At 40.7% G+C, this 144179-nt stretch overlaps 1 long non-coding RNA gene across 1 annotated transcript; it reads right to left on the bottom strand.

The window, feature by feature from the left end:
* Positions 1-25848: 25848 nt before the first annotated feature.
* Positions 25849-94808, bottom strand: LOC130684990 (uncharacterized). Its single transcript, XR_008999469.1, has 3 exons — positions 94586-94808; positions 60914-61047; positions 25849-26966 (listed from the first exon to the last, which is right to left on the bottom strand). It is a non-coding gene; the product is annotated as an uncharacterized LOC130684990 (long non-coding RNA).
* Between the last annotated feature and the right edge of the window lie 49371 nt (positions 94809-144179).

Raw genomic sequence — 144179 nt, 5'->3', positions numbered from 1 at the left:
GAAGTTTAGAATATTAAGATAGTATGTTGCAGTTGATAAGCCATTTTCAAAATGCAGGTTGAAGATTCACAGATTGTCACGAATGCATTAACTCATGAGAGTAAGTCCTGAGCAGGAAGGCAAGCGCGTGTTTCTTCTCGGCCAAAGCATTCTGGGAAATCAACAAGAGGCTGAAGATAAGGATTTGGGCTTCAGATGCAGGAGAACAAAAGGTGGTAAAATATTTTGAAATGCTTTTTTAACAAAGAATGACTATGAGGCGTGGTCTAGTCTCTCGTGTGTGTTCTTGCGAATTTCTCCCACAGAAGGAACTGCTGAACTTCCAGATTCTGTGACATGCTGAAAATAAATGACTTGCCGTCATCTTTATCATGTATGTGGATGTACACGAGACAAAGGATTCCAGGGGAGGCTTGCCGTGATTGTTGCTGTTGACTAATTAGTCCTTAAAAGCTTGAGAAAACGATGTTTTATTTATTTACAGTGGTTTAAAAATTGAGGGAATTAACCTTCCATGGAAGTCAACATGTTAAAAGTTTAAGATCAGTAGGATAAAGTTTTGCCTGCTGAAGCTCATGAATTCTAATCACAACAGGGCAGTTTTCCTTGGACCATGATCATTCAACTGTATTTTTAAGACTGATTTTGGAAAGTTTGGCCCCAGCTTGCTGCACAGTCTTGCCGAGTGTCCTTTGTGGCAGGGGTCAGGGTGAGGGGGCTCCCCACGTCCCCGGGCAGCCGTCGGCCTGCAGCTCAGCCAGGGCTTCTCTGTGGCTCCAGATGCTGATCAGAATGAGAAGCAAGTTTTCTTCTGCTGTCTGACCAGCTCCTGCCTTCACCCCTGCTCAGCCCAGTGCTCCTATACAGGGGCTCCAACAGATTTCCCCAAAATAGTATAGTAAAAAAATGCAGATGTATAATCTTAGAATTCAGAAGTCAAAAATGGCTTTGTTGGGCTAAAATCAAGATGTCCACAGGGCTGTATTGCTTCTTATGTTTCCAGGGGACAATCTGTTTCTTTTTCTTTCCCAGCTTCTAGACGCCACCTGCATTCCTTGGCTCGTGAATGGATGGACTCATTCTCCATCTTCAGACTAGCAGCACACCTTCAAAGCTCTCTGTCTAACTCTGACCTTCTTCCACTCATAAAGCCCCTTGGGGTTACATTATTCATTCATATCACCTTCTCATTCTCACTCTTCCTTATCAAATGCCCCCCAAAGGTAAACTCTAGCTTTATAACTTGATGCATCTAGAACTATATTCCACATCTATTATATATGCAAACTCATGTGTAAAATCCATTTTAATTGAAGTGATGACAAGGGATTCAATTTGTTGTCATTGATTAGCATTTTATTATTCATCCATGATAAAGTTAAAAGTTATTTAAAACACCTTGAGGATAGAAGGTGTCTTTTACTAAGGCAAGTTTTCAAAAGAGACAATAAAAATATTCAGGACCTATCACAATAAAACTGAGGAATCCACTGAAGTTTTTCTATCTCCTAGGGAAATTCTCCAACTAGATAATGGGTTCCAGAGCCCTCGAACGAGTGGCCTGAGAGGCGGCGGTGCCTGGGTCCCCAGGACAGTCCCCACCGCCACGCGCCCTGCCGACATTTGCTCTCAGCAAACATCAAAAGTGAATCCAGGCTCCTGGGCTGAGTTTCTCAAACACACTGTCTTTGTACCATTTTATTATAATAACAAGGCCTTTTGTACCATTCCCCTCCTCTCCTATTTAAAAGTCAACAAAAACAACTATTAATTTTATGTTTTAATCCCGTTATTATAGAGCTAATTTGCTTAAGAAGACGCATGCGCAGAAGTGTTTTTCTGATGGTAAACTGCATTTGTGAGTGTGTCTTGTGAATTGCTCGCAGGTGACAGAGCTTGACTTGTGCTGTGTCTTTGCACAGAGGGTGGGTACGTGTCAGAGGGACGGAGTCACTGACTGCAGGTCACCGTTAGAGTCTGTGGAGCTTAAAAACTGGGGATGGCCGTACATAACAAAAACCCCAAACGGTATTGACTTGAACAGAAATCAGAATTCATTCATTCTCTCACTCATTTACTATAGTTCATTCATTCATTCATTCACTCACTCACTTTGCCATAAGAAATTGAAGGGTTGGCAACTCAAGGCTGGTGCAGTGGCTCAGTGGTTTCCTGACCAAAGACCCCTGCATGTTCTTGACCTTCTCTCTTTTCTATTTTACCTCCTGTCCACCTTCAGCATTTCAGACAGACAGGAAAGGAAAGCAAAGAGCACAAGTGGGTTCTCTTTTAGAAGCTTTCTTGGCAAATCCCACCCTGATTCTTCTGCTTACATCTTATCAGGGACAATAAAAAACAGCTTTCTGCAGCTTCAAGGGAAGTGAGGACACTGGGCTGTTTTTGTTTTTGTTTGGTGGGGTTGACTGTATATGTGTTTTTTATTTTATTTTATTTTTGGGAGCTAAACACATTACAATATCTAGGCTTTACAGTACAATGTAGCAATCTCTCAAACTAGCAACCTGCGCAAACTACTTTCCTCTAAAGTATATTCATTTTTTATTGTGACACTGAGTCATAATCCAAAGATAATATATGTGAGTTAAGAAAACTCTAGAATGATGTGCTTGTGATGATTTACTACAATACCCCTTGGTATGCTTGGTTTTTCCTATGATCTTTACTCAGTAGGAGAAGGAATTACAAAAGAAGATCTTGAGAAAAATAGAACTTATCTGTAGTTAATAGATATTCTTAACTCTTATTTTTATAGTGGATTCTGGGTTTGCTTGAGAAGCTTCTAGAAGCCTTTAACATCAAAGAGAAAAGTCCCAGTACTTTTAAAGGTGACTGAGTCATTTTTTCCTGCATTCTCTTTTTTTCCTCATTAGGGAAAAATGTTTCGCTGGGATGGGCTGAGAGGGAACAGTTCAGTTTACTGATAAACAAAACATGGTTATCTTTCCCTCTCTTCTCAGATGGGTCCAGATGAAGACACAAGGGACTGGGAATTAGCAGATAGTGTCCATTCTCCCTTCTGCTGAAACTTCACTTTCAAACTCACTTTCTACTTTTGTAAACAAGGGGTGGAAATACTTAGCTTCGCAACATGACAGGGTTGTTAACATAAGGCAAGGTACATAAAAACAGGTCAAGAAATTTAAAAGTGTACATAAGTTATAGGAAATTATTAGCTTCTCAGAATAGAACAGTTTACAAATTGCTTCAGATAAGATATCTGAGATATCTTCAGGGATAAGAAGAGTACTTTGCATTAACTTCCCCATAAATGTTTTATTGTGAGAAACAGAAAGTAAGAGAGGAACTCTACCTGGTAGGCAATGTAAACTTCAGGGGAAGAGGAGTGCATCCCGTAGCTTGTTTATACCTCAGCTCCAACTGTGTATCTGAAAGTAATAGTAACCACTGGAAAAGCTTTCTTATCTAACTTATATTTTCAAAGTTTTAAAGGAATGTTAATGACACTCATAACAATAATTCTCAGTGAAGATTCAGTTAATCGTTATGTAATTCTATAGCATGAAAGTTATGTTTTATGTTATTATCTCCCTATTACACATGAGGAAATCGAGACGCAGAGATGTTGAGGAACTTGCACAAAGTCACAAAGCTAAAATGTATGAAAGGCAGGATAATCTCCTAAGATTCAGGCTCTATAGCTTGAGCTATTTATTTGTGAGAACTGTATAGTTAAAAGCTTTCTTTCACATCACTGAAAAATATGGTTTAGTGTTCATCATTGATTGAGGAAACACATGAAACATTGGTGGTGTTTCCCACAAGTTTCCTGAATCTATCCTCACAATGTCATGTTCATTCAGATCTCGGGTCTGTTTAGCTGACCAGGGATTCAGCTTAATTTAGCTCCTCAAATGTCTTGGATGTCATAGTCTACACCTCAGAGGCCACAGGGAATACTAAAATAGACACGTAAAGATGAACAGGCTTTGCGACTTGGGGAAATAATCTGTTCTGTTCTCAAAAGCCCAGGGTAAGATTCATATCATTACTAAACGCCTGAGTTTGGCTGATCCTTTATGTTTTCTGGGTCTTCAGCTTCCTTATCTATAAAGAAGAGATAACGGTACCCAGCTTACAGGTTGTTGGGGATTAGAGGAGATAAAAATGTTAGCACAGTTCCTGGCATATGGAAAGCTTGTGAGGGGTGTTGGCTGAATCATAGCAACTCCTCTGTGGAAATGGGGTGACTCCTGCAACCAGTGCTGCCAAACTGACTGACCTGGAGTTTCTTGTTCTGAGCCAAGGAAGCAAAAAAGCCACCATTGCACATGAGGGGGGCACTGTAGGAGGGAACTCTTTCAAAATAAGTCTCCGTGGAGCAAATATAACCGGGCCAGTAATACTTTTCTAAAACATGTACTACAAAGTAACTTAATCAAATCCTCTTCAGGCGTATGTTGAACATGAGAGTTTATGATTTGATTCTGAAAGGAATTCCCAATCTGAGAGAGAATCTCAAGTTGTCAATCTCATTTACCACATCTGCCTCGATATAAAGAAGCTGTTTTAAATACTCCAGAATATATTCATATAATCAACTCTACGTACCAGGCTGTAGATCAGATCAAGGGCAGGAAGGATCTGCATCATCTCAAGATGCAATAAGCAAGTCACACTAAGTCATAGCTATCATCATACACATAGTGCTGATTTCTCCCTGCCAGGGGACTGTTTGGGTAAAGCTCAAGGAGTCCGGATGCTGAGTCTCCAAACATTAACACACACACACACACACACACACACACACACGCCAAACTGGAAATGGCAGCCATCCAATCAGAAAGCGATTTTATATGCAAGTACATTGTGGGGCTCCACCCTGTATTCTCTGTTATTTCACCCAAATATAATCCTCATGACAAAAAGGAATTCCAGCTGTGTACCTGAATGAGTCTAGTGGGCAGACTGGGAGTCTGGGCACAGTCAGGCAGGAGAACCTCATCACAGACTTCCCTGCTGTTTGGGGACAGTACCTTGTCCGTTCCCGGCACTTGTCTCTCGGGATGGAAGAGTCCTGGAGCCAGATGGATCTAGACAGTTACTTAACCTCTTCGAGTATTTATTTAGTGATCTGGGAGATGTGACTAGTAACAGCTGCCCTTGAAGCCCATGAGACTGATTTTACAACACGTGTCTCCATTATCTGGCACAATGTTGGCATTTGAAAAACAGTGCTTGTTATCATCCGTGCATCACCTGGCTCACATGACATACAGCTTGGTCCTGTTTATGTGATGTTGGGTTTCACTGAAGGACACACACACACACACACACACACACACACACACACATGCACATCCACAAACATATACAAAAACACAAACATATATGCAAATGTTAGGCAATGGGTTTTATAAGACACTGTGGACCTGGTGTGAAAATATTATGAAACTGTGGTTACGGGTTATACAACTGAACCAATTTGCAATTCATGGAGTAGACAACAGCTGAATAAATTAATTCATTTGGATGCAAGTGGCTCCCTGGGTAGGCTAATGGTGTCCTCACAAAAGAGGGTTCAAAGGTGTGCACAAGAGGTGGAGATGTGTCCCCCTAAATACCCGGCCCACAGCACAGCTACCTATGGGCAGAAGGGGCCTTGCAGACATGCATCGGGTCCCCAAGGACTCGGGTTTGTGCCCACAGCAAGCATCCCAGCCCTTGGGAACTGCTCTGGAGAGATGCTCACCTAACATTTCTAGCTTTGAAAACAAACAGGGCTTATGTCCAGGAAACCCAAATGGCTGTAGGAAACCAAGACGCCACTCTTACTGGGCTCGCACACAGAGTCACTCACCCCAGTGCCCAGCACACAGCAGCTGGCCGAAAAGTGCCCGAACGGAGGTGAAGTAGATTCTTTGGCTAATCTTCAAGCATCTGCTAGTGGGTCAGGGGTCTGTGGGAGCCCTCTGGGCAGAGGTGCTGGCAGTCGCCATCTCTCACCCTCCTTGTCCTTTGTCAGCACTGGCACGCGTGGGCATCGTTTCTGCCCTTTTGCTATAGCTTGCTGGCAACGCTTGTCCCACCCCTGCACTCCCCTGGGGCCTCAGCTGTTTAAACCTGCAGGGAGCTTGCTCCAGCCTAGTGCCCCCCTGTGGCCCTGCCTGTTAAGCCTGGCAGTGGGCTTGCAGTGGCCTAGGCTCTGCCACCAGCTGCCAAGGCTGGCAGATGAGCTCTCCCTGACCTGGTGCTGCCTGGTGGCCCCACCAAAGCTGGCAGGCACATGCAGTCCACACAGGGGATACCTCTTGAACGCCTGGATCTGATGGCCTGGGGGCTTATATTTCTGGGCCCCAAGGAACTGAGAGTCAGAGAGATGGTCCTTGGCAGGCCACCCCTGCCCAGGTGATGCACAGAGAGCAGACAACAGAAACCCACCTTCCTGTAACCACCCTTCAAGACTGGCAGACATGGCCGTTTTGCCTAAAACATAGGAACAAACATAGAGAGTCAGGCAAAAAGAAGAAACAGGAGAATATGTTCCAAAGAAAAAACAAGCTAAGACCCTGGGGCAGGGGTGGGTGGTTGGGGGAAACACCTGAATGGAATGAAAATAAGCAATTTACCTGCTAAAGAGTTCAAAGTAAGGGTCATAAGTGGTCACCAGTCTCAGGACATAAATGGATGAATGCAGAGAGAACAGCAGCAAAGGGACAGAAAATATAAGAAAGTTCCCAGAAGAAGTCACAGAACTGAAGAATCAGTGTCTGAACTAAAAATAACACTGGAGGAATTCCACAGCAGACTAGATGAAGCAGAGGAGAAGATAGATGACCTGGAAGACAGGGCACTGGAATTCACCCCAACAGGGCAGCAAAGAGAGCATGTAATTTAAAAAGGAAGATAGCTTAAGGGATCTCTGGGACATCAAGTGGAACAATATTTGCATAATGGGAGAAGACAGAGAGAAAAGGACAGAAAACATGTTGGAAGAAATAGTGGCTGAGGACTTCCCTAACCTGGGGAAGGACACAGACATTTGGATCCAGGATGCGCACAGTCCCGAAGGAGATGTGGCCAAGGAGATCCACCCTGCAGCACATTATAATCAAAATGTCAAAGGTTAAAGATGAAGACAGAATCCAAAGAGTAGCAAGAGGAAAACACTTGTTACACACAAGGGAGCCCCTAAGACTATAAGCATATTTCCCTGCAGAAACTTTGCAGGACAGAAAGGGGTGAAATGACATATCAAAGTGATGAAAGTAAGTCTTCCCACCGAGAACGCTCTGCCTGATGAGGTCATTGCTCAGAACTGAGGGAGAGAGAGTATTCTGGACAAAAGCTAACAGGGTCGCCACCAGTGAACCGGCCTTACATGAAATGTTCAAAGAACATTTCCGCACAAAAAGAAGGGTGCTCTTAGAACAAGGAGACGAGGTGTGAGCCTTGCTGGGAAAGGTGAATACATATTGAAGGTAGGGGGCTGATCACTTATGAAGCTAGCATAAAGGGTACAGACAAAAAAAATGTAAATTGTGACATCAAACAACATGAGATGGTGGGGGAAGTAGAGATTTAGAACATACTCAAATGGGAATGAAGGAGATATCTAAGCGGGCCTGTGCATACAGTAAAACAACAAATTTGACTGGATCTGTACTGTTGAAACTCAACCAAGAATTAGGAGAAGTGCAAATTGTAGCACTCCAAAATCTTACAACCACAGACTATTTACTGTTAAAAGAACATATGGGATGTGAACAGTCCCCAGGAATGGGTTGTTTTAATTTGTCTGATTTCTCTCAGACTGTTCAAGTTCAGTTGGACAATATCCACCATATCATAGATAAGTTTTCACAAATGCCTAAGGTGCCTAACTGGTTTTCTCGGTTTCACTGGAGGTGGCTGGTAATTACAGATATGCTTTGGTTATGTAACTATACTCCTATTATGTTAATGTGTGTGCACAATTTAAGTAGTAGCTTAAAACCTATACATGCTGAAGTTACTCTACAAGAAGATATGTCAAAGAAATAATCAATCTTCCCATGTTTTCTTCCGCCTGCTACTTCTATAGCTTTTCTTCTTCCTTCCTAATTACAACCTTTAAATAGAACTCGGGCCACATGTCGAATTTACCGAGTATCATAATTCTTCCAAGTGGTAAAGACACCTCAAGACAAATGCTGGGCATAGAAGCCACAGGGCATAAATATGCGAAGAAGTAAAAAGCTAACTTTTTCAAACAATAAGGCTTCTCTCTCACTTACCAACTTTACATTTCCCTGTATGGCCCCGGAAGATGATTGGTTAGCCAGAGACGGGTAAGATTCCTCAAGGGAGGAACAACCTAAGACAGCCACAGTCGCAGGGGGGCCATCAGGTGAGAAATTGGGGATCAACAGAGGTGAGGCTTAGAACCTCACCCCTCATGTTCTGAGAGAAATCTTCTGCATACATGGATGTTTACTGCCCTGGTCTAGCTCGGATTAACACATAGTCTACAGGCACACACCTGATCATCTACATTTGCTCTCTTACAACACTAAACTATGTTTTCTACCTTTATCTTGTTTCTACCTACCACTTCACCATTTTATTAAAAATAATAATAATAAAGAGAGAAATGTGGTATCCACATATAAGTCAAGTTTAAAAATCAAATGAATATTCATATTTGAACTGACTGTGTATAGTTCATAATGCATGAGCAAAACCAAAAGTTTCTGTGATGACTGCCCTTGTACTGTTCACCATGTAACTTATTCACTATGTAAGAATTTGTTCTCCATGTAAGAACTTGTTTGTTATGCATCAGAAGATTGGAGACTGACGAAAATTAGGCTTGGGGTGGATTAATGATTGTGCATTGAGTATTGACCCCCCTATACAGAATTTTATTGTTGTTAACAACTATTTGATCAATAAATATGAGAGATGCCCTCACAAAAAAAAATATATATATATATATATATATATATATAAACACACTTCCAATTGTAAAATAAATAAGTAACCGGGATGTAATGTATAGCATAAGGAATATAGTCAAAATACGGTAACAACTTGGTATGGTGATAGCTGGTACCTAGAATTATCATGTATATAAATGTTGAATCACTGTGTTGTACACCTGAAACTAATGTAATGTAATACTGTGTGTCAACTACCCTTCAATAAAAAAAAAATAAATAAAAGAAAAGAAAAGAAAAACAAAAGAAAAACAAAAAGAACATACTCAAAATTCACTCGTTATCAACATAAAATAGACTGGTGTATATATAGGCTGATCTGTGTCAGCCTCATGATAACCACAAGAACTATAGTGGATACAAAAAAGATAATGAGAACAGAATCTATAACGGTGCAGGAAGTCATCAAACCACACTGGAAAAAAGCAAAAGAAAAGAGGAATTTACAAAAACAGCCAGAAAACAATGAACAAAATGGCAATATGTACATCTCTCTCTATAATTACTTATGGTACAGGACACAGTTGTCAAATCATAAGCATAGAGTGGCTGAACGGACGAAAAACAAGACCCACCTGGGTGCCGCCTGCCAGAGACTCACCTTAGGTGGGAAGACACACACAGACTGGAAGTGAAGGGCTGGAAGAAGGTATTTCATGTGGACCGAAACCAACACAAAGCTGGGGGAGCTGTACTTCCATCAGACAAAAGAGACTTTAAAACAGAGACTGAATTAAAAGACAAAGAAAGATATTACATAATGATAAAAGGGGCCGTCCAGCAAGAAGGTCTAACATTTGTAAATATTTATGCACCCAACATAGGAGCACCTAAATAAATAAAGCAAATGTATTAACAAACCTAAGGAGAGAAATCTACAGCAACACAATGATAGTACCTCACTTACATCAGTGGATAGATCATACAGACAGAAAATCAATGAGGAGACATTGGCCTAGACAACACTTAGGTAGTATACCTCAATTAAGAAAAATCAGTCCATCCATTCCCTGGCAGCGCCGAATGACGTCCGTCAGTTTCTGGAAGCCCAGAGAAACGAAGTGGAGTAGTTCATATCACAGATAAACACAGACATCAAACCCTACCGAGCTGGCAAGTCAGGACTCAACAGCCGGGCAACCCCTAATTGTCCACCTCATTATGGGTCCATTTCGCTTCCTGGTGCATCCTTTCCACACAAAATCTATTAGCTCAGATATTTTCCTTCCTGTTTCTACATGCCTTTGAGTACTTGCTGTTGTATTGCAATAAGCAGGTCCTTTTGTGACTATGGGATAGAACAGGGCAGCCATCCTCCCTACAACAGCAGAGCTTTCCCAGAAAAATTACAAAAACTTCATAATCACCCTGAAAACTGCTACATTGTAGAGACCTGTCAATTCCACAAACCACAGGTGAGTAGTTCCCAGAACTGCTCAAACCATAAGTAAACATTTAAAAATACCTGGAAGGAAGGGACAAGGAAGCTTTTATAACAACTGTATTACAAACCCCTAAATCATAAACACATTAAGTTCAAAGCATGTCTTTTCATGCTTCAGATAGAAATGAGAAGAAAAAGAGTTTAAACTTCTTTGTTGATTCCTCTGCAGTGGGATGGGTAACACCTGCTCTTTGCTGACAAGCAGCTGGCTTTACGCAAACATAAAATTAAACTCTTAAATGATTTTACTGTTCTACAATTAAACAATTCTATCACATGTCTAATACTCTGGAGGGAAATTATTCAGTTGAATTTTGCTCCTGACTCAGATGTATAGAATTTGCTTTACATTAGGGACACTAGCCTTCTGTCAGCTGTAAGTCACATAAATTGTAATATTTAATTCTCACAGTTACAAATGGGGAAATCGAGGCTGAGAAGGATAAAGTAATGTCTAATTCCCACAGCCCGTAGTTGGTGATGCTGGTTCTCCAGGCTACATCTTGGATGTGGGCTCCTCTCTACCACATTCTTGCGCCTCCCACCCTCTCCTAAAGAGAAGGAATCAGGGCCAGGGGCCAAGAGAGGGATCCTGAGACTTATTCAGGCTGGTTCAGTATGAGCATCCCTTTCAAAGAGTTGGGTATAGATTTCAGTGACTCATCTCATTTTTCAGAAATATTTGCCATTGAGGAGTATTTGTATAAAGTGTGCTTGCAACAGACAAGATGAAGGCAGTTGCCAAATCTGTTCTTAATGTGTATATATTATTGGAAAACGTAAGAATTCAGGGAAGGACTGCATTTCAGGCACGTCCAGGAGGGAGGGAGGAAGCCCCACGCGGGAGGCATTCTCACCCCGAGGACGGTGTCAGGGTCAAGGTGCCTGTGGGACTGAGGACTGAGCTTGTGGAAGTGTCTTTACTGAGTTTGTTTTCAAATATGAGGCCCATGAAATTCAAATATATGTGTGAACAGATAAATACACGCATTGTCTACCAAGGATTGCTCAAATTCTGTGTGATCTGTGTAAGCCTGGTTTTTACCACATTCACGTTGCAGGGTTTACAGTTTTACGTGGTCACCCAGGGCGGTTAAGCGTCCGTGGGCTGGGCCGTGCGTGTCCAGTGCCCCAGTAACCTCCAGGACCTGCCGATTTCTGCCTCTCCGGCCCAGGGCCCTGAGTGGGGAGGCATCTGCCTGTCCTGGAGCTCTGCTGGTCCAGAAGAGCCTGTCACCCTCACAAACTGCTGCCCTCCGATGCCACCTCCAGGTACCCCACAGCCAGAACTGCGGATGCATCGGGGATCCTCTGCTCTTTGGCCATTCGGGCCACATGGGAAGGACTTGGGTCAGGGAAGGGGTGACTGGCGAGGGGGCGGCTGAGTTTGCAGCAGTCCCGCATCCGTCCCCAGGCCCAGGCTCTCGTCAGTCATGGAGTATTATTTTGTGTCACCTGCTTTTTATTTTATGCTCATCTTGCAACTAGGGATTTCACAGGAGGAAAGATAATGCAGAGTTAGTCCGGACCCTGTGCAGGCAGACACTAAGATGGGGTAAGCTGGCAGGTATTTATTAGGGGAAATGCCTGAGTGCAGGGAAATGGGAGGGGGCTGGGAAATGCTGGGGGAGCAGTGAGACTCCGATGAGAGTCCGACTCCCATGCAGAGGGAAGGGACACCGGGCGGAGGTGCCTCGGCTTCTGAGCAACCTAAGGAAGGCTCCGCAAAGGGATCAGAGACGCCTCAAGCCATAGCCGGCTGTCTGGGGTCCCTCGTGACCCAGGAATTTGTCTGCCCTCCAGGGGCAGCTTGGCTGAAGGCACCGATTGCCTCCGTGAGGATGTGGAGGAGGCTTCAAGGAGCAGAGGCTGCCTGTGGTCTGTTAAGCTCCTGCAGCTGAAGGCTGAGGCTCGTCCCCATGGCTGCTGGACAGGCTGACATGAGAGTTTCCTATTCCTTGGTCATACGATCAGAGTACCTAACAGATCCGGACCTAAAACCACCCTTGTGTGCTGCCTGACACCCACCTGCGCCACATCGTGCATGCTTCTCAGGCCATCCTTTTAATAGCTGTAATCCAGTGTCCGTCCCTTTACGAAATCAGCCAGCACATTCCCATCCCAGCCGTCCTAGGCGCGTCCATTTTCTGCTGCTGCATAACAGATTCCCACAACTGTAGCCTCTGAAGCAACCCCGATTTACTACCTCACAGTTGTGTAGGTCAGAGCCCTGGGGGGGCTCAGCTGAACTCTCTGTTCACGGCTTCACATGGCTGAAATCAAAACGCTTGCCAGGTGAGGCTTTTATGTGGGAGCTCTGGGGAAGAATCCACTTCCAAGCTCTTTTAAGTTGGTGGCAGAATTTGGTTCCTTGTGACTGTGGGACTGAAGTTCCAGTCTTCCTTCAGCTGTCAGCCAAAGGGCCACGTTCAGCTCCTGAAAGTCACTTCAAGTCCTTCCACCTGTCCCCCTTCAGCTCTGCAAAGAATCTACCTCATTTCAAATGCCTCTTATACTTCAAATCTCTTTGACTTCCTCTTCCACCACCAGCTGGAGTAAACATTCTGTTTTTAAAAGGCTCACATAGTTAGACTGGGCCTGCCTGGAGAATCTCCCAGCTCATGGTCAAGCAGTTGGTGACCTTATTTACATCTGCACAATTACTTTGCATGCAATATAACATGGTCATGTCATATTGGAAGTGGTATCTCATTAAATCCATAGGGAGTCATTCAAAAATGATGCCTGTGCCATGAGGTGCTCCCTAAGGAGTCTCTCTCCAGCTCCTGGGGTTCGCTTCTCCTGGGGCTCTGTTCTCCACCACCCTTCTCCTCACACCACCTTATCCTGTACCGAGCCCAACGCCTTTTCCATAATTCATCAATAATATGCCGAATAAAAAAGTATCACGTGGCGTGCACCTTCTACCATCAGTTGGGGTGTTCGTAGGAGATTATATCAGAGCTTTATAAAGACAAAAATGAATAAATATGAGAAAATACTAAACTTCATTCCCAGTCAAGTGCTAGTACTTGGTTCACGACGAGTACTTTTCAGGGTCAGTGCTTCTTGAAGACCTTTCCTGCCCCCCCTTGCACTCTAGCCCCCTTGGTTTCTTTAGAAAGTGTCACAGCCCCCGACCTCCCCAGATTACCAAAAGCTACCCAAGCACACATTCTGGAATTTTCTTAAGCAGAAGAGGCATCACCTAGGTCCTCATTTCCAGCCATCGCCTCTTTCCCTGAACTTTCCTCTGGTAGAATAATACCAAGGAGCTTTGGGGGATTTATTCTAGCCTCATATACGCCAAAACACCGCAGGCAGTAGATTTGTTTGTTTTCCTCCATGTAAGGAAACTCACCATCAGCCCCAAGAAGGCAGAGCAGACAAGCTGAGGCCCGTGGGCACCAGAGCCGTGAGTGCCCGGGGGGCCTGGAAGAGGCCTCTCTGGGCCCTTTGTCATCTATCATGTGTCCCACTAGCCTGCCTGTGCCCAGTGCCCGCACTGTTAGTATAAAATACTCTCTCGTCTCTACTGCGAGGCCTCTTTCTAGAACACATGTGGGTCTTTGAAGCCTGACATGGAGAAGGAAGCTGGCAGACAGAGAGCCTCCCTTTTCCCCATGACAGGCTCTGGCAGGGTGGGCTTTTCCTCACTACGGCTTCTACCTAAGAGGTTTCCCCCATGTGTACAAACCAGCTCCCGGGGGGTGGTCGGGGTGGGTGCGCACATTCAGCCTACCAAGTATTCACAGACAGGCCTGAAATGCTGCAAAGAATTCAGAAGGCACCAGCTCTGGGATCACCGACACACGGGGACTCGCAAACTCTCCTTCCCCCATGTGCCCAGACAGATAGTCCTCCAAGTCCAGCATGTAAGTGCTGTACCAGTTTTATTAGTCAGATTTGCAATTGCCTCTTTTCTCTTCTGGTTTATATGGTTGAGGTCAGAGTATTTAGTTTTATGGGTAAAACATAAGAAATGCACTGCTTCTTCTTGTTTTTCTTATCATAAAGAGTACAGTATGGGAGTGGAAGAGCTTCACGGATGGGGTCTTGAGCCCGACACCCAGAGCAGCACCTCTGGTGGGACCTCAGAAGGGGCGCTGCTGCCGACCTCCTGCCCCAGGCCCAGCGGGTGCCCACGGGCGCCGGCTAACTCACTGCCTTTCAAACTGACGACAAATATCCTTTTGTGGAATACGGTGTTTTAGATCCGAATCTTGTTTTCCATGTCTAGATCCCATCTGAGCTCTAAGTATCTATAACAATAGTAAAGCAATAGTGAGTAGCTTTTTGGGACATCTTTTAATTGTAGCTGCATATTTTACATCCTTTATCTGCCCTGTTCCTGTTATGTTAATATCTAAAATATGTATGGGAATTTGATTCATTCTTAAAAGTCTTGCATATGCCAGGGAGCTGGCAGGCAGAGATTCTCCCTCCCCTGCACAAAGGAGGCCCCGGCAGAGCGGCCTTTCCCTCACCACGGCTTTCTCCCTGAGAGGTTTCCTAGTTCCTCATGCTAACCAGCTCCTGGAGACCCAGGGGCACCGTTAGCCAGCTAAGCGGCACAGACATGTCTGAAACACTGCAGAGAATGCAGATTACCCCAGTTCTGGGGTCATCCACACAGAGGGATTTCAAACTGTTCTTTCCCCAAGGTACCTGGACATTGGTTTCCAAATGGGAAACCAAGGCCTGCAGACCCAGGAAGCGCTGGTTATAAGGCTTCCTGTGACCTTATGAGCATCGCCCGTCACACACACTAAGGAACTGAATATAGCTGGCTCAGCTTTGAGAAAATCTTTGTTTCTTTTTTAATCTGAAAAATGTGACATTCTCTCCTCTGTTAGTCCCCTAATGAAATATCCATGAGAAATGTGCAATAGTTACTTCTTAAAAAATCTTTAAAATGAAGTATGGTTATTTTTCTGGAAACATTGTCTTTTAAGTAAGTTCAGATAAAGACAACCTGCAAGACAATGAAAATGATGCTACTTATCCCCAGGCAGAAAAATTACATGAGGACCAAAACTGCGTGCAGGAAATGTCCATGAAAACTCCTTTTATAACAAAAATGTTACCATCCTGCAGACAAACATGAGATGTGATCAACAACAATTCCTCAAATTAAGTTTCTTCATTGTAACCCGATCATTTTCAGGATGCAGAAAAAACTGTCCATAGAGAACTTCATTCCACATGATGAAAACAGTAGTTTCAGTGACCCAATCACCCCATAATTTACTCTGAGCAAATTACCTAAGAACAACAATATTTGGTTAGCGTTTTCTCCATTCTGGGCACTGGGATGGATGCTGTGGGATGGATTGTTCCATTTAAACCTCACAACATCCTTCAAAATATGTATTGACTTATTTTTTAATCGACTTGCCCAATCAGTCAACCACAGTTGTATTCATCTCCTTTTATGTGTACGCATGGCTCCAGGCAGTTAGCATTTGTGAGTGAAGAGAGAAAACCTCTCTGCACTCAGGGAGCCTGCATTCCAGTGGCCAAAGAGAGAAAATACACAGTAAGCAGACATAATAAATACGTAAACTGTGTAATATAGTAAAATGAGGCTAAATGTTATGGAATAGAGAAATATAAATCTAAGTAAGGGGGTCTCAGAGGATAGAGTAGGGAATAGTTTGCCTATTAAAATAGTACGGTCAGTGCAGGTCTCATCGACAAGGGGATATCTGGTCAAAGACTTGGAAGAGATGAGATGTGAGCTATGACATACCTGTGGGGAGATGCTCCAGGTACGGGGCACAGCTCACGCAAAGATCGCAGACCAGACGCATGACTGGCCTATTGCAGTAACCCCGAGTCGGCCAGTGTGGCCGGAGGGAGGACGAGCAGGGGATGAAGTCAGCATGCTGTGTGCAGTCTCGTGGGCTGGCAGAGGGACTCTCTGTCTGCGTTAAATGGGGCACACATGCTGGCTTTTGAGGAGAGTAGTGATGTGATCAGATTTGCATTTCAAAAGATTCCTCTTTTGCCATAGGAAGAAGAGACTGTAGGCAGGCAGCCAAAGGAAGCAGAGAGACAGGGAGATGAGGTACGAGGCTATCAAAAGTCACCCAGAAATAAGGCTGCCCTGGACCAGAGAGGTGAGCCTTTGAAAGAAACAGCCAGTAGAATTTCATGACTGACCAGACTGAAGGGGTGAAAGGTAAATCAGGACCGACTCTAAAGTTTGACCCAAACTACCGTTGAGATTAGCTGTTTGAATGGAGATGGGAAAGGTTGCACTTGAAACAGATTTAGGGGTAAAAACCAAGGACTTTGGTCTTGGACATGTCCACAAGATGATACCCATGGACATCCTACCGCAAAGCCATGGATGCGGCTGGGTGCGCACGCGTGGAGCGAGGCGTGAGGGTGGGGCTGGAGATGAACTTCGGAATCACTGAGATAGATATTATTCAAAGTCTTCACATTGGCTGACATCACCAAGAAAATCCTACCAATCAAGAGGATGTCCAAGATCTGGGCCCCAGGGGACTGTAAGGATGAAAGGTGGGGAAGCAGAGGAGCCATCAGAAAGGGCTGGAGGAGAGTGGCCCACGGGGGTGGCCCAGCGGGCATGGTCTTTGGGAAGTCAACTGAATGCAGCGAAGGACGTTATCTATGCATGTGTCTCAAAAGCTTGACAGTTCGACTGCATTTCACAGAATCAGAAAGCAATAGGAATGAGATATAAAGTCAGCTGTTTGACTCCAAATCCAGCTTGTTTCCTCCAAACACTGGAAGCCCAGACTATAAGGTATAGTTGTTATAACTGTAGTAAAAACTATAAACGTGTTTCAAGAGAGGACTGCTTTCTCGTATGCAACCAGAGACTTAGACCAACTTAAAACAGAAAAGTGAGAGCGACCCACTGGCTGTTTAGAGGGACCCACTGACGATGACTTAATGTGAACACATCTGTATTTTTTTCATACTTTAAAGTGGTTTCTTGATAGTGATTACTGACCGTTCTATTCAAAATCACTTAGGACACATTTTTTTTTAAGAGTGTATTTTAGGAAGCCTTAAAGTAGGAAAGGGAAAAAAATACAGAAGAGAAGAGAATAGGTGAAAGATCAAGAATTTCTATGGCGTGTTAACAGCTCAGCTTCAGAGAAGCATGTGCTTTACTGGAAATACCTGATGGAACACGGCAAGGCCTGGAAGGCTCTTACCCAGCAAATGCAGCTGTGCCTCGGGGAACCGCTCACCAGGCAGAGATCTGAGCCCTCAGGGTTCTATGATCTCCTCCCCACCCCCTCAGAGGCGTTCGTTCGTGGTGTCATTTGAGAGCGGCAAAGCCAGAATTATATTCATTCTCAATTCCATTATGGAACCTAAATTTTCCATAGCTATTTAGTATTTGGTTTAAGTAAAGGTTCTTTTCAAATGTAATAATGGGTGACTGCAAAATAGGGGAATTATATATTATCCTGCTATAAACTATTAATGACTTCCCTCACATTAGTTATATAACCAAGGAGAGGCTTGGATGGAGTGAGTCATACAAGAGTTTTGGTGCCTCTTCTCATGATGTGATGTCTGGGAAAAACACCTAGTCTAAGGTCCCATGAAAGAGAAAACCGTGATCCTAAGAAGAAGGAACTCCCAAAATGTGGGGCATGAGGTAAGGCTTCCCACATGCATGGAGTGGTGAAATGCCAGCCCTTCGAGCTGGAGCGCCAGGCCAGAGCGCCAGGGCTGTGCGCTTGGACAGGTCACTTCACACTGCTTCAGTCTCCGCACTTCTAAGCTATCAGGGGTTTAAAACTAACTATGGGCTTGTGGTGAATTTAAACAAAGAATCTATCTAAAACACAGAGTGGTGCCTAGCGTATAATAAGACTAAAAAAATATCAGCTATTACTATTAGCGAGGGTTGGGGTTAGGTGTAGGGTTCAGTCTCAGCATGAGAGTTAGCGTTCTGTTTAGGGATTGGGTTACGCTGAGGTGTGGGTGAGGGTGAGGGTGAGTTTGAGGGAGTGGGGGTAAGGGTAGGGTTAGGGTTAGTTGTTGGCTTAGGTTTAGGAGGTAGTTATGGTGTGGGTTAGGGTTAGGATTGGGGTTTAGGATGAGGATTAGCTTGAGAGTTAGGTTAAAGGTTTTGGTTCTGTGTGAGTGAGGGTGAGGTTGAGCGTTAAGGGCTAGATTTATGGATAGGATTAGGATTAGGATTAGCGTTAGGTGTACAGGGAGGGGAGGGTTATGGCTTTGTGTATTTCTTCACTGGTACATGTTCCCTTGCTTTTCCAGTTAAACAAGACTCTGCTTTGGTCTTTTTTGAAGTTCTGTTGGGTCTTCTTTTTACTCTCTGGCCCTTGGTTTAGAGGTCCCCTAATCATGCAACTGTGTGCCGAGTGTCTCTACCACTAGCCTGCAAGTGTCCAGGATGGAGTGGCTGTGATTTAGCCCTTAGCAAAATGCTGGTAAATAAACAGGCTCTCAGCACATATATTTTTGAGTAGATAAGTAAATAGCCTATTATTTCATGTTTTTATGTTCTAAACCAAGAACGCACATATAGTGAACTTACTTTTTTCTTTTCCCAGTGGTTTAACTCTTAGATTCTCAAACAACTGGCAATCTTCTATTCAATAAGGATGCATCTGTCTTAACTACTGCGCTAGTTTGCATTTACCAAATGCAAAAGGTGTTGAATGATTTCGAGACAGTCATCTCTCCCCCCTCCTCTCTGACATCACCGATAACATGCTTGGCCAGCTGTGTGGTGCTGTCCGTGTGCACGGACATTCCTCTCTGAGAAGCACAGGTGATCATGTTACACCCTTACGCCTGAGATCTGATTGCTCTTATTACAGTAGCCTGAAGAGTTATCAGTGTCATTAGTAGTCATTAAATTCCTCTACTTGGCTTTCTAAAAGGAGCTCTGGCATTTGACTCATGGAGATCTCATGGCCATAAATTCACACTTTGAACATCCATTTTTATATGGCTGCATATTCTTTGACATTCTATGTACTTTTGCTCTGAAAGTGGCTCTCAGCAATGAAAGTAGAACTTGAACCCAAGAGTTCTGATGGAAACTCATGGAAATCCAGATCCTGGGACTAAGTGTACGTGAGTACTGGCGTGCCCGAATTGTCTTCTCCACCCCTTCTACTATCCCCTTCATTTTTTGCTGTGTTCAAGCAATTTAATTCTGCATCTAATTTTAATCTGTAAGCCATATCCATTCCCACAATTGTACAGCATGTGTTAGCCCTGACTCGGCAGGAGCAGGTTGCCTAATAGGATTGATAGCACAGGCGAGCATCTTACAAATGGCTTTGTGGGCTGTGGCCCCACTTGGCTTTACACGCCCAGGTCCAAGCTGTCTGTCCAGAGTTTAGAGAGATCCAGGCAGTGAATATAGCTGAATCTTTTATTTTTATTACTTGGTGTTGTTTTTTTAGGAAAATTTTGCATGTGTAGGGGTGGTTAAAAAAAGACTCTACAATCACAATATTCAGTGATTATATTCACAATCTGCTTTCTTAGAGGAAGCAAAAAAGAATGAGCGAAACGATGGGGGAATGACTTGGAAAATGTGATTACAACCAGATAAAATTATATTGGACTGTGATAACATGGTGCAAAATAAAAGAAAGGATTTGTAAAAGTACAAATTTGATTGCAAAATAAATGCTAGCTCTTCTTACTAGCTATAAGTTACAGTCTTAGAAATTAAGAAATATCTGCTTATATACCTAGGAGTTTTACTTTAAGGTCAAGGGGAAAATTGATTTTAAAGTCAGCACCTAGGATCAAAACCATGTACAGCTAAAACGACCCTTGAAAATCCTTACAACACTTGCAAAGTTCAAACCATGCATTTCATTTGTGGCCAAAAATGGGAAAAAAATTCAAATCATTCCCAAAACCTTTCCGTCATTTTTTTTCTTACTTGCATTACCTTCTCAGGTTTAATTGTATCTGTTGTTTAATATAAGAAATGTCACCCATCGGTGGAGTGCTGAGGGTAAATACTGTATTTCCTTGACTCTAGGATACATCATTTTTATGTTTTAACATCTCTGAAGTCAAGATATGTATTATAAGTAATGGCACTTAAAAATTTTAATGGGCAGGGTTAGTTCCTTTTTTGGGGGGTATATACTTATAAATTTATTAGTACGTTCATTTGTTGGGTCTCACCCTCCACCAAAATGTGAGCTGCTGAGAACAGACCCTCGCTCTCCATTGCATCCCCAGTGTCTCAAACAGTTTCTGGTGCAGAGAAGGCTCTCAGAGCCTTACTGGCTGAGCACACATTGTGGGTCTTCTATTAGCTTCAAGCCCTCCTGGCCTGCAGGTCCAGCTGTTATCCCAGGAATTCCATTTGCCTCTTCCCAGGCTCAGGTTCCTGCCTCTAGAACTGTTTTCTTGTGCGGGCCAGTCCCTCATTCTGGTGGACAGCAATGAATGGACTGTGAACAGTCTGAGTGAGCCTTCCAGTTGCTGTCTCTATGCCACAAACCTCCTCAAACCTTAGTGGTGTTATGCTATACACACATGTATTATCTCCTGGTTCCTGTGAGACAGGAATTTAGGATATGCTCAGCTGGGCTCCTGTGGCCTGGGGTCTCCTTGAAGTTGCATTCACACTGGAGCAGAAGGTCCATGGCAGCTGGGGTCTGCTGGGCATCTTCATGTGGTTTTACAGCCTCCATTTGGTGTCTGAATAGCAGGCCACCCTCAAGGCCATTGGACTGCTAATAAACAGGTCGGCTCCCCTCAGATATCACTAGTCTTCTTTTGCATTTAATGGTAGTTTTGTGGGTATAGAATTCTGGAATGGATCATTGTTCCTTCAGGATTTTGAAAGCTATTCTCCATTGTCTTCTAACTTTCAGAATTGTTGTTGAGAAGTCCAGTGTCATTTTAATTCCAGACCCTTCACCTATCAGCTGATTGTTTTTCTCTCTAGAAACTTTTAGAATGTTCTCCTTATCTTCAGTGTTTTGAAATTTCATGCGAATCAGAGAACAGTTTTGATCAACTAATCAAAGTCTTGCTCACTTGAATTTTAGGTTCTGCTCAATTTCATGTTGTGGTAATTAGGTTCCCTCCCAGGACTTCATTCATCTGGTTTGAATAATCCTGTCTTAGTTCATCTGGGTTATTATTACAAAATACCACAGACTGAGTGGCTCATCAACAGAAGTTCATGTCTCGCAGTTCTGGAGACTGGGGAGTCCAAGATCAAAGCGCTGGCCGCTTCAGGGCCTGGTGAGGGCCGTCTTCCTGCTCTACGGATGGCTGCTTTCTTGCTGTGTCCTCACATGGTGGAGGCCAAGGAGTTCTGTGGGGTCTTCTCTTTCATTTTCATTTTATGTTTCTTTCTTTATTTCTTCCTTTCTTAAAATTTCTTTGTGCCTTTTCTTACTACTTCATACAATAATGGTTTGTCTTGCCATTAATGGTCTATCAGACTAGAAGAAATACAGTAGTTAAATTAATATATGGTAAAAATATAAGTAAATATTAGTACTGTACTATGGAGGCTAGAAATAAACACCTCTGTTGTACATGTAGTTTTCTGAAAAAACTATGTTTCAATTAAGCCTCAACATGGGCCCCCAGCATCCGGCCTGGGGCGCTGCGTTCTATGAGTCAGTCTTGGAAGGCACTGCTTCCTGAGTTGACGTGTTCATGATTCACTCAGTTGGCTAATATTTATTAGGCTCTTATCACATATTTGACATGCTCATAATGGCAGTTTGGAGCAGCAAATGAAACAGATAAAGGCTCTGACTTCAGAGATTATTTCCTTTGATGAACAAGAAAATCCAGGTCTCACATCACTTAATCACAGTGCCGTCCTTCCCAAGTCTGGCTGTACACTTCCCATCTTCAAAGGAGAATTTCCCTCCTCAAGTGGTTCTCGTGAGGATTAAAGGAGACAGCATACCTGGATCATCATGTGAATTCAATAATGCAAATGATGATTCTATTAACTTTTTTTTTTCTGATAGCCATTGACCAAAAGTTAAGCATGATTTGTGGTGTGATTTGTTTAATGAAGACCTAGAGTTTTGGACAGTGGAGACATATATAGTGTCATCTTGAAACAAAATAAAACAAAGGATAACAAAGGGGAAAAGACAGGGAAAAAAAGATATAATGCATATGAGAAGAAAAAATGACGAAAATCTGAGCACTTAAGAATTAAATAAAAATAATAAGTTTTACATAATGGGATCCTAGCATATGTAGGATAGAGTTCACTACTACTACTAAATATTTATTAAATGGGAGGCACTATGCTAAAGTCATTACATTACTAATTTCATTTATCGTCAGAACAGCACTCTCGGGTAGTTAGTTGAGCCAGTGGCTGGGGAGTGGGGTGGAGACCCTCGGTCAGAGTTGAGAGGCCAGGGAATCTGGAGGCCCATGAATAGGTTCCAGCACATACCCACATGACTATGTGGTTGTTTTTCTTTAATAACACTGAAGCTGGAAGGACAGTTGTCTTGGGGATAAGAGGGTGAGAAGCCGGAGTGCTGGGAAGTGACAGGCAGAGAATAGGATGTCCCAGCTTAGATACTGGATGTGGAAAAATACTTTATGGTCACGATGAGATCTAGAACCGGGTCCTCAGAATGCTCTGCAGTGGGGGTGGAAGTTGCACAGAATCGTAAAGGGGAAGGAATAGAACGAGCAATGTATTTGACAGATTTTTAAAATTAAATATGGAAGCCTTCAAGATATTCCAAACATAGGCACTCCAGAAGTATCTCTATAATTATAATAAGAGTACTTATATATAACAACAAAATGATTATTATAATTACAAATGATAATATCTGTGGGCAAACATTAACACATAATGTTTTGTGGTCAAATCTATAGTATCTGTGGCCCAATTCAGTGATAAGTATTCTGTATAAAAACCTAGGGCCATACTAGTTAAGAAAAACCATGATATATATATATATAGTCTTTTAGTGGAAAAGTGACATATATTTATTTATAGGCCATGGTTTTAAGTCTAATGACAAAGCTCAGGTTCTTGGAAGGTGAAACATGAAGAGAGTGGGTGGACTTTTACCTTAAAGTTGGATTTAACTAGAGAAATCAGTCTAGTGCTCTAGATTGGACCCTCAGAATTGTTCTGATAGTTGCGTAGTTATTTATACACACTTTCTTCCTTCCTTAGCAAATTCTATAGCACGAGGAAGAATTACCTGAGCCTAACAAAAGATACAGAGAAGGTTATTTTTAGGTGCTGTCAGCAAGCGTGCCAACGGCCTGGGTGCTAAGCCTCTCCCGGTGGCTTTAGCTCTGGCTGCACAGGGGGAAGGCCTGCGGCCTTAGATGGCATGTCACAGACGGCAGGGACAAATGGCTTACCTTCTGAACAAAGTGCCCTACTTATAACATAACGACATGTTTTAGAGGAGTACCATTCTTGTTTGAACTAGTGACCTTTCATCTCAATCTGATTGTAGGACAAAAAGCAGATACATAAACCGGAAGACTCTGCAGATTGGAAAGGTTAAAGAACAATATCCCGACTTTGAATACATCTTTCAGAGACGGACCGGCCCCTGAAGGTGACTGCACACAGCGGGCCACAGTGGCATTCATTGTTCCGTGAGCTGGTCCACACAGTGCAACCCACCGACAGCAATGAATGTTGATTGTGACCTTTTAAAAATAATCTCTGCACGTGGGAGAACATCCATGCTGTCCCGCGGGCTTCTGTCTTCAGCGAATTCTGGAAGCCACGGAGTAGATATGGGTTAGCCATAGGGTACAGTCAACGGTCGATGGTTTTGATCTTAATTGCAAACTCACCGACAGCGTTGAATGTTCACTGAAGCAACCGCTAAGCTCAGAGTTCTGCTGACCGCAGGGCATCTGCAGGTACCGGGGGTGGGAGGCAGACACAACAGAGGGGCTTCAGGCATACAGTTCACGCACTTCATGCCATTTCAAGACCCTAAGAAAGAAGAGGCAGGTTCTTCCAACCAGAACTTGGCAAGCCTCCACATCGCATTGTGTGAAAGAAAAGGACCCCTTTCATTGCGCTAAAAACATGCCTGTCTTGGCACAGGTCCAGAGATGAGACTCACTGGTGATGACAGGGAGAATTTGTTATTCAAAGTAGCTCGAGGCATCAGACCAAAACCATGCCTTACGATTTAAATGTTTCTATTCTTACAGTAGGTAAGCGGGATGTGTTTCGAGTATACAAACTAAACGGGATTTTCTAAGATTTCCTAACAGCACATTAGTGTTAGTCAATGTTATCCTTTTATGTTTAATACTTTTTTTCCAAAACAGAGTCACAAAAGTAGTATATTTTCCTTAAAAAATTCTTACTTAGAAATGACGGAACAAATAAATAAAGGAATCAGCTCAACACATTTTTCTTAGCTTATGGCACAAAGATTTCATTAATGCTGTGAAAGGTAAAAGCCATGTAGGTATGCTACAGAACCATGCATTTCCAACCATTTTGGACAGGAAAATCCTAACAGTTTTCCTTCTTTTGCTTTCTTGTGTATCCCATTTCTCCAATCATGCTTTGTGATTTATTCTGATTGTCAAATCATGGCAAACTCCGCTGGATATATATTTTAAAACCACACTTTCAATGATTTTCTATCATCAAGTTCTAAAATGTCACTTTGGCTGTATCAGATCCAGAATAAGAAGTCCCTGTTTCATACACTGAACGGGCACCCAGGATGGTCATAGTTATCTGGGATGAGACAACCAGCAACTTAGAATATTACATCAAAAATGATCATTCAACCAAGACAATTGTCCTTGAAATAGAAAGATATTTACTCTGGATTTTTACACCTTCAATATTTCACTCATGTAAAATATTCTAATGCCATTAATTGTTTAATACTTCTAGAAAAATTGTTTATATGGCAACTAATTTTTTTAGGGGTTGAGGGGTTCATGATCTCCTGGGAATACATATTAAAGAGACAAATAGTCTTAGAATATGAAACAATGATTAATCTGAACTTTGCAGAATTTAATTCTTTTGAGGCAAGCCAATTGTTCCTACAGAATGAAACTCCTGAGGCGAATGCTCTATCAGTCGGTGTTTCTGTGCTGCCCCCAGAAAGAGCATCAGCATGGGACCAGGGACACATTTATTTGCACTGTCAGTCACGACGGAAGGTACGTGACTTCAGTTCTGCTGCCTGGCTATTGTGATATTACTGTCAGGTCAATACACAACTGCTTTCAGTCATGCCTCTTCATCTCTTGCTACATCTGCTAACATTTGTATAATGGGGATGCTATTGATAAAAGACTCTAAACCGTGTATTTTTCATTAACACTGAACATGCATTTAGCCTACAAATAAGCAAAGCTCCGGGGCAGCTATGATTAATTGCAGCACATAACCATGTTCTTATTTGTTTTCCAAAATATTTTCCTAGAAATCCTTTGCAGAATATAATTGCCTTACCATTCTTAAATATAAAAATGATTCACTTATAACGGTAAGAAATTACAGTAAATGTCATGTACACATAAAATAGCAACAGTAAACACAGTAATTAATTCTTTCTTCTCTCCTTGGACTAAACTGGATGCATATTTCACATACTTAAAGTTTGTTGAACACAGAGCCTTTTTTTCTGGGCAGTGTAAATTTTCCACAACTGGAAATAAGATCTATGCTCTTGGTGACAGGTACACTAGTGTCAGAAGAGAAAATAAATTTTAGGGCCCCATATTCTAGATTATTTTTGTTCCATACATAAAAATTGGTCTACTTGCTGGTTTAATGTAGTTTCCTGCTAGTCTGTGTTTGGATTCAATCACTACCTCTTTACTGTCTAACTCTATATCTTCCACATCTTTATTTCATGACTTAATTCTTGGCTATCAAGCATTTATATTTAAAACATTGAGATTCAACAGGATTGCGATTTTGTATTTTCTGTACGGAAACATGCAGTGTCTTTTTTTAAAAAACACTGTTCATAATTCAAGAGTTCTAAGTTGATGGTGGGAATCTGCATTCTTGCACAGTTTTCCTTGAGTGAAAAGAACCATAAAACGGGCCATCTGTGGGTAAATATCTTCCTGTCCTCCTCCCTGTAATTTCGGAGGGTTGTGTGGGCAGGAAAAGACCAAATGGCATCAAGGTCAGATTTGTTTTTGCTTTTATTTTTCTTCCCTTGGCTTATGAGAACATTATTTCAGTTTTGCTTAAGGTTAGTAGGTCATAAATTAACCAAAGCCATTTCTTTGCTTCGAGCAAGAGGACCACAGGTTACACGAAACACTGCTTACGAGCACAGCAACCTCTGACATGCACTGACGGGAGCGTGAGGTGGTGGTGGGCGCCTCCGTGGAAGGCCGTCGGGGTCCGGGACGCTCAAGTTGTCTGTCTGAGAAATAGATCACGTATCTTGTCTGCTGACCTGTAGTTAATTTAAGTGACTGCCTCTGCCGGTCCTTCCAGACGGCAAGCGTGTGAAACAGAGCGTCTTAGCGTCAGCCTCCAGTCCTTTCCTCTGCCTGATGTCCTGACCTACATGGAGCATCTGGGCGTTGATCTGGGAAATAAAAGGGAATGAGATGGACTGCTGCCTCCAGATTTTACTCTGAATTGTAGCTAGTTTGAACACTTTAGGGGCAGCACATGTGCATGAAGAGATTTATAGTTTAATCAGCTTTAGTTTCTGTCCATGAAAACGAATCTTTGTAAAACATAAGTGTGAAACATCCCATTAGGAAACATTGTTGTTTCGGATCGTTGTTCCCTCCCCTCTTCCCTGGAGGAAAATAAAACTCTCTGGGACCCACAGTAAATGCGATGCCCGCTCCACTGGTGTGTTTAGGTGCCCCAGACCCTTTCTCATGTCTGTGTCCATTTTCTTAGAGGATTCCTCCCTTTCTTCAGGCTATGAAATCCCGTAATACTTCAGCACTAGCCAATCATACAGTTAAAAGTGCCTCTTCTAGAAATACTCATTCTGGTAATCACAGTAGTAATTACGGAGCTTCTGGCTACGTCAGTTAGAGGGAAAGCATCAAAGAGGTGGGACGCTGACTCAACGCCAAGAGAGCCAAGTTCACTACTGGGACGCACTTCTTCCCCAAGGAGGCAGGAAAATCACGTCAACTCACGCCAAGGCTTGGCTCACACTGGGTATCTTTTACCACTGAAATACTGACACCCCAGAGGGGCCTGTAATTTGTTTTCCAACAGCTTTGTGATTACTGATAGCCCTTCCCCCTGTTGACAGAAAAAGACCCGAAATGTTTCTGGTTGTCCTTCCCCAAAAAAACTCTATAAAAAATTCTATATTACTCACTTTATAAAATGTCTTAGGAATTTGCTTTGGTGAACGGAAGCATTCCCAGTACAACCTTTGTGCTATTTGACAAAGTTACCAGCAACTGAAACATAATGATTGACATTCAATGTACCTATTAACTGGATTTACACGAAGGAGACCCATATTGGATATACGTTCCAAAATGGATGCTTTAAAAATTTTTTCACAGACAGATCAGTCCAACTAATGCTTATTGAGACCTTACAATTTTAAAAGAAAATTGCATTTTGTGGAAAGATTTGGAAATCTACATAGTAGCCAACTTTATGGTGTTTGTTTTTGGAAGTGTTCATAGACATAAATACATATGTGTTGTCTGTGTAAAAACTACGTGTTACTGGTTGTGCTAGACTTAATAACTGTGTAACATCTTACTACATTGATAGATGGTAACTGCCCAAGGGGGGTGAGGATTTAATAATATGCATAACTGTTGAACCACTGTGCTGTGTATTTGAAACCAACATAAGATTGTATATCAACTATACTTTAACAAAAAAAAGAAAAACAAAAAAACTATATGCCACCTCCAATATTTACAGAGTTCAGTCTAAAAGAGGGGGTTAAAAAAAAGAAGTGCTATAGCTCCAACACGAATGTTACTTTTAACAAAAGCCTAGGACTGTTGATATGTTTTTCTTACCTTACATTCCTTATTAACCGTTTATTGTCAGAAGCTGGACCCTTTTTAGAAGATACTGTGCCCATGCAGGCTGCGTCAGTGTGTAAAGGTTTTCTGTGCTGTGAACTGCAGACATTTAAAAACTGCACTTCGTTGCTAACAATGCGTAATGACTCCATGAAAAGAAAACTGTTGTCACTGGCTTGGATACACTGCCTCTGAGCTCTAATTTCCTAGATAAAACCTGGATAATAAAATCACCCTCATATACCCTGGATCAATTTATTTCTGATCAACCCTCTATCATAGATATTCTTCAAAGGGGGTAACATGATACTTCTTTTTGTTTAAGCAACAGAGGTTAAATCTAGGTCTCCCCAGATTCTAATGCTTCTTTCCTTCAAAAACAGCTGTTCTTTTTTTTCCCACTTCTAAGACCAAAAAAGAGAAATGTTAAATTTCTTTTCTAAATGACCTCGAAATGTATAATTTTAAAAACAAAATGAAACAATAACATTCCTGGCAGGATCAGCATTTTGCGGTTCAGCATCTTTACCTGGCAGGACAGGTGGGGAGAGTCTTCAAGACAGGTAGTTCTACGGAGAAACAACGTCTACTTAAACGCTGGAGTTAATCTGAGACTCTCCTGAAGTTAGGAAGCCTTGATTAACCTAATTAGGCAGCCTGCCTTAATGTCCAACCTTAATTCAGTGTGGGGACCATACAGTACCCAGGAATATTTTTCCTGATCATTTTTCAAAATAGTTCCTTGCCCTTGAGTTTATGTTACAAATTATTTTAAATCAAATAAGTATGTTATTGGCTCTACATAGAATTAGACTAGTGTTTAAATATCATTGCATTTCTAAACATTCATCAAAGCTTCACTTTTTTAATGTTTCACAGTTTGTCTACTGGAAAAATATTTTAGTGTTTCTTTGCTCAAAAATTTAGACTTCTTCCTGAAGCAAAGAAAGGAAAGAAAATATAACATTACTACATTTTTTTTTCCAAAACCCATGAGCAGATTTGGTAACTAAATTATATTGGGGTTTCAAAATGATTCTTTTATGAATAATGAATCATTTAAAGAACTAATTTAGAGGAAAATGTTTTTTTTAATAGACTAAGACCTCTTATAGAAAAGGCACAATGATAGTGTGAAGTTTGACAAGAACTGAATATAAGGAAAAATTCAAATTATAATTGAAGCTAGAAGCTTTTTTTCATAATGAAGGTCCACTAGCCAGTGGTATGCCCATCGTGACTGCCACAGGCCGAGTCAATGCCATGGCCATCAGGGTTTATTTTTAGCAAAGAAATACAAGTGCCCTTGATCTAAGACTTTGCAAGAATGGTTGATTAATCCCTCAGTTTGGAAAGGATAGACATGTTGACTGATATTCAAAATAATTTTAAATCAACCCCCAGTAAAAACTACCATGTTAGTAACACAACTATTGTGGTTCTGTAATCATGTAAATTAGTCTTGGAAACTTAAAAGTAATATGTGTATCACAGAAAAGTATTTTTCTAGGAAAACATATTAGTCCTTGACAAGAGGTAGCCTCTTGCTTATATAGATTATTTAAGATTTGTCAGTGCAGAAACCGGGAATGCATAATAAAAAAAAAACCATGTTAGGCTTTTCTGTTTTCATGTGAAACAATAAAATATTTTATGACTCATCATGTTATAAGCTGAGTGATTACAATCATATTTTTTAGGATATTGACAACAGATTTCCAAATGTTTGTGCTGCATTCAAAATTCAGTCTGCAACTTAGAGACTCCCAACCTTTTTTACTCCATTCCCCACAACTGTGTTATTAGAATACCTTACTATTTTGGGAAGATATTTTGAAGGCATTTCTGGCTTCATAAATTATACAAGCATCTGTTCTTTCAATCAACAGGAAACCAAATGTTTTTCACATCAATCTGTGTGAAACAATGTATATAATACTATTTTATTTCCCATGAGTTTTTTTAGTAAGCTCTAACTATAGTTAAAAAAAATTTTTTTTTGAATGCTTAGGATGGTGGAAAGGGGATGAAAAATAGTAAACAAAAAATGTATGATAAAGTATGATCTGTAAGAATTAAAAAAAATAATTTCTGATATAAAAGTAGCTATTATACCTTTCTAAGTTTCTATTCTACATAGAAATTTTTTTAAAAAATGAGATGAACAGAAGTTGACAATTTTTAAGTACAAAGCTGCAACTCTTTTAAAAGGTTATTTCTTATGGCTTTAGTATTATATACAACACTGTATGTGCCAAATATGGAAGTGTATTACATCTTTGATATTGAGTTCTGATCTGCATTGCATGGATCTCAGTCTATTCCATCAAAATCTCCTTTATAAGAATCTACAAAGAATCACGTTTATAAAACGCTCCTTCAAGAATGAGCAACGTGAAGCACATTTGGACGCGCAAGAACCTTACCGAATGCTGCCAGCAGGTTGCTGTGTTCTCTCCGCAGGTAACTTAGGGGCTGAGAAGGGATTCCAGCCAGAAGCCGAGAGTCCATCACAGTTAAATATCATGTTGCTCAATAAATCGTATGAAAATGAAATACCTCAGCACAACTGATTCATCAAATATATGTCATCTGACATGTGTGGATTAATTGTCTAAAGGATTTATACATTGATTTTGAGCCCTAATTAAGCGACCTCTTGCAGACCTGAGAGTCTGTGATTTTTATGGTTTTTATTCTATTTTTTAAAAATTTTCCATAGTCAAAGAGAATAATTCTGTAGGGCTTAACTAATATTTCCTCCATTCTACATTTTAAAAGAATAAGTACACAAAACCCCAGTAGTTAACAACTCACAGAATTTTTTTCTCTTAAGAAATATTAATAGATCGGCTTGTTCCTTAAACAATAGGACCATGTGGCAACTCAATCACTGAAATCACAACTGAGGGAAGAAAAGACAAAATACTCCATCCGGAGATGATTTTTTTTACCAAGGAAGAATGTTCCTTATCAAATGGGTAGCAATGATCCAGATATTTTAACAATTTTACCTTACTCATTTATGACTCTTTATGACTGTTTCTCCTCCAAAAAAGTTACTTGAAAATTACCATATGTTAAAGTACATTGAGAGAATGAAAGCTGTGACAAGGGGCCTGCACGGTGAGAAAAAGTTTCCTTCCGTTCAAAATTTCAAATCTCCACAGTTGGGCAACTTTCCTTTTATATTTATTCACTTGTAGAAAACGGAATAGCTTCAGTTTCCAAAATAGTAAGTTCATAAAGATCACTTAATTGACTTAAGCGATCTTCATGAACTTATTATTTTCTTCCCTGGAAGAACATCCTCCCACCACCATGAATCCAGCCAGAAAACTCATAGTTTCTAGCAAAGACATAACCTACTTGTACTATATTTTTCAGAGTTGCTCGTTGTAGATGTAATTCACGAGCAGCCTTCCTCTTGTCGGTATTGATCATGTGATTCCTGGAGGTTAATGCAGAGGGAATCAGCACATGGACACGTTTGTAGAACTGTTTTTAATAATTTGTTATTTATCATTAATAATGGAGTGGCTTTAGGGCTTACAATTTTTAATCAGTGAGGGTATTAACCAGATAATCTTGGATCAAAGTCAGTTTTGGTGCTTTTTTTATATATCCCCTCTGAAACTCCAATTAAATTCACTACTCTTCCCAGTTTCCTGTCTTAAAACTAGGTTTTAGTGTTGCCTGGAAGCTGTTCAACAGCTGCAAAATTCCAGCCATAATGCTATATTTTTTTTAATCGATGAGTGAATTACACAAATGCAAATACTGTTAAATTTCTTCTGGAAAAGGGTCTATACATGTACAGATTTTAAGGAAAAAACTTAGATATCAAAGCATTTCAGACATAAGAGTACTCTTTCTTTATTTTTCCCACTAGACAGTGAGATGCCTGAAGTCAGGAATTGCTTCTTCATCATCCATGGGCCCTGTAAATCCAACATATTTCCTTGAATACAGTGGGTGTTCAGTGCGGGTGTGTACCTCTCCCTTAATTCTCTGGTAAAGGTCTGTATTTAGCTGTTCAACCAGACACAGTCCATGTCCCATCTAGCCCCCATTTGCCTGACTTTGTATAAAACAGTGTGGACGTAGCTACCTTCCGTAGTGGGGACTAATGCATCTGAATGTTCTGGGATCTAGAGTCTTAGTCACAGGAGCAAATCACCTTCAAAGGTTCTGACATGGAAAAATTTAAACAGTTCAAAATCCCCAAAAGTTCAAAAATCTCAATAGAGATTTTGGCCACCACCAGGAACACTGATGTAAAGTACTGCATAGGGACAAATTTCAGACAAATCCTTTGTTGTTCTTTAATAAAGTGTCTCATTAAATCAGGAATTTTACTCCTCTATGCAGTGGACCATATATTTTCTTCTAGTGACATGAACAAAGATATCACATTTTTAAGCCTTCCAATCAAAAACATGTTTCTAGCCCTTGAAGTATTTCTTGAGAGACTGTGTACTTTTTACAAAAATATTTTCATTTTTAAAACATTTCTATATATTATCTCCAATGATCAAGATACGTGGGTTCTGTGGAAAGCATAATAATTTGGGGCCCATTTAAAGCAATATTCTCGACCTGCTCTAAGCTGTGTTTAGTGAAAGGCTGTCCCGGGAGGGCTGAGACGGCGGCGACGTGCTCTGGCCACACAGTCCTCCTCGGGGACGAGTCCATCGGCTTCTGTTCTCCACAAAGGTGAGTTTCACTCTCCCCCACCCCCCACTTCCCAGTATCTAAAAATTTTAACCGCATGTTATATCCTCACTGAAGCAAGGCTCAGGAAAATTATTTTTGCATCTCATTAGTATTTTAATGTTCTCTAGTTGGGCGTTCAGGACAGAATCACAGTCAGTCTCACCCTGTTCACTGAAACGAATTTCAGAGGTATTTCATTAAGTACATCAGTAAAAATCAGTCATGATTGCTTTGTTCCAGGCCTTGTGAATCAATGGTCAATTATTTTATGTGTCAAATTTGTAATATTATGGATTTTTTGGCTATTCTTTAAAATTGGTGCATTCTCAAAGCATGGAGAGTTATCCTCTTCCAGGACAACTGAAAATGGGGTTCAAAAATAAGTGGAGGTGGATTTAAAGACAATTCCAAAAGTTGTAATCAGTGGTAATTCCCTGGTCTATGGTCTCATCTTCCAAGGTGATCGACTTGGAGGGACCAGCAGAGTTCAAGTGCAGATATAGGTCATGTTTATCCAGAAATCAGTCATGTTAAAATAAACATCGACACTCATAAAAAAATCTCAGCAAAGGGAAAATTGGTTCCATAGCCAATTTAAAGACACACAAAGGCTCATTTACTAATAGTTAAGATGCTGTCAAGTGTAATGTTCCAAGTGGAATATGTTTCAGCTTTGGATGTTTTAAATTAAGATCATTTTAGTTAGAAGATTTATTTTCCCAAAAATACCATTAGAAAGACCTTTCAAAAATCTGTAAGATAACTTGTTTTACAGTTTTCTTTTTCTAACATTTCTTTGACTTTTATTAAATTCAGTGTATGTCAATGTCTGAAAAGCTAATCATTTCATTGTCATGTGATCACTCTTATTTCTCTTGCAGGAGATTTTTTTTGAGATCCCTGTTTGCACTGTGGCCATCCTATTGTGCCTAAAATGACGTTTCTTAATGTTCCATTGGATTTCTGCTCATTGTTCCAAAGAAGAAATTCTTACTAGAAAATGACAAATTGTATTATATAATGTTACCTAAAAGGCTAAGTATCCGCAAAATGGTTTCAAACATACTGACTAATCTGAGCAAGCCAATTAGTTTCTCCCCAGACCTTATACTTACTACAGGGAAAGTGTGCTTTACATAATGAGATTTACAGAGAAATTCTGTCATGCTGGTGAGAGAGCTATAAAAATATATTAGGCTTCAGTCCATTTTCAGCTTTTATTATCTGGCAAAGAAAGAAAAGTAATTTTGGCAATAGCTTGTCAAAAAAATCCCCTCAATTCTTTTTTTTTTTTTTTAGGATAACAAAAATAGTTTGCTAAATGGAGTTCTTTTGACCTAAATATTCATTTAAAAATAATTCCTTTCATAGTCTCAGTTCTGCCCTCTGCCAGGTTTTCTTGGGATCACCCGAATGATACAGGATTTTGGTCATCGCACTGACTGAAAAGCAAGCATGCGAGCTCGCGGCTTTATGGTCAAATCGCAGGACCGCGGCCCAAGGGGACAGGATCAGCCTCCGGAGATTCCCTTCAGAGGGGGCTTCTCAGTTTCCACAGTTTTCCCGCACCACACGGAACACATCTGAGGGCACTCCCGAGAAATATCATTTCTTCGGGATAAAAATTAGTATGAAAAAGTTTAAAAATGTCTATTGGGACAAAAGATATCAACAAATAAGCTTTCGTTTCTGTTATGGGAAATAGCCTGAGGCACATGGCAGAAGCCACGGCAAGGGCCTCAATTTTCCTACTGCCATTAATTATGTAACACTTTTACTTTCTTTAAAACCCATGTATCAACAGTACAAGCTTTATAAACCTCTATAGTTACTAAAGATATTTTATTGGAATGGACAGTAAAATTTTACAATCAGATACATGTCCATCATCACAAATTTGGAATACTTGGGGAGAAGGAATGGAATAAAAATAGACACAGCACACTGAGAAATTCAAAACAGATGTAGCCTAAAATTCAGTATATTTACATACTTGTGAATAGTATATCTTTCCAAAATAATGACATTTCTTCTTTAGGACACTTTGTGTCTATGGGATGGTGGGAAGGGGAGAATACATTCCATTCAAAGTTCTACCCTTCCTAAAACTGCAGAAGATTGAGTCTTTCTGGTTATTCCCAGTCGACAGAGCATCTCTTTGAAGCAGTACCTGAGTGAATACAGACTGATGACCCACTCACTGCTGACTTCCTCTCATGCTTTTGTTCCTGTCCTATAGAATATTTGCTCAGCATTCACTCTTTGGTTTTTACATTGTTAAAGATTTCAGAGATGGGTACATACAAATATACGCCAGGTCTGCTTCTAAATATCTTTTCACAGGAATACAAGTGAATTTGGAGGCTGCCTCAAGTCTCTTACTGTGTGGCCTTATCGTTCGCTTTGGAATTCTCAGGAGCGTACATTCTGGGGGCTGTTCACAAAACCCTGGAGACATGAGAAAAATCTTCAGGAATCAGATGGAATCAAATTTCCAGACAGGTACAACCCACTTTTTCTCAGGTTTAGAAGCAAACGTGAAAGCCTTTAAATACTCCACTTCCATTGCTGATTTATCAATGGCACATCAAAGCCTCGAATACAAACATGTGTTTTTGTCCAATATGGAGCTATGCTTGCTTAAAATTTTTCTTAGTAAAATGAAACACAGAGAGCAAGGAAGGAAAGGAGGGAGGGTGGGGGGTGGTGGGGGGGAGGAAAGAGAAGGAAAGGTTTCTGAGCGGCACGGTACCATCTTCACTGCAGCTTTATTGCAAGAAAAGAGAAAACAAAAAGCTTTCTAAAATTGCTTTATCTGCGCTTTCCTTTGTGAAATTTAAAACTATGAAAGTCTCTGGTTTAAGTTCAGGGATTATCAGTATGAGGCATTGATTCCAAATAGGACATCCACTGTATTTTAAATAAATAGATACATTCTACTTTGAATATAGATTATTAAAAATAAGTATAAATTAGGATTATTTCCCATTCAGTTAAAAACACACTCTTATAAAAAGAATTTTTAAGAAGTAACTCTGAAATTAATACCATAAAGTAATGCTGACAAATTATTCAAGCTTGTTCTATTTCTTTTATTATAAAGAATATTCTACCTAATATTGTATTACCTATCAAAATAGATTAGTACTTAAATTTCCAATTCTTTTGACTTTTTTGTTAACTAGTTTAATCAAAACCCTTTAGTTCCTTAAAGATAAATAAAGGAAATAGATACTTAAAAAATTTGAGTGTCTTGCCTCAAACCCCCTACAAATATAGACACGGAGCCAGGAGTTAATTCATAATTGGGCATCATTTCAAATAATCATTTCCTCCTCTTTCAGGTGCTCTGGAAAGTTTATTGGTCAATATAAAAGCCTCCTCCCAAGACTTCATTCTCACTCCATTATTGTTCCATTTTTTAGATTTATCTTATGAGTTCATTAATTATTTTGTTTCGGTAAAAAGGTGACACCTAGAGTTTTATAACCTTTAATTATAACATCACTTATCTCCTATTTTAATTGTTGTTCTATCTTTTGCTTTCTGTTTTTTTAAAGAAGTGCATTTAAGAATCTGGACCCTCGCCCTTCCGTCAGATCCGCTTTGTCCTGCTGGGGTCTCAGGGCGGCCAGTGTCCCCCCCCACCCGGCCCACGCCTCCCACCTCCCAGAGAGCCGCTGGCGGTCGTGTCTGATCCCAAAATGTCATGAAGCATAAACCTCCATTCATTCTGCTTTTGAAGAGCAAGGATGCTTAATGGATTTTTCCTTGGCTGTTTTTTCCCTGGGACAAGGAGTTGAATTTATGTTATGTAACAAATAAAAACTTTGGGTTTAATTCTTAAACCTCCGGGTACTTTGTCTTCCTCCCCCCCTGCCCCCCTTCTCTCCCACACCCCCGTCTTTTCCTTCTCTTCATCCTCACCTGCCTCTTCTTCAAAAGCATCTACTTTAATTTTTCAATATATGACTGAGGAACAGTGAAGCCTAACTTGGAAACAAAAGAGAACATTCTCTGCAGAATTATACGCTGGACCTTAAAGTTATGTTTTCCCAATATATCTTCCCATTATTGAATGGACTGTATAAAATATATTAAATTAGCTCAAGTTCTACTTGATCCACAGAGAGATACTAACAATATATCGTGAGGTATATTCACCTACATTTATGATTAGCATGGACACTGAGGTTGTGGGTTGACTGTCACACTAATCGGAATTTTGCTATTTATGTCCTTCCCTCCCGCCTTAGACCCCGACTCAGTCTACGTACACCAGCATGTAGGTCACTGGACTCCTACGATATGCAACTACTCTCAGTGCATAGAACTATGGAGAATAAGGAGCGGAAAACCCGTAGGAATGGCAAAAACAGGTGCTCTGAGGCCCGGCTGAGAGGAGCAAGCTCGCTCCAGACGTGGGTCAGCAGGTGTCCCTGCCGCTGCGCGCTTCCTCCGCCGCCCGAACCGCCTGCCCCCGTCTGCACCCGGCGAGGTCCCGTTTCCCCCCCAACTACCCAAACACTCAATGAGCAAAACAGCGCACCAGCCTTTTCTCTGTGATTCGTTGATAAGAAGATTTAAGGAGTAGATTTCCCAGAAATGAATGAAGTAGTAGGTGACAAGTGGATCGGCATGTACTTCACTGTAAAGAATTTCCCTGCATCATTATATGAAATAAAAGGAAAATCACTAGAAAAGGTCATAGAAGACATTGTTTTTTTCATTCTAAATGAACAATAACCCAAGTTAAAATAGTTCTCCATTCATCTGAAGCAAAGCAGTCATGTTACAGGAGAACTGATGGCAAACTGTAGGGTGACAGCGGCTGGCCCTTCGGCCGCCCCGGCCAGAGATGCCCGCTCACCCCTGGGGGTCCCTTCACTTCACGGCGCTTGGAGAAGAGGCGGATGGTGGGGGGGCTCCTGTCCTTTGGGGAACATTCCAAGGGGCTTCTGGGCTCCCAGCCTGTGCTTAAGGGGCCGCCGTCGGGTGACAGGGCCCAGGGCCAAGGCAGGTGACCGCCTGCGGGCTGTGCGTTGTCCCCGCCCATGCATTTCTCTCAAGGAGGACTCGGCACAGAATCACAGACGGAAAGTCAGTCTCCAAGGAAGCGGGAGCCTGAAGGGGCCCCTGTCCGCTGCTCTCGGCGGTGTGAGGACGGCGTGTACAGGCTGGAAAAACGCAGCCCTTGCAGAGGCTTAAGTGCCCAAATCACACAACAGCGATTAATTAGGGCAGCCAGCATCCAAAGTACTGAAATAATGAACAAGTTTTCAGGACTAATGGAATGAATTTATAACGTAAAGTAGGCAGTCTGCCTAATTGCTGTGCCCTTTGGACAAGTAAATAATTAAAAGCCTATATGCATTTTTTCGACCAATTTCTACAACTCTTTTTGGAACTAAATATAGTACATGCTTTTTTCACTTGACAGATAAAATCTGCTAACTGTGCTAGATGTTCACTATCACACAAAGAATGGATAAATAATAAAGTATTAAGTATTGCCCTTAGTTTAAAAAAATACCCAAAGATTCCTATTTTGAGTCTTTTGAGAAAGCAAGTGTCCTTTTTTCTGGTGAGGCTGAAAGAGCACACCGCGGCGTTAGGCTGAATCTACTGGCACCTTGACAATGAATCCCTTAACAGGTGATTTGGAAATTTTCTCTTCAGAAATGCCACCATATTTATAGAAAATTCCAGAGAATGTGCTGAGTGTAGAAAATGATTAATAGAAAATCTTGATGGGTAAGGTGTACAATAAAGCACAATCTTTAGTGTTACAATGTAGTCTTCTTGCTTAAGATGCATGTAAAATATACAGAATGTGGGTTAGAGTTATCAATAATAATAAGTCATTTCCTTCAAGGGGGGGGTATTTTAAGGAGGTTAAATGGTCCGGCTGGTAAGGCTCATCATGTTGTGGTATGCTTATGAGCTCAGATCATAGTTTGCAATAAATAAATTGCATGACAGCAAACTATTGTTATTTCACTAACGATTTGAAAGAAGGCAGCTACATTGTAAGTGCAGGAAAATCCCTAACACAGACTAAGACTAGAATGTTTCAGGTTCTGTACAGGTGACAGCTACACATGACAGGGCTTTGTAAAATTAAGACTGCAACCCATCTTTGCATCAGTCTTTATGTATTTTCTGAAGAAAAACTTTCCACATGTCCCTTTCCCTGCTAAGTTGTGTTGTGTGTTTTTTTGTCATAAATGTGGAACAAAATTGAGTGTTTGTTTCTTTCTCTTTTCCACTGCCTTCATGGGTGAGGTAGAACCACGAGCCAGTCCACGGTGTACAATGAACCACTACTGGGTACCGTGTACATGCAGGAGGTCAGATACTTGCCTCCTCTCTCAGCACTCTCTGCGCCTCAGTTTGCTGGCTCCCTTATCGTCAGGTCTGCAGCCCTCGCCAGGGCGACCTGAGTGGTCTGAATGTGTGGTCCAGGGCTGTGCCCTCCTGCTGCTCCCTCTGCTCAGGGCACATGTGCCTCCTCCCTTAACAGAGTGGGCCAAACATACATATGCCTCAGGGCCTTTGCACGTGCTGTTCCTTCTGTCTGGAATGTTTAACCATCGGTCACTGTGGCAGCTCACTTTTCTTACTTCATTTATCTCTCTAGTCCAAACCTACCTTCTTAGAGAGGACTTCCCTCCCACTCTGTCTAAAATAGCACCTGGCTCATGCTATCATGTACTCAATTTCATTTTACTTAATTGCAAATATCACCACAGGACATTATTCTAGATATTAATGCATTCACTTAATAAGTAACCAATGAACATCTGAGAGTTCCCAGGCCCATTTTAGGATCTTGGTATGTAGTGGAGAACAATAACAAAAACACATCCCCCGCTCTCATGGGGTTGACACTATAGTGACGCAGATGCAACATAAACAAGACAAATAGGTAAAAAATATGGTATGTTAGACTGTAACAAGAACCAATGATTTAACAAACAGGCAGGGAAGGGAGTGTGCGCTGTGACAGGGTGGGACTGGAATTTTAAGGAGGGAGCCAGAGAGGTGACTTTCACGTGGGAATCTGAGTGCCGAGAGGAAGCCAGTCTGCAGACGTCCATAGGAAGGGCATCTGGTGAGGAAGGAAGCGAGCTCACTGAGGGCTGGAGGCAGAGCAGGGCAGGCGCAGTTTACCCACTGGTGTTCTGTCCCTGCCTCTGGACGGGGTCTCCATCACAGCAGGGCTTTGCTGTGTCTGGTTCCCTGTGGGGTCCCCAGAGCCTAGCTTGAAGGAGTCAAGTTAACTAGTCTTGGTTTACAGATGAGGTCACTGAGGTACAGCAGTTAAGTAATCTGCCCAAAGTACCCACGTGGGTCAAGGTTTGGATAGAAAAACCCGAATCCCGCAGTCTGGGCTCTCCCCTATATCTAAGCTCATCAGAAGGGCGAGCGCCCGGTTCCCTGAAAGAACACGCGGTGGGTGCGTAGACTGGGTGGCCGAACTGGGAGTCAGAGGCTGTGAGAGGAGGAGGAGAACTAGTCCAGATGACCTATTTTCCTCCCAATTTTAAATTGACTAAGAAAGGCAACACATTTCCCCAGGCTAATCCCAGAACTGTCTGAACGGAAGGCTGATGCCGATGGCCACTGGGGGTCGGGAGGGGTGGGTGGTCCTGGCCCTGCCGTTCACGACCGCGGAGCTGGGGCGGCGGCGGCGTTCTGCACCTCGGCTTCCTTAGCAGCAAAGTGGAAAGGGTGGCCTAGATAATCCCTAAGTCCCTTTGTTTTGATGGTCTCTTATCTTAATATTAATATTAATGATCTCTTAACATTAATATTAAGTCCCTGGCAAGCTTTGAGAAATTCTTGGCCACTAAGAGTTGAGTGGATATTATCCACAAAAGGAAATGGACAGGGGCATTCCAAGGAGGGAGGGGTCTTAACAGAAGGCCTCGGGGACTGTCAATGCACGTGTTAGGGAAACGGTACACAGACGTTAGAGGGGTATGGCTGGCGAGGAGTGCAGCACTGAGGGTGTTTGAAGATGTTCCGTTCCTGAGCTCAGGATACAGAGTTTCAGACGCCCTGGTAAAGGGTTTGGACCCTACTCAATCAATGACAGAATGTAGGGACAGTTTCCATAGAGACCATTTCATATGCCCACTGGTGCATCTACAATATGGGCTACAGCAAGTTAATCAGTTTCTTGTGCTAAGATACTTTCTTTGACATGAGTTGTTTCAAGACAAGGAAGACAAGGTAGAGACAGAGCTTTATAGAGCAACTGAAATCACTTCCACAGATGTATAAGTAGTGTTAAGAGACCTTCCTTTCTGCCTTCTACTTTCTGTCCTTCGCTGCAGATGGGGAGGCATCTGGCCCTTGCTTTTTGCAGGCGTCACAGAGTAGAAGACAGCATTGACTCAACACACCAGAACTTACCTCCCAAACCACTTGACTATACAATGTAAGGCTTAAAAAAAACGACTCTAAATTGAACATGATCAGTTTGAGAATTTTCAAAAGACTACATGTGCACAAGAACAGTAATTGCAAAAAAAGAGTAGCAGGCTTCCTTGAAGCAGTGGGTTCGTTGGTCAAGAAATTAATCACAATAAAAGCTGCTTATAGAGATGCCTTCTACCACCACCGCCACTCACCTCCCCCCTTTCCTTGGCTTCCTCTTCCTGTTGCCACCCCTTGTCATGGTTTAGTAGCCTTCTGTGTGACAAGCTCTAAGAGCTTTCTTCACTGTGATCCACCAGTCTTTGCACAACATTGCATTTCTCGATGACTCACATGTTGGTGAACCCATGTGTGCCCTTCATTCTAAACTGGAGATCGGGTTTGTCCCATAGAGTCGTTATGTATAATTCACACTGTTTGTGGCACATTAGTGCTACATACATCTTGTAGGCCAATAAAAAATCAATGTATTGTTTCCAGCAATAGCTTATGAAATGCACTAATAAAATTTAGTAGAAACATTTCTGAATGGATAAATAAAAAAAATGTATAACATAACAAATCAAAAAAGCATGGATATTCTGGACTTTGACTGAATTAGATAATTCTAGTCACTTTCAGATCTAAATGTTTAACTTAACTCATATTGAATCAATGAATTTGACCTAAGATAAATCAAGTTACCATAAAGAAGAGTGACTGAATTTTGGGAATTACTACAGTGTCCACCAGTACACTGATTTCAAGAAATGAAATTCATTATGTGTTATAATGATTGTTTCTAAGAAGCAGAGAAATTAGTGTGTTGATGGTTCTGATGTGTGCAGGCATATCTATGTCTATATCTATATTTTAGTAATATATATATATTTATATATATTAAATAATATCAGAAATCTGTAGCTTTCCTATACACTAACAATGAACTAAATAGAAAGAGAAATCAGGAAGATAATTCCATTCACAATAGCATCAGAAAGAATAAAATACCTAGGAATAAACCTAACCAAGGAATTGAAAGACCTATACCCTGAAAACTACAAGACACTCTTAAGAGAAATTAAAGAGGTCACTAACAAATGGAAACTCATCCCATGCTCCTGGCTAGGAAGAATGAATATCATCAAAATGGCCATCCTGCCCAAAGCAATATACAGATTCGATGCAATCCTTATCAAATTACCAACAGCATTCTTCAATGAACTGGAACAAATGGTTCAAAAATTCATATGGAACTGTCAAAGACCCCGAATAGCCAAAGCAATCCTGAGAAGGAAGAATAAAGTGGGGGGGAATCTCACTCCCCAACTTCAAGCTCTACTACAAAGCCACAGTAATCAAGATAATTTGATACTGTCACAAGAACAGAGCCACAGACCAATGGAACAGATTAGAGACTCCAGACATTAACCCAAACATATATGACCAATTAATATATGATAAAGAAGCCATGGACATACAATGGGGAAATGACAGTCTCTTCAACAGATGGTGCTGGCAAAACTGGACAGCTACATGTAAGAGAATGAAACTGGATCACTGTCTAACCCCACACACAAAAGTAAATTCGAAATGGATCAAAGACCTGAATGTAAGTCATGAAACCATAAAACTCTTAGAAAAAAACACAGGCAAAAATCTCATGGACATAAACATGAGTGACTTCTTCATGAACATATCTCCCCGGGCAAGGAAAACAAAGGCAAAAATGAACAAGTGGGACTATATCTAGCTAAAAAGCTTCTGTACAGCAAAGGACACCATCAATAGAACAAAAAGGTATCCTACAGTATGGGAGAATATATTCATAAATGACAGGTCTGATAAAGGGCTGACATCCAAAATATATAAAGAGCTCACACACCTCAACAAACAAAAAGCAAATAATCCAATTAAAAAATGGGCAGAGGAGCTGAACAGACAGTTCTCTAAAGAAGAAATCCAGATGGCCAACAGGCACATGAAAATATGCTCCACATCACTAATCATCAGAGAAATGCAAATTAAAACTACAATGAGGTATCACCTCACACCAGTAAGGATGGCCATCATCGAACAGACAAACAACAACAAATGTTGGTGAGGTTGTGGAGAAAGGGGAACCCTCCTACACTGCTGGTGGGAATGTAAGTTAGTTCAACCATTGTGGAAAGCAGTATGGAGGTTCCTCAGAATGCTCAAAATAGGAATACCGTTTGACCCAGGAATTCCACTTCTAGGAATTTCCCCTAAGAATGCAGCAGCCCAGTTTGAAAAAGACAGATGCACCCCTATGTTTATTGCAGCACTATTTACAAAAGCCCAGAAATGGAAGCAACCTAAGTGTCCATCAGTAGATGAATGGATAAAGAAGAAGTGGTACATATACATAATGGAATATTACTCAGCCATAAGAAGAAAACAAATCCTACCATTCACAACAACATGGATGGATCTAGAGGGTATTATGTTCAGTGAAATAAGCCAGGCGGAGAAAGACAAGTACCAAATGATTTCACTCATATGTGGAGTATAAGAACAAAGGAAAACTGAAGGAACAAAACCAGCAGAATCACAGAACCCAAGAATGGACTAACAGTTACCAAAGGGAAAGGGACTGGGGAGGATGGGAGGGAAGGGAAGGATAAGGGCAGGGGAAAAAGAAAGGGGGCATTACGATTAGCATGTATAGTGCATGGGGGGCACGGGGAGGGCTGTGCAACACAGAGAAGACAAGTAGTAATTTTACAGCGTCTTACTATGCAGATGGACAGTGACTGTGAAGGGGTATGTGGGGGGGACTTGGTGAAGGAGGGAACCTAGTAAACATAATGTTCTTCATGTAATTGTAGATTAATGATACCAAAATTAAAAAAATAAAACAAAAATAAATAAATAAGTAAATAAATAAATAATATCATTGCTTTGCTTTAAGTAGTGAGTTTTTAGAAGTAAAGTAATAGGTCATCTATAAACTTTATTTTCCCCTTCCCAATAGAGCTTCATATTTCCTAAGCAATGATAACCACAGAAGCCCCATTAATTTCCCATATTTTCCCTCCTTTCTCTGCCTTTTTATTACCACCCATATATTTTTTAAAAGACTTCATTTCCTCACCTACCCTCCTAAGTTTTTTAGAATATATGTCTTACCTTCAAATTGTTTCAAGTTTTTAAAAGTATGGGTCTCTCATTTTGTACCTTTGTACATTAAATATTTGGAAGTGACAGAAAAAGTATCATTATAAAGGAAAACAAACTTCACAACTTTGAAAACAAATTGACTCTGGAGAAATATTCTCTGAGAATCAGAGTGCAGCTTTTCTAAATATACATGATTATGTCAACAATCAATGACAGGCTTTTTACAAAGCTTGTATCTGGGAGATAGCTATTACTCCTTCGTGTGGGGGGAAAGAGCTATGCAATTAGTTAGTCCATCATAAAAAATTCATACTTATTCATTTAAGTAGAGGAAAAGTTATGACAGGCAACCATTTTCTTTTGGAGATGAAATTGTTTATAGTAATATTTCAGAATGCATTTTGTAAAATAGTGTTTTATCAAAATTATAAATATAGGTATGTTTCTATTTTTCTCTAGTGAAATACATTTTTTTTCTTTCCTTGAATTTAGCAATAAGTAATCATTTTCTAAGCTCAATTCTGCTTTATGCTACTGAAATCAAAATATAGAGGATGTGAAGTCAGTTTAGATAAAGTAAAGGGTACCTAGTGATTCACACCCCAGGAGAGAGGGACCGTGTGAGCATTGATGGAACTTGGGATAATGTGGGCGTGACCGGTGGGCTGTCCTTAGACGGAAAGGAAGTCCAGTAGTGGCAGAGGTGGGGAAGCACACGTGTGATGAGTGGACGTAATATCTGTTCCCTTAATAGAAACCTAGGAGGGTAGGGTGTGGACTTTCAGCACTTCAGTAATATAGTTTATATTTTAACACTTACAGTACATCTCTCCCACTTTTTTTCTGGAAAGACAATATAAGAAAAGGCACAAAGATATTTTGGTGAAATGACTAGAAGGTAAACTTTTTAGGCCACAGAGAAAGGTAAAATCATTACATTTGTACTTGCTCATTTGTCTTAGAGTGTGTAGAAGCTACAGTCCAGCTCTTCAACACAAAAACTGGATTATGCAAAGGATGAAGAACAGTGACCTTCAGGGGATATTCCCCTGTGCGGTAATGCACAAATGACACTTCTATTCATTGAAGTTCTAAGACAGCCAAATTACCAATAGTTTTAGTGATAACTGCTGAATTTTTCCATGGAAGGTTCTGGAGCACTGATATCTAGGGTTACTTTTAAAGATGAGCTTAGGTGGCAACCTTTTGAGGGATAGAGATTTGAAGCATCTCGCAAGTCCAACCAGATCAGATCAAGACTAGTAAGATTTGCGTCTATGCTTAAATATATGCAATACTACAAAAGCATAAATGCTCTCTATGTTTATATTTAGGGACATGTTTGCAGTAATTCTTAAGTATAATGAGTTAAGGTCCAGAAGATTAAGAAATTTCCTCAAACTAAACAAACCTAAAATGTGGTGCTCATTCTCTTGATAAAAGAAATGTGGCACAGGGCAACTTACACACTTTACTGGTTTTTGAAAATATGCATTCAGTGTAGATGATTCTGACTTTATCTTTTGGAATGAAAATACAGTATGTTAACTTCAACAAAAACTAATGATAGTCATGGGATTCATAGGTTCTGGGGAAAAGTATAGAGAATGAACCAGAAGACCTGAGTTTCTGCCATACCGCCTGCAGCTATGGAGTCCTAAACAAATGATCCAACCTCTCTGAACTCCATTCTTCAAGAGAAAATGAAAAGCTGTCAGCTCCCCATTTGACCTCATGGTGTTGTGGTGAGAATTAGCTGAGCCAAGGGAGGACAGAATTTATAATGGTTAAAATGGGTTTTGGCGCCAGGAAGTCCAAAGTTTGAACTTTGACTTTGCCACTTTCTAATTGGAAACTTTCTACACTTAACCTCTCATAAATATCAGTTTCCTCCTAAAAAAAATGGGCATTGAAAGGGTTGAGCCAGACTGACTGACTACTTATCTATCTGCCTATCTACCATCCATCTATCTTTCTCTCTCTTTCTATCTACCAATGGACATATCTGTCAAGTAATTATCACATTGTGAGTGATGGAAAATATTAATAAAGAAGAAGAAAGTCTTTTGTAGATTAATATTCCAAGCCAACAAAACCCATTATTAATGGAAATAACATGAGAAAAGTTGGGTTTCTTAAAGGTGTCCTTCAAAGTAACAACTTTTTTGACTATAGTTAAAATTTTCAAGCAATTATAAATCACTGAAGTTAGAGCATAGCACCTTGGATATTACATCAATACCAAATTTTCTTTCCTAGGGGAAATGAGTGCATTCAAGTAGCAGGAAAACATTGCAAAAGAAAAAGCATGAAAACGCATATTGTCGCTGTCTTTACTTTTGTCAATTTAAAGAAAGAATCCTTAGGATTTTCTTTTAACACCCAAGCTGCTCGGGAGGCTGACTTAGGGGAGTTCTTAAACATCTTGCTATCTAAGCAGAATCGACAGCAGGGACTAAAACACATTTGCAGACCGGTGCCCACAGCCACATTACTGACAATGATCCAAAGGCGGAGCAGCCCGCGGTCCGTCAGCAGATGAATGGATCAACAAGAGGAGGTGTGTGCAAATGATGAAATATTGTTCATCCTTAAAAGTGGGGGAAGCTCTGCCCCAACATGGCAAATTATCTCCAAAAATAATTGGAACAGGGTGTGAGAAGGGAAGTAAAATTGGTCATTTTTGCTTTGTTTGAATCTTTTCATTTTAATCCTCATTTTCTTTCTTTAAAATAAATGTGTTTAATCTATGTTAAGATAACTAAAATGGTTTCTGATTTGTTTCCTCTTCCAGCTAATGGAGTTGGATAGAATGTTTGATTGATTAATTTAGCAAGGCCAGCACCCCCCCCCCCAATAATTAGCTGTAAATGGAATTGACTATATACAAAATAGTAGTCATACAAATGCGGCAAGTATTCAAAGCTTTTCAGATTTTTTGAAACTTTATGTAGCCTAATATTATAATATTCTTTATATACACTCATTAGAACTTTAAAATTTTACCGTTCATATGCCCTTAATACAGCCACTAGCCTTAAGACTCCAAAATTCCTATCCTAGTACATTAGAGGATTTCTTGCCCATCTGCAGTAAAGAGACATAGACAGATATTTACAGAGAGCATGTGAGATTCCAGAGTAGATAGCAACCCAAATGTCAAAGAAGGGAAGAGAAAAATAAGTTGAGGATATGTGCACAATGGAATATCATACAGCAATGAAGAAAACAAACATACAACTATACGCAACAATGTGGATGATTCTTATAAATGATCCGGAGTGAAAAAAGCTAGTTCTAGTGAGACTATATAGAAAATTTCACTATTTTTGTAAAGTTCAATACAAGCAAAACTATTATATATACATGAAATGATAATCCCAAAGCAGCTCATGAAAGTGGGCAGAGTCAGTGTGAAAATCTGTGTAGATTATTTATTGTACGCTTCAAAGGGCATTGTTTATATCAGGCCCAGCTGCATGGGAGAGCGGGCTCAGACGTGTGAGTGCACACCCGTGTAAACTGTATGGGGCAGCCTTCTGGGAATAGAGGCGGGAGAGAAGCATCATTTTTATGACTGTTCAAGTTCCCAAATTGGGTAGTACATTTAGAAGTGTTCATTATATTGCATATAATCTTTTGTGTTTATCAAATAATAGACACCCAGAAATAATTTCAGAATATATCCTGGGCTTTGGTGAAGAAGAGGGTGAGGCTATAAAATCAACTGTTTTCCATAAATGGGTAATTTTTCATTCAGTTCTGTCTTTTGCCCCTAAGCTAATCACTATTTTTTTGCTTTTGGTACAATAAAAGTATGTATTTCAAATCAAAAGATTGCATTTTATGGCCTCACTTAACTATGTCAAATTCTGAAAGTAAAATACTTGTCATGATTTCTTGCCAAATGCCAACAAACTGTGGAAACCCCCAGTCCTGGTTCCATGAAGTGAATGATATATTAAATGGCCCCATTCTTAATAAATATCTTCTGCAGCTCCTCAGGTAAGTAAAATACATTGGAGGACTGTGGGCCTTTCCAGGCTGGGTAAGGGGCCTGACTCCTCAAACCTACTAAAACCCCTCAGAACTACTGGTGAGTCTTCATTCTGCTCTCCATGTAGCAGACAGAAGTTGTGGTTTTCTACTCAAAAAAACTAGGAATAAAAGTGGGTAAAAAATCACTTGGATTTAAGAATCAATTTCCTTGTAATGGTTGACTTTTTCTAAAACAGATGGGTTAATCCAGTATGAATATTTAAGGTGGTATCATTTTAATTAAAAAAATGCCTCCCAATGACATGTTAAAATCCCTTATTTTCAATGAGCATCTTGCATTTCAATCTTCATGTGAGTTAAACTCATTGTTTTAAAAAACTATTTAAATCTACTTGGAAATGCATGAAGTCCCACGTTATATTTTTGAAACATGAAAGCAAAGTCATTCACAGTTACTAACCTAACATATGCTCCCAGACAAAGTGAGTTTTGCTTTTTAAAATACCTATGATAACTGTTTATCAATATATATGATATTGGACTGCATGAAAGTGTTAAGAAAATAGATTATACATTCCTGCTTACACTTAATGTTTTTGAGAAAACTCATTGCTTCTACAGAAGATGTGCCATCTTATTTTTACATCTGCAGGAATATTCTAGGTCAAATGTTGATTTATCAGAGAAGTTTATTATTAAATCGCTCTAATAAACATTATGCTAGATGTGCATATCCAGATTAAAACTTGACTCTCCAGTGACATTCAAAACAGACCATCTACACAGTGTCACTACAGGAGAGCTCAGAGAATAGCCCCTTTCATTTGTATGTAATAGTTACTCTATTATATGTTAATTGAACAATTGGGAAACAATCATTTTAGCTATTATTCCCTACTGGTCACACATTCTTGGTTTCACTTAATATATGTCTATAACATATCATGTATCATGTCATATATAAGAAAGATTAAAACCCTAAAAACAAACAATAATGTGGAAAGGTATATTGCAGGAAAAAGGGAGGAAAAAATCTATGAACTGTTTTAAATTAATTAAGTTAAATAATGTAATCCAAAGTATGCCTTTTGTCCAGCTCAATTAGGTTGACTCACAAACTCAGTTTAAAAGACATTTTGCTCAATTTTTCTAGCAAAAGAGAAAAATGAAGACAAGTACAGTATAGAAGAATCTTTAAATGCGACATACTGACAGATTATAATATGCTGTCTCATCAGATGGCATGGTGTTTTGACTGCATGGCTACAGAAGGGCTATAATTTAAATGCCATTGAAGACACATAGCTCTAGCACAGAGACAGGAATACTGTACAGTTTTTTTGGTCTGTAGTAAAATGTGGATAAAATTATTCCTTTGATCTTGCAATGCTAAAGTCTGTTGTCCAGAAGGGAAATGTCTTTGTGCTTCTGTCTTAAGCTTAAACAGATTTCATTTTCCATCTAAATCATTTTGTTAACACCACATAAAAAGTGAAGTGTATTTTATCAGCAGGGCTTCGTTTTCTTCCACTGTTATTTTAGTGTACTTTATGATGATGTTGTGCTTCAAGAAATGCACCCAGAATACACACATCTGGGTTTAAAGTGACAAGACTCCAACATCAAGTGTCTTGATATGGACAATTTACTGGCACTTGTATCTTAGGAATTAAAAACATTGTAATTCTCTTCTTATACACATTTTTCTTCTCAAAGAATAGGGACCTGTTTTGCTTATAAGACTCAGCAAAATACAAACACACATTTGGCTTTGTAAGAAATCTTAGTAGCTACTAATCTTTGTGATTTGTGCAGTCTTGATGGCTCATTGTGTATGGGTTGATTAAATTAGGCCAAAAACATAAATGTTTTTGGACCACAATATGCCAACGATAGTTTCCAGAATCTAGTATACAACATTATATCTTCAGCATTTATATCTTGATTCTCTTTTATATTAAAAAAAGAGGACTGGTCTTTTAAAAAATAGTTAAGAATATTTTTGCCAAGATTAATCTAATAAAATAAATATCATTTGTATTTATTCTCATTATCCTTAACAGTTATTTCCAGTTTCTCTTCTAGGTAAATTTTTGGGATGATTGAAAGCAGTATGTATAATGGCCCCAAAATAACACTTTTATCCTGTCAAATTTGTGCTATCAGGTGGAAGAATCTTGATAATAAACTATTAAAATCAAGTTTGATAGCTTAAGGGCAAAATATCTTGTGCATAAACCACCTGTTTCTTTTATTAGTTTTTTTCCTGCCTTGATATATTTTATTATACTATCGTGTAAAAAATTCAGAAAGTCAACTTTCTGATTGGGAAGTCTTTGGAAAATTAAATTATTTAAAAAGTGGAAAAAAAGCAGAAAGCTGCATCAGCACTATTCCTGGCACCAACAGTGCTCAAAGTAAAACAATCCAGAAGCACTGGGCATTTCTGTGAAACACACATTAGCAAACACACAAAATCAAACCAAAGCCCGCACTGAGCTCTTCACTGCGCTGTTCCTCTAAGTATTTTGAGAGAGGGTTTGTATTCAGCGGAAGTGGAGATGTTTTTTGTTGCCTGACCCTGTTGGGACTGACAGAGGGGACCCCGGAACAGCCTTCGCCTGGCCCTTCTGCTTCCCGCCCTGGCATGTGGCAGGTGCAGACCCCGGAGCGCAGCCGCCCGGGAGCAGAGTCCCAGCATTCTCCTTCAGGGCTCAGCACGCGCGTGTCTGGCATCGAAGTCCCCGTGGGCCCGAAGGCCGTCCACAGCCCGTGTGTGCAGCCGGACTCCCAGACAATGAGGAGCACCTCACTGGCATTTTACTCAAACCTCCACAAAACATAACTGATGTGTAGAACACCACCGTCTAAAAGGGATCCTGCTTTATCAATGTGGAAAATGTTTTCACCTGTCTGCCAATGTCCAGGAACAACCCAAGACCGATGGAGCGTTTCCTGTTGCTCAGCCCGTGCGCGTGAAAGGGCCCTGGGGTTAGGTAAGAAGGACAAGCGCCCTGGATGGTAACAGAAAACAACCCTAGAGAATACATTGTATATGTTATATCTGATTTTGAAATCCTTTTTTCCTGAAATTTCATGTCAACATCTTTCTAGAATCTGTAATTGCTAATGGCTGCAACTATCATCCCAGGCAGGTTGCCTGGCAAGGTTTTCTGGTGAAGTGAAGGTAAAGCCATCACCACGCACACAAAATGGCTTCTATGGTTATTTAAACACTCAGTGCACATTGGAGTATTAAATAGTAGGAGAAGACACAATATCTTCTCTCTATCATAGGAACAGTTGGGTAAAAACTGACAGAACACATAAGCATATAAAGATTCAGTATCATAAAAAATATATTATACACACAGTGCAAAAACATTTCTAACCAGAAGGGGGTAGGGGAATATCAGAGATTATACTCACTATAATAGAAAGCATACACAATTACTTAAAATAGACTATTATAAAAGATATATATAATCACTATGAGGGTGAAATTCCAGAAGAAATAATTAAGCAAAGAGAAATATTAAGTTCAACTGGAAATTAGGGCAAATAAAAGTATACAATGGGAATACTGCTATGTTTTAGAAGAAATGTGGGAAAGAGGAAAAAAATTATAAAATTTATAAACTAAATAAAAATCATCTCGCTGTATTTTCTCAGAGTTATTCTCTGAATCAGGGCAACCCTCAACCTATTTTGCAGCAAACCAGTTTTGTTTCAAGATCATTAGTAATAATTTTGATTAATAAGGTAATTGCAGGGTGTTACTAAAATCCATTTCATTCTTGATCTGATGAATAAAATTTGCTAATGCTCTTACAATGAAGATAGTAATTATTTGTAGCCATTTCAAAGATAAATTAACATTAAATCAACCCAGTAGTTATTCCTTTTGATTCTAAAGACCAACAGCATTCTGAATAAATAATATATAGATTCTATCAGCTCAAAAACACAAGTTTCAGACATTTAGTGAAGCCTTAATTCTGCACTTATTCCCAAGACCTCTCGGTTTCCAGCCAGTCACTCAGTATCTGCACATCTCTGGTGAACAGGGCACCATGTGAGCCATCACAGTGCATAATGATTTCCACACTACAAAAACCAATTTCTAGCTTTCATATACCAATTCTTTTCAAAATCGGTATATTTCAAAAAGATAGGATAGGAGCCCATCTCTGGGTAAGCATTCGTCCGCGTCGATGACTTGAGAATCTGATGGAGGAGGGGAGACCCTCAAATAGACCACGGGAGAGCTGTGAGCATGAGCAGAATCTATAGCAGACTCTACGTGGAACAAGACTGCATTTGGAACGTGATCACAGCGCACAGTTATGGATCATGATGGGAAAGTGGTTCATGTTGCGACCAGTTAAGCTTTTGTGAATGGTTCCAAAATGTGGCTGGTACAAAATAGCATTTTCTCCAACATCCAAGTTTCTTGAGCCGCCCGAAAACAGCAGAACAATTAAGGGCCTTTGGAATGTGCAGCAGGACAGGAATTATGGCTGGCAGTCTAGCAGTATGTTCCCAGAGGTCAGGTCTATGAGGACAGCGAGGTAACTGCAGGGAGGAAGGGATACAGTTCTGTCATCACAGATCACCCTTCCCATCGAAAACCATGGATACAGCACTAATGTCGGCCGATGTGCACATTATGAACTGGAGGTCTTCACGGACAAGTACAGAGGTTTGTTCATTTGCTTCTGGGGAAGAGGATGGGCCAGAATTATTAGAATGTGCGAGAGACAGAGTCAGCCCACTCAGAGCCACGCTGCTGGGTGTGTAAAGCGTGTGTGAGTGTCAGTAGGCATTACCAGCTAAAGCTGGTCTTACATGGCCAAGAAACAAATAGCAGGGTTAACTAAAGTGTTCCAGACGTATGGCTTTCCCGTTGCATTAAGAGAAAATAAAATGTCTGGGCACAGATTAATCATTCAGCAGCTCTATTTAAAGCCGTCTTTGGTTATTAGAGGCTGGGAAAGGGAAACTGGATGTTGATTTTCCAGGATTCAACCAAGAATAACTTCGTTCTCAGCTTCCCCTGTTGTGTTGTCAAAAAACTACAAGTTCTCAAAAATCCTCAAAGTTTTTATTCCAAAGCTTGAATCAAGGTGCCATGATTTTTATATGGGAACTTTAAAGGCTACATTTACTTGGCCCATTTCACTGGCAAAACCAGCACATATTTGTTCAGAGATTACAGAGATTAATTGAAAAAATTCAATTTAATAATTTTCTGCTTTTCTGTCTTAGGTTCTCCATGACTTACTCTGCTGAGCGTAGAACATTTGTTTAAATGTCCGTTTAGATGAACACAACAGTCGGCGCCTTGGTTTGCTTACAGACAAGGTGGGGTGGAGGAAAATGTCCGAGAAGCGGTCAGTTCTGGTCCGTTCTACTGGCCACAAAGGTAAGAGACCTCTTACTTTCTTCATGCCAGAAACCCTATCCTACTAAAACACTAAACTTTTCACATTTTTGGTGACCATTCCATAAAACTACTGACTCAAGCAAGCTAATAACAGTCAACTAAGTTACATGTGCAAGTCTTGGGCCATGTGTCCTCAATTCTGTAGAATTTTGGAGTTAGGACAAGAACTTTACACCTGCCTTCTTAAACGTGGCCTATTATTTCTGACTAGGGAACACCTGCTTGCCCAGTTCCAGGGAATACCATTCATATCGCTGTCGATACCAATGACCTCTCCTGCAGATGCACAATGCACAGCCGCCACGGTCATCAGCAACTGCCCTGCGTACCTTTGAAAATCCTATTTTGAATCCTGAATAATGAATTTAACATATTAGATGCCTTATAGCTTAATGACACCTTAAATTTAATAGGACCTTGCCAAGGTTTAAATAAAATATTAATTTAGTAGGGCCTTGCAGTGCATTTAGGCTATAAAATATACAAGGGCAAGAGCTATGGCTCACTTTGGGAGACAGGGTGTTGAGGAAGGAGAATGATTAATTATTTTCTGGCAGGTAGAAAAAGGATAACAGGAGAATATGAAGAAAATATTGGTAATCAAGTGTTTGTGAGTGTAAGAAAATGTACTTCAGCAGGCATTTTTGAAAAGGTTCTTAGCTAATTTAAGTCCCTGTTGGGAGCAGTTTCTTAACTTATTTTTCTTTTGCTGTTTTCTGTCTTTCAACTGGATTGAAGCTTCTTTTATTAAAAACATCCACTCTCATAAGTCACTCTCGCCGGTGGCAAAGCTGACATGGCTATTGAAAATGAGCAAACCCAAACGTATGCCACGCCTCCATGCACTTACATTTACAGCCTTTGCCATTTTAAGAAGAGAAAGTTATCACGTCCGTCTAGGAAGCTACCTCTGAAGTTCAATGTGTCTCTAGGTCGGGTGACCCTCTGGTCCTTGACCGCCGGAGAATCAGATGCAGGGCCTCAGGCCCCACCTATGGCATTGCACACCCGGGGGCCCGAAGCCCAGCAATCAAGATCCTAGCAAGCTTTCTGCGTAATTCAGATCCAGCAAAGTTTGGGAAGTTTCAACCTAGACATTCTGTGGTTTTCAAATGTTTCTTCAGTAATCAAGTTGCAAAAAATAGTGACACAGTACCTTGGCAGAGGAAATTGTAATTTCTTTTCAATTTCAACATATTTCCTATAAAAATGTCTTACTACTTTTCACTTTCACTAGCAATGGTACATTCTCATATCTACTTTTCCCCTCAGGTGTTTTCAGGGAAAGACTTCACCGTCATTAAAAAAAAATGCACATGCAGAAATAAGACGTGGTCAGCCAGAGTTCTCCATGCAGGGGGAAAAAAACTGTAAGAATGACTCTTACTTTACAGTTTAGTCACCACCCATTGGAGCTGTCAGCCTTCCAAGTTCATGCATAAATCTTGGCGTTAGAGATTATTGGCTAACGTGTCAGTGGTGCTCCAGCTCAGGTTCAAAGGGAGCTCGACCTGCAAGCATCCTGCGTGTGCGACTAAAGGTCCCTGACAGGCAAACCTGTTATTTTATCTTTCATGCATCCAGAGATTTTTTTTTAAATCTCAAGTCTGAAAAATATAATTTAAAAAAGTAGCATGTTTACATTTTAATGCCTCTGCATCACTAGAAGAGGGTCTTCAAGTAGGTGATCCTAGGGGGCTTTGGGAAAAGTGAGCCCCCTCGGAGATGGGGGGCGAGCGGGTCAGCTCCGTGCCTGGCGCTCTCCGGGGAGGCCACACACACTCATTGGAGGTTTATAGATGTGTACAAAAAGGAAATACACCTTCATCGTTTACTACATCTGAATCATTGATGTAGTTTTTGTTAAAGGCAAATCAAACAAAGACTTATTGCATCTGTTACAGTTTTTAAAAGAATAATGGCTCAATACACATTTTTTTCCTATGACCTAAAACAAAAGGCCTTCCTTCTTGGATATTTCTCTGTGGATGACTTACCTCCTAGACTTCCATATTTTTCTTTCTTATCCATGTATTTTGACAAAACACACATAAACAAAACAAAAAATCCCAAAGACGAGTCAAGCCAACTGTGTCTCTACCATCTCATTGTTGTCAGTTTACAAAAAAAGTTTATAGTTCAGAGTTTACATACATGCTCACCAGCCCATCTTAACAGTGATTCCCCAGGCTCTCACAGATTTTTTTCTTTTATTTTCACTATTTTGTGTATTTCTGTTCCAGGAAAGCTATGCTTTAGTACATGGATAGAGCAAATATTTATGGAACGCACCAGGAGGCCCATCTCCTGCTATAATCAGCTCCATGAAGAATTATCTAGTGGGGTCTTATTTTCTCTGCTGCAAAAAATATGTTCACTGGAAGCATATTGCTATATTTAACTATAACACACAAGAAAACTTTTTCATGTCCAATCAATGGCAAACATATTTTGCATTAATTTACCTAGTTTACATTGTAAGGTTTCAAATATGCCACAAAGTATGAGCCCACATTCATGATCCCTTAAAATTCTTGAATTTTTAATACAAAATTGATTATTTCAGGTGAAGGTACTATTGAGGTTCCTCTTTTTTTGTATGTTCTACAGAAATATTTGCATTATAGAGCTCTTCTTCACTTAGTAAAATGAAAGTTCTCTATGCAAAATGTAAATTTAATAGTGAAGTTAATGCAAAGAACCAACATAGCTGCAAAGAGAGAAGAGAAGAAGTGAAAAGGTCTGGACACGTGGTTCTCAACCGAAGGCCATGTCTGGTGATACCAGTGTGGTTAGCGAGGACACTCCTGACAACCAGTGAGTAGAGACCAACGATGCTGATTAAAAACCCTACAAAGCACAGGAAATATCCTATAACAAGAATTATCTGGACCAAAATATCACTGTTGAGAAACCCTGGCCTAGAGAAAAATAAATTCCCATTTAGTCAATAAAAGTTGGTCATAGTTTTATCATTTCCACCATGTCCATTTAAGAAACCAAAGCCTTCCATCGTAGGTGAACAGCCCTCAAATATGAATGAAACTTCCTTTTCTTATACTCAAAATGTCCACTTCCACACTAATGCTCAGAAGAGACAGCTAATCATTAAAGACCAGCACCGACTCCCCTTCTCTGAGCTGACATTTTCGCACTGGCATCTTGAGCTGTGTGGCTCATTGCCTTGTGTGAATGTTCAGCCTTGTTAATCACCTTGGCTGATTTTGCTTGGAATAACACTTCATCCTGAAAACAACAAGCAGCCTCTTGACCAGCTATGTGACTACTGCTCCTGACAAGATGTTTATTTACATTTCTTCTCTTTCTAAATTTCCTTTATGCTTTAACACTATCAACTTGATAAAATACTAAACCACAGCCTTGTCTCTAAACAAAACCTATTTTTGATCAATAAATATCTTTCAATGTTCCTTTCAGCAACTCCTGCAGTAACTCTAAAAATGTTTTCACAAGGATGTATGACAACTTTTCTCTTTGCTAGCTGAAGGATGTTTCTAGGCTTTCCTGGCTAAAGATGCCATTCAAGAAGTGGTATAATTGTGCAACATAAACAATGGTAAGTGTTGCTATACACATGCAATTTATCTGGCAGTAGAAAAAGCAGACTGGCAATATTGTACTTCCGTGCATTCTGATGTGGGTTTCACTGAGTCACAGCCTTTGGCATGACCTGTAGGATGTAGGCAGGTGATACCCAGTGGCGTTTCTCTGTTCCTGAAGATCCCAGGAGAGGCAGTTCAACAAGCCTAAGTATCTGTGCAATATTTAGCCATTGATATCTTACTGAGAATACTCGAACTACACACCTACAGATGTTGATATGAGCCATGTATCTCTTTGAATGGGATTAAGGCAAGAAATATCAAGCCTAATTTTTACAGATTAGTCTACAAAAGTCCCAGAAAAGATAACCCTATTCATGTTCAATTGTGTTGAGGTCTCCTGCACTTTTGGCTAAGGGCATGGCATTTTTCCATTAGTCTACATACATTATATCATAGTGCTCTGTATTTTCTATATTATTTAAAGTATGACAGTCATAGAGAAATTCAGAACTTGATGCTTTTAAACTGAATTCGGAGTCCTTGAGACGCAAATCCAGACTAAACATGAAGACCGCCACAGATCATTTAGTCCTCTTTTAAAATGTTATTTCACTTAGATGTGTCCTCATGTTTTGGGGCTGAAATATATGTCCTGAATAAGATGCACATAGCATTTAATTATGGAAACTGAAAGCCACTGAACTATTACTATTTCACTAAATGTTCCTTCTAAACTGAAGAGATGACCGTCTTTTGAATACTTGCATCAAAATATATTTAGACCGAAAAAGTTAGCCACGTTGTGACTTCTTAGCTGTATCTAAGACTTGCATTTGAATCTTGACACAGGGTATCAGGCCTTTGGGAGAGCAGACACCCTACTTATTTACTTTACAGAAACCCTCATTTCTAGTAACAGCACCACACATTTCCATGTGATGTTTCAAACATCAATCTGAGTAAATATTTCTTTTTTGAACAGATATCCTATCAATTCTATCAAACAGTTTAGCAGTACAATTAAAAATTTTAAAGCTTTGTTCTATAAACTTTGGTGTGTGTGTAAAATATCTTTCTTTTTAACATTAAGTCTATTATGTTTTCAAAAGCAAACTGTATTTTTATAGACTACCACCAATCACCTTTGTTAACAGGATCTAACTGTTTAACTCCAGGGGGTCTCCTCCCCACCCCCACTTCTGTCCATTCTCATAAATAAGAAATAAGAATGTTTCTTCTTAATTTTTTTTAAAGCACAATGTTAGTAATGGGAAAAGAACTTCTGAATCTCCAACACAACTTAGGAAATAACTCACTTTCTTTCTGGGCAATCCCTTCTGCTCTGGTTAAAACTACAGGAACTGTGAGTAACATAACTGGAATACAGAAAAGCCAAACGGGAGTTGTACTTGCATACAAAAATAGTATTAATTTAAGTAGATGATTTGAGCTGGTTTACATTATACATATGTAAGCCATATACATATACAGAGGTCAGAGGATGATGCATTAACAAAGTAAGCTTTGCTGTATGAGTAATAACAGGCAATTTCAATATTTTTGCCCACTGAATGATAATTATATTTCACTGCATGTATAGTTAAATGATCATACTATCAAACATGTTTAACTAGTTCCTGGTAAAATACTTTTTTTTTTGTCTAAATAGTGCAAAATTAACATTAGACCAAGGGTACTTATATGCAAGCAGAATAATTTAGAACAGTTTATTTTCCGGCTTCATTTTCTTCACTTCAACAGGAGAGCTGTATCACAAAATTCCTATACTTGCTGTGAGCTCTATGGTTCTGTTAATTCCAGTGAGAGAATGTAAGCCCCCAGAATCGTAGTCGATGTTATGTAAGCTAGACTGGCACCCATATTTCTCATCATTTTATTGGTGATCCTGTTACTATTATAATTCATTCTTCAAAATACTCCATCTACAAGTTTGATTGCCTGACACCCACATGTGCGTGCATGCCCTTTACAACCATTCCCCGGGGGAGGCTTTTCCTGAAAAATCTACAGCCAGAGCAAGTTCAAGAACGAACTAGTGTCAGTTCCAATGAGGAAGGCCTTTGAGATGCAGTGTCTCCTGTTAAAACATATTCTCTGTTTTCTAGGACACCCATCCTGGAAAAACAGTCAGATGCCAAACAACGTGTGTTAAAAAGAAAAAAAAAGTAAAAAGGCAAGAAAATAGGAGTAAGGAAAGTAATGCATGGACTTGCCAAGACAGGGATGGACTCAAATGGGCAGTGTAGGGCGAGGGCATGGGGAAGGGGGAGGTAGGGGTGGCAGGGAAGGAGACAGAGCACGGAGTCCCCACCTCTTGGTGCCCGACTTACTGTCACATCGAAGTGCCTCCTTCCCCAACTCTGTGCTGAAGCAGCCGAATCTTTAAACTGCCTCACTTCCAAGGGCTGATTCAGCTGCCGTCACAGAAATAGAAATCATAGCTTTCAACCCTTCATTTTGTCCCTCTTACCTATAATCCTCTAGTTCCAGTCTGACCACTTGACAAAGTTGTGTGGTTCTTTTTTTTTTTTGGCTTTTTTTTTTTAAATTAGCACAGCTTTGGGGAACCACTTAAATATGCTTTACACACAGAGAAAAGTAGTCAACCCTGGACACTCCTGACTGAGAAAAGAAAAATCCTGCTGGGAACATAAAATGGCACAGAGGGCACGCGGTGATGATTCTCAGTATTGAGATCGTCATGTGTCTTATCAAAAGCCATCATTGACCTGCAGGTCTTTCTTGAAAACCTGCTAAGATCCTTTACAGATTGTACCTAAAGATTTTTTTCAAAGGCTTACTGATCTATTTTCACATGTGTGGTGTTTGCTTAAGTTCTTCAAAGGGCTTCAATGTTTACTTTTATATTTTAAAAGAGTAACGATGAAAGCTGTTATTTGAATACAGTGCCGCATTCTGTGGCTCCAGGATGCTTATTATCACCGCCCTGATGAGATGGTCCAAGCGTCTCCTGGTCCCCAGCCCCTTCCAGCGTGTATTTACGTACCACGTGGAATGGGTTGCCTCAGTGACGTGGCATGTACTCAGTGAAAGGACACTGAACAACATCAATTATAAAAGACATCTGTTAATGAAAGGGAGAAAAGGAAGAGAAAGAGAGACTGGGGAAAAAGAAGGAGAAATGATCTGGAATGGAAAGGACAGGCATCCCAGCTGAGCAGAAGAAACGACGCACCTCAATCACATCCTGATTTGGAGCACAGAGAAGCTCTTCTCCGGAGACGTCGCATGTTTCTTCAAACTTTTGTCATTGAAGATCAAATTCCTTCAGTGTCCTTTATGGACTTGATGGTAATTTTGCTCAGATCCCTGTACAAAACAAAAAGAGATTAATTATGTGAAACTCAGGCTATACTAAGAAAATTAGCTGATTGATTTTTATTCTCTTATAGGAGTGATTTCCAATGCAACAGGCTCCTGGAGATCTGCCAACTTCATATCCAAAAGTTTCCCTTTTCTAAGGCTGTTAATTTGGCCCCCGAAAACATTGCCTGGGATTCTCCCCCCATAAAATAAGTCATGTCAGATAACCAGAGACCCTTGAAGGATAGAACAAAATGGTTTTGGCTAGCTCCACTCTGATGATTAATTATAAGGATTGTTTTCTTTGGATGTATTCCTCATGTGTAAAATATTTAAAAATTTTAAATAATATTACTACACTTGTTAAATAAATGTAGATTTCATTCTCAAACATATTAAATATATTTGCTTTGTTTTCATCATCTAATTTCTCAAAAGAGACTAATCAGTCTATCGAAATAATGCTATGCTATCTTCCTATCATCCTTCCAGCACAGCAACAGCTGAATTTCAAAAGAGAGAATACCAAATGTGATTAAAAATGTGATTTTTCTCCATTTCAGTTAGGTTAAATGAAGACCAGAAAATGTGGATTTTTTTCTCCTTTTTACTATTGAATAGAGGATCCTGGTATTTTGTTAAAAAATACTGTAAGACAGTATTTAGAATTTGTAAGTTTGTTGATCTTTAGGTTGGATATAATGGATTCTCTCTTCAGAAATATGATTCTATTACTTTCATTTTAAAGACTGTCAATGTTTTTCTGAGTATCTTTCCTATAACAATGTTTTCTTCCCAGAAATTCCCTCCCTGTTGCGTGGCGCCTGGGGTGAGTCTGTAGCCCTGGGCTCCGGAAGAGAGAAGACGAGAGTGAGCCTCCCTGCTGGCTGGGAGGCCAAGGGAGGGTGCCGGGCAGCCTCGCACACCTCGCACACCTCGCACACCTTCCCCTGCTCTTCCCAAGTCTTCGGACCAGAAACAGTGGGCGTGGCAGTAAGGGGGGAGGCTTCAAATAACTCGGGTTCTGCCTGGAGTTTCGGGTGCCGCTCTGACTTACTTGGGCTCACTCCGCTATTCTGCACCATCCTCTTAGCAGGAAAATGAGTGACAGGGTACGAACGTTAGTGTAAATAAATATGTCAGATATACTTCGAGAAATTTAAATCATAGAGCATCAGACTTAATGCTGCAGCATGTTGAAACATTCTGAGAAGTGCACAAATACACCAATGAACCAGTTTGTGACATGGTGATTACATAGCTTTTGACTGACTGATTTTACTGAATTCACCAGGGACTTCCTTTTTATTAGTGACCTTGAATATCTCTTCATATTAAATTTTAAAGTTTTAAAACACAACAGAAGTTTTACATCGCCCCTAACCAGGTACATACACATGTTAGTATTTTTTAGTCAATGTTGCCTTTGTAGATTAATCCGCACACAATTTCCTATAATTGGCAAAATTCCTCATATTACAGATAGGGAAACTGGTGCTCCAAGACTCACTAAAATTATAGAGAGGCTGAGTATGTATAAGGAGTTATGCTCCCAAACTCCCAAACAAGTGCTCCACCATACTCCTTTTCAATAGCAAATAGATAAATGTATTGAGCATTTGGACTATTTTTAGTAGCTCAAATTTAGTACAAATTGTATTAATTACTATTCTAAGCATTTTGTTTAAAATGCTATATATTATTTTGATTAGATTGGAAAGGATGGCTAGAATGTATCCTGACATGAATACTGTGTGGGAATAAAGAGTTCCTGTTTTGCACAAACATTTCAACAAACATAGGATTTGCCTATATTCTCATTTTTTTCAGTCATCTTTTGTTAGATTATAAAACAATTTGTTGTTTTCTTTTCTGTCTCTGATATTCCTATTGACTGAAAACATTTAAGAACTGTACAAGCTTGAAGGGGAGTGGTACAGTACAAAACATACCATCAATTTTTTGAAAATTTATTGTAATTTTTAAAAATAAAATATTCACAGTGCACTTTCTTGGTTTATAACCCCTGACACCTACTATTCACTACATCTTAACTTGTTAATGGTCTAACATTTTCCATTGTATATTCTAAGTATTCTCAAATATTGATCCCATCTATTAAGAACAGAACACCATTGAATGGATGGGGATGTACACAGACTTCACTTGATAAAGAAGAAACATAGTGATCTCTTTGCCGTCTGTCTTAGCAATGTTTTTTTGTGGGCCAGTCTCCACAGGCAAGGGTAACAAAAGACAAAATGGGATGAAATCACACTAAAAAGCTTTTACACAGTGAAGGATACCATCAACAAAATGAAAAGGCGACTTGCTGAGTGGGGGAAGACATGTGCGAATCACACATGTGATAAGGGGTTAATATCCAAAACAAAGAGACTCACACAACTCCCTATAAAAAAACCCGATTAAAAAATGGACAGAGAATTTGAATAGACATTTTTCCAAAGAAGACATACAGATGGCCAACAGGCACATGAAAAGATGCTCTACTCCACTAACTACCAGGACAATGCAAATCAAAACCACAGCGAATATCAACTCACACCTTTTAGAAGGGCTATCATCAAAAAGAGAAAGAAATAAGAAGTGTTAAAGAGTATATAGAGAAAAGAGAACCCTCACACTGTTGGCGGGATTGTAAATTGGTGCAGCCTCTATGGAAAACAGTATGGACGCTCCTCAAAAATTTTTAAATAGAAATACCGTATGATCCAGCAACTTCACTTCTGGATACTTATCTGAGGAAAATGACAACATCAATTCGAAGAGATATATGCACCCCTATGTTCATTGTAGTATTATTGACCATAGCCAAGATCTGGAGGTGTCCACTGATAGATGAATGGCTAAAAAAGAAGTGGTACAATATTACAACTGGAGTGCTATTCAACCATAAAAAGGAATGAAACCTTCCCATCTGCCACAACATGGAAGGACCTTCAGGACATGCAGCTCAGTGAAATAAGTCAGCAGAAAAAGACAACCACCATGTGATTCCATTTACATGTGGAATATAACGAACAAATGAACAAACCAAATAAAACTGAAACAGACTTAGATCCAGAGGACAAATTATTGCTGCGAAATGGGGAGAGAGTTGGGGGTAAGATGCGAAATAAGATAAGGTGATTAAGAAGTACTAACTTTCAGGTACAAAATAAGAAAGTCATGGGATGGAATGTATAGCAGAGGGAATTAGCTAATAATGTGTGACGGCTCTGGGTGGCGACAGAGGGTGAACTAGACTTACCACGGGGGTCACGTCATAACGTCTAAAAACATCACATCGCCATGAAGCACACCTGAAGCTAACAGGATATTGTGTGCTAACCACCCTTCGGTAGAAATAAGTAAATAAATAAATAAGGCCTCTCCTTTCCATGTAGAACTGAATTTGCTCTGTGCGGCTTGTGAAATCCAGGAACCACAAACACACATCGAAGTTAAAGATCTAAGAAGGCAGGTGGGAGAAACTCCCTCCCTTGCTATAAAAGACTATTTTAAATTAAAACTTCCTTTTTTCTCTCTCTTTCTCTTCTCTCTCTGTATATTGATTTGTAGTATATTTATGATATTCCTTTAAGATACATTACATATTAATTCCCTACTTCATTTTGTTATTTCTTCTTTTCTCACCTATATCCCTTTTCATCCTGAAAGGCTCTCCTGGCACAAATGAATGTGGGGAGGAAGGACAGCATGACCTTCCATGTAAATGGTCATCTTTCTTTGTTTCCCAGCCTCGCACCTACATGCTGCCCAGCCTGGTGTGGAGGCCACGCTCACAGCCCTGGATGTCAGGAGCCAGAAGCCAAGCACCCTGGGCTCACAAGCTAAAACTTGTATGCCTGGCAAGCCTCAGACACCCAAGGATGGAATCGCTAATAAAGTACTGTGCCTCTTCAGTAATGATATCCTAGGGCTGCTGGGAGGGGTTCTTTTCATAGGAAACATACTCGTAATGATTTAATATTATCTTCCTGAACCCTTTGAGTCAATAGTTGTTTTTTTTTCTTTAACTTTCTCCCTTTATTTTGTAGTCTGGGTGATGTGAGCCAGTGTTCATTCTTTATGCAGCAGTCGTATGTGATCAACCTCTCTCTACTGAGCTCAAGATTCTTTTTCTCTTTTAACCATGCGCTTAAAAAAAATAAAAATTCTTGCCACCGAATGTCTTGTACAGACTGAAAAGACCTTTAGGTTAAACATTTGTTAGGCGTTGATGTGATCAAATACAATTTCAGTCTTGAAATATTCAGCCTTGCTTCTCTAAAATCGCACGTATGTGTCAGCTTTCAATTTTTCTCACTGGTGTTTTACACATGAAATCTATTTTCCCTGAGAAAATGGCATCTTTGTGTCTTTGTCTCCCCGCAAACTGCTTTCAGGCCTGTCCCGACGGGGCTCTGACTGCCGTGGCTCGGGGGAGGGGCCTGCCGACATTGTCAGCTCCTCTCGCATCTGTGATTTCTGGCCACTTGGCAGCATTAGAGGGTCTTAAAAAGGGGGCGAGGAGGGTGGGGCGAGAGCTTGCAGCTGATGGAAGCCCAGCTCCGAGTAACCGCCCCATGTTAATGACCAAAGAGAGCGGAGGGGCTGGAAAACTTTTATTGTGCCTTAATGAAAAAGATTTCTTTTTGGAAATAGCTAATTTACAAAATTGCACATGGTAACATTTTCAGATCTCAGTTTAGAATGCCCCTGTCCATATTATGTTACCAATTTCATTGCTTTTAACTTGGCAATGGCTCATGAAACTATTTTAATTTTCCATCACTGGCTTCTGGTTATTTCTGCCCTTATTTCCTCATAACATAACTGACAGCCCAATTAAACCTCTGCATTTTTAAATCTGGATTTTCCCCCCATAACTATTTTGCTTTCTTCTAAAACTTCCAGATGTCTTGGATCCTTTATGATTTTAATGCAGGCAAGTATATTTGCTCCTAGTTCAAAGACAGAGCTAGATGGACTGACCAGATGTTTCTATATGAAAAGCTTTGTAATACGCCAATAATCAGGGCAGTATTTTTGTTTCTTTATGGATACATTTACATTAGAATATACCTTTTTGTCTTTTGCCACTTACCAGTTGAGTTGATTTTTGAAACGTTTTTGTGGTCTGAGTTCAGAATTCGTACTATGGTCTGTTAACTCAGTGTCCTGGAGGATGAAGAGGGCACCCAATTCTGTTATCTTAGGGTCTCATGAGAGGGATGGAGCCTGCTGTGATTCGTTTCTTGTTATTTCTGTGTGGGGTTTTTGTGTGTGGGGGAGAGATAAGAAGTTGTAAGCTACGGGAGGCAACAATGTATTTTAACTCAGTTTCCGGCTTCGTACAAACATTAAAGGAATCATTAATATCTTGCCTCAAAGTGTCTGGACAAGAGTTAAAAAGAGTCCCTAATATATTTCAAGAAAACCTGTTTCCCATAATTAATAACAGGAAGCCCAGTAAACAGACATTTGCTGACAAATGAAACTGGAGTAGTTGCATAGACACAGAAACATGGGAAATGAAACAATGCGTCATTGTATAGCATCCCAGAGAGCGGCTTCCTCAGATGGACTTACGCAATGCTCACATAAACCTCAAGTAAATGACCGTTAATTTTACATTTGAAGGTAATTTCTGACCATTTAAACACATGCTTGTAGAGTGCAATCAGAGCTCCCACTGGCTACTATTTGAAAGTGATCTTAGATGATTTATATTCTTCACATTTAGGCAGAAAATCATTATTTTCTGGAATATAGGTTTTCCAGACAGTAAGCTTGAGGGAAGACATCTTTTTTTTCTTTTCTGTAACATTGTTATGAGATTTTTTTAACTATCTTTGATGCACACTTCTAGAAATGAGAAGACATGATAGGATAATTTTGGTTTGTGTAATACAGTTTTATTTTTTGGGGGGTGGGTATATATTCGCAAAGTCACAGGCAAGCTAAATGCAATAGTCATTAATTAGATGCAGAGGATCACTAAACAACCTGACCCACTTATCCTTTAATCTCCAGACAAAGCTTCCTGGGATGTCAGTGGCTTTATCTTGCAGTAGCATCCTAGAGTGGGGACTGTCTGATCACAGCTCTGACCTGGAAAGCAGCAAACTGTGATATGTGTCTCCCTGTTTCTTAGGAACATTGAGCTCGATTTGAATTTTGGGGCTTTCACAATTAGCCATTTAATTTGCAGCTAATTTTTAGGTATGAATGATGTGATCCTTTGTACGAGAAAATGTTATTACGTTTTAAAGGTGATTATCTGAGGACACTTAAATGTAAGATAAAAGTTAAGTTCATTTCTGGTTTTGCGGAACGAATAGAAGAAGGGATGATGGTCAAAGTAAGGAAATGTTTTTGCTTTATGATGTAAAACAAAGAAATCTAAACTGTGTCACACAGCTTTCCTGGCAAGCTCCCTGTGGCATCTTGACATTAGAGAAGTCAGGATGGACAGTGTCCTGGGGACCAGGGTCAGAGGTTTTTGCCCGTGTGTCATGTACGTCCACGTAACTGACCAAAAGCTGAAAGCCACAGGCAGCAGTTATAAATTTAAGGCAGAGCGGTTATGCTCAGAGCTGACTATGCCCAATTAAAAATAAAAATAAGTTTTCATATTTTATATGTACATGGATGAAGAAAAGTAAATATGACACACTTTATCTCCAGAATCTTATATTGGTTGTGGAATTTGGAACCCACTGAATTGAATATCTTAAATTTAAAGAAACAATCGAATTGGAAAAATTATCAGAGTGAAACTTTGTTAACTGCAAGTGGAAGTAAGACATTTTCTAAGTTGTAAAATTTTAGGGAGTTTGGAGGTGAGCGAGAAAGGTACAGAACATTTTAGGTGATTAAATTTCAAGTATACTTGTTTGAGTTTTTGTGTAGTATAGATAGGATGGATGATTTTTATCGATCACTAGAAGTATAGCAGTCACTCAGAATATTTTTGTAAGAAAAACATAAGTTAATGAATCCTAAATTACAAAAATCTCATTACAGTTCTCTTTTGTTAGATCCTTATGGAAAGAAAAGCCCAGCAACTTAATACTAGAACTACACCATTTTCAAGTTTATACTGTAGGAAATGCAAAATATTTTTGCAAATATTTTAGGGGAGGATCTTGGAAGCCTTTTAAGTATCAACTATAAACTTTCAATGGTTAAACATAAGTTTATATGGAAACAATGAATATAAAAAGATAATCATTTTCACAGGAGGACTTAATATTATACACTCATGTCATGATATTTAAAGCTGTTCTTGGAATGGTTCATCTCATAGATAATGGGACTTAACATTGTTCAGTACAGTGGTCCTAGAGGACCCCAAGATCTGGTGATGCTTATTTCCCAGGTAAGATAGGTTTAAGAGAATTACCAATGCCTGACAAGAAAAACATTGCCCCTCCTTTGTTGGAGTCCTTTGGAGCACAGTGTACTTAGCCCTGAGATGAAGATGATGGGGAGAACCTGGTGCATTTAAGAGACAGCAATGAGCTCTGCCGCAGCGTCAGTAAATTGTCTTGCTTGTGTGGGAGAATACTAACTACATCTTCAGTCCTTACAAATGAGATGTGGAAGCAAAAAAAAATATGCTGACCTTGGGTCAAAATTTTGATCAAAAAGCTAAAAATATAAAAAGCAGAGTTATAGGTAAGACCTGCGTTAATTTTCTAACCATGATGCCTTCTGCGGTTTGTGTCTGGTATAAGAATTTCATTCTTCTCTTTGCTCCTCATGTAACTGTACGCTTTCTGGTTCCTCTATTAGACTGTTTTCTAGTTCCTATTTGCTTTTTAGGAAGCTGCCTCAGGAGAAACTGAAAAGCCATTTCCTGACTTACACCTTTCCCTCTTTCATTTTTATGTACGTATGAATGTATTTATATATTTAGCCTTTTATAAATTTTCTCTTAAAGGTATTTCAAAGAGATAAAATATATGGATATGAATGAAAGCTGGCAAATTATTTTTTGATTACTTGGTAACGCCTGCCTTCTGACACTTTTCTGTCTGGTACCTAAGAAATTTCCAACGAGCTGGGGAATTTCTGTTTCAGCTATCAGGTATGAGCTTGGCTATTAATGCTGGTGGCTGGAAGCTCAAACCAGCTGGGGTATTGGTATTAGAGAATTTCATAGTTTCAACACCTCCTTCCCTACTTACTCATAAGTTTCATTGTTATCATCAAACAGAACTCTAAAACTATTCCATACTTTCAACACAAGGAAGTTCTTTCAAACTTCGACCAGATTTCTTGGGCTCATTCCTGTCCTGCCTCTCGGTGTGCTGTGGTTAGCACACCTCAGTCCACTTCCTGCCATGGTCATCTTTCTAAACACTGCCACCTGCAACATATGCTGAACCTATGGGTGGAGAACATGTTATTGTGTTAACAATGTGCTAGCAGCAGAAATTAAGATGGAAGAGCAGTTTTCAAATATCCAGACATGGATAAATGATGGTTGGGATGGAACTTACATTGAAGTAACAATTAAAATTTTATTTGTAGTATAAATATGGGTCAGGACTGGACATGTAGATGATCTCCAAATATCAGGAGTGCTCATTCTCCTATAATAAATAACAGAACATGCCTACGGTGTAAGAGGCAGCCTTTTTAAATTATTTGCCTTACAGAAAGAGCAAAACGGTGCACTATTCCTGCCATCCAGTTAATATTCCTTCTTTTTCTTTTCTTACCAGTTACATGTCTTCCTCCTTCAAAGAATATCAATTTTCTATGCTACAGGGGAAATTATGTTTACAATTTTTCATTTTAGAAAATCTGTGGATATTTAAGATTAAAACTAATTTTAGAATATAAACTGCTTTTTTCTAATTTAAATGGAGAATTTGGGTAACATTGCTTAAGAGAATTCCAGACTTTTTAAGACCTTGTCGAATTACAGAAAATCTGAGTATGCATCATGAATTTTGTTGAATTTTACTTACTTCCAGATGAAGGATTTATTGAAACTTTAAAACATGGTATATAACTTCCCCATGAAAGAGAACTGGAGTAATGTGCATGGAACTTTTAGAAACTAATGCTGTTCAATTCTACATTTCTAGTCTGCATGGGATACAATATCCTTAAAGTTTGCAACTTGCTTTTATTGAAGTACAATAAATAGGCATGTCAAACTGAACATGGAGATAGGACTCAAATCAGCTCACCTTGATTCGGTTATTCCTTCATTCCCTAAATAAATATTGATTGCTCATATGAATGGGGTATGTGCCCTTTTATTTGGCTGGCTCCTACTTTCATTGGCTTCCACATTTTACAGGGTGGGAATAGACTCAACAGCTATTTACCTATCTGGGAAAAATTTATTGAATAGGAAAACCACAGATTTTTCTTTTCTTTTTGGTATGCTTTACACTTTCCCTTGTAACTTCTATGGCAGCATACAGTGATCAAGCCAGACTTGCTACACAGAATAAATTATATTTTCAGATAACAAAAATTCATCCTTTAACAATGTTTATTAAGTAGAACCACTCAAGATTTAACTTTCAGCAGAATACACAATTTTAATTATACATAATTCAATATTCTTTTTTTAAAATAATTAGGTCTTACAAAGTCAACATAGTGCAGATTATAAAATTTATTGTCAACACATTATAAAAAGAGAGCTCCATTATTTTTATATTATGTTAATAAATTTCAATCTATAATTTCAAGAAGAATTATTTGTTATAGTCACAAAGCTCTAAGAGAAAATATTTCTAATGGTAATGATTAGTTTCATTAACTTAAATATTTCAGATATTTGTTATTTTGAGAGGCAATGTACTTTTTCGTTAATGGGAATTAGAACATTTTGGACCCTGAAACCTATTAAACTACCAAATAACCATTTGATTATGCTCTTTCATCATATTTAGTGTAGTCACTGAAAATAGAACAGAAGGCTAAATAGAAGATGCACAGGATAATACACTCTAATTTTTACTCTTACATAATCTTTTGAAAACATCTAAAATATGCAGTTAGTGTTTAAACATGCCTGACTTTCAACCAATCCAATTTCCAGAAAGATAGGATTAAGCATCAGTGACTCTAACAGATAAATTATTCTATCCTTATAGTGAATCTACACGCATACATCGTAGCTCCTAAAACAGGAAACGTCACAAGTTCCCCTTAACAACTGTATGGGGACATGAAAGCTTTCCATCAAAAGGGGCCTTAGGCACCACGTAACTGTGGGACTGTCTCCAGCAGATACACAGTGCGGCCATGAACGCTCTTGGTGGGTGTACCTGCTTCAGCAGACGCTGTTCCCTTCTGTGTTGTAATATATCTGTATTCCAGTAAATATGTGTTGAATGAGTAATCCTGGCAAGAAGATAATGCTTCCTCTTTTCTTATACCCCTACACCTCCCACTTATATCTGCAGATTTTCCTCTCATCCATGACTGCCTAGCACTGAGGAATAAAGCAAACAGAAGGATCCGAAAGGAAGATGCCTTATAAGATACGGCAGAACTAGTCTTGGATGGAACAGGAAAAAAGGTTAACATTTCACTTTGGATACTTGGCACAATGCTGTTTTTTCCCTTAGAGAATAAGCAGTTGGTAGGAGTCACCAGATATTTATTATTTGGCCTCTCAAGGCTGATGGCAAGCTTATCCTTAGATCATCTGCCTTACATGATCATTTAGGATTCAGGTCTTCAGAAAGCAGGGGCTGTATCCAACTTTCTGTTATTCTTCCCACCTCTCAGCCAGAATAAGCATTTTAGGGGCCATCAATAGATGCATAGGGCATTTACACTCTATTTGAGTTCCAGGGGAAGGAGATGGGAAAGAGAGAAATCAATGTTTGACTCAAGAGGCTGAGAGTTTATTTGAGTCAGGTGTGTGTCTAGCAATATGCAGAAGAGAATCTGTGGAGAAAAAATGACTTACAAGTATGTGAAGGGGAAGACATTTTAATGTCAGTGTCCGAATTTCCCAATTAAAATATGATCATTCGCATCATGCTTTAGCAGTCTAAATATAATAGCAGCTAAGACTCTCTAAGAATACTTAGATTCTTATTTAAGACCAGGAAGGAAGGATCTGGTTAGAACCCTAATTTCCAAAAATAAAAAAAAAAGTATTATTTAGCACAATACCATCATTACAATGAAATCTGTTAGCTGATTGGTTGATGTTCTAAAGTAAATGCATAGTGAGAAATTTTTCAGAATTAAAAAAACAGGTCATTGGCTAACACTTCACAATCAATCAATATATGAATAGGCAGGACTAGCAATAAACATGCACCTTTACCCTTATAAATAATTTTTCAAATTGTCTCTTTAGGTGTGCTTTTAAAAACATTTAAATTTTAAGCACATATTTGTAAATAAGGCAACATGGAAAATGTCATAAATTAAATGTAAGCATTCCCCATATAGCATATTTATTAAAATTGCTCAAATATGAATAATTGCATTATTTTGGGAGGCCTACAAAATTCAAAGTACTGCTAAAAATCACTACACTAATCTTTTGAAAATAGGATGGTAATGATTTTTTTATGAAGCTAACCATTTAGTCAATATTTCAGAATCTGTCCTAAATGCTAAAAATACTGGACATATGGCCTTTTCTAGGGTATGTGGAAGAAAACTGGGAAACTGTGCAGCTGGTGGGAAGCACAGTAGGTTTGGAGCTCCAGGTTCTGGCTCGACAGAAAGCATGTGACCCGCGCCTCTCTGAGAACTGTGGTCGGTCCTAACAGATGAACTCCCTGGAGAGTAGGTGGTCATGATAAATACGGTATCATGGAGTCCCCTTAGGAAAGAGGCTTTCCTTTCTTCTGTAACTGATAGAATCTTCTTAGTAAAAGTTTTGAAGAATAATTTGACCTTGGTTCTAACCTGAATTATATCCAGACTGCGGCCACTGCTCACCACTGCGCCCTAATGTGAGCCGTTACATCTCCCGCCTGGGATCCTGCCACGCTGTCCTAACTGGTCTCCAGGCTTCCTTGCTCATCACCAGGCCCCTGGTCTGCCCTGCTGTTCACACAGGAGCCACAGCGGCTGTTTTAAAGCTCAAGCCAAATCACAGTGAGTCTGCTCTCCAACAGGTTCCCACCTCTCTTGGTATAAGATCCCAAGTCTTAACCATGCTGCTTGTTCATTTGTTCAGACCATAATGGTCTCCTTACCCTTCCCCAGGCACACTCCTGACTTCTTGCCTCAGGGCATTTGCACTTGCTGAAAGCTCATCTTTGCATATTCATAACCCATCCAACTGGGCCCTTTCATTCAAGGCTGCTCAGTTAGTGCTTTATCCCAGAGACCCTCCCCCATAACCTCACACAGTTTCATGCCCCTCTTTGTCACTTTACTGATTTTATGTATGTGTTTACTATGTGCAAGGAATGTGTTTGCTGATGTCTCTTCAGCAACTAGAAGAATGCCGGACTTAAAATATAGGTGCTCGATAAATACTCATAGAATAAAATAACGAATGAACGTATGACCATCAGTCTCAAAGGGACATAAGCCATCAAACCTCCCAGGGGCACATCTACTTCTTGAATTACATGGTCACCACTCTCCTAATCTTACAACGATGCTTCTGTTTTATGCGATTCATGTGTTTCTCCAGGTTTATTCTTTGACAAGCTCTTTATCTGTACTTTGAAGTGATTAATCCTTAGAACATAGTCCCATTAAAATCTCCAAAAGCAATCAACATTGGCAATTTGTTAAAGTCATGGGAACCAAAGGAAATGCACTTTATGGAATAAACCCAAACGCTCCCCTCCAGTTTCCTCAACTTCTAAGGCTCTTACATTCAGCTTATACAGAAAATTGAGACTGTTCCATGTTTACAATATAAACCCAGACAATTCAGTACTTTTCAAATCGCTAGTGATCTCAGTCCTAGAACCAGTTCTTGCATGTCCGCAAGGTTTTTTTTTCTAAGTCAATATTTCAATATTTCAACAAATACTCAATGTTTCAGTGAATATTCACTGTGCACCTACTCTATTAAAAGCACTCTGCTGAATGATGGGGCCCTGCCTTTAGGGACTGGTCTTCTAAGGATGAGAAGATAGCCACAAAAGGAACAAATTGGTGCCACCTGGAAGGGAGGGAGCTGGGAAGTCATAGGAGTTTAAGAAGAGGTTAAGTTTAGCAGAGATGGATAGGAGAGGAGTATTGGTAGAGAAAGTGGCATTTCAGATGGGCTACTTTTGGACATTCAGAGAAGAATAGGGAGAATCATTTCAAAAGGAGGAAATAACATCAGCAAACCCGGAGGGTGTATGGCAAAGGTTCCCACACCAGTTCCACAGGTTTACATGATAATGGGGACTCTGGGCTATTACTGCTTATGCACTTAAGTTCTCTGTATAAGAGAATAATAGTTCTAATAGATGGCCGGGCCTAAATGTAAATGCATTTGTCTGTACACTTGAAAATGAGCATTAAAAAAACCTACACATTTCTATTATTTTCCCTACTTTTACTATTTAAAATAAAAAAATTCTCAGTGGTCATGAGATTAGAAAATTCAATAGGTAGCAATTGCATGCTATTACAGGCAATGCATTCATATTTATCTTTGAGCTCTTGAAGAAAAAAGGAAAATTACATACATTTTTAAACCATTCTTTATAGTTGACGTAAATAAAAAATGTGCCACATACATTAGGTTAGACTTTAAATGAGTTAACCTTATCAGATCTTTGCTTACACAGCAATATCAGATCAATGCTTACATACACACGTTTAGATGTTTCTCATGTTTCGTATTCCCAGTGCATATAAACATGGAGACCTTGCTAAGAAACCTGATGGTAAAACTGTTCTTCTGTGTTTGAATTTCTAGTAGGAATAGAAAAAAATTTATCTCCCATGTGCAATTCACAACTTCACTGTAACTTTCTCTATCCATTGCATGAAATACATGGCAGAAGAAGGGAATGCTACCCTCAGTGAGAATGTCAGCATTGTGCACTTTCTACATCTGAAAGCATCTTTCACTTTACTTGCATTTTCAAATGAGAAATGTTAACATTCCTGTGCAAAGTGGATTTTGAGCCGGGCAGAGCTGTCACACCTGGTGGCTGGCCGTGCTAGCCCCTCAGGGACCCAGCCCTGCTCCGGGATTAACAGCCTAGGGTCCTTCCTGGTGGGGACTGGCTTGGCTTTTGCATCCCAGTAACAAAATTATATCCAGCCTGAAATGCCACTGACTTAAACATGTGTTCCAAATGTGTAAATGAGGACAAAGACGGAGGGGAAAACAAATGGCTGTGAGTTTGTAGCGTTTTGTTTAGAGAGGAAACAGCGTGGGAAAAATACAAGTTATGTGTCATGCTGGGATCATTATTTAATTTTTGGCAATTGCCATGCTACCTCATCTGAACTGAGGCCTGAGTTAACCTTCTAAAAGCCAGATCTGATCCTGTTGTACGTTGGTTTAAAATCCTCAAATGACTGTTTGCCTGATATGCAGCAAGTGCTTGAAGGTTGTGTACCTGAACCACGTGTTCACAAATGAGCAAAATGGGATTCCCAGAATAACGTGCTACACATGTAGACAAGGAGTAAATGCTTCCGTGAACCCACGATGGTCTGTGGGAGTTGGGGAGCAGGCTACCTTCTGACTTGGACTGCAGCTCTCCCCTGAGCGTCCAGCCTGCCGGATCGCCCTGCAGATTTGGGGCTTGCCAGCATCCTCAACAGCACAAGCAGTTGCTTACAATAAATCTCTCTCTTTCTACCTCTCTGCGCAAGTACACACCCATGTGCACGCACAGCCTATTGCTTTTGTTTCAGGGAGAGCCCTATTCCGGAAGGTCGGATGTCTTAACGATGGCTCTCCAAATACAGACCAGCCCCCTCAGGCATGCTTCGCCGTTTGACTTCGTGGCAGATTCTGTCACAGACTCCCCTCTTAGAATTGTTTTAGTGGAAATCTGCAGGATGTGTTGGCTTCACTTTTGCGCTAGAATTATTCCCCCACACAGGACTGACTATCTCAGCAGCCACTGCTACATCCCTAGAATTGCCATGCTGATAGGCGGCGACTTTGAAGGTTATTTCCGCTCTATGCCACAGCCACCCTGCAGTTAGCTGGCCCAGAAGGCAAAAGGTCGGTATCAGTGGAAAGGCCCATAGCAGAAGACGATGGGGGAGGCACACGAGAGAATTCCACCATGTCGAGCAAAATCGTCTCCACTCCCTACAAGTCAAAGTATATTACATGGTAAAGGACTTGGCTGAGATGTTTTCGTTCTGTTATTCAGACGAAGGGCTTGCAAATACTGATAGACTTTAATCCAATATGAATCTCAGGCAACAAAATGTTTCGTAGATATTTGCCACGCCCTGTTTCTTGAAGCAGGTATGACAGTGGGGCAGATTTAGAAGGAGCCTTTGCAGAAATGCTGACGGGGATCCTTTACCTGAAAGGACAGGCTTCCCTGCATGGTGACACCAGAGGTGAGGGCTGGCGGCTGGCGGGGGTGGGGGGTGGACGGAGGCTGGGGGGCGCCCTCCTGGGGTCGGGGGCGTCACCCTGAGCTCCGCAGGACGAAGGGCGCATGCCCCGAGGCCCTCCGAAGGCTCCTACCCGCGTCCTAAATGCGGACGGCTGCAGTCACGTTGACCTGCGGTCGTGACTGTTCCCTATGGAGAATTCTCTCCTTAGAACCTTGTATCTATAGGTTATTAGTTAGCTTACAATATTCATTCAGATAAAGGATTGAAGATGCAGGGTTGCTTTTACATCAAAGCTGTTTTGCTATTTTTTGTACTTCTGTTATACTGGCTTTCATTTCTTTCATGCACATCTTCACGGGGAAAGTCTCCCTCTGCTCCTGACTCCCCAAGGCGGTGACTCCGCTGGAGTAGAGCTCCTTGCTCGCCTACTCATTCTCCTCTAGACACGTGTGAATTGGGAAGTTGGAAGAAAGACGGGGCACGTGCGCCAGCCTATCCCCACCCCTCTTTCACTGCGCGTGTGTCTCTGCCCCTCCCTGAAGAACTGGCCTGCCTGCAAAATGTAGGAACTCTTGGATGACCTTCTCCGCGGGGCAGTTTTCAGCCCACATGTTCGAAGGTGTACCCACCATCTTCAAAATCTCAACTGCAGCGGTAACAAGGCGACATTCTGTTTTGCTACCTACTTTATTCAGAACCTGTGTGGGGAAAGGTGCAATTTTATGAGTGCCTCAAGAACAGGAACTGTTTCGTGCACCATTTGAAGCCAACAAGCCCTTGTCTCCTGCACCACCATGGAGCATTACCAGCATATATTTGCCTGTATTTCCTACTATTATTATGACAACCCATTTTCTTTTTCCATTTGATTCAGAACTGTGTGTGTGCTGAACCACACACACACACACACCTTTTGGACACAGGAGGAGCCAGGGTGCAGGTGGGGCGGCTCTGCCCGAGCACAGGGTCAGGATTTCTTCATTTCCTCCTAGGGTGTCCCTCCTGATTCAGAGGTGGCACTTCTTCCTGGGCAGGAAAACCACCAAGACCCAGAGGGAAATAAAACTCTCCCTTCTCGTTTACTGTCGCAGCGACGGAAGCCTCTGCAGCATTCAGGCACCGAACGTTGACCCTTGTAAGAGCCGTGACGACTCGGTCCGAACCCTTGGAACAGGCTGACCTGGGGGCAAAGAGCTCCAGGCCTGCACGAGCCAACCCGCATGCACGCCGCTCGGCACCTTCGAGGTGGACAGCGGAGAACCATCTTGGTCCCGGGAGGCTTGGGGGTGACCGCGAACAGGGCAGGGGGGAAGCCAGGACGGCCCTGGGGGAGCAGCACGGGGCTGTCACCGCAGCTGCCGGGGGCCCCTCCGGGAAGGGTCAGTCACAGCCATGAGGGAAGAACGCGGAATGCCAAGGGCGGCCCTTCGGGACCCTTGGACTCTCTTTGAAGGTAACACGGCAAACCTGAGACCCTGTGGCTGCTGAAGGCTTCCCCTACTCCGTCCCGACCCCCAGGGCAGAGCCCAGGGCCCCGCAGGGGCTCACCACGGGTCCGGTCCGTTCAGCGATCTCTCCAAGGCAAGTTGGTTTTCTTTATAAAACTATGCTGTTATCTTGGAAACCGTCTTAACTTCAAGTCTTCTTAGCAGTTTTATTGGACATACATCCTTCCAGGTCCCACCAGAATGAATCAAAACCCCTGACGTTGCTGTGGCTGTTTCTAGGGAACACGATCCCGTCATCATGGCTCAGACATCCTTGAGGCTCCTCGGGGACGGGTCAAAGGCAGGATAAGCCCTTTTCCATTTGCCCAAGATAATGGCGGTGATGGGGACAGATGGGACGGAAGATGAGGCTTCAGAGGTAAGAGAAAGGATCTAAGAAACGCGGGCCCAAGTTTCAAGGTGACCATTGGCAGCTGGGCCAGCGGCCAGATGGGCCAGTGATCCCAAGAGCTATTACGGCTACGAGACTCCGAATGATCACGGGCGCTACAGTTTGATGGAGGTATTGTGTCCCCATCTGCCTCCTGCGCAGGCATCATGGTGCCCCAGCAATTTCACTGCTTTGAAATGATTTCGAGGCCTCTCCTTCGTGGTCGCCAGGTCTGCTAACACATTACGCGGTACGGTGCACCCAAGCCAGAAGACAGACCGGCTGCCATCACGGAGCTGCCTGAGGCAGTCCTGGTGGGACTGAGCTGAGCCGGAACACACAGTCTGTGCTCACGTCGGGCCATTTACACCCCGAGGACATCACTGGTTTGGTGAGGACGGACCCTGCCACACAGAAAAGGGCTTGAATACATTTTAAGAACCCAGGTGGTCCTTGCAATGGATCTGAGTTCTTCCAAATGCCTGTAGATTCATTGGAACGAACGTCCTATAGGAGAAGCAGCTCGTGTCTGATCCCGCAGAAGATGCCCCTGGCTGGAGTTTCCCCCCGTTGATGACACACATGCTCTAAGAACTGGGCAGGATATGATGGCAATCAACCAGCAATGACTGGCAGCTCTTTGTTATGCACTACCAAAGCAAGCGGTATCACCTGGCTAAAAACCAATAAATATTAATCAGATATGTGTCTATTTTTTTCCTGAAAATGAGCTAATGTATTTGATTAACCCTTGGATTCCCATTTTAAAATATGCTGGAATCAAAGAATAGGATTTATCCCCAAAGGATAATCTGAATATAACCCAGTGTTTATTTTTGTGATTCTTAGAGTTTAGGATTTTTCTTCGTCTAGCCTTCATTACGATGGTCAATTATTTTGAAAATCACCAAATAAGGACAATTTTGAAATCTAATTCTTTGAAATTTCTGCTCATTTTCATTGCACATACTTGGAAAGTTGCTATCCTCAAAGTTAAGATGTTTTATGATGACATTTCCTATAACCATATAGAAAGGTGGTTTTCTATTAATTTCAGATTTTATTTTTGAATAAGATAAAAGTTAATTACCTTGAGTACTTCTTACTTTGTTTTGAATCAACTTGATTATGAACAACTTAAGGGCAGGGAAAAAGTGGCTCTCGTGTTTTTGATACCCTCTTTCCCACGTAGCCAGTGTTTAAAATGAACAAGAGCTCAGTGACAGGTACTGAATTAAGGCTGCGCGGTGAGCCAGCCCCTATCTTTCCACCTTGACCATAGTCTATGCTATCCGACCAGCATCGCACCTGCTTTCTGCTCCTCAGGGACACCATGTGAATTTGACTTTACTATTTACATATATGGTGACGAATCCATGATAACACAGGAAGGTTTCAAAAACGACTTATGAATGAAGAGAAAACTAGATGCAAATCATGAACAAGTATTCTAATATAAAACTTTCTAATGAGAGTTTCTTAACTGACTTCTGTGGTAACTATTCAATAACATTTCAAAGACTGATTGGGGCACTTATTTTTCAGGGAGAAGTAATGGAAATTTTTCAGAATAGCCAATCTGACTTTAGAAGGCAATTTCAAATTTGTTGTAGATTTTCTTAGAATTTAGAGCAGTACTACAAACAGGAAATTACCACAATACCTTCCAGGGTTTTGTGATTATATTGTCCTTGATATTTAATAAAAGTTTTACCATAGTAAGCTAAACTGGCACATAGATACACTGATACATATTTTAAGATAGTGAATACCTTCAAAGATATTTTTAAGTGAATGAAAAATATATATAGTAAAAAATCATATGCAGCATATAATAAACACTCTACTGTTGTTTGTGAAATGAATGAGTTTCTGTAGTGAGTTTCACTCTCTGACATGAAATCAAGAACTATTTTTTTAGAAAGCTGAGAAACAACAAAAAAAACTTTTCGGGCAATGACTTACATGTCTGCTCCAAGACAGAAGTTGATTTGAGTCAGAGTTTCACATCGAGAAAGATGCAGGCGATCAATGCGTGAAGAATCAGGAGGAAGTAAGCCTCGTGAGTTGGCCAAGTGTGCATCTAAGCCAAATTTGAGTTGTTTATAGACATTTTAGAAAATGTCAGGAAAAATCTGAGAGGTGTGAGATTTTAGGACTTTAAAGTACATATTTTTAATCCTTGACAGACCCCACTGACCATGATCCAAGATGGAGGATGCCTACAGATTATATTTTTTAAACCATCAGGACACACACTGCTTTGATGCCCAATGTCCTCCCCAGAGGCAACCTTCAAATAAACATTCAAATAAAGACAGATCACAAAGGGGCTGCATTTCAACAGTTTAAAGGCACTATCCTTGAGGGTAATTTTGTCCCTTTGCAAGGATTATTGGTGGCTCCATTCAGCTGGATGGAGGCCATTACAAGGTGCCGTTCTCTGCCTTACAGACAAGTTCAGTGCATTTACTAAAATGCTTGAGATTGATTTTTAAATTGGCAACCATTACTTTTTTTTGAGGCATTGCTTCTATTTAAATGGAATAGCAGAATATGATATGTTGACTAGGTAAAGGAGATTAAAAACAGGCAAACTGGTGAGCCACAGGGAAATGTGGCTGAGAACAAAGTAGTTCATCAAAAAATATATCTAGTTGGTGTGGAAATGAAAGGTGTCTTCTCCACACTGGTCAAATTCTATCATGGTGACCTTCAAGAGAGTTCAGTGTACAGGGTACACGGATTTGAAATACAGAAGTAAAACAAAAAGTAAAGTAAAAAAATTTTCCATGGTGCTTATGCATGTAGTCTCCATGTCAATCTTTATCGTAAAGGAACTCATCACAGAGATTTGACCTGCACATCCGAGAACTGATTACCTATGATAATGTGAGAGGGGGCCGGCATCCTTTCTAGATACCATCTTTTATTTGTAAAATGCTTTATTAAACTGATGTTCCCCTCACCCTCACCTGTTCTTCCATATTTGAGGGCAATGATGCCATTTTAGGGTAGAAAAGCAGTTACATGCACAGGTGAGGAGTTCAGATGCCAGCCCTCCCTGTAGGTTTTATGGCATCTTGAACTTGCTAACTGCCTCATTTCTGTTTACTCATTTCCAGAGTAAGAATAGTAATCAGACTTATGCCACAGAAATTTTAATGTGAATTAGATGCATTGAGTGTAGTGTGATTTCCTGGTAGTAAGGACTAATAAATGCCCCTAGTTTTGTGACCTATATATGGGGCACGTGTTTGTTTACAAATGGAGAAGCTGAGCAGCAAACGTGTTAGTGCTTGTGTAGGAGGTTTGATGTTTCTGGTTGACACAGATTGACTCAGTTCCATCTTGTATTAGAACTAATGTTATTAACCAGATGGAACGGCTATGTTTCGTCTCTGTATGTTTCCCTTAATCCAGTCATTTTTAAAGAAACACCTGAGAAACTGCAAGAATTCTATTTTATCACTCCAGATAATTTACTCCATGAACTTGAGTTACTAGTTTCTCTTCTCAGGCCTCAGTTTCTCTGTCTATTGGAAATCTCTAAGGTCCTTTTCTCACTGAAAATAATATTGTTTCACAAACTAGGCAATCAAAGTCTTGAACTCTGAGGCTTGACTCTAATAAATAAATATCATAAATGAAGAGAAAAGGAACCCACATTTTGCTCATAAAACACATTGTTACATTTTATTTTACACACATCATTTAAGCTCTGATATTCTCTAGGGAAGCTCTTCCTTGGGCTTAACATCCCATTTCAAAAGAACTCATGATGAAAACTCACATGCATAAATTCAATTTAACACTGAGAGCAGTTACAGAATTAAAGTTTTCCCTACCAAGCTCAAATATGGTAATTAATAAAGCATTGTGTATTCACGTGTGCATACGGTATAATGTATCACTGCTTCACATGACAGACAATATCCAAATCTGATGTAAGCAAATATTTCTGAAAGTCAGTGTGATGTTCCTTAAATAATTAATTTCACAATTTCAGCTAAGAAACTACTTTCTAGATATACTACGATCTGCTGTTCCATTTTTTACATGTTACATTTTTCTCCTTCATTTCTCCCTTTCTAAAGATAAGCCTTATATGACTATTTGAATACAGTATTTTTTTAAAAAGAATGAAGAAAATCACAGACATTCCTGAAATTGCATACTTTGATGACACTTGATTTATGTGTGCTGTGGACACCCACAAAAGCAATTTAATTTGGGTCTATTTTTCTGTTTATACAATATTCTAGAGGCAGTGATAATTTTGGTGGACAAATCGGTTTAAGAAAGTCATTTCTAATTGTCTGCTTTATGACATGATCTTAATAGTTGTTGATTAAATTGTTATTTCCCAAAAGAATAATTTAAATCTTTTGTATAGACTCAAGTAGAAACAAAATTCTCAATATAGTTATAACATTTTTTATTTCAAGTGCATTTTTGTAATTCATTTTACAGTTATTAATTCACTTGATGTGGTATTTTCCTCCATGGATTCAAGCTGCACTCTTGATTTTTGGCATTTAAGCAGCATTATCTGTTTCCAACATTTGAAACTATAAGTTAAATTCCTTACATTCATTCCCTTGGAAAGTTCAGTATACATACCCCATGGTTATAACTAGTTTAAACCTAAAGCATAGCCTGAATTAACAAGAGAATTTATTTATCCAAGTTGTTCATCAACAATAAATCTGAATGAGTGTGCACTGCTAAAACCCGGGGTAAAAATGTGGGCAGTTCCTCAACAATCACTCAACGATCAACTTCCCTGCAGTGGAAAGAGTGGTGGTGCTTGCTTGAAATACACCTTAGGTAATGCCCGACGATGTCTATTTTGTGACTCTTAGTATTAATGTCTAAATCAGCATTTGGGAAACTGCTGCAGTCACATCATACGGTTGCAGTAATAATCCCTCTTTTTGTTGTGCAACCCAATGGTTCCAGATTTTTAAGGAGTTTACAAAGAATATCCAGCCCAAACGGGATCTTTACAAATATGTGACTATGATGTTTCCTGACCTTACACGGCTCATCAGTAAAATGCAATCAGAATTATCTAAGATCTCCTTAAGCTCTCATTTTACACATGGTACGTCAGTCAGGAAATCAGCAGATTCTGCTGGAGAATACCCTTCAGAAGGCACAAAGAGGAATCAAAGGCTACATACAAGGGAATTTAGAAAGTGATGATTAAATACTTGAAAGGAATAGTCTTGAATAAGTATATGTGACTACATTTCAAATAGTCTGGACCACTTGGCACATGTGTGACATACTGAAATATTCTGAGAGCACAGAAATAGTCAATCTGTTAATGATCTCAATTTTAGTTAATCTCCCAGGACTCTGAGACCCACTAACCCTAATTACCTAAACTACTGATAGAGAAACTGAGATCCAAAAAGAGTCACCCAGTTAATTAGTAACACATCTTACTGCTTATCCAGCACTCCTACCAGCTGTGTGACTATAATGAGAAACAAGCATAAGAATACTGATAGTTAATGAACCGACCAGAGTTTTAGAGAAACAAGAATAAAAATGACTCCAATGAATGACATTGACTGTAAAGTTATCTAGAGGGAAAGAATATTGGTAGCTTACAGGCTAAGAAAGATAATATGTGGCTGAGAAAAGAAAAGTTTCAATAAAAATGTAGAGACTATGCTCACATTTCTTCTGACTGTATTATAAGGAAAAACCTTTAAAGATCAGCTTTCCATGCTCTTGAATTCACTTTATAGTAAAAAGGTGATGTTCTTGAATAAATGATTTAGTAAACAAAACTTACGGAAGAAATAAATAACTTCTAAAAATGTTGTAGAGCAATATATTCTTCTAAGAAATGGTGAATTAAAAAAATTACTGTATTTTTTTTTCTTTTACACCTGGTATAAAAGATCAGAAGTCACATTTATTCAGGGCTACATTATACTCTGATTTGAACCTAAAAAAAAGATGGAGTCTTGCATACTTGTCTATCTCCCTCTTTAGACAGTATAAGCATAAATACTGTCTGGAGTAAGTTTTGCTAGTGTTCAATCTTGAAATAAGATTATTCAATTAGTAGTTCCTTAATGCAAGTTGAAAATGGTTTAGGTGGAGAGCAGTGTAAGTATCTAACCTAGTAATTTAGTTGTATCTTTCCTCTTTAGGCATTAAGATCTGGACTTAAGTTGTAAATTGACTATTGGTATTGCTCTATAAACTGCTACCTCAAAAAAGAGATTTATAGAGAAAAAATATATTTAGACTCACCATTATGTGATTCTGTAGTTTTTCTCCCCAAAGACTGTTTAAGATGACACATGACAGTAAGGGTGCTGACACAGATTCTACTCTGTTGCCTTGACCCCAGTGTCAGTAGCATTAAGGGGTCTCTATGCAATTCATTGCCACATAGTTTATGCAAATCCAGGTAATACTGTGCTCAAGTAAGGATCTTGGTTTCAATACACTTTTTCAGAAATGCATTTGCACCTTTTTCTTTATTTAAGGGAAATCTGGCTCCAAATGAAGAGACAAAAAAAAAAATTCCTAATGTCAAAGCTCATTTCTTTACTATGCTATTGTTGATATTTTCTTAGCAAATCAAACCAAAGGTAACTTTTGTGGCTCCTTAGAATATTTGTAAATAAGCCTTCTTACAAGACACTATGGAATAAAATATGAAAATTAATATCCATGCATGTAGTGACCTATCATACATGCTCTATTATGAAAACAACAAAATTAGAACAATGGAGACTGTGTTGAAGTACAGGGCTTTAACCACATTGCCACTCCCTTATGCAATGTGAAAACAGTTAAAATGTAAAAGACTCACTTCTGAAGAACTTGAATGAAAAGGAGGTAGGAGGCATAGTTTCTCAATTTCTGCAACCAAGGAAGTAAAGTGAGGCATGGAGAAGAAATCTTTCGACTTACATCTTTATATTTAATCACGATTATGTTTTTTTAAGCCAATAAATAAATAAATACTATTTCCAACGAATATGTTCATTTGAAAATTTTCCAATAATTTTAAGGTAAATTTAGAAACAGTGAATTCAAGAACTTCATATTTGATACCTTTTTGTTTTTTTAATTGTTTTTGGTACAAAAGTAGGTGACCAAAGTGTAAAAATGGAGATATGACAGATGACCTAGCAAACAAAATATAGTGATTATCTCTATAGCCAGACGGACATAAGGAAATGAAAATGGGATTGGGGTCTTCCACTATAGATAGTTTATAGTTTTTTAATAGCTTGGAGTAAATAAAAGTATTAAAAAAATAGTAATTCTTGGTGGTAGGAACATGAAGAGGTATATTATATTGGTTTAACTTTTCAGTGTATTTTGAAAATTTCCTAAGTTAAAACTGAAGATTTTTTTTTACTTTTCATTCCAGCTAAATAATGTGTTGATATATGACTCCAGTATAATTTTTAAAACTGTTTTCTTCATAAGTTAGATATTTTACTTTCTTCAGAGCTTAAAAATATATATTTAAAATGAGTAAATATATGTAATTTAGAGAATTGTCTGTTTAAACATTCAGCAGAAAGTAAAATCCTAAATCTTTCTAATGTATTCTGATATCTGAATAACTTTATTTTTCCCTTTTATAGTTATATAGTTAATTTTGAGTCATTTCATATGCTTTATGCATGTCAGCTACATTTCAGAGGTGCAAACATGGTTATTTTATTCAAAATATCAATTCATGAATGTATATAAATGGACTTATCCCTTATATTTATCAAACTGTGTAAATGCAGAAATATACTTCCTAGAACTGCTGGAACTGAAAACCTTTACTGTATTACAGGATAAAATAGGAGGGCATTTTGTGTTTTCTTCTCTTAGCTAATGAAATTTTTTAAAGTAAAATTAATCCTTTTTAAAAACAAAAACAAAACTTAAAACATGAACTTTGTGTATGACTGAGAGCATATATGTGAAAATTTAAAACAAACCATCATAATGCTTTTCCAGGTTCACTTCAAAGAGAATCTGTTTAGACAGAGATCACTGTTTTAAATATTCTTGCCAAACTTCATCACAAGGGTAAATGCACCAAGCTGGCTTACTTTAAATTGCACTTGAACAGCCTCAGTTGTATTTAAAGAAGGGTTATCGTCACTCTCTGTTAATTATAAAAGGAAGTGGATGTAAGTTTACAGATCTTAACTTTTTTTTTAAAGTGGGCGTCGTAACTACCGGACTGTCTTCATGCCTGGTGCTCTGCTCATTCACAACCCGAGGCGTGCACGCCCCGTCCAGTGAGGGGAAAGCACGTGCAGGGATGTCGCCCCTGGACGGGGAGTGAGGACGCCGAAGGCCACAACCAGGCCTAAGGAAGCATCACTGGACAGACTCGGGACTCCGTGGCAGGTGCAGACGACCCACTGCAGCATCACCTGGCTGCTCTGATTTTCTTCTTTTAAAGATGTAGAATAATCTGTCAATGCAATTAATTTTTTTCATTGTTTTTCTCCAGTTTTTTCCCCCTCTTCACAGAGATTTAAAAAAATAACCCTTTTCTGTCCTCAGACTAACCAAAGGATGGATTTCTTCACAGTTGCTGCTCTCAGCTTAAACCTTTGCGTCCTTTTAGGGCGAACGGTGCTTTGCTAACGGCTTCGAACAACCAGGGCGGGCTGAGCGCCTCCGTTTCTCCCGGGATCTGTTGACGACGGGGAGCGACAGGGCCGCCAGAGCCTCTCCTGTGGGCGTGTCTGCGACACACCCAGGTGCTTAGGCTTCACGTGGAGTTTGTCTAGTTCTGATTTTTCGTCACACAGAGATCACATTTACATGTGGGGTTCTAGATGATCCACGTGTGTGATGCGAACGTCTGTGATCGCCCTGTTGACACATTCTCATCATTTTGGATGATCTGGTACGATTCCCACTCTCCTTGTGGACATAATCTCTTTTCACATCTAGGTTTTATTTCTCTAGTCCAACGTTTGCCGAAGAAGTTAGGCCTTTCAAAGTAATTTTCCTGCAGGAAACAGGCTAAATCAAGTATGAAGAGAGACCCCCCTTCAAGGGCATGAGTCGAGAGAAGATACCCTCCGAGGTGAGCAGAGTCCCTGCTGGAGGCCGGAGCTGCCCACTCGGATCCAGGGTGATCTTATCGTTCTGGTTACAACCCTGCAGATTCCAGATTCCAAAGACATCCATATCGGCCCTACATTTACTCCTCTGATGTCACAGAAATCCTGTTAGCCCCACTTCCTTCCCAGTTTAAAAATAGACAGTTTTCTAAAAGCATAGCTCTGAGTGTGAACCGTAGTTGCATAATTAAGGGAGAAGTGGAGTCTTGTGTAGCCAGAAAAGGCTGCGAGCATCGCGGACCGGGTGGGGAGTCCCGAGTGTGCAGGTGGGCTGCAGTCTGGGGAGAGACCCCTCGGGGGTGTGAGAACGGACCCCAGCGGTGCCCCGGGAGAATTACAGGGGCCTGGGCTTCTCAGGGATCTCTGCCTCCGGCCACCCCCGTCTCGCAGATCAGGAAGGGGGCCCCGCGAGGGGCACGCATTTCACAGAGTTGCAAAGCTTTCGCAGCTGGGCCCGATGTCTCCTCATTCACCTGTAGCATCGGGACGCGCAGGAAGACAGAGCCGCGGCTCCCATCCACGACCCCGTGGAAGTACGTGTATCAGAACTCATTTAGTACTTGTGCTTATCTGTGACCCTGCAGAATCACAACCTATTTCTCAGAATATCAGGGAAGAAGAGGAAACGGGAGTAGCTCAGAATTCTACTCCTAGTTAACCTAGTTAGCCTAGTTAAGCCATCTGTTTGGAACATCTTAGCTTCAACCACCCAAAAGTACACCACCAATATGATTTTAATAATCCTTGCCAAGATCACATGCTCTGTCACCTCCTGTATACAGGGTTAGATTCATTGCGAATTAAAATCTATTAATTTAAATGTAAACCAAGCTACAAATATGTATAATTTAATACCTTATATCTGTATTTTGCTTAATTATCTGTTTATATTTTAATTTCTTAAGCTTCTAAACACATTTTTTAATCTGTTATAAAAGAACCGAGTGGGCTAAATCATTGGCCCATAGTCTGTGTTTTTGATGGATTTTTATGGTTCATAAATCAGAGGAGAATCATCAGATATGAGATGTATTAATGAACAGATAGGCTTCATGGCATAATGAGAGTTCTAATATTTTGGTAACACAAATTGAGTCATATATATGTATATATATATGGCAATCTCAAAAATTTAAATTTTACAAGTTTCATTAGAAAATGACCTCATATGTTGGTGGTTTAGAACATGGCGTCATAGTCGTGAACCCCATAAACAATCACTACTCAGATTTTGTGTAATTTCGGTGCAAAGAAATTCTAATTGATTTCATCAGCCATAAGATGAGTTTTTCAAAAGCCTGCACTAGCCTGGCTTTTGATGAGGCATCTCATATTTGATAATTGGCAGATTTGATTGAGATAAAAGGTTACCTGAACGAGAATGAGCAAAAAATTCCAAATCAGAAACAGTGCTGCTATGAGGCCAGTCTTTTTTCAATAATACTGATCATTCATTAGGAGTTTTTCTTACATATTTTTTAAATAGGCACTTTTAGTACATGTTTCTATACTTATTAGTCAAAAACAATGTCTGTATCAAAGGATAACTTGTTTTTGTCTAACACTTTTAATGTTCTAAAGTTAAATTTTTCAAGAGAAAACATCTTTGACTCCTTGCAGTAATAGATAAACTATGAAGAAAATTACTTAAGAACTTGTCAAAAAGAAAAAAAGCCTGAAAACTGACATGCCCGCTTTTACAGTATATACGATTTGCTAAGCTACACAGACTATGGAGATCATCTTCAGTTCTTGGCATCTTTTACCAGCCCAATCCAAATGAAACCTCTGGAAAAACTATTTTTCTTTCTATCATGACTACACACAGTGAACCAAGAATTTTAGGGAGTGGATATTTTCATGGCAAATTTAAAAGCATGTATGTTCCAATAATGATTTATTCAAGTGAAAAGGAAAATAAATTTAGTGTCATCATTTTTTCTTCTTAATCCAATCATTATACCAGTGTTTTTGTGCATTTTTTAAACCAATACACTGCTTACCAGCTTGTTGAGAGGGTCTTGGTGCATAACTTTTGTGTTTAATTACTTGTGGTGAAATGGCACAAAGAGCCACCTCAAATCATGTGCATTGAGAATTCGCCTTGCAGCAGTCTTAATATTAATAAAAATGAAGTGTTTTCAATTTGTTTGGATTGACTGGTAAGGGAAAAACAAAGAAAACTGAGGCGGAGAGCCTCACAGTCCCCCACTGGCTTCCCCACTGGCCCTTCCTCTGCACACGGTCAATTAGAACTGCGAATCCTGTGCTGATTTCATTCGCTGGAATTTTTCAGCAGGTCAGGAAGAAAGCTGTCACTGAAGGGAAAATTCTCATCTAAATAAGAAAGGAGCATGTGGTCATCTGGCCTTCACTATACAAACCAAAAGTTATTTCGGCTGAACTGCAGGCTTGATGTTGAAAAAGATGTGCCGAAAATCAACCCCAAGTCTGTTTACGGTAAAATATCCCAAATGTTTCTTTTCAACCCTCCAAATATGCAACACACAGTTCATTTCCTATTTGTGATTCCTGAGTGCCTCCAACCCCGGGCCTCCCTGAGCTGGACTGGGTTTCAGGCAGTGGACATTCAATCACTCACAACACTTCCTTCAGGACCACGGAGCGTTTAAAAATTGTGAAAATAACTTGGATAGTTTTCACTCAAATTAATTTTGAGTGTTGTCTGCATGTAGGGTGGGAAGAATAAAATTTGAGACACGAAGCAAAGCAAACCAATTTCCCTCCTTTTTTCACTGTGACTTGGGGTTCCTGTGCAGTCCCTGCACGGTGCTGAGGCATCTACTCAAAATCATTTCAGGCCCTAACCCTAAAGGCTGGGTTTAGAAAATACCCAGTCTTTCTTTTCATAAAGAGAAACTGTGAGTGTCCTGTTAGAAATCATCTTCAGAGTGGTAAGAAAGAGTTTGGGTTTAAATGACATTTTATACTGTTTGTCAAATTAGGGTCATAGCTTTAGGTATGATTAAAATATTTTTTGATATGAGGCATTTGCATAATTATATCATCAATACATTATATTTAGCCAATATCTCAGCATGTCCTTCCGCTAGCATAGACACAGATAGGGGACACCACCATCCAAGTTTCATCACATTAAAATATGATAATATTCTAATTGAAGTATTCTAACTTTCTAACTCAAGGGTATGTAAAGAACGAGTTATAATACAAGACCAACAATTATCTTTAGTCACCACTCTATTCAAAAACGCTAAATGTATACTGTATATACTATACACATGTACAAGAACACATGGTTATAATATCAACATATATGCTAAGCAAGAGTGTAGGTTTTCACTAAAGATAAATAATTGAATTAAGAATATTCTAATATATGAAACACAAGAATCTTGATACATCCCTGACAAAGATATTATTGGTTGTTTTGTGTATTTACTGTTTGTTCTGCCATTCCAAATAAATCATTACTATTGTGTCAGAAGAATAAACTGTACTATAGTAAATTGTTCTTTCTCTGTTATGCTCTGAAAAACCATTTGTTCTTCAATTGGCGTTACGTAGTTCAATTATTTCAATCAAGTCCATTATCTTTTCTTTGAAAGATGCCTTTTTAGTAACCTGTATCTCCAATGGGCAATGTCATGTTTTGTTTTTAGAAAGTAGATGAAATTTAAATCCAACTACTTGTTCATGTTTTTATCTTTGATAAAACAATTATATAATTCATCCTGGGGCAAGAACTCTACTATCTATTGGAAGAACTATTCATGTAAAAATTATCAAGTTAGGCCCAGGAATTCCTCAAAAAAGTTGTTTATTAGTTTACCCTGGCATCTTTTCCCATAGCATGTCACCTAACTTGTATAGATTGTTTTTCTTTTCTAAGTACAAAATCTGTCCATTCTTTAAACTATATACTTCTCTCAACAATAGTAACATGGAAGCAAAAAATGAACAAAACGCTTTTTCACTTTTTGAAAAATAATCACACAATCCATGGGCAAAATGGGCTCATTAATTTGTGTGTTGGTGTATAAATCATGCTGTTCATACACACGTTTTCCAAATCCTTTCAAAAGGAACCCTTTTTTTAATGTTCAAGAGAAAAGTATTATGAGAAAATTCCAAATTTAGGAAAACAATGTATCAAATACTTGGTATGTAAGAACTGGTAAGCCATTCTACATTCATGAAGATTAATTTAAATTACTTATCGAAACTTGGTAATTTAGAGACATTACGTATACACAGTTGCTCTATATTTATATCTCAGATAGGGCAGCAAGTTTTGGTAAAATTATTAAACTTTGTTCTATTTGAGTTGTGAAGTAAAATAAAGTACTTAGAAATACACATTCTTAAACACCTGAACACTTGTTTGGTGGATAACTGCTTAGTGTAAGACCCATAAAATACACTTGGAAATCAATACAGACACTGTATCAGCCCTCAGAATTTCAACCCAACTTTCATCTAACCCAGAGCACATCAAAGAAGCATTACTTTTAAATCATTCGTATGTATTCTTCCCTTAAGCCATCAGTGAATCATAAACATGATTTAATGGCTGCAAAAATGTAAATGGCAAATAAGAATCACGAAGTCATAACATATATCAGTATTGTAGCATTTGTGCCCAAATGATTTCAGAATGCTGACCATTTCTGTATCCTATCCATATCATTCAGCCACCTCTGAAATGTTCAGCCAGCATGTGACTAAGGCTTCCTAGAACCAGGGAACTGCCTGACTCCACATATCTTGGTAAGCTGCCCACACTGCCCCGTAAACACATCTGCAAGAAAGAGATGGCTACAGATAAAATGGTCCTTTCCCGTGGATGCCGGTTAATCCCACAAACATGTGAACTTCCTATGGGCACCCGCCCAAAGACACTGGAGAGGGGGGCGACTGTAAATGCCGCCCTCAAAGGCGAAATTTTATATGTGAAGACATCACCAGTAAACCTGGGTTTCCTTGAGATATAATGCTATAATTGCCTGGCTGAGCATGTCTCTTGAGTGTGTGTGTGCGTGTGCGTGTATATGTGAGTGTGTGTGTGTGTGTGAGTGTGTGTGAGGGAGGGAGGGAGAGGCAGTGGGAGAGGCGCTTAGAGAACAGCACCCGTCAGAAATCATACCACCTTCTGCAAGAATCTTTCCACAGACCTTTGACTTCTTCCAGATTTCACAGCTTAAGTCCATTCAAAAATGCATTTCCCACACAAGCAATGTTTTGTCTAGTTAGCACACTGTTAACGCTCCGGTACCCCGATGCGTCCATCGACAGATTTCTGTACCAATTGAGGCGTGTGTGTCTGTAGAATATGGTGCAGTTGCTGCACCGTCCCTCGAGACCTGCCTTTGAACGGGTAAAACGTCTTAGTTTTAGTAGGAATGAAAGGGTTAAAAATCGAGGCTGTCTGGGGTAAGAGAAAGGGGATATTGTTGTCTTTAATCTTTCCGCAGTGTGCGTAAGGCTTGCATCCCGGATCTGCAGAGACTGGAGTAAGCTCCGCATGCACCGCGTGCACAAGCTGCCGGGTCGCAGAGGGGGGAGCACCTGGCTGGCGTCCAGACAGGCTGGGGCTCCGGTGGTGCTGGTGCTCATTACGTCCAGCCTTCAGGTGTCTCGGCGCTCAGTGGGCGGCGGCGGGGGAGGTGCAGATAACAGGAGAGCAGACAAAGAAAAAAAAACGCTGTATTTTAAAAAGATTATGTGAAAATATGTGTCCAAGTCCTCTTTAAAAAAATGAATCTTAGCGTCTTGGACTTTCATAATTAGAACACAGGCGCTGCACCGGCAGATCTCTTTAAGCCGTAATTAGTTATGTCTGGAGCCTCTGAATAATTCCTTTCAATAATTGATGGAGTTAATATTCTCTTTTAAAAATGAGGAGGGCAATGTTTTCTTCCAAACTCTCTTTTTGTTGGAGGCTTTGTTGTTCGAGCTCTTCATCAGTCAGGATCACATCAATTTGATTTGCTTTTTAATTTCTTATGAGACTCAGTTTATAACTTTACAAGGATTTGGAAGATTCTAGAAGTAAAGGCATAATGTGCTGCTCGGTTACCCTAGCTGAAGGTAAAAAGAATACTATAGGATTATTCTCCCCCATTTGTTTCCAGTTATTTTATAAATAAAAAAAAAATGCTTTGTATGTTGCTTCTGTTTGAAAGTCCATCAAAAAATCTTGCCATGTATGTAACTCAGACGCTAACCATATCTCCTGCCTGCTAATCGGAAGAAATCCTGAATTGTTTTATTCCTCAAGCATTCTTCTTCAGAGACGCTTCCGCATGCTTCCTCCCCACCCCCACGTCCTCACCCCACCCTATTAGGAATTAAAAAAAAAAAAAAAATCTTTCTACATGGAAGGTGGACCCTGATAGAGAAAGCTGTCTTTTCCTTCTATCTGTACACTGGCCACTGTCAGTCCCCTTTCACTTCTGCTAGGAGTTCATTTCACATTTTGTGCACTAAAACCTTGAAGCCAGGTCGGTCTCTATTATTATTATGAAATGCAAAGTGGTGGTTAAAAAAATAAATAAAAAGGAAGCCCTGGCTTGAAGCTGTTGTTCAGAATTTAAGAGCTGTTTGCCCCCGTGTCTGAGCAGTGTTTCCTAGCGAATTATGGTAACTGTCAGATGTCTGGGAAGTCGATGGTACCCTTGTCAGTGGGGTCAGCAAAGTTTGTCTTTTATTTTTCTTGGGGACAGATCAAATCTGATTAGACACAAAGAGCGAGAAGAAGTGAGCTAAGTACCTATGTGTGCCTTCATTTTTCCTTACGAACAAAGCAGTGCCTGGGGCAGTGTTCCGGGGTGCCGCCTCCTGCAGCTACTCTTTGGAACGCCTGACTTTTATTTCTAATTCTTGATCTTGAACATCATAAAACATGCAACAATTGTCCCTGAAATATTTTTCTGCCGGCTGAAGGCCCTTAGGTGCACATATAAAGAAGCACCCTACAAATCTTCAAGTATTCGATGTGTATGACATAAAACTATTTTCATCAGCACATTGGATGGAAAGAAATATATACTCACAATTTCAAAATGGTCATTTGTGCTAGTTCCCTGTCTCCGGAGGCACAGCAGCGGCTGTGGCCAGACTGTCCCTGACGCAGGTGCAGAGTCCCCGTCCCCACGCAGGGGGAAGGCAGGAAAGCGCTTCGTGAAGTCTCCCGGAACTCCCGCTTGTGCTCAGGCATCCCTTGCTCCCGTGCAAGCTGTACTATTCTGCAGTTCTGAATTGAACTAAATTACAGCCCATGTGAAAGACAGGGGCAGCGGGTCATGTGGGAGACACACAGCCCTCCGATTGGCCCCGAGACGCAGCCAGGCATCCTGCCTTTTCCACCATTGGTGAAGAGTTAAAACTGAAAGCATCTGGACCCTCCTCTTGAGCTTATTTGTCCTCTATGTGTGGAAGAATGACTGTAGGATTTTACAGTGACAGAATGAGTTAAGAGAGGGACTGAAGTCACCCCGCACAGGCTGGTGGGAGGAGACCGGAGGCTCGGCCCTTCCCAGAGGTCTCTTTCCCTTCCGTCCCCCTGCCCGGGGAAATGCCTGTCCGCCTGTCGGGAAAATGTTTGTCTGTTTGTTTGTTTTCCCCAAGCGAACTTTGGAGGTGACAGAAAGTAAATCATCATCTCATTCCTTTGAGAACCTCAGTCACGTTTGAAGCACAAACTCATTTCTTTTTTCTGTGATGAATTTTCAGACTTTATTGTGGTATATGTACAGAAGCTTTCTTGCAGTCGTAAACAAATAGGCTAAATTGTTCATTTAGTGACACCAGACAGAATTCACTTTTTTGAATAGCTGTTAGGCTTTGGAGAATGCAGCGGGGGAAACATAACTCTGGAAAAGATTAAAAGGCAACAATGTCAAAGAAATCAAAGAACAGCCTTCAACTGGGCAGGGATGCAGGCGAAGTACAGGCCTTCCCTTCATTCTCTAACCTGCCTCTTTCGGTAATGCGACATTTCCACAGACCTAGCTGCCAGAAGGTGTTTTGCAGTTATTCAGTTTTTCTGATTATTTTTTTCACCTGATTTCTAAAAATCTCTGGTGCCTTTGTAAAGATTTAGAGACCACCTAATCCCACATTCCCAGTGTTAAAGTTGAGGACGGCAGGCTCTGACAAAGGGTAACTCTCGATTCCTTTGCACTGATGCAGAGTTATGCAAAAGAGCAGAACAGGGAAGTCGGCAGTTGGCTCGTTCTGTGTACCTACTAGGTGCCAGTCATGCCCGTTTAATTGTTGCACCAAACCAAACAGACTCAGCTACTTTGCATGCTTGCTTTGAACCCATACTTGACTGATTTCATGCCCACTCTTCCCGCCAGGCATGCTGCCTTCCCACACCGTAATGGCTGGCACTCACAGGTACCTCCCTACCAAGTGTGCCGGTGATGCACGGAGCCCCTCCCCTCCTTTCCTCCATACTTATGACTATTAATGAGTTAGTTGTTCTGCTATCCCCATTTCACAGGGGAGAGAATGAGGCTTACACCACCCAGTTCTGTAACTGGTGAATGGTAACACAATTCAAATAGCTCTCATGCATGTTACACACCACATGGATTCTTATCCCGGTGTGGAATATGGGTTTGTTCTCTTTTTTCTTTCTGGTATGACATACTTGAATATTTGAGCATAAATGTAAAGTATACCCTTTAGGTCTGTGACTGTGCTTGTCTCAGACTCAGATCATTCCATGAAGTGACCCTCACTGACTGTAAGTAGGTATTGGAGGGGCAGCTGTGGGGTCATTTCTTTGCCCCCTCCACCCCCCCGCCCCCCACCCAGAGCCCCTTGCAGACCCTTGCGACTACAGAAGCTTCCATGTTGTGGAAGGAATGCTCTCTCCCAGCACATGTCTGGGACTTTCGGAGTCTGACGGCCGGCTCAGAGCTCAAGTAGCAGGTAGGACAAGTCGTGGACCCTTTCCAAAATGGCTTCAAAAATCCCATTTCGGCCAAGGAAATATCAAGAGCCTTCGTGGTGATTCCTGCATGTGGCCCCTCCTGCAGCCTAAATCGTACAGGTTGAAGGGAGGCTTCCATTCGGTCCCGGCCCCCTGGGGCGGTCTGGCTGCAGGCTGGACGTCACTCCTGAAGGACGCGTGAATGCACCCTCACCTCTGTTCTACAGCACCCGCGGCTGGCCCTCGGAGCGCAGTGCCGCGAGGGGAGGTTAGGCCGGTCCTGGGCAGGACTACAGATGATTTCTAGTCTTCTCCTTTCCTGAATGTTTGGCCTTCACTGAGGAGTACTTAGTTTCCCGTGAGTTGTTCTTGCCTCACGTGGTGCAGAACTTCCCCAGGTCCTTCTTCTCATACAGAACCCACGTGATAATATTGTTACTGTTATCCTATTTTCATTACGTAAGTTCCTCCACTTTATTGTACATATTTCAAGGGCTGGGCTATATTTCACTATTTTTTAATCCCTCATAATGCCTGTCATAGTAGAGATGAGATACATATTTGCTGATTTTTTTTTGCTTTGCAGTGACCCATTCACAAGTAGTCACCAGATCAGAACTCCATCTCGGTAAGATAATGCTACTGTGTTAAGGATACTTTAAAACAAAATCTGAATCAGTGACACACCATTTCTGCTTCCTTTCCTCTCGTATCTCAACCTACTTTAACCGGCCTGTGTCCTCCTTGCCACGCCATCTTTGACAAGACCGCTGCGATCTGGGGCTGCTGAATTCCATGAGCCACTCGCAGTCCTTTCCATATTTTCGCTGGAAGACGTCTGTGCAGTTGATCTCACCCTCTCCTGATGTGTTCTCTCTTGGGGCCTCGTGTACTCCTGGTGTTCTTGGCATCTTATGCCTCTTGAATCTTTCGTAAACTAGTTTCCTCTTCTGGTTTCTAACATGTGTGTCTTTTCCAGGTTCTTTCATGGACCCTGTTCTTTGCTCACCCTGCAGATTCTAAGTCATGCCTCCACGGTTTCAATGACCATTCAATGCAGATGACTGCAACCTTCTACCTGCAGCCTAGACTTTCTCCTGAGCACCAGAGCAGACGTCTCCCTGATGCCCCATGCCCCGGATGCCCCGCACTAAAGCCCATCTCTTGCCCTAATCCATGTAACTTTCCTTGTTGCCTGTCTCGGCAAATGGCAACACCAGAGGCCAGAGACAGGAAACTGGGGCTTAATATTTAAGCCTCGCCTTCCTTTGCCCAGGCCTCCCTGCCCAGCTGATCAGCATGCCCATAGATCTGCTGATCTGTCCATTGCGCTCCTGGTGCGTACACTTTGATGCGCACAGCAGGTCAGGCTAGGGGCCTCCTTCATTTCGCTCGACCCCACTTCACCATCTTCTTCCTATAACAGTCCCTTCTCAGACCTACAGCCAGAAGGGTCAGCTAAAGGGAACCTGGTTCTTCCCTCCTCTGATGAAAACCTGTTCGTGGACCCCACTATCCTTAAAGCATAACCTAAAGGCCCTTAGATGCCTGCTTTTGTAATATCATGTTTTATCTAGGAAAATGCATGACAATGTTTAATTCTACTTCATAATTAATAAATGACATTATATATTACATAGGGTGAAGTGTCTAAACTTCACCTCCCAAGTCTTTGAAATCTTCAAGTAGAATTGATGCATCAGTAAAGCACCCCATTTGTCTAGGGCTTGGAGATACCCCCCAAAAGGAACTGTCATTGTAGCCCCAGAATACAAATACAGAGTGTATTAAATACCTTTCTTCTTAGAGAAGATTCAAAACCCGCTCACATATTCAGAGGGATGAGGTCTCTTTTCGCCTGGCCTAACATTTGTGTCTTGAAACCCCAGTGGAGTCCCAGGAAAGCTGCAGTTCTTACACAGCTCCCTTGCCTTGCAGGGCTCTACAGAAGTGAGGGCCGCCTAAATGTAAGAGGACTGATTGACATTACGGGGATGGGCAGGTCCCTTGGCTTTCTGATCGTCTCAGCCTCGTTCTCGCCTTTCACCACAGTGCTCACCCTCCAGCTTTCCCGAAGAGGGTTAATAGCACCCCACCAACTACTCCGTGTGAAACCAGCGGCCATCCCTGATTCCCCTCTTCCTCTTCTGCATGCCCACTTCTGAGCGAACATTGTGGAGCTTATCTTCAAAACAGACCTTAAATGCAGTTACCCCGCCGCCCTGCCTTCAGCTGCTGGGCATCCCACAGACGATGTCGTGATCATCTCCTGTCTGGTCCCTGATCTGCACGTGACCCGCTCCCACCACCATGTGCTCTCCACACAGCAGTTCACTTTCAAAATATAAAATATAATATGTTCATGCCACCTATTGCTTAGGGTTCTACAGCTGCTTCAAGCTACATTCGCACTGGCCTCCTGGGTCATGACTAGGGCCTGTAAGTCACATCACCCTGCTGTCATCCCTGCCTAACACTCTGATGTCACCTCGTGCCCAGCCCCCTTTCACTGCTGCGCACGAACTGGCCCCTCGGTCAGCCTTGCCGTAAGCAGTCCGACTAGCTGTTCCCTCTGCCTGGAAGGCCCTTCCCCTCGATCCCCACCTGCCGGTTCCTCCTTATTAGCTGTGTTTCTCCTCACACGTCCCTGCCCAGAGATGCCTTCCTTCAAGGATGGTGCCCACCTACCTACCTACCTAACTCATGGCTGGCTTTGTTTTTGTTCATAGAGCTACTACTATCAGAAAACATCTCATTTCTTTATTTGCTTGCCCTTTACATGCCTCCAGTCTAGTGGACTTCTCTGTTATACGTCCAGGGTAGGCGTGTCCTTTGTCTTGCTCAACCCCACTCCCTCTTCGTCAATAGAACAGTCCTTTCTGCAGCCAGACTGGTCGGCAAAAGGGAACCTGATTCTTTCACTTCTCTGCTAAGAGCCCTTTAGTGGCTTCCTGAATATGAGCCTCATGAGAGAATACTGGCCACGGTCATTTTTCCCAGTACTTAGAACATTGTATTACATTTGAAAAACACTCATATGTTTGTTGAATGAATAAATGCCTGAATAACTAAGAGAATTCAACTAGTGTATTCAAAAGAAAGAGTCACCCAAATGTTACAATAAAAATTGTTAAAGTAGTCCCATATGTGGGAAAAAATAGAAAAATTCTATTGCATTACTGTGAAAAGCTAAAATTGAATGCACTAACTAGTTCACCAAAATATACTGATACTGAATGTTCTGCAAATACCTAACATGCTAATTTCTGAAATTTGTTGTGTTTATTGTCAAAAGTTGAGCTCAAAATTCTAAATAGAGTGGGTAATGGCCATAAAGCATATTCAATTATTAAAGAGTTGGTTGAGAAAATGAAATGAATAAAATACCCAAATGTGGTAGTGATGAAAAGAAAGGAAAAATACCAACAATCAGTTTTGTGTTTATGTATTTTTTTCACTCTTCCAAAGTTGTACATATGTGCTTTTATAAATGTTCAAGGATGATCAAATAAAGTAAAAAGAAGTATTTTTTTTCATATACAGATATTTCTTTCCACATTAAAAAGATCAGTTTCTACTCTCGGCTTTCTGAAGGAAAATCTATTAAAGAATGAATGTTATTGATGGCAGAATTGACCTTCTAAATTGCATATTATTAAATAAGTCAAGAAGACACACCACATAATAGATCCTAAAATGTCTTTAAGAAAGAACCCTTATCAACAACAATCTCTTATACAGCGCTTGACATTCAAAGTTCTTTACTGTCCACCGTTATAGCTGGTATTTACAATAACACAGTGAGGATGGTGGTACAAGTATTGTTTTCCCCTTTAATGCATAGAGGGAAACAGGGATGTGGAAAATTATATGCTTTGTAGGAACTCCCAGCACAGCACAGAAGCAGTGCCCTGTCTCTGCGCTTCCAGCTGTGAGAACCCTGACCACAGTGACAAGGTTGGGCTCTGTCCGTCAGACACGCACGCGCACTGCTGGACTGGGTGGGTTAAGACTTCTAACGTGGCCTCAAATTTGCGTTCCAAAGAAAGGATATGAAGAAGTTTCTGCTTTTCACACATTTGCATGTGAACTGTTTTCGTTATAAAATTAGCTCTGGGTAGTAATTTTGCTTGTCATGGGTGGTCTGAGACTTGGGTGGGAAAATTGGGATCAGATGAAAATGAAAGATCTGTGAGCAGGAAATTCTCAACTGCTCTGAATTTATAACAAGCACATATTGGGGTGTGTGGTCAGAGTTCAGGGAGGTGGGCCGAACATGCTAAGGAGGTTGCCTCTTTCCTTTTTCTCCCCCTTGTTTGAACTCTGTCAGAAACAAACCTTTTTATGAACTTGGATTTTTTACCTTCAAGTGACTGAAATGCTTTTGATTTTTCTTGGCTTATTATCCTCTGTTGAGTGTGATGGCTATGTTTCCAGCAAGCAAGTAAAAGTTAAACATTCAGACATAAAGGATTTCCCAAATATGCCTGTGATTCATGTACCACAAAGTGACAAACTCCCTCCTTTGGTGTCTCATTTCACGTGGCCATTTTGACATCATGTGGGAAAAGGAAGAGAAGTGGGCTGGCCTGCTGTTGTCTTAGATCTCCAGCACCTTGGCTGATGAAGGGCAAAGTGCATTTTCTGTTTCTTCCGATTACAGGGAAATAGCTATGCAGATGGCACGCAGCCTGTGAACAGACTGGTTTTTAGAATCACGTGCACTAAAACGAAATATTATAATCACCTAGTCTTAGATCAAAATATCATAATTATATTATGTAAAAGACCAGTGATTTTATTAGAGTCTTCATTTCAGTTATCAATACCTCCCTTTGAGTGTTCACATCTAGATACCAAACAGCAATGTTTTCTGACATTAATGTGCACGTGAAGCTCCTAGAACTCTGTTAAAACGGTGAAAGAGGTGACGGGAGTGAGACGTAGAAACTGCCAACTATGAGATAAATCAATCACAGGATGAAAGCACACGCATAGGAAATGCAGCCAATACTATCGTGACATCTTTGCACAATAACAGACGGTGACTGTGCTTCCCGTGGTGAGCGTTTAGTCATGCGGATAACTGTCAAACCACTGCCGCCCACCTGAAACCCATATAATATCTCATACCAACTACACCTCAGTAAAAAAAAAATGCAGCTTGATTCTGTAGTGGGGAGGCTCGGTTTTCAATTCTGCAAGTTTGTCCAACAGTCGCCCTGTGCTGGTCTTCCAAGGACACTTCCATTAGAAGGCTTTAGAGATGTCCAGGAGTATTGAATCAGGACCTGACACTAGACGCCAGCTGCTCAGTCGGGCCTGCTGGTCATCCCCAGCGACAGAGCCTCTCTCAGCCATGGCTGCCTCGTTCTCCTCTGCCTCTGGTTACCCCCCTCGCCCTGCGCGTTCTGTCCTGTCTGCTCTCCCTCGACGGCATGTGATGACATCTCAGAGGGGTCACACCATCCTCATCGGATCGGAGCCTCCAGCCAACAGCCCAGGATCTATGAGAACTCATCTGAACCCTCTGCGGCCGCCGATTGGGACCGAGCTGCCCTGCTCGGCCACTGAGGGTGCCCCTCGTGTCCACCAACCCCGCTCCGACTCCGACTCGCTTTCACTTAGCTCTGGGGTGCTTCGGCTCAAAGATATGGTAGTTGATTGTTGCTCTGTTTTTGTGTGTTATATTTTACTGCCAAAATGATTTTGAAAATGACCTCTTATTTTTCTGAAACATTTTAGCTCAGCATTCTGCTGGACTGAATGTGTCCAAGAACATTTCCCGGTCGTGTTCTGTTAGAGAGCACTGGGGTGGAAGGGCTCAATCAGGTACGACGCGTAGCCATTCATGTACCCAGTGCTGAAAATTTTAGGTAATGGCTATGTGGAGAGGAGACATTTTCAAAGAAGGTGAGATTATTGCAGGATCCTTGAAGGTCCTATTCCCTGACTATTGCCTACCCTGGTGTTGGTGTTTACTTTTCTTCTGACACCACACATGTGACGGACATCCTTGGTGTAAACTGAGTATCCATGTGGCTGTAACAGCAAAATGTCCAGGTGTAAGTACTTGTTATCCCTATTTGGGGAGTTGAAAATATTTATGGCAACTTCTGCCAAATGATCTTTTAGTCTTCCTAGGTCATCTTTTTATAAAGGTTTCTTTCCTGTTATTTCTTCAAAGATTTATCTTCAAAAATATTCCTCAGGCCATGATGATGACTGGATTCTTGACACTGTATGTATTGAAAGCAAGTATCTTACAGGCAGTCAACTTTAAGAAATTATCTGATTAGCCCTAGAAAATAATATAGAGAAGGCACAAAAAAATAAACTAGCTTCTTAACCTAGGTGATTACTTGGCTGTCAGAGACATTCCAAATCATCTGTTAAGGTCTCCAATCGTGAGAACTCTTGGCCCACCAGACACCACACCGCTCTTGAGCTTTATCTAAGCATTCAATTCCGACTCCACTTCTAACTCGTGGGTGGTCCAAAATCGAGATAATTAATTAAACCCTTTGAAAAGCATCTGCCATCCACATTTTGTCTTGGATGAAAGAAACTATTTCGTGCTTTGCTTAAGGAAAGTTAATACCCAGGGGCTGCATGTGAGCAGTGTCTTGAATTAGGACTTACCAGATCTGAAAATTGGCTATTCACATGCTATCTTCTTTAACACATTATGAAAATTTAAATCGAATTGGATTAATAATTTACATAGAAAGTATTACCAGCGAAGCTTAAAATTTTAGAATGAGCTGTGCACATATCAGTTAGAAACACGGGTTGTTTAGGTACCTGTTTAAAGGTAGTTTTAAAAGACACTAAAAACTGGGGGGAAAAATCCTTCTCAGGGACTTGTCTTAGAGGGGTGCATACTGGGAACAACTCAATTCTGGAAAGAAAAGTTACAAAGAAAATGGAATCATTTTGCCCCTTCTTCCAGATCACTGGGTGGGGGGCGAGGGGGATAGTAACCCAAGTGGGGGGGGGGTCTGCCTTAATGGTGATAGTTTTGTTGGAAATCCCCAGTTTAAGGTTCAGCACTAGGATGCGCGCAGGGAATGAAAAGTAAATGACAAAAATGTGCTTCCTCATCGGTGGGGAGAGAAGCAGCTGTAGTGAAGCAGGTGGGAATCTTGGCCGGAGGCCTGCGGACGAGCGAAAGGGAGCAGGAATGGGTGGCGCTCAAACGTGGGTCCCGGGTGACTGTGGAACTGGCCCGCAGGCTGACGGCTCTGGGTCAGGAGAACCCGCTGGCTCGGTCTGGATAAGGACGTCTGGGCGGGCACGGAGGCAGGGCAGGGGGCGCACTGATGTCCGCGTCATGCCGGAAAGTGTGTCTCCTTGTTTAGGGCGGCCCTCCGGCCGGCAGCGGGAGCCAGGCAGGACCTCCGTGGGTGCCCGGCGGCTGGTCCCTGACTCCCAGGAACCCCGTGGCAGCTCTCTGCTCCCGCGTTGCACCTGGAGCAGCTGTGTTCCTAGAGCCCCGCCCACCACGCACTGATTCAGACGGGAGACTTGATCTCAGTCCGGTTAATCGGCACTTTTCTTAGGAATTCGAAGTTGACACTAAGAGCTTTCTGCTTCCGTCTATAGACGACGAAGGAGTGAGAGTCCCGTTTCAACAAGACAACAGATAACAAGTAAAGAAAGGCAATTGTCAGCAAGAACAAGGAGGGATGCAGGCCCACACCGTCAGAGTCTGGTTTTACAACGCTGTCGTCTGGCTCAGTTTTCACAGTCAGTGCCGCTCTGGCCCTTGGGTTTCCTGACACCTCTCCTTCGATCCCAAAGACCTGCATTCCTCGGATTCAGATCTGAGATGGAGCTGGTTGCAGACACACATCCACCTTAGACTGCTTTGGTGTAACTTCGGATCACAGCCGTCATATCACCTGCAAATAGGCTACACTCTCCCTCCGATATATCTAATAAATTACATGTTAATAGAAAAAGACGCAACCCTTTCCTTAGTCACTGCCAGCTCCTGGGAGCAACCAAGATGTTGTCCTAACGTTTGCCTCCAGGACCACGTGAGGCCTAAATGTTTTCTCCTTTTATAAGACATAAAGTGAGATCGAATTACTTAGCCCACAAATTAGCCCACAAATATTTACTGAGAATGCGTTCTTCTCCAGCACGTCATCAGAGGGAACACAGAAGTGAGGAACATGCCTCTTCTTACGCACAGGAAGAAATGTAAAGGTATAGAATCATTTAAATGCATCTAAAAATAATAGACAGAGCCCTCATTCTTAGGCTTATCTTAAGATTTTGAGGCATATGTAATCTACACATAATCTAAAAATGAGAACCGGGGAAAAGCAATCCTGACATTAAGGAAGCTAGAGTCAGTCAACACTAACACGAATGTTCTCTAGCTGTTGAGAACATTGCGCTGCAATTACCTCTTATGACTGTTTCCTTTTGATTTTTGATGTTCATGGTGCCTATAAATGGTACAATTTCCATTAAGTTCTTTGGGGGAGCTCTTATCAATGCTTTTAGTTCATTGACACCTTTCCATATTTACTGATATCTCCTTGAACTAGAGTCAAACCCAGTTGCAAAGAGGGTGGGAAACTTGAATGACGCTGATGTGTTTCATCTGGTTTTGACTTCCAACCCTAAATTAGAGGTTTGTCAAAATATTCAGGGCCTTACAAATAATAAGGTATCATTTTTCTTATTTGCTTATATTCATGAAAGCAAAAGTGAGATCAGACTTCTCATCCCCCCATAGAACTTCAGTTACAAAGGCTTTTCTCCCTCTATCGTCTGCTCCCTGAAGCCACTTCCTTTGCAGCTCTTCCCGGTTCCAGACCGCTGCAGACCTTGATCTCTTCAGATCCTCGTTATGAAGTCCATTAAGCTCTCTGCCTCTCAGCTTTCATATCCCTTCGTTCCTGGTCCTATTGTGCTCTCTGGTTTTAAGGGAATAGATGTTTGGCTAAGATCCCTCTGTAGCCATGACCAGAAGTGATGTTATCATAAAGTGTTCTGTAAGGACACACATCTTTTAGCTATAATGACTCTAAACTTCAGAACTGCTAAATATATTTGAGCTGCTCTTTCATGCCATTTTCCAGAATATTAGGGCATCTAATTAAATTATGCACGCTGCCTTGACCAAATAAGGCATTTGCTTCATTTGCATGGGGAGTGACATTTATTTTCCTATCCTAAAAGAATTCCACAGAGCTTTCTTTGTAATAAAGACTAATTTTATCTCTAATATGGTAACTATGTAGATATAACCATACAATTTCTGTTTTTTTTTTTTCAGATTAGTCCCCTTAAAGAGATAGATTTTCCTTACCTGCATCTTAAAATTAACAATAGGCTTGATAACTAACTTCAACTTTTTATCTTGGTTATTTGGTATATGCTGTTGTCATCTCCCCAATTTGTGAACTGAACTTATCATTTGAATGCACAATTTAGAATCAACATAATTATTTTAAATGGGCTCTTTTGATGTTTCAGATGACTATTGAAATTTATACAATGGGGTCAAATTGCAATTTACAAACTTTTGTGCATCTTGAAAGTGATTTCTTTGATGGTGATATATTTTCAACTGATGATCATGGTAGTTATCTTCTGCTTGTCTGAATTTTATTTTAGTCATTTTTATTATGATATTCTAACCCATGGCATATTAAAGAATAATAATGTCTAAAAGTGCTGAATTCTCTTTAAGATGTAGTTTATCATATTGTTAAATACTATATACATCATAAGCAAACAATTCATGTAGAAAAATATGCCTGTTCTTTGGAGGGAGGTAAATAGATAAGCTGTCCAAGGTACAAGGAAGTAGAGCATAGATAATGCAGGTTTGAGATATTCTCTCGCTTAAGTGATGCATTAAATCAATATTCTGCAGTCTTTTTCCTGTAATGCTATTTACTTGGGTACTGTCACAATTTTCCATTAAATTGTCTATTCAGAAGAAATATTTTTCTCAGTTCTCAGTTTCATTTGACTAGTATTCTTTAAACTCGTTCACTATGTATGCAAATTATCAACTATTTCCATTATGTCACTCTGCTTAAAGACCCTCTGCTTAAAGATAAATGATTTGTCCATTCTGACATACACACCAGGGTCAAGAAACCAACCCATGTCCAAATCCAAAAACATATTCCCCATTACCTTACTAAACTGCCCATATGATGTGAGCAATTTCTCCATTGTTCACTCTGTGTATTGAATGAGGGAGTCTGCAGGAAACACGGGTAAGATAAGGTAATATGGACCAGTACGTGCCCACGTGCATGTGCCTCATGCCAACCTGCTGTGTTGCGGAGGATCTGTGTTGTTCTGACCTAGATCACTTCTGCTACCTTAAAGTTCTATAATTCCTTGACAAAACTTTATATTTCTTCATTTTTCCGAGAAGATGATAAAACATTGAGGACATACTGAGAATTCATTAAAAACATTTTTAGCAGGAATGTGCGAATGCAAGGAATTTCAGCAAATCAATTTGATTCATCTACACTGGAACTTATGAAAAAAAAGTCATAATTGGTAACACCTGTCACAAAATCTCCAGGTAAGAATGAAATAAATACCTAACACAAGCAGGGTGTTGAAAAATACTTTTTCATGAATAAATAACCCAATTTAAAAATGAACAGAGTATCGTACTACTCTTACGAAAGGAAAGAACAAGGCATATTGTATATACCAAACTTTAAAATGACAGATGCATAAGCTAAAGTTCAGAAATAACCAAAAAAATTCCATAAATATTAAGATAGATTCTTTGTTTCATTTTTGCCACTTTCTTGAGTGTCTAGTGACTGCTTAGCAGTGTTGGATAATGTTATTCAGGATGATTGACACATCTGGGCTCCCTTGGAATAGATTTTCACAAATATTAAGGTTTCTTTTTTTCTCCCCTAGATGATAGGTGCTACAGTGAGCTAGTAGTGGATTCTAATCCTGGGAACTTGCAAAGGTTACCTTAAATGGTAAAAGATGTGATTATCTTGAGATGGGGTAGGTCTTGAAATGATTCATATGGGTGCAATGAAATCCTAAGTGTTCCTCTAAGAGGAAGGCACGGGGAGACTGGACGCAGACACATGCAACCGAGGGGAGGCACCGTGGATAGGGAAGCTGGGAGGGGCTAAGGGCAGCAGCCATCAGAGGCAGCAAGAGGCACAGACCAGAGTTCCCACCAGCACCTCTGGAGCGGGTGTGGTCCTGGCTGACACTCTGATTTTGGCCCAGTGACACTGATTTGGACTTCTGGCCTCTACAACTGCCAGAACATGTTGTTTTAAGTCACTGAGTTTGCAGTAAACTGTTACAGCTACGGTAGACGCTAATATAGGTGACTTCTGCTTTTCTTAAGATTAAGATTTGTAGCATTAATGAAAAATTAATGCAATTTAAAAATAAAAGAAGAGCTACCTTATATTTCATAATTTATTTAAATCATTTGCTCATTCTTGAAAGTAATTTTCAACGTGGGTATCCAACGTTAGTTGAACTTTTTTTGGCACAATAATCTCACATAACAAAGCTATAAAATATTGATTTTAAAATTGAGAATTATCAGTCAGATTGAATCAGCTATTGAAACACTTAACTAGCCCCACGTTTGCACAAATAGCTCCCATAGATAAATCAATACAGCCATGAACTTCATTGCTATGTAAATACATGCTTTTTATAAAATCTGACAATAAGACTTAAGAATTTTTTAATAAGGATCATAGAGAAGGTTTGATTAGCAACCATAGATGTGGGATGGTTCTTTAAAAAAGCATGTTTTCAGTGGAGTGCTGATGAATGTCTGACTATGGGAGGGGCTGAAGGGGTGGCAGGAAAGAGTCCTGATTTAAATAGTTTGCTGATTTCCATGATGTAAATACTTTCCACAATGTAGCTGATGTGACTTCACTGAACGCGATGGGGGAAAGATGTGTACAATTGGCTCTTGCAAACCTGTCCAGCTGGGGTTCAATTCCAACCACTAGATATTTTTCACTTTTCCACTAGATGTGCAAAATGTATTTCTGGAAATGTGCTAACTGTGGTTGCTTATATTCAGAGTTTATTTTCATACATCAAGTTACCTGTTTTTATGAGTAATTATCTATGTGCTATAAAAAATTTCCAGCAATGCACGTGGCCAAATAAAGCTTTGCAGAGAGAGTTCAGTGTCAAAACAACCCAGTTAACTCAACTTTGTATTCTTATTTTAATTTTTTTTTTGCAAATATACCACAGAAGGAGGAGAAATTAGTTCTAGGCAAGTTAAGAGAAGGTTTCCTGTAAGTGGTATCTTTGAATTAAGTCTTTAAAATAAACAACTCTGAGGGAAAAAGAGAGAAAAGCTTGTAACCATTGATAAAGGACATGAAGGGCATTGAGCGTTCAGTGAAAAACAAGACGTTCAAATCAAATTTACCGATTTATTTTTAGAAAAATAGCTCAGTGGCAATGCAGTCTTCAAATTGGTGTGGGGAGAAGCTTTGTATTAGGATGAGGGGTTCTGAGGGCTTTATAGACATTGCTAGGCTCTCTTTGAAAAACTAGTCCCTTTACTGCTTGGAAGACTCTATTTCTGATTAGAAGCCTTGAATTGGAGAATTCCTAGACATTTCATATTTTAAATGTTAATGAAATGGCCCCAGAATCAGTTTTAAATAAAAATTCTAAATCGTGGAGATTTGGATTTCTTGTGAGCTGTCTAGACACCTGCGTAAGCTCACATGAAAGTTTGTTTTTGTGTGGGGTGGGCACTGCCTCCCCTGGCCGACTTCTGTGCTCTTCTGTGATCAGTGACTATAACCATGGGGATTAGAACCCATCTTCTGAACTGGTGGGGCAAAAGGCCCAGCTTAAAGTGACGGGACAAGGGAAAAGCAAGGACAGGAGTCACCACTAACTGCTCTTTGGTATACAGTGTGCTAAAAAATGTGGGAGTCAGTAAGATAAAGCAGGCTTTTCAAGTGAATCAAAGTGGGTTAGAAAAATGGAGCACAGGAGGCGCTGGTAGAAGCCTGCTGCTTCTCCTGGCTGTTGTTTACTCCAGTAGAATAGGTAGCAGAGGAAATTCTTTTCTGGAGGAACAGGGTGACAATATATAACCCAAGAGTGGAAAAGCTACGAGAAGCTGTCAACTGCCCTGAAGATTGTAGAAGGAACACCCAAGTGCCTGAGCTGAGATGTGGGGGCCGTTCTAGAGAAAATGAGGGAAGAAAAGTACGATGGTGGGAAGAGGAATGTGGTCCCTTGGGCAGCTTTTCTCTCTAAGAATCCTCCTCACACGTATCTAAGGGTAGGAGACCCACACCCCTCCCACGCAGGCAGGGGCCCACCCTCCCCAGGGAAGGGGTGCTGAGGCTGGCCCCGCAGTGATGCAGGCGTCCTCCCGCACAGACGCCCATCACCCTGAGCATCTAGACGTGCAGACTTACTAAGAGAAGCAGGTGGGCCAGTTTTAAGAACTTCCGATAAGCAAGCAGCAGAAGTTTCCCCTCCCAGGGGCTGCTGAGGATGCGCAGACAACAGAGGCAGAGGACGCACCCACTGAGGCTCTCTAAGTTGGGTTTCCCACTCGCAAACTCACTGCCCCTGCGTGGACTTTGTAGAGTCACAGCCAACAAACTGTGCCCCTGTCATGGCCAAGGAATGCACAGCCAAACACTGCCCAATAAAATGGCTTCTCTCACTCTAGTTCTGAGTTTTGTGGTTTTAACTGAGCATTTTATGTGATTCTATTTTCTCTCCTTTCTTAACGTATCAGTTACACTTCCTTTTTAGCCTTTTGTAATGGTTAAAGTTTGCAATGTACATTTACAACTAATCCAAGTCCACTTTCAAATAATGCTACACCACTTCATGGGTAGTGTGAGCACCTTATAGCAGCAAAACAATCTTTATTCCTTCCTCTGTTCTTTGTATCACTGCAGTCATTCATCTCATGATACATAAGTGTGCATAAGCATGCATATGCATATGTGTACCTGTATATATATATCTATGTATAAGATGTACATAACATAATCGAATGCATCGTTAGAAATGACTAATGGCTACCATAGGGGAGAGGCTAGGGTGGGTGTTGGGAGGGTGGGGGGATAAAGGGGAACAAAAATTCTCAATCATGATGTAAGTTGTTCATAGGGATGGTAGTACAGCAGGGAGAATACAGCCAGTGATTCTGTAACATCTTCCTACGTTGACAGACAGTAACTACACTAGAGGGGGTGAGGATTTAATAATATGGGTAACTGTATATAAATCACACTTCAATAAAAAAAATAAGGGTTACTTTATGTTCACTTGTTCCTTCTCCAGTGCTCTTTCTTTCTCTATGTAAATCTGAGTTTCTGACCTGTGTTGTTTTCATTCTCTCTAAAACAATTATTTTAACATTTCTTGGGAGACAGATCTACTGGAAACAAATTCTCTCAATTTATCTAAGTCTTCACTTCTCACTTTTGAAGGATGATTCACAGGGTACAGAATTCGAGGTTGGTGGTCCTGTTCCCTCAAAGCTTTGAGTATTTTGCTCCATTCTTTTCTTGCTTGCAAGGTTTCTGGGAGAACTCGGATGTGATTCATCTCATCTTCAAACGCAATAGGTAAGATGGTTTATTCCTCTTGCTTCTCGTAATACTTTTTTCTGTATATTTGGTTCTCTGTAATTTGACAATGACTTGCCAAGGTCCCTTGTTTTTATCTTTATCCCACTCGGTGTCCTCTGAGCATCCTGGATCTGTGGCCTGCTCCTGACATTAATTTGGGAAAATTCTAAATTCTTACTTCAAATATTTCTTCAATTCTTCTCCCTTTTCTCTCCTTCTGGTGTCCCCAGTCTGCCTATGCTATGACTTTGTGGTTGTCCCCCAGTCTGGATATTCTGTCTGTTTTCAGTCATTCTCTTTGCTTTTGGCTTTTTGAGTTTTCTAGTGATCTATCCTCTAGCTCAGAGATTCTGTTTTTCTCTGTGAGCCCCCAGCTCTTATAGGCCCAAGAACAGTTGTTGATTTTTCAGTCTGTTTGGCTTTTTACTTGTTAGGACTGAGTGGAGACGTCCAAGGTCCTCACGAGCAGAACCAGAGATGCAGCAGTGGGGAGGGGCCCAGAGACCCAGAACTTATAAAGGAGGGGGAGTGAAGGCGACACAACCTCCGCTCTACTTCAGCGGCAGCAGGCACTGTTATGGGGGAGACACTGTTGGGGTTCCTGTATTGTGTCCCCCACCATGGAAGGCTGATTTTCCAAACCCTGGGTATTATTTAGGAAGCATTAATAGAGGTAATCCACCCCAGAAACAAACACAGGTATGGGAAGGAGGAACACCGGGACCCCAGGACCTCAAGCTCATTAGTAACCAAAACAATGGGAAGAACATCCTTGCAAAGCAAAAGAGGAAGTGCTCAGAAATATCTGGCTTTTAAGACATGAGTTCAGAAAGCTGGAATTGACTTACCCCCATAGACATCTGTGGGGAAAATGGAAGTTCCTATGGCCAAGGTCCTCACCTGACCCCAAACTACTTAATGATCTAACTGGCCTGCTGCTAGGCTACTGCTCCCACACCCGTGGGCAATGAGCTAGTATTGACTGAGTCGCTATATACAGAGCTCCGTCTGGTGCTCTGGGCACAGGTGAAGCCTAAGGAGGGTTACAGACCTGCAGACTGCTGGAGGCAGACAGGGTTCTAGTGCCCAACCTACTGCTGGAAGTTCAAAGCCAGGTATAAACCCTTTCACGTTCCGTTGACATTCCTCAGTCTCACTGAATCCACAGTGAACTTGCCCAGGGCTGAAGCTCTCAGGCAAGACAACATCCCAGTTAGGATGTAACAAGAGGAAATAAAAGGAGGAAAAAATCAGCATCTATTGCTCTCCCCACCCCCTCCCCAGGTCTTAAATCCAGACTTGTGATGACATAACAGACCCTACGGATAGATCAATGGCCAGGTGAGGATACTGCCCAAATGGGACCACGTTGGTCCAAAAATCATAATAGCGCTCTACTTAGGAACATACTGTCATGTGCCCCCAGTTATTCATATTTAATTTTAGCTAAAATAACAGATACAGAGGCAACCTAGCAGGAGCTGTGAGGGGTGAATGCAGCGGAAATGGGGCGGCTGGCTGGGGTCCTCTCCCTCCACGTCCAAGCTCCACGGGAGGGCACATGAACTCTCCACACTCTGAAAAGCCCTTCTTCATGCAAAGTCATTCGGGTTAACCAGCAGAGTCTGAACTGGGTTTCATAGTCTGTGAGGACAAAGGTCCTATTATCAAGCTCACGCGACTCGCCTGGAGTCTCGGCAGGGTCATGGCACCGAGTAATGATTGTTTCGACTTGATTTTCATATGTAGTCAAATATCCTTACCTTCTCTAATTTTGGATGAATTTGTGGTTACCAGTCTACTTGACCCATGTTTACTTCCTGTTTCTCTAGCGTTGCTTGAGAATTCTACTTGTTCTCTGGCTGTTTTCCAGGCACACCTATTCTAAGAAGATGCCCTGTTCTAGCACTCCGGTGCACCTGGCTGGGGTATCCACTTATGCATCAGGTAGCAATTCTAACAGTGTTGAAGTGAACCTAAGTCTTTCTGATTTCTTTGTAAAAAAACGTTCATAATGAAATAATTTGGAGGTAAATTTTATAATACTTCTTGGTATTATTTATAGTACTCTGATATAACAAAATTGGTACTGAAAGTAAAGTTATTTTTTAAGTGCCAGTAAATATCTACTTGTAATTGTTTTATCATTAGAATATAAAACTCTGGAAAAAATCTGAAACATCAAAGATAATAAAAGGAATCCAGTAATTATTTTTGTAAAACACAAACGTACCTCTTGTTGAGATTTTTTTTCAAGTAATATTTTACTTTAGAAAGGTTATACTTGGAATAATATATTCCACATGTTATCTTTCAAACAGAAATAAAAATAATGCTTGGTTTCTGCTACCAAAAGTAGATACACGTTTATGTCAGTATACTTTGGAGCGTATCATTTGCCACTCAGAAATTGGTAATTATCTGGAGCAATATATGATTTTTGTGTTCAAAGTCTATGAATTCAGGCTGTCTAACAATTTGTATGAGATCATGGTTCTCCTTAAAGTAGGACTAATAGCAACTTCAATTTTAAAATATTTTAAATATAGATGAAAAGCCAAAAAGCATCCTTCAATTATTTTCACATAATTATATATTTCCCAAAAAGTGCATTTCTATAGCAAACATCGAATCTGAAGAGTATTTTTTTTTTAATGACAAGAATTTCTTTTTCTAGGAAGTGTAGTCACTTGGTGTCTATAGCTGACTGAGTGGATTCTTTAATCATAATTTTACTGACATACATATATTAAATTCACTTGAAAAAAGTGAACATTTTCATGCTTCTTAATGTGCAGGCACGTGATCACGTTAGTGCAGCTTTCAGTTTGCCCAGGAGGACCGCTCTGGTTTTCCCCATAATTGGATCTCATCCAGTTAACGTCTGACCCCTTTTAGCCCTTGTAATATCTGTTCCATAATAAGCAGGGGGAAGAGAAAAAACTTGAAATTCTATCATGTAGTAACTGTACCAAGAAGACGAGGTGGTTAAATTTAATATGTAGCATTACTAACCAGTGGTGTGAAACATTCACTAGGAGCCCACATTCCAAGGTGCCCCTTCCCTTACCTCTCACGACCATGTAAGAAAATAAATCTCAGGTTTTCATTATATGGAGGATGGGAAAGGGCCATAAATTACAGATTAACAGGTATTTCATAGTCTTTCCCTTTTTTCTCTGCTAATGGTATACAACCGAGGTCATGCAAATATGGATTAATTTAAACTACTTGAAAATTTGGTAATGTACTTCATGAAATCAGACATTTGTTTCTGGAGAGAAAACAATCTATGGTGATGGGATCAGTTTTACCTGCAGCACTTCGGCACTGTCATCTGTCATGTAATTTTCATGCAGGACAAATTAACAACGCATCTTACAAAATAATAGGATAAAAGACTGGGTGTTTTTAATTTCAGCTGGGCAAAGGCACATTGGCAGTGATTTCGATGAAAGGTGTGGTTTGCGTATTTCTCCTGTTTGTTTGTTTTGAAGTGCTTTCAGTTTCTCATCCACCTCATTCCATCTTCAATCTGGAGGGGCTGATGAATATCATTAAAGAAGAATTGGAACTCACATTGTATTATGACGGAGAGAAGGAATTTCTTCTTGCCTTAAATGAGTTCAGATTCTTATGATCAAAGGAATTATAAGTGAAGACACTGAAATAACTTTCAAATATGACTCCAGAAACTTTGGGAGATCTTTGAGGAAGTAGAAATGTTTCCATACAATTTAAGAAGCATAATTGTAAAGATTTTAGGTGTGATAAATATGAAAAGATCCTGGAAACTGTAGACTTGCAAATTTGATATGAATTCCTAATAATAGCCAAGAATAAAAACCCAAAAAGTAGAACAGAGTAATGAAGAATCACAGGAAGAATGATTGAAAAGAAGCTTGAAAACTTTGGTTGAAGTAGAAAGTTGTCCAATGGGACGCAGAATAAGAGAGCTTTCACCAAAAATCTCCTGGAAGAGGAATTAGATTGCAACGTGCTCAGAGGGCAGATCATGGACCAAATTGTTGGGGGAACAAAAGAGTGACAGATTTTCCAGTAATTTGAGCTATTTGTAAATGTAATGAGCTATAAAAATAATGATTACCCAGTCCCTTGGAGTTAAAGCAGAAGTTGGATAACTACCACTTATGTTTTAAAATAATAACAAAACTCCCCACCCACACACACACAACTTCCTGTGTGGTGGGAGACGAGGGAGATGACTTCCATGGTTATTCTTACTTGAATTCATGTCAATTTCTTCCATCTCTGTAAAATACTTCCGTTATCCCATTTTTTAACCAAATGTAATTTAGCCTTGACTGCAAAATTAAAAATTTTTTTAAGTCTAGATTAAGACTTAGCAGGTAAAGGATAAAAAATTGTGTTTTTATATTTTCACAAATGATGTCTCCAGATAAAAGATGTCTTTTTTTTTTTTTGGTCATTGGCTATTCATGTAGAAATGAGGTTGCTTCACACAAACTAGGAACATAGGAAATGGAAATACTCAACTTCAGCACTTTCTTCTCTGAAAACATATGAATATGTAGGAAATATGAGAATTGAAATGCAATAATTAAAAGAATATTTTTAGGCCTGGGTGTGAGGCTGTTTCAGGCAATATTGGATCATCTCAAAAGGAAAAGGAAAAGTGTTTACATGTTCCTAGGAACACAGGATGCTTGACCACATGGTTGAAATTTCAGGGTTGGTTCCGTGGGGTCCCCCGCCCCCCGAATGAGTTGTCCCATTGCCTAAATTGTGAACATAGCCACGTGTAACAGAAACCCCGCTGTGTCTGGTCGCCGCGCCTCGCAGACCCCCCACGGGTGCCCTCCTCCCGGGGGACAGTGGAGGGAAACCACTGCGAGGTCAGGGGAGCCGGTCAGTCCGTGGCCCTCGTGCTGGGGTACCACGCAGTGGACGAGGGGAGGCACCGCGTGACAAGGAGGGACACGGTCACGGCCTAGATGATTCTGATGACACTGCCAGAGGAATTTTCTGAGTTTTCTGTGGTGGGCCTGACGGGGAAGGGCGTCGGCACCGGCTGCTGAAGAGCTAGACTGGGGCTGGTGTCATTTCCTAAAGCAGAAAATTTCGGGGGGCAGCGTGTAGGGGGCTTTGCTCACGGGGGACTGGAGGGGAAGCAAGATCAAATGTAAACATGTGAATTTCTAGAGGCGTAAAAGGCACTCATGAGGGAGTGTCAAGTGAGATGCATGAGTCTGGCTCTTGGGAGAATTATCTTGGCTGGAGAAAACAAACTGAAAAATCCCTATATTTATGTGGTATTTAGAGCTACAGAACAGCTTGAGATCATCTAGGAAAGTTTAGAGAAAAAGAGAGGAATGGAGCCTGAACCACCGAGAGGGTGGACAACCAAGGGTGACATACATTTTTTTCCCAAAGGGGTTTTATCAGAAAAAGGGACCAAAACGTGCTCTGTCGTTCAATGACAAGAGCTGAACCTCTTCCTGAGGCTCCTCTGAAGGCGTTCAAGGGGGCAGGTGAACTCTGATGCTGGGCAGACCTCGGGGAGCCCGGGCAGAGGGAAGAGCCCAGGCGCTCAGTCTGGGGGCACACGGGGCCGGCAGGGCGGCCTTGGCACCGGAGAGCCACCCTGGGCCGCGGGGTGGGGGCAGCTCGCCCGTCCACGCGCGGGTCCGAAGGGGCCGGCAGCCTGGGTTGCCCGCAGTCTAGGAAGTGGGCTGCACCCGAACCTCAGCCCAGCGCCTGGTCACCGGCCTGAATCCAAGGATAGTAACGGCGGGGCTCCCAGGACCACGCTCGCCCCGGCTGGGCACCTCCCCGCTTGCCAGAGTGATCCTCATGCCCCCACCGCGCGCATGGACGTGACTGTGAGGCACCTCGATGCCCCTGCCAAGCACCTGGGTGGGTGGCTTAGATGTAAGTCGGCTGCCACCCTCCCCAGCGACTCCTCCACAGGCTCCCTTCTGAACTCAGGATCAGGTCCACGACTTCAGGGGCCGGGAATGCCCGGGTCCCTGCCCACCTTTCCTCCTGTTGTGCTGCTCCCTCGCCTCCTTCTGTCCCCTGGCCGACTGCTTCCATACTCTTAGATGCCCCTGAAGTCACACCTTTGTGACTGTACTTTGTGCTCCTCGTCCAGACCCAAGGCGGGTCCCATTCCCCCCTCAGGTCTCAGCACCGATGCCTCCTTTGCAGGGTGCTCTCACTGACCCTCTATTTAAAATACGTCCCCTCTTTTATTCCCTCAGCTCATTCTGTTCTTTTTCTCTCACGTGAGTTAATAATTATGCATTTACTGCTATATGTTGACTTGCTAAATGCCTGACTGTTCCTTAGAGTATGAACTCCATTAAGGTCAAGGATTATGGCTGTTTGATTCACCACTGCATCCCCAGTATTTCGTGTATGGGACACTAACACGAGTACTTACTAAAGGAATGAATAAATCCATGAATGAGTGAGTGAATTGATTAATAAACAAAGGAAGATAATTTTTCAATAACATCTGGCTTTTTAGTGCATGAACACCAGCCATCAGCAATAATAGTAAGGCTAAAGGTGGTCAACTCTTTCTGCAGCATGTGAAACTACAAAATGTTGTAATAGTCATATTTCAATAAGCAAAATGTCATGAAAGCATCTGTTTCTGGATTTTGTTTTTGTTACTTGGTTTAGATTATCTTTTGTATTATTCTAGATTTTAAACTATGTCTGAGAGTATAGTTAATATATTTATATATCAATTGATCTAGAATTTGCTTTTATTTTTAACACTATGTTAACACTATGTCCAACCAATAAAGAATAATTGTTGAACACATCTCCTTGGGCAAGGGAAACAAAAGCCAAAATGAACAAATGGGACTCCATCAAACTAAAAAGCTTCTGTACAGAAAAGGGCACCATTAGTAGAACAGAAAGACATCCTACACTATGGGAGAATATATTCATAAACAACATAAATGATGAGGGGCTAACATCCAAAATATATAAAGAACTCACATGCCTCAACACCCAAAAAGCAAATAACCCTATTAAAAAATGAGCAGAGGATCTGAACAGACACTTCTCCAAAGAAGAAATTCAGATGGCCAACAGACACATGAAAAGATGCTCCACATCACTAATCACCAGGGAAATGCAAATTAAAACCACAATGAGATATCACCTCACACCAGTTAGGATGGTCAACATCCAAAAGATAAGGAACAACAAATGCTAGTGAGGATGTGGAGAAAGGGGAACCCTCCTACACTGCTGGTGGGGATGTAAATTAGTTCAACCATTGTGGGAAGCAACATGGAGGTTCCTCAAAAAACTAAAAATAGAAATACCATTTGACCGAGGAATTCCACTCCTAGGAATTTATCCAAAGAAAACAACTTCTCAGATTCAAAAAGACATATGCACCCCTATGTTTATCGCAGCACTATTTACAATAGCCAAGATAGGGAAGCAACCTAAGTGTCCATCAGTAGATGAATGGATAAAGAAGAGGTGGTACATATACACAATGGAATACTATTCAGCCATAAGAAGAAAACAAATCCTACCATTTGCAACAACATGGATGGAGCTAGAGGGTATTATGCTCAGTGAAATAAGTCAGGTGGAGAAAGACAAGTACCAAATGATTTCACTCATCTGTGGAGTATAACAACAAAGCAAAACTGAAGGAACAAAACAGCAGCAGACTCACAGATTCCAAGAAGGGACTAGTGGTTACCAAAGGGGAGGGGTGGGGAAGGCGATTGAGGGGCACTATGATTAGCACACATAATGTAGGGGGGCACGGGGAAGGCAGTGTAGCACAGAGAAGACAAGTAGTGACGTAGTGACTCTATGGCATCTTACTACGCTGAGGGACAGTGACTGCAGTGGGGTGTGTGGGGGGGACTTGATAATGTCAGTGAATGTAGTAACCATAACGTTCATGTGAAACATTCATAAGATTGTATATCAATAATACGTTACTAAAAAATGATTTGGTTACTCTACACAGAATGTGATTCTAAGTTCACAATTTACCAAATTTCTCTACCCTTTCAGAATTTAGAAAACTTAATTGTTTTCTTTATTCTAGCAAGCTACTTGAGAATTCTAACTTCAATCTGAGTTTATTACTAAGAATCAGAACAAGATATGTTTAGACAGTAGATCTCAAACTGTTTCCAATTTTTATATCTAGTTTTCACATGAAGTTTATATTACCATCCAGAAGAAGTGATTGAGGAAATGAGGCCTGTGTTCTGCTCTGGCACTGATAATATTTGATGCAACAGTGACTGTTAAGCCTGCTGAAATCCATGGTTTGAGTAAGAAAAAAATATATTTTAATTCATTTTCATGTCATAAAAATTTTCTTTGATGTCACAAATCATCCCGGCTTTTGTACATGCTATGTTATGTCTGATGTTTAACAGAGACTTAAACAATGTTAAGTAATGAAAATTAGTTTTCTCATATAAAATTCAAACACTGATGTAGGCAGTCTTGCTCTGCAAGGTTCCCATCTACGTCAATCTCAGGGTGGTTTAGTCCTGGGACACCTGCCCCCAAATGACAGGGCCCGACTTCAGTTGCCCTGGCTTGTTAACTGTGAATAATGGCATCAAGTACACACTTTGCTGCTGACTCCTTAGTTTGTAAATCACTATGTAAGTAACATATGCAAATCACGTCCAGATGCGAAACAGAGGGCAACCGTGGGGCGTCTTCCGGAGTGTGGCAGTGAGTGGCGACTGTCCCCTCGCCACTCTGCCAACACGCACACAGGGTTGCCTCTGCGTCTCCTAGTGATAAACCTTAATGACATTTTGCAAAACACATAATTAGACAACAAAGAGGAAATCTCAGTAAAAACAATGGAGAAGTGGTAACCCTGGCAGTGAAATTTGCATAGAAGCAAGTACAGAAAAGCTGACTAACTAACGGAAGAGGCTGTGCAGCTGCGGAGGAGCACAGTAAAGATTCACTGAAAACTTAATGATGATTAACATGAAGGAAAAAGAGGTGAGAGGGGACGAGAAGGTTAAAGATGTTCTAGAGGAAGTGACAACAGCAAAAATCTTCATACTAAAGGGGTTTTCCAACTGCTATTGATAAGATTTTTACCATGGAACAGAACACTTTAATTCTCAATGTATCTAATATTTTAAATTACAGTATTCCAAATCAGTATTCTAAGTAAATATTAATGTGTTCCAAAAAATATTAAGTTTACTACTTATTTTCCTTTCCCCATACATTTGTAATGGATTGGAAGAGGCTCTTATGTTTTGAAAAGAACTTTAAAAATCATGGGAATAATCATCATTCTCCCACTGGTTAAGATCACTTTGTACAATTTCAGTCTGCACATCTTCGTCACAACCCCACATTATCATGAAAAGCAAGGACTGCCTGTAATCATTTCTTTACTTATCTGAGTGATCAAGAATCAAGTTCAGTACATTTTATTCCCAAATTATCATTAATCACACTTTCAGGATGAAAAATGTCTACAGTTTTGATATGCTTTGGAACTTACTAATAGCCTAAAATTAAAGGCAATTACTGATGCAAACTTTCTACCATGAATATTAGCCCTCTTACTGATCAACACTGCAGGGGTAATAGAGCATACAGGGTTTTACTGGGCAGGCTTAATTGGAAAATAATCACAATTCAACACTGGAAAAATGTTATCTGGGGAACATAATCTAAGCTCTGAAAGATACATTCTAAAGTTATGATTTATTCGTTTGAAAAAAAAGAAAAAAGGACTGACTCATCTACATTTTTTTCCCTATCCCAAGAAAGATGGCATGACTTTTCGGGAAAAGTTACAAATGATTATCTTCTCTCCCCAGGTCATAAATAAATTAATTGCATTAAGATTTCCTTCCATTATGGGAACAAAGAGATAAATTAATAAAGCCTAAGCTGAATCACGTACCAGTGAGCAGGACAGAAACTATGCGTCAATCAGGGTGTAGGCTAGAAACACAACGAAGCTCAGATTGTTTAAGAGACTCTGAGAAGGGTGTGAACAGAATTTTAAAAACCAGCAAGGTTTGCCGAAGCATCCAGTGATTAGTAAAGGTGACAAGCCCCCGTCACCCTTGGCCTAGGATGAACACCCCAGTGAACTCACATGTGGAGGGACAAAGGTTACTGGACAGGGACTGCACCCCTGGGGGATCCAGCCACGTCTGGAAACATTACCTAATGGGAAAGAGGGAGCGAGGAACACCCTCTGTCTCCCTCTTGTGTCCGGTCTCCCACCAGGGGACCTCGTTGGCCAAAACCGCAGAGGGCAGCCCTCAAGGGAATCTGTGATGCAGTCCAGAGAGATCGACCTCGTGAGGCCCCTAAGCAGGGCAGAAAAAAAGAGGCTGGTTCTGAGGGTCTGTCAAACGGAATGGCCATGGGAAAACCAGCAGAATGACGAGACCTGACCAACGTACACGTACGCCGCTGAATTCTGCTTCAGAAGCAAGACCGAAAGACATCTCAGGATGTGAAAGTAAACAGAAGTTCAGTAAACTCTACTTAATTTTTTATAGTGTCTTATTATAATTACAACCTCATTTGCCATTTAATTTTGCTTATTCCTCCTTTCTCCAGTTCCTTAAGACATTGTCTTATATACCTCTGTTTCGAGGACCTCTTAGGCACTCACGTGGGGGTGGTCAAGGATACAAATGAAATAACTGAAATACAGCATGGCATTAATACAAGGAATGTGCAAATGCTGCTCGCCTAGTAAGAAGAGGGCAGTGGATGTCTTTTTGTGAGATTAGTAAAGGTGAGCAGGCATCTGCCATCCCCTGAGAGCTGAGGCAGCATATTTAAAGGCAAGGAGGTGGGAAGCAACCCAACACTTTCTCAAAACAACAGCAGTTCTATATTTAAGGTATAGAGTACGAATGTGATGAGACACAGGTGTGGAGGAGGTCAACATTCTCCAAATGCTGCAAACTTATGTGTCCAGAAAGCAATGTTGGATCATATTTCCAGAAGAACGGAGAAACACATCAGAGTGGGAGCTGGGGGAACTGATCACTTGGAAAGCTTTCTCTGCTGTTCATATAGATTCTGCCTTCTGAGCAAGAAAATGGAGCTGTTTAATTCAGGACTAAATTGTTTTATTCTCTGGAGTAAATAAAAGCATTAAAAAAACTAGAAATGTTTATTATATTGTTTATATAATGAAAAATAATGCTTCCTACAGTGGCTTGTGATGACAAGGTCAAATATTTCATTGATAACTATGAAGAGGAAGTTATGAATGTTGCACCAGACCACATATTTGGCTGTGACCACATATCAGTCTTGGGTATCAAGACAAAGCACATAAGCCAGTGTGGAAAAACATGGTTGCCATTTACAGCTCCATATTTGTGTAAATCTGGGGTTTCTGACACATCATGACTTAACACAGAAGAGAAATTGTGTGGAATGCAAACCTGATACACAGTGTCAGATGTCTAGCACCCTTGGAGAAGAAACGCAGGAATTTTCTGATTTATATACACAGATCTCTGGGGAATACATGGGAGAATGAATTCTGAGTTGATAGAAAAAGGAAGGCAGAAATCATTTTAAATAAACTTAAAAAAGTGAACCACACTCAATTCAGTTAAGATACCAGAAACTTACTGCTATAATGGAGAAAAGAACCCAAAGACTTTGGAGGCAAATCCCTTCAAAAGACCTAGATGCACTTCCCTTCACCATGATTTTAATTTAAAAAGAGGAGAGGTGCACTGTCACCTTTGAAAAGTAATTTTTGTGGAAATGTTTTATGGAACAGGGATGGTGTGGATGGCAGACTTGAGAGCTGACCTCTAACCCCAATACCAGACCTAGCCAACTCACAGGACGTGTCTGTGAATCCAACACTTTGGAGAAAAGTCTGGCAATGATATTCAAAGTGCACATTCTAAATTTTCCATGAAATGCCCCCCAAACAGACTTTTATTACCAGACAATTCAGCACTGAAAATGGGAGAAAAGCTAGACTTTTTTTTGATATTTTGGACCCAGAACCTGAGGTAGTTGTAACTGCTGAAGGTTCAGAATGTACGCGTGTGCCCTCAGTCAGGGGACAGGGCATCTGAGGGTCATTTCATGTTGAACGTTTGATTTGTGCTCACATTACAGAAGCTCACTGGTTCCCCAAACTCACTGCATAGCCCCATCTTCCATTTTTGAATGTGTCATTGAAAAAAAATGTGTTCAGCAATTGGCAGAATCCTCATGTGGGCTCTCTGACCAACAGACGGAGGGATGTTGTGTTGGGGTGAGGGGGTAGCTCCTGGAACTCCTACCTCACCGAGATGTCAGACCCAAGCCGTCCTATGGAGGTAGGGAGATCGCAGAGCTTAGTGACGCAATTAAAGGCCTGAAAGATGCATAGGTGGGGATTCCTATCACATCCCCATCAGACTGCCCAGTTTAACCAACACAAAGACAGATGAGTTTTGGAAAATGGCCGTGGTTATGGGCCACTTTAAGCTTAATCAGATGGTGGCTGCAATTGCGTCCATGTTGTAGATGTCGGCCTTGAATGTACTGGGGCAGGAGTCGTCCGAGGATAACAGAGTGAGTCCGAGAGGAGGACCCAGGAGATGCGAAGCCAGAGGGGGAGGAGGGCGGGGGAGCTCGCCGTGTTGTCCGGCAATTTCTCACCATAACTGGAGGGGAGAGCTTTCTACTGGAGGGAAACAGCAGGGATAGTTCCCAGAATAAGAGAGAAGGTGGTAAGTGGCTTTTATTGCAACTTCTATTGCAAATGTGGAATATTTCATATATTTCAAACATTTTATGTCCCAATCTCTTCTTCCTTTCCTTTCATGAATCCAATTACATATGTGTTAAACTGCTTGGTATTGTCCCACAGGTCATTAAGGTTCTGCTCATTTTCTTTTTTTAGCCTTTCTTTCTCACTGAGTTTTAATTTGAATAATTGCTACCGCACTGCCTAATCACCATTGTGATCTCTTTGGCAGTGACAATCTGCTGTTAAGCGCACTGAATGAATCTTTCATCACGGTTGTTACGGTTTTTGGTTCTAGAATTCGCATTTGGTTCCTTCTTACAGTTTCCATTGCTCTACTTAGATTCCTCATCTTTTCGCTTGTTATGTATATCTTCATCTTTATATTTTAAACATATTTTAATAAATATTTTAATGCCATTGTCTACTAGAGGTTCACATTTTACTGTTCTTTTCTCATTTCCAGTAATTTTAAACTGCTTGCTGATATTATGGCTTCATTGTTGAGAGTCTATTCGTTGTCTTCCTTTCTAACAACAGAATGTTGACTTCAGTTCTGGAAGCTGCAATGCAGGCAGACGAACCAGGTCCTTGTGAGGCTGTTTGCCAGTTGTTTTCTACAGTGGATTTCATGCCAGGACTGGAGTGGCCTTGGTGCTACTGTGCAACTATTGTGGGGACTCAGCTAAATGCCTGGGACGTCCAGTGTGTTTTCTCCACGCTGGGTCACGGGAGATCATACACCTTCCAACACAAAGGGGTCCCTAGGACCCCTGGTAAGCTCACAGCCACCTTGTCCATTTCCAGACCTCAGATCACCTCCCTTAACTCATGCACAGTTACATCCAGACCTGTTTAAGTGACTCCTATGCAGATTTCTAGATTTCTAGAAATTTCTAGATTACTTTCTTTGAACAGCTTTCTGCTATTTGGTATCTTGCCATGCAATCTCTATCCATTTCAGCAGTCTGCTTTTTCTGGTTCTGTTAAGATGTTGTCTCAGTCTCCTCCAATATAAAGACAGAATTATGAAGGCAATAGTCATCAGTACAATTATAATATTTGGTAAGGGATATCATAAAGAATATTAAGAAAATTAAAAACTTATAGGGAAATATTGGATAGGAGAAGAAACAAGATATTAATTAAAATATACCCATATGAACTAAGAAGGAAATATGGATAGGCAATGAGGTTTTTGGTCTGTTAGATGGTAAAGAACTAGAAAATTGGGAAGTTGGTGAGGCATTGAAGTTATATTATAGTTATTATAATATGATATTATTATATAATACTTTATAGTTTGCTCTGCCAAGTGAAAACATTCAGTTATCTGTGGGAATAAGTTTTCTTTTTTGCTGTAATCACCACAGAAATAGTTGAATATAGTCACAATTAAATGTATTGATTTTGGGAAGTAAAATATTAAAAGAAAAATCTAGACGTATTTTACTTATAATATTTAAGAATGTTCAGCCTATTAGTGTAGCAAGTCAGACTTATGTCATCAGTTTAAAAGGTATCATTGAATATTGATTTTGACTCAGGATTTTAAGATTAAATTGTGTTAAGTGTGTATCTGATATAAAAACATTTAAGACAATATAAGTTTCACTGCATTTGCAGGCTCTTTTTATTATATTCAAAAAATATTCAATGCTTATGGATTTCATTTGTGGCTTTGCTAGTCATACAGTTGAAATACTTTAAAAGGAAGTCAAATATAATAAACATAAATGGAGCTTAAAATGTTTAGATGACTTCTCTACTAAAAAGCCAGAGTAATCAAGACAATTTGGTACTGGCACAAGAACAGACCCATAAACCAATGGAACAGACAAGAGAGCCCTGATATAAACCCAAGCATATATGGTCAATTAATATATGATAAAGGAGCCATAGATATACAATGGGGAAATGAGAGCCTCTTCAACAGCTAGTGTTGGCAATACTGGACAGCTACATGCAAGAGAATGAAACTGGATTATTGTCTAACCCCATTTACAAATGTAAACACAAAATGTATCAAAGACCTGAATGTAAGTCATGAAACCATAAAACTCTTAGAAAAATACATAGGCAAAAAACTCTTGGATTTGGATATAAACATGAGCAACTTCTTCATGAATATATCTCCCTGGGCAACAGAAACAAAAGCAAAAATGAACAAATGGGACTATATCAAACTAAAAAGCTTCTGAACAGAAAAGGACACCATCAGTAGAACAAAAAGACATCCTACAGTATGGGAGAATATATTCATAAATGATATATCCGATAAGGGGTTGACATCCAAATTATCTAAAGAGATCAGGTACCTCAACAAACAAAAAGCAAATAAGCCAATTAAAAAATGGGCAGAGGAGCTGAACAGACACTTCTCCAAAGAAGAAATTCACATGCCCAACAGGCACATGAAAAGATGCTCCACATCGCTAATCATCAGAGAAATGCAAATTAAAACCACAATGAGATATCACCTCACACCAGTAAGGATGGCCAACATCCAAAAGACAAACAACAACAAATGTTGGTGAGATTGTGGAGAAAGGGGAACCCTCCTACACTGTTGGTGGGAATGTAAATTAGTTCAACCATTGTGGAAAGCAGTATGGAGGTTCCTCAAAAAACTCAAAATAGAAATACCATTTGACCCATGAATTCCACTCCTAGAAATTTACCCTAAGAATGCAGCAGCCCAGTTTGAAAAAGACAGATGCACCCCTAAGTTTATCGCAGCACTATTTGCAATAGCCAAGAAATGGAAGCAACCTAAGTGTCCATCAGTAGATGAATGGATAAAGATGTGGTACATATACACAATGGAATATTATTCAACCATAAGAAGAAAACAAATCCTACCATTGGCAACAACATGGATGGAGCTAGAGGGTATTATGCTCAGTGAAATAAGCCAGGCAGAGAAAGACAAGTACCAAATGATTTCATTCATCTGTGGAGTATAAGAACAAAGCAAAAACTGAAGGAACAAAACAGCAGCAGAATCACAGAACCCAAGAATGGACTAACAGTTACCAAAGGGAAAGGGACTAGGGAGGATGAGTGGGAAGGGAGGGATAAGGGGGAAAAAGAGGCATTACAATTAGCAGACATAATGTGTGTGGGGGGGCATGAGGAGGGCTGTACAACACAGAGAAGACAAGTAGTGACTCTATAGCATCTTACTACCCTGATGGACAGTGACTGTAATGGGGTATGTGGGGGGCGCTTGATAGTAGGGGGAGTCTAATAACTATAATGTTGTTCATATAATTGTACATTTATGATAGCAAAATAAAAAAAAATGTTCAGATGAGTTTGAGTTTATAAATGAAACCAAACACTAATCTAGGCTCTACTTAAAATTACTCTTAAAATAGCTAAATAGAGAAGTAGAAATAAAATTTGAAAGCTTAACAACTAACAAATTATATTCTTAAAAAAAAAACCAACCTAACACTCTAGTGCACAGAACCTGCCATTAAAGAACACTTAAAAATTGATCAACCATGCTTTGTATGTGTGTGTATGTGTGATATTTTTATTGAAGTATAGTTGATATTCGATTACTCAATGTTATGTTGGTTTCAAGTCTACAACAGTGATTTGACAATTACCTACACTATCAAATGCTCTGGCCAACTAGTGTAGTTGCCATCTGTCAATGTAGGAAGATGTCATAGAACAATTGGCTATATTCTCTTCACTGTACTTTCACTGCCATGACTTATTACGACTGAGATTTTGTGCCTCTTTATCTGCTTCACCTGTTTCATCCGCCTACCCTACCCCACCCCACCCCACCCCACCCTTGTGGTGACTACCAGTGCCTTCTCGGTGTCTGTTTCATTTGTTTTGTTTTGTTTTGGAACAACAATGCTTTTAAAGGTTAGTGTAGAGCACTTCATAGGCTTACAAATGTGATTTTTACAATTGTAAAACTGATTAATTTCTGTCCCAACTATCAACAGTGAGCTGCATGAAGGCAAAGATCATGCTAATTTTTGCTCTTCACTTATTCCCCAGTGGAGGGCTCAGAGCAGCCCTCAAAATTTATTTTTAGATATAGGTATATAGATTTCTAGATGAATACATTTTAACAGCATTTTTCCAATATACAATAAAACAAGTATGCATCATCTCTACATCTAAGTCACAGTTATCTGTGTAAGTGTAATGCAAATGCTCCATTTGTTTCCTAGGTATATTAGAAAACATAAAGACTTCCAGGCTCACAGCAAAACAGCCTCAGGAGCGCCCTTCCAAGCCTGAAGGCGTGTGGCCGCTCACCCATCACCGGGCACTGGGCACGTCTCTGGGGAGGAGCAAAGCCCCAGACAGGAGATGACGCGAGCGTCCCTGCTCCAGAGGTGAGGCAGGACCGCAGGTGACTGAGGTGACTGAAGAGGACTGTCCTGAAGCGAACGTGCTGAGAACAGAGGGGCAGACAGGATGGAGATTTCCCTCCTGTATGGGCTATTCTTTAAAAAGATGAAAGTAATTTAGTCAAGTTTGCCTACTTATGAAGAGAACGGCCTGCACAAGAGGAAATGTTAATGTGCGTTCTCTCTGTGGAGCGACCAGCATGGCCTGAGCCCTGGGTGCGGGGAGAGGAAACACTCCCTCCAGGTCCAGAGGAAAGGCCGGGAGTGGACGCAGACATAGGCAGCGGGTCCCTGGGCCCACAGCTTCAGTCTGCCTTTCCGCCCTCCTCTCTCCAAGTCCTCCTAGCCGGAAATGCTGATTTTTGGATATAATATGGTGACTTCATCTCTCAACATTCAGGAGGTGATTTTTTTTCTTTATTAGTCATTTTTATCATAGCTTGGAGAAATATTTCTACTAAAAGTTTTAATATGGTTGGTTTAACTAATGACAATCAGAGCTAAGTGTAGTGAGTAATTCATTTCTGGAATATATTATATATGCTAGAATATATTATGTATGGAATATAGTATATGAAACATATATATGTAAAATTTTACTCCAGGGAAAGTTGCAAAGTAGTGTAGAGACAGATCAAGAACATCACATGAGAGCATGCACGCTGTCTGTTCTGGCTGGGCTGTGTCTTGCAGAGCACCTAACTTTTATTAGTTCTCAAAAAATATTTGTTCCATTCTGGAGACAGGAAACAGTTTCCTGACAGTTTTATGAGCGAGACAAGAAGGCTGTGAAAAGTGATACATGCAAAGGGCATGGAGTCAAGGATGCGGTGAAAAGTAAAAAACAAATGGGTGGCTCAACAAAAGAACAAAAGAGGGAGAAAAGGTGACAATTTCTATTTTACCTATAATCCTACCCGAGGACTTCTAACAAGTGCTCCATCCATTTCTTACTCCCACTCTCAGGATTCCACAAGGGCCGACGGACCCTGAGGTGCCTTCCTGACCAGATCAGGGTCAGCACTGGACCCTGTGCTGTGCATGCCTCACACTAGTGCTGGCGACTTGTTTTGGCCAATGAATGGGAGCAGATGTGATGCCCCTCACATCTTTGCTCTCAGCCTGTGGCTCAGGCGGCCTCCCTCAGCACAGACATGCCCAGGCAGACCACAGCCAACATTTGACTACTTTATTGATTTAATCTTCCATTTAAGCGTAAGGACCTGAAAGTAAATACTAATTACCATTTCCTGGAAAGACTAAAACTTCAAAGGTTCACACAAAAGGGACTAGAATAACAGGGGAAAAACTATAAATTAGGAAAATAACTCTCAGTGTGGACCCTCAAGTGTCCTAGAACATGATTCTCTTTCCATAAGACTCTTGTGTTCTGGATTCTGCTCTTAACCCTAGTTCACCATTCCCTATGATAAAGTGGTACATACCATTCCTAGTCTTTTCTGTGGGTAAACGGACTTATGTTAACATAAATTCATCAGGAAATTTCAAATTATGAGAGAAGCCAAAGAAAAAAACAACAACCCTATAATTTAAAAATGGAATATTTCCCATTTCAGATAAGCTCAGTGAAGGCAAAGAGTGTTTCTGTTGTACTCACAGGTTTATCCTCAGCATTCAGCATAGTACCTGAGTCAAGATGAATGGTCGATAGATATTTGATGAATAAGTGAATGAATGAGCTAGATTTCCTGAAATCCAATCACCTAAGACTATAAACAGGCAACTGTGCTAAGCACTAAAAGGAACACAGAAATGGGTATCCCGTACCGGAAAGCGCCGTCTCATGGAGGTTGGAGACACGGGGCTGGAGACCCACTCGGCGAGTCCCTTAACACACCTGCACGCTGGTCCTTGGTCTGCCGAATGGAGACCAGTACGCCGAGCCTCACTGGCTTCCACGAATATGCACAATGTACGCAACCACTTCCAAGAATTTTCCTCCCCAAGTACCTGTGGCAGACTGAACTTTGTTCCCAATTCGCTCCCTTCTCTCCTGACGAGAGGGCTGAGCATGCCTCACACTAGCGCTGGCGACTTGTTTTGGCCAATGAATGGGAGCAGATGTGATGCTGCTCACATGCAGGCACTTCTCAGCAGACGCTGGTCAAAGCACAGCAAAGAGAGGTCAAAGCTGCCGCCCTCTCCGGAGTCCCAGGCCAGCCTGTCCCTGCAGCCTAACGTCCAGGACAGAAAGCCAGGCAGAGCAGACCCGACCCACAGCCAGAGCAGACGCACAGCCTGCCGTAGCTGCCGTGGCCCCACGCGGGCAATAAAGGGTCGCCGTTGTAAAGCGCTGCACCTCGGGGCTAGTTGGTGCGCAGCGACAGCTCCTGACATCTGACGGCCGCAGTTGCTCAGCCGCAGAGGCCAGTGCACGTGCCCCCTCCCTCTGCAGGCCACTTCGGCCGGATGCTCAGTGGCCCAACAGTTCTGGAAAATCTCGTGTCTCGTGGGAGTCACAACTCTGAAAATCAGTTTTTGTTTTTTTCTGAAGTAAAAACATTCTAAAACTTAAGCATTTTATAATGAAAAGCTTATAACATAGCTTGATTTTTAAAATATGTATACAGAAAAGACAACTTACATAAACAGCTGAGCGGGGCTGGTAGGCATCCACGTGCATATGCACATGTATGAGTGTTCATGTTAATGTTAATTGTCTGGTGGAGATTTTTGTTGTTGTTTAAAAATTATTTTTAGGATTTGTTATCACACCATCTCCATAGGGGGAAAAAAAGAGTTTTCATAGTTTTTTGATAGAAATAAACTATTTTCAGGTTCAAACAACAAATGAGAGCCAGGCCTTCCTTGAGCTTAGAGTCAGCTGGGCCTGTGGAGAGTCCTGAGTCTGTTTTGTTGCTGTTTTATTTGTTTTTTTTAGCATTTTGACCACGTTCTGATTCCTTTCTTGAGCCTTCGTTTCCTCATCTGAAAAAACGCAGCAACTCAGTTATCCCATAGATTTGTTTTGAAGATTAACATATTAGCATGTTACCCCAGACAATTTTTTGTGTCACAGGCACACAGTGAATGTTCTGTTTTTCTTTTCCTTCCCTTAATATAAAACCCTGTATCTTGTGGTTCTTGTATCCATTTCTAGATACTCTCCTATATGTCATCTCATTTCATCTTCACAATTACATTCAAAGTGTAAAAAATATGCTTTTTTATGGATGAGGGAATTGAGACACAGAAATACTAAAATTTGTTTTAGTTTCTAAAGCAATTTTGTAGGAGAATTTTGTCTGAGACTCCTGATGAATAAAATGCCTCACTGAAGAAACTGTAATTGTGAATCACATTCATTCTAGGTAAGTCTAGTTAAAATACTGAAAAGTTGCTCTCATGGAAGAAGATTGACATTTTTTACCTGGCCTGTGATCTTAGCAAATTCCTTCAATACCCAGGCTTCGATTTCTCTTCTTGCGAAGCAGTGATCAAAAATAGCGACTTCTTGGGTTAACTGTGAGGATTAAATGCAAATAGGCCCGTGGACCTTTCAGTACAATGCTTGCTTATACTAGGCATTTAATAAAATTATCTCTCTTATAAATACTGGCCTTAAAATGGCTACACAGAAACTTCATTTTTTATGTGAAGTTTTGTTTTCCTTTTCTTTTGACATATCTGGATATGCATGAACATTTACTCATCAGTTTGAAGTCATCTCATATTTTGTAAAATATATTTAATGTATGTGTAAGGACAATGTTATCTGATGCATGTTATCTCTACATGATGAGCTCACAGGTGATATTTCATTTGTTATACTTGTTTATATTTCTGGTAAACATGTATTCATTTTATAATAAGAAAAATTATTATATCACATATTAGATTTTCAGTTAAAAAGGTTTGAAGAACTGAGTGCATTGTTAGATATAGAGGCTGAAAGTTAGAAAATTCAAATGGTCAAACATAACTTCAACACATCATCAGGTAAGTAAACCCATATTTCAAATGATCCTCTTGAGAATTTCAAGTGTTTGACCGGCCTCTCTTTAGAACTGATTACGTCGTCAGTACTTTGACCTCATAACATGACTAATGAGTGATTCTAAACAGAGAAAGTATTAGCTCTGCCATGTTCTTGTTTGCTTTGCTTTTATTTTTGTATTATCTTCAACCTATACTTAGTTGTCAGAATCTTTTTTGGGCACTTGTCTATTTTTTGAGTATTTTTGTTTTTGTAAAATTGCAAAATAAAATCCATAAAGACATTTAACCAGGCACGTAGAAACTGTCCTGATGTGATTAAAGGAACACAGATGTGAAGAGGCTTTGATGACGACATCCCATCATGGAGCGTCCGCAGGGTGTGGAGAACCAGACCAACACACATACTAAGAATCTATGCTTTCTGCCTTTTTAAATTCATCGGGTATGTACGTATATCTAACTTCTTTCCTTAGTGAAACAGTCCCATGTGCAGGTGGAGTAGTAAAGAGAGGAAGAGTAGACTGAGAAGGTGTGAGGGAGGCAGGCAAGGGTGCTGAATGACAGGCTTTGAAGGCCAGTGAATGGATTTTAAATATAACCTTCATGCAGCGGCCACGCCTTCATATTGGCTGCATGGAGAATGGACGGATGGTCAAGAGCAGAGGACGGAGGGCACGCTGGAGGCCGTCCCCCTAGAGCAGGAGACAGACGAGGCGACCTGGGGCGGGACATCCAGGACCTGCTGCTGGACTGCACGTGTGACGCAAAAAGGAGGGGATGTCGGGGGCGACTCCCAGACTTCCCGCCTGAGCAACCAGACACCTGCCCAGACACACATCGGACAAGTCGCCGATTCAGCTCCGGGCCACCGCGGTAAAGCAGGGAGCTCCACAAAGTGACTCGGGTATTTCTGGTTTCCAGGCATGTGAAAGTGACGCTCACACTACACTGTAGTCTACTGAGTGTATATATTATATCTAGAAATGTATATACTTCAATTGAAAAATAGTTTACTGCTAGAAATGCTCACCCTCATCCGAGCATCAGGGAGTGGTGATCTTTTTGCTGGTAGAGGGTCCTGCCTTGACCTTGATTTGATGGCTGCTGACTGATCAGGGCGGTGGTGGCTGCTGGCTGGGGGGCCGTGGCAATTTCTTAACTAGGACAACAATGAGGTTTGCTGCCTTGATCCACTCTTCCTTTCAAATGATTTGTCTGTAGCATGTGATCCTGTTTGATAGCATTTTACTCACAGTAGTTCTCCTTCCAAAAGTGGAGCCAGTCCTCTCAGACCTGCCTAGGTGTGGAATATCTACATCCCTCGTCGCCATGTCAGCGATCTTCACGGCATCTTCGCCAGGAGCAAGTTCCACCTCAAGAAACCACCTTCCTTCCTCATCCATAAAAAGCAGCTCCTTATCAGGTTTGACTATGAGATTAAAGCCATTCAGTCACAAATTCGGCTCCATTTCTAACTCCAGTTCTCTTGCTGTTTCCACCACACCTGCAGTTACTTGCTCGCCTGAAGTCTAGAACCCTCTCAAAGTCACCCACGAGGTTTGGAATCAACTTCTTCCAAACTCCTGGAAATGATGACATTTTGACCTCTTTCCGTGAACCACAAATGTTCTTAGTGGCATCTATAATAGTGGCTCCTTTCCAGAATGTTTTGATAATACTTCACCCAGAACCATCGGAGGATCGCTATCTGTGACAGCCCTATAAAGTGTGTTTCCTCAAGGAAAAGACTTGAAAGTCAACATGAGTCCTTGATCCATGGGCAGCAGAACTGACTTGTGTCAGCAGCATGAAAACAGCAGGAACCTCACTGTCCATCTCCATCCAAGCTCTTGGGGGACCAGGTGAATGGTCAATGAGCGGGAATATTTTTAAAGGAATCTTTCTGAGCAACAGTGCTCAATTGTGAGCTTAAAATATTCAGTAAGCCATGTTGTAAGCAGATGTGCTGTCAGCCAGGCATTGTTGTTCCACTTCCAGATCACAAGCAGTGTAGATTTAGCATGATCCTTGAGGCCCCTGGGATTCTCAGAATGGTCACTGAGCATTGGCTTCAACTTCAAGTCACCTGTTGCATTAGCCCCTGACAAGAGAGTCAGCCAGTCCTTGAAGCTGTGAAGCCAGGCATTGACTTCTCCTCTCTAGCTATCAGAGTCTTAGATGGCATCTTCCTCCAATATAATGCTGTTTCATTACACTGAAAATCTGTTGTTTAGTGTATCCACCTTCATTAATGATCTCAGCTGGATCTTCTGGGTAACTTGCTGCAGCCTCTCCATCAGCATCTGCTGCTTCTTTCCTAAACCTCATGAACCAGCCTCTGCTGGCTTCCAACTTTTCTTCTGTAGCCTCCTCACCTCTCTCAGCCTTCACAGAATTGCAGAGAATTAGGGCCTTACTCTGGATTAGACTTTGTCTTAAGGCAGAGTTGTGGCTGGTTTGATCTTCTATCCAGACCACTAGAACTTTCTCTGTATCAGCAATAAGGCTATTTCACTTTATCATTCATGTGCTCACTGGAGAAGCAATTGTATTTTCCTTCAAGAGCTTCTCCTTCGCATTCAGAATTGAGCTGCTTGGAGCAAGAAGCCCAGCTTCCAGCCTGTCTCAGCTTTGGACGCACCTTCCTCACTGAGCTTAATCATCTCTAGCTTTTGATTATTGAAATGCGACTCTTCCTCTCACTTGACCACTTAGAGGCCCGTGTCTGGCTCTTAACTGGACCAGTTTAGTGTTGTTGTGCCTCAGGGACTAGGGAGGCCTGAGGTGAGGGAGAGGCAGGGTTGCTGCTGGTCGGTAGAGCAGTCAGAACACACACAACATTTATTGATTATGTTTGTCAACTTACGTGGGCACAGTTCACAGCAATCAAAATAACTGCAATAGTGACATCAAAGATCATCAGTCATAGATGACTATAGCAAACAATGAAAATGGAACAAATAATGACAAAGTTTAAAATATTGTGAGAACTACCAAAACGTGACACAGGGACACAAAGTGAGCAAGCGTGATGGGAAACTGGTGCCGGCAGATGTGCTCGATTGCAGGGCCGCCACGGACCTTCAGTCCGTAAAGAATGCAGCGTTTGTAAAGTGCGACACAGTGAGGCCTGCCTGCAGATGGTAAAGATATTGACATTTCCTGGGATGAGGAACATTTGGGGAAAAGTATGTTTGGCAGAGTAAATCAGGAGTGCCCTTTTAGCCAGATCAGGGTCCTGCCTGGGTGACGCGTGCAACGCAGCCCCCGGGAAAACTTTAGGTTTCTGTCTTTTGTGATTGGATGGACGGTGGTACCACTTACAGAGGGAGTAAGAGAGAAACAGGCGTGGTTCTGAGATGATCAGATCTCTACCAGTGCATGTCTGTGAGACATGGAAGAGGACATGCTGGTATGAGCTTGGGCCTTCAAGTTCGGCATGAAAGGAGAGACATAGGCTGGAGGTGCTACATTTGGACTCAAAATATGTAGACGTTATTTAAAGCAGAGGGAATGGATGATGTCACCTGGGAAAAAGAACGGACAGAAGAAAACCTAATACCAAGATAGTAGTTAATTTTGTAGTTAACACAAAACAAACACAAAGACTCTTATTTCTAGTCTAGCATTTATGTCTCATAGAAATTTCTTAAACTAGAAGAATTTTAAACCCATTCCAGCTTGTGTATAAGGAAGCATATGTCCTTCAAATCATAAGGAACATTTTGAAAACTTCGGCTACTGTTCAGTCTGGGTCCCTGAAGGAGCCTGATCCTTTGCAAAACTATTCCTCTTGTTGGCAATGAGGATACTATTCTAATTACTGTTACTTTAAAATGAGTTCATTCACTGTGCACCATGATCTCTGCCAGAGGGGGTTAATCAGTATTGCACCCTCCCTCTGTGTATCTGCCTCTTCTGCAAAGTATGGAAAGTCAAAACACAACAGCTCCCAGTCTCCCTTGCAAACATGATGAGCAATGCGAATTCTGTTCTTCCCACCAAGAAGCTGGAAGTCAAGTCACTGAGGTTTCCTGTCGGCAAGTCCTGGAGACCCGCAGAATCAGCTTTGTGGAAGCAGGGAGACCATGATGGTGGCGGAGATTGGGCGCACCTGTCTGAACTTTTAAAGGCAGTTTGAAGCCAGACTCTGTTTCCAGAGTCTATGCGGTTGTCGGGGATGGACCCTACCTGAATCCAGCTTCCTAGCCCCTGAAAGAGGGCACCTGGTGAATCAGGGCCAGTGCCCCGCCAGTCATTCTGAGGACCCGCCACAGAGCTCATCGCTCCAGACATGCAACAGGTTGGGAAGAAACTTCTGTCTACAACTCCGTTGGCACAAAAACACCTAGAGGCATTTCTGCTCCCTTCACTGAAATGAGAATCATGGTCCAATTCAGTTCTGGGGGTAAGCAGGGTATCAGTAGGAATTAAACATTATAAAACTGTTGATAGAAGAGATCCTTAGAATTATAAATTTTTCAACATTTAATTTAGTATAACACAACTATTTATGATAGGCTTACAGTGAGAAATATAGCTCAACCTAGTAGCCAGTGCCCAATTTCAAAATTTATGAGATAATTCCTAGGTAAATAAGTGACTTGCAGTGATGATTAACAGCTCAGAAGATTTGCTTAATGTCCTCATCCATTACACACAAATTGAAGTAATTTATTTCTAAAAGCACTTTATTAGCAGAAAAAGGGAAAGAAGATTCATTTATGTAACTAAACTCATAATAAAATTGTCAGGCTCCTTCTGTTAGAGGAAACAAGCTACCTTCTTAAAGATACAAATAGTCCCTTTTGATGGCTAAAATATTTGATATAATTGTGATTTATGGCACCTCAATTGGACAACTTAGGAATGTAAAATACAGTCTTTTCAGATTTTGTCATAAATATTCAGTGTCCTCCACCCATATCCATTATCTTTTATTGCTGTATTTCAGAAAATATTGAAAGAAGAAGAATTTGTGGCCTTCAAAAGTTTAGCATTATCTGTGAGAATTAAATAGAGAATATATTTTCTAGCCAGAAGAACAGGTCCAGCACAGTGCCCAGCATATATCAGGTGACCAATCAGTAGGTGCCATACACATACTGACTTAAGAGATTCTAAATGAGACAAAATACATGGTTTGGAAAATCCCCATGGGTGAGGCAGGCCCCAGAGACTTTGACACAGTAATGAAAAGCAGGTGTTCTGGGGAGGAAGGACCCACATGTGCTCTGGGACCAGTTGAACTGGCTTTGATTCCAGGGTACGCCCCTTATTCCGTGTACTACATATGCAGCTCATGGAAAACCCAGCCTCAGCTTTGTCACCCGTGCAGCAGGCATGGCCACGGTGCCCTTGCAGAGGGGTGGCAAGGACTGCACGCAGGTGCCCAAGGGACAGCGGTGTAGGTAGTGCACGGGCCTTATAAACCACGGCCTTCTCTTCTTTAAGAGGAATAAAGCGAAGGGTTCTGGGAGGCCTCTGAGGCTCCTTACGTGCTTCGTGCTCTGCATACTACTCCCTCTTACTCTATGAACACTCTGCACTCCCACCGCTACCTTTAAAAGAAAATTAAAGTAAGCACTAGTGGGAATCCTTTCTCATTTTAATTCTCCAGCATATAGGTTCCTCCTACTGATAGGAAACAAATATTAATATTTGAAGCCATTTTTGCTTTAAGTTCAGTATTACAGGAATATGATTTTTGACACTTTAAAAATGCATTTAAGAAAGTTAAATTATGAAGGTGTTTTTATATGTCTGTGTAAATAATTGTGCCAAATGTGTCCATACACAGATATCATCACGTATGTTTCCCATGTTCATCAGAGGGGACACTGTGCGTCCACGTCCCTCAGGGATGACCGGGAGGACCGACAGGGTAGCTGTGTGGTGATGTACGAGCTGGAAACGAGAAAGAGAAAGAGTTCCACGCATCCTCAGTGTGATTTGAAAGCAGCTTTCTAGTTTAAATTTGCAGATGTATCACTGAAACCCTACACGAAATTGAAGACGTCTCTTAACTGATTAATTCCACTAGTTTACACAAAGATCCTACCAGGTTCACAAAGGGGTCTGTTTGCAATCACATCCCACAGCGAATAGCATGACAGTGACAGAAGCAGCAAATAGTTTCACGTTTAGAGTTTAATTCTAAAGATCTCGGTAAAGTGTAAGTGTCTGGGGCATGGGAGGCATGGTGGGCTAGAGGAAAGTTAATTTGCTCATACTTATTTTCAAAATGAATGTATTGAAAATCAATTACATATGTTACGTCTGTTACATCTGCCAATTCTCATAGGAACACACTACCAAGGACATGGTTTTCTTGAATCTAAATTTTTGAACTCTCAGGACCTGTTTAAAGGTAACTTTAAGAAATGCTGCTTATGGTGTGATCAGTGTGGCGCAGGGCACAGGAGCCCATGAGAAAAGAAAGAAGATTCACCCAGGACCCATGGTGCTAAATGAGTTTTTTTGGCAAACTATTTCCAAGCAGTGAGGAACTATTAATACACATACTCTTGATACCTAAGAAATTTGGAAGGCATGGAATCAACTGAATTGATAATTACTGTGTGTAGCTGCACCTTAGTTGTCTATAAAAAGTCTATTCCTACATAGATATGTGATAAAACGTTTGGAATGATGGACCCATTAGGCAGTGTGGTGAGTAATTAGTGAGCTCAGAGAACAAACTGAGTTACACTTTTGCACAGAATTCAGGAAACCACAAACAACGCAAAGCATTCATCATGATGGGGACATTCAGAATCTAAGTCACACAGACACATTCCACCCAAAATGACACAATAAGAAAACAAATGCAGGGGAGGGGTGGGTGATACTGGTACTCAGGGGCATTCAAGCTAAGCAAGGAAAAAAAAAAAAAGGATGGAGGCACAAACTAACGAAAGTAAATATTTTTGAAGGTCCAAATTCACAAAATCTTGAGTTTAAGGCCCATCGGTGATCTCCATGGACTCTGGCAGGACGTAAAGTACCAGAGGGTCAGCCACCCTCCTGGTGACAGGGACTCTAGCCAATCAGAAAATATGGGGCTGTGATGAGGGGACTGTCTGACCTGACACAGACTGAACACAAAAATGGGGTAGTAAACAAGGCCATGAGGAATCTACATCGAGGTGCCCTCCACTGGATCAGGTTCGTTATAAGACCTGATAGCAAGAAAAAGGACTCATTTCAACTTCGGGGGAATAGAATAGGATGTACTAGTATTTTCCCTGTAATAAGTCTTAGATTTATTCACTCATTCATTGTAAAGTGCGGCTGCCCTTTTACTCTTCTACTGAGGCAGCAGATGCAGACGGCTGGTCAAGTCAAACATGAGTAGCCGAGGCATAAAGATGCAGGAGCCGATGTCAGGGGACAGGGGGACAATGCTCTCAAGACTTTTCCTGTCCTTCTCCATGGCATTTCGGTTTGTAGGCAAGTGAAAGTACTGATAAAACTCAGAGAGCCTGCTGGTAGGTTTCTTCAAACAATTATATATATACATACACACACACACATAAACATATTAAATATGTGTTAAATATATATATTCTTGGGTATATAGTGTAGAAATCATAAGCATTTTGCAACGAAGATCTGCTACTTGGATGTTTATAATAATCTCTGTCCCATGTTATACATTAGTGTCAGCAATTTAAGGCATCCCCAAGCATAGGGAAATAGAGGGGGGTAAAAAAAACCAGCTGATCAGCTAGGAGATACATTTGTATTCTAAGCTTAACATTTTTTTGATTAAAGCATAAAATTATCAAGAGTGGCATTTTCATAATGCTAGTGAATGTGAGAGTTATAAGCTATAATAGAATGGTTTTTAAAAGCCTATCATTTAATACCCCATTTTCTCTTCTTATCCTGTTTTCTCAGTGTCACACAGACACAAACTCTGTCTGCAGGCACTGTAGCTATGTTTTAATTGCGCTAATATAGACCATGGCCCTTGAAAACTGACCTTTTCTCCTTTTCTCTGTAAGAAAAATAATCAAGTTTAGCACCCAAGAAGGCATCTGGAAATAAATAGAAAATGTTCCTGTGAACCACATTCTTCTTTTCTGTTTCATCTAGTATCTGATAGAAGGTCTTCCTTTTATTTGCCTGGAAAATAACTAGAAGATCATCTGCTTGAAAACTATTACAAGATATTGTCATAATACTACTAAATTATGGTGGTCTGGTGTGATAATTGTTATGTTTCTCTTGTTTTACTAGTATGTTCGAACTTTCCCACAAGGATGTATGATCAACTCTGCCCCAAAATTAAGAAAAATATTCTAAGTTTTCTGGATCAGATTCAAAATTTTATCAGTATGTCTATAGCCTCTGTGTGTGCATGAAAGCAGTCAAATGACAGAACTACAGAGAATATATGCTTATAAACTGACATTTTGTATATATAGAATGTGTGTGTGTGTGTGTGTAAAACATATCTCCTGTGAGAAAGTACTTACTTCCTCTCAGGAGAACCCAGTCCGTCTCTGGGACTCCTGAGCACATACTGTGTGAGGACCCCCGGCAGGTGGAGGGTGGGGTGGGGAGGATACACTAGCTGGACAGCAAATGTAAGAGCAGCTTCTGCAGTTTTCCTTCCAGTTTGACTGCTACTGAAGCAGAGATGCAAAGACTGAAAAACCAAACAGTCTTTCTCTATTCCTGTACCCCCCCACACAACTAGCAGGACTCTGAGCTTGTATATACCTCCAGAGATCTGAGCTCTGTACACAAATCTGGATAGTCTATGCCTGTATTGGGTTCTAAAGAATTTATATCATGACCCATTTATTAGCAACACTGAGGAGGGCCATTGTGAGGTTAAGTGCAGGTGGGTGGGAAGGAAGATCAGCAAATACACTTCATATCCCACAGTAGGTGCCTGATGTTCCCCTACATACTATTTTTCAAGCGGGGAAAAGAATGGAGGAATTGAGTGATTATTATTGCCCTTGGATTTGGAAGACAAGGAATTAGCCATGCCAATCATCTTCCTTACTTCATTTCCCTGAAGGGAAAGATCAATTAGCATGGTTATTTTCTTTGGTGTATGTAATTTTACAAAGAGCATTAATGATTCTTGTCATCTGTTTACATGTGTGCCACAGAGTATCCCGCAAGATTCCACAGTATTTTACATCATAAAACTATACAGTTCTGTTTAATAAGAAAATACAAAAGACACTAAATTTTATTTCCCATCAGATCCCCTAACATTTCAAACATTAACATTAAGATTAACCTTTATTCATTATCAATGTGTAAGATTTAAGTGGGGAAAAATAGATACTTTGTTGTTCTCTGTCAGAATAATTGTTGAAACATTAAATTATCTACCATTAATGAACAAAAAGGAAAAAAACAGAAAAGAAACTGAAAGAAGCATTTGTAAAATTTGACAATTTTTATGATACAAATATACATTTAACATGCATTCAAATTATATTAGTATGCATTATGCAATTAGCATGCATTAAATGTATCCACTGATAGGAATAAACCATATCAGCATTTAATTCATAGATTAACTGTACTAATATTATTTATATTGAACTGAGGATGAAATTGAGCTCAATCACTGGTTTCTTTAAAAACACTGCATAGGTGGTATTACAAAGCACAGTCTCTATAGCTTACTCAAACTGACCCATACGTGGTTATGTTTATGTATTATACCAGCTAATTAATGAGCAGTTAATAATTGCCAATTGGTCACCATATGGCCAAACTAATTTCATTACATCAAGTGGCCAAAATAATGTGAAGGGCCATTTGTCCATTTTGTTAATCTGTTACAACCTTATGCTCAAATTTGTCAGTAATGCAGTCAACTGGATCTTAAACTTCAAACACTCAAGCTGGCAGTATTATCTATTTCTAATGAGAAAAAATATTAAATTCAAGTGATATAAATGTTCTGCTCATTCTTTCTGAGAGCGTTACATGACTGCATTCCATATTTGAGTGCCAAACTTGTGTGGCTGCTCTGGGATTAAGGTACATCCAAACAAAAGCATATGCTTAAAGTATATGGAGGTCTACAAATATTCGAAGTGCAGTTCTCTGTAGTTTTAAAAATTAATAGCACTACCCATAAAGAGAACTACAGGAAGCAGGAGATTTTGAACATGTGTATCTAGCCAGCAAGCAGAGAGCCATTTTTACCCTGCTCACGTCTTTAATCATGATCGTGTACATCAGCCCCAAAAGCTGTGTGGGTGATGAAGCTGAGAATCACACCCAAAACTTTCACAATCAGTGCACATATACGGGATTTTGGCTACTTAAATTTCTTACCATCTGTCAAAATGGCAAAAGGCCCAATTCAAAGTTGCCAGACCCCAGCAAGCAGGAGTCAGATGGTTATGGGTTTCAAGGGATGTTTTAATAATAAATAACACTTGTCATTTAAGGATTTCTGGCATTCAGTGAAAAGGTAAATTGCATACTTTTTTTGTACCAAAGTAAGTAGTGTCTACATACACAATATATTTCCTAGCAAGTACAAAATGGGACTATCTTGAAAGAATGATACTCATATTTTTTCCTTTACTCATTGACTCCTTTACTAGAGATTTTAATTTAAGTATTTTTCTGTTTAATAATGAACCTATGTTAAGTGGCCTGAACTAGACATAGTGGTGGGATTTGTAAAGGACCCGGATTTGGACAGTCCTCTAGGAAATAGAAAGCCCAGTTACCTGGACCCCAAGCCCCTGGGTTCCTATTCCTCTTTGCCTTTTATTTTGGTGACTTTCAGCAAACCACTTAATAGCTCCCAATGTTTTCTTCATCTTTAAGTCAAGGCAATTGAACTAAATCATCACTAATATCTTTTAAGCAGTAATAATTTATGATTCTAGGATGCATAGCATCATCTACATTCCTCACAGTCCACATCAAAGATCTTCTCTGTGTACTTTTTTAAAAGTCCTTTCCCAAGGAGACAGAGCCAAGATGGTGGCGTGAGTAGGGTGGCAGAAATCTCTTCCCAAAACCATATATATTTTTGAAAATACAACAAATACAACTACACCTAACAGAGACCAGAGGATACAGAGAGACCAGAGGATACAGTACAACAGCCAGGATACATCTACATCTGCAAGAACTCAGCATCTCATGAAGGGGGTAAGATAGAAGCCGCAGCCCGGTGGGACCTGAGTGCCCCTCACCCCAGCTCCCTGGTGGGAGGAGAGGAGTCGGAGCAGGAGGGAGAGGGAGCCCAGGACTGCCGAACACCCAGCCCCAGCCATCTGCACCGGGAGCGCAGACACACAGTGCATGGTGTGCTGGATGTTAGGGAAACGGAAAAGTAAAATCTGCGAGCGTGTCCCCGCAGCAGTCTCCCCAGGGACAAAAGAAAAGTGAGTACTTTTTGAAAGTCTTAAGGGGACAGGGGCCTCACAGCTGGACGGAAGCGTCCCGGCACACTCAGCCCAGCAGGCTGGGAATTCTGAGGAACTTCCGGCGCCCCAGCCCCCTGGGTGGCAGCGCAGCCCTGAGGCCCTCTCAGCGACAAGCAGCCTGCCAGCTGTTCCCCCTCCAGTGCAGCCCCACCACAGCAGGGCAGCAGCTGGAGAGCAGCCTCGCCCACAGCAGCCATCCTGACCCTCCCCCCAGTGCACAGCTGCCTGGCACAGAGAGAGGAGGCGGGGGCAGGGTGTGAAGGGGTGCCATTCTCACAGGAGAGCACACCCACTGTGCCTGCCACTCCCCACAGGGCTCTGGGCTGCTCCAAGGGCTGCTCCCAGTGTGCGGGTAATCGACACAGGCAGCGGAGAGGGGCAGGGCAGCCAGCAATCAGGAAGGGACTTTTTTCCCCAGCTAACACATGTGCCACCTGCCTACGACCACCTCTATCACCATGAAAAGGCAGAAGAATCTGGTCCAGTCCAGAATCACCCAGACAACCCCTGAGAGAAGGCCTGGGGAAATCGATATAACCAATCA

Source organism: Manis pentadactyla, chromosome 9 (genome assembly GCF_030020395.1).
Source record: "Manis pentadactyla isolate mManPen7 chromosome 9, mManPen7.hap1, whole genome shotgun sequence".
Classification (NCBI taxonomy): Eukaryota; Metazoa; Chordata; class Mammalia; order Pholidota; family Manidae; genus Manis; species Manis pentadactyla.
The sequence above is the reverse complement of the archived record's forward strand: the minus strand, read 5'-3'. Positions and strand labels throughout refer to the sequence as shown.